The sequence below is a fragment of the Gadus macrocephalus genome, chromosome 11, assembly GCF_031168955.1.
Source record: "Gadus macrocephalus chromosome 11, ASM3116895v1".
NCBI classification, from domain to species: Eukaryota; Metazoa; Chordata; class Actinopteri; order Gadiformes; family Gadidae; genus Gadus; species Gadus macrocephalus.
The window spans coordinates 4,375,752-4,514,944 of NC_082392.1; the positions used below are offsets into that span (position 1 = coordinate 4,375,752).

General features: G+C 44.6%; 4 protein-coding genes and 1 long non-coding RNA gene across 8 annotated transcripts; 1 reads left to right on the forward strand and 4 right to left on the reverse strand.

Annotated features, from left to right (window-relative positions):
* Positions 1-28,895: 28,895 nt before the first annotated feature.
* Positions 28,896-74,533, reverse strand: arl15a (ADP-ribosylation factor-like 15a). Of its 2 annotated transcripts, none has more exons than XM_060064022.1 (4): positions 64,823-67,237; positions 39,157-39,301; positions 37,843-37,902; positions 28,896-29,577 (listed from the first exon to the last, which is right to left on the reverse strand). In XM_060064022.1, the coding sequence occupies exons 1-4, from the start codon at positions 64,874-64,876 to the stop codon at positions 29,300-29,302; spliced, it is 537 nt and encodes a 178-aa protein (XP_059920005.1). In that variant the 5' UTR covers positions 64,877-67,237; the 3' UTR covers positions 28,896-29,299. The 2 variants fall into 2 exon arrangements, with proteins under 2 accessions (XP_059920005.1, XP_059920006.1); XM_060064023.1 differs by lacking the exon at positions 64,823-67,237 and adding an exon at positions 74,153-74,533 and having other exon boundaries at positions 28,899-29,577.
* A 1,753-nt stretch (positions 74,534-76,286) lies between these two features.
* Positions 76,287-84,622, forward strand: snx18a (sorting nexin 18a). 2 transcript variants are annotated; one of them, XM_060064021.1, is made up of 3 exons: positions 76,287-78,058; positions 80,731-80,830; positions 83,303-83,426. In XM_060064021.1, the coding sequence occupies exons 1-2, from the start codon at positions 76,564-76,566 to the stop codon at positions 80,802-80,804; spliced, it is 1,569 nt and encodes a 522-aa protein (XP_059920004.1). In that variant the 5' UTR covers positions 76,287-76,563; the 3' UTR covers positions 80,805-80,830; positions 83,303-83,426. The 2 variants fall into 2 exon arrangements, with proteins under 2 accessions (XP_059920004.1, XP_059920003.1); XM_060064020.1 differs by lacking the exon at positions 80,731-80,830 and having other exon boundaries at positions 76,289-78,058; positions 83,303-84,622.
* A 195-nt stretch (positions 84,623-84,817) lies between these two features.
* Positions 84,818-90,074, reverse strand: LOC132467006 (uncharacterized). The gene is made up of 4 exons (XR_009527935.1): positions 89,930-90,074; positions 88,906-89,090; positions 88,242-88,437; positions 84,818-85,364 (listed from the first exon to the last, which is right to left on the reverse strand). It is a non-coding gene; the product is annotated as an uncharacterized LOC132467006 (long non-coding RNA).
* Positions 90,075-95,039: 4,965 nt separating this feature from the next.
* Positions 95,040-121,441, reverse strand: cspg4ba (chondroitin sulfate proteoglycan 4ba). The gene is made up of 10 exons (XM_060064235.1): positions 120,978-121,441; positions 115,926-116,089; positions 108,918-112,484; positions 108,166-108,639; positions 107,548-107,724; positions 103,802-104,000; positions 103,117-103,248; positions 99,829-100,001; positions 99,291-99,474; positions 95,040-99,188 (listed from the first exon to the last, which is right to left on the reverse strand). Exons 1-10 carry the CDS (start codon positions 121,060-121,062, stop codon positions 97,117-97,119), a joined length of 7,227 nt encoding a protein of 2,408 aa, XP_059920218.1. The 5' UTR covers positions 121,063-121,441; the 3' UTR covers positions 95,040-97,116.
* Positions 121,442-127,006: 5,565 nt separating this feature from the next.
* si:dkey-193c22.1 (uncharacterized protein LOC567837 homolog) lies at positions 127,007-131,975 on the reverse strand. 2 transcript variants are annotated; one of them, XR_009528032.1, is made up of 10 exons: positions 131,521-131,951; positions 131,296-131,330; positions 131,056-131,205; positions 130,703-130,823; positions 130,284-130,499; positions 129,669-129,752; positions 128,930-129,071; positions 128,127-128,289; positions 127,916-128,025; positions 127,642-127,776 (listed from the first exon to the last, which is right to left on the reverse strand). XR_009528032.1 is itself a non-coding variant. In XM_060064942.1 (9 exons), coding segments are annotated over exons 2-9 (1,113 nt in total). In that variant the 5' UTR covers positions 131,298-131,330; positions 131,521-131,975; the 3' UTR covers positions 127,007-127,541. The 2 variants fall into 2 exon arrangements, 1 of the variants encoding a protein (XP_059920925.1); XM_060064942.1 differs by lacking the exon at positions 127,916-128,025 and having other exon boundaries at positions 127,007-127,776; positions 131,521-131,975.
* Positions 131,976-139,193: the final 7,218 nt, after the last annotated feature.

Below are 139,193 nucleotides of genomic sequence, written 5' to 3' on the forward strand. Positions count from 1 at the left end.
CCCCCGACAACATTTCATCCTCATTCACCCCGGAGAAATGCAACAATCTCATTTCATTTTTCAACTCCAAAATAGAAAACATCCACAACCAGCATGCAACCTCCTCTGCCTCCACCCCGGTCCCCGAACCCACACCTCCTTCATCCTCAGACCACCGGCTCTCTACCTTCTCACCGATAACCACTGCTGACCTCTCCAAAATACTCTCCACCATGAAATCATCCACCTCCCCCCTGGACCCCATGCCCTCTCAACTCGTCAAAGCCTGTTTTACCTCTCTCGCCCCACTGATCACTGACATCATCAACTCCTCCCTTACCTCTGGCACTGTCCCCCCACCTCTTAAACTTGCTGCCATCACCCCTCTCCTTAAAAAACCTGGTCTTGACTCTGACGACCCCAACAATTTCAGACCCATCTCCAACCTCACATTCATCTCAAAATTACTGGAAAGAGCCATCGCAACTCAACTCAAGACTTACCTCCTCTCCAATAACCTATATGAAACATTCCAATCCGGCTTTAGAACCCACCACAGCACTGAAACAGCACTAATCAAAGTCACAAACGATCTCCTACTCTCCTCTGATTCCGGCTCCCTCACCATTCTCCTCCTCCTGGACCTCAGTGCTGCCTTCGACACCGTCAACCACTCCATCCTCCTCAGCCGCCTGAAATCCTTAGGCATCACCGACTCCGCCCTCTCCTGGTTCAACTCATACCTGTCAGAAAGATTTCACTATATCGCCATAAACAACCACAAATCCCACACCACCCCTGTCTCACACGGAGTCCCCCAAGGCTCAGTGCTTGGCCCCATCCTCTTCATCCTCTATATGCTCCCACTTGGCCACATCATCCGCCGCCATGGACTTCAGTTTCACTGCTATGCCGATGACACTCAACTCTACATCACCACCAAAACCATCACTCCAGCTATTCTCTCCACCCTCACCAACTGCCTCACCGACATAAAAACCTGGATGAACCACAACTTCCTCAAACTCAACAGCAATAAAACTGAAATTATAATCTTTGGCCCAAAATCCACACTCCCCACCTCCCAGAACTACTCACTCTGCATTGATGGTCACTCTGTCACTCCCTCCGCCCTGGTCAGAAACCTTGGCCTCTACATGGACCCTGCACTCTCCTTCAAGTCACACATAAACCACGTCACTAAAATATCCTTCTTCCACCTCCGGAACATAGCACGCCTTCGACCCACTCTCTCCTTCTCAGCTGCTGAAACACTAATTCATGCCTTCATCACCTCCAGACTCGACTACTGCAATAGCATCCTGTATGGTCTCCCCTCCACTGTTCTTCAAAAACTGCAATATGTTCAAAACTCCGCTGCTAGACTGCTCACCCACACTCCCTCCAGAGAACACATCACGCCCGTCCTACGTCAACTTCATTGGCTTCCAGTAAAACAACGCATACATTTCAAGATCCTCCTCACCACCTACAAAGCCCTAAACAACCTTGCCCCCTCATACCTGACAGATCTCCTCCAACGCCCCATTGACCCACACCGAACACGCTCCACTGTTGCCAACACCCTCATCCCCATCACCAGGACCAAATACCGCACCATAGGGGACAGAGCCTTTGCCATCGCCGCCCCTACCCTCTGGAACTCCATCCCCCTGGCCATCCGTAACTCTGATTCACTGCAGTCTTTCAAAAGTCAACTCAAAACACATCTCTTCAACATCACTTACAACACCTGACAAAATTTTTTCACTCTCTCTCTTTCTCATTGTCCTATCTTTCTCTGTATTGTTGTTTTGGGAGTATTTGTATGTATGCATGTATGTACTGTACTGTTCATTTGTATCCTTTTTGTTTTGTGTTTTTTGTAAAGCGTCTTTGGGTACCGAGAAAAGCGCTATATAAAACCAATGTATTATTATTATTATTATCTCTGTTGTTTGCATTATAGAAATAATGTGCATGCCCACACACATAGACATACACACACACATATGCCCACACGCACACACCCACACGCACGCACACACACAGAGTCTCAAATCCATTGAGATATCCTAGAAGTAGCATCTTGGCTTCAGTGAGACTGTGACAGGTCCTCATGAGTCAACTTTGACCAAGTCAATGGCAGCCGAGCCCTGCTGCCCTTAGTCATCACAGAGAGAAATGGATTTTGTTAATGGTGTTTATGTTCCTCTGCATTAATGAATGGCCGAGTCAAACAAACGTCAAGCCGAAAGAGATAATTACACTATCACATCATTGAGACTTCCACCAGAAACACAAACAGTCACTGAATGGCAAAGCAATGTCGGGAAGAGAAAATCATTATCGCCGGTCCCCTGGGCCTCGTGAACCTGCTTAAACAAACATCCTTAATGCCTAACACAAATGAAAAGAAACAAATGACCTGCCCGTGATATGATTTAGGCAATCCCCATAAACATGTCTGACAACCTCCATGCTGGAGTGTGAGGGCCAACCTTACCCAACTTAGTCTCTCGCCTAAAACATTTAACTACAGCTGTACACTGCACCCTGTGCTTTATCAAGTAAAGTACAATCAGCTGACGGCTACAATGTAACGCCTGTGTTTGGGTCATCTAGCTAAAGCCCAACGCAGCAGAGAGGTGAGTTCTCTGAGAAAAGCCCGGGCCCATTGTTATCCGCCAATTACCTCAGAGTGCAGCCTTCACTGCAGAGAGTAAATTAGTACGTTTGGCTCAAAGTCAAATCAAAATAAATGACTAAACCGAGTCTAAATCAAAGGGCTGTATGGAGAATTTGCTGAGTGTGCATTGTTGCTGAACTGGACAAGCTTCAGACTTGGCAGCAGCGTGCATAATTGCTCAAAGGTTCATTCTCTTGCCAGACTCCTCCCACCTCTTCATGTCGCTCTCCTGAACCCCCTGTGTTAATTTTTTATCCGTCTACAAGTTCAGGCCATTACGAGTGCATGGACTTTTGAATTATTGCATGCCTTGGGTCTATTGTCCACATATACGACTCACTGCAGTGAAAGAGGCTCAATATGGCGTTTTTTGAGCCAAGGTGTGAGAACAACCTGGAGGTGTGCATGTCAAGAAAACCATGGCGGCCCTCAACACCCACGCAGCACTTCAAAAGGGCCTCAATTACAACAGGTTGTTACAGATTAACCGTTCCGTTAAACCTGCCATTATACGGATGTATACCATTTCCATGTGTAATTGCACGAGGTGAAAGACCATCCCATCCATTGTAAATGACTGGCAGTTCATTTCCACAGGTGAAAATTGGAGACTCCTTTTTCCACAGGCTAGGATTAGTGCAGAATAAAGGACAAACAATATCATTATTTTTTTGTTGAGCCATAGACCGGAAAGCCCCATTTCTTTGATATACTACAACCGCGAAAGAAAAAAAAATAATAATAATTGGATATGGAAAAAAACTGACACAATATAAATGTCTTTAAGCTCACTATAAAACAACAACAGAACGTGGCCTGCGCCGCTACGCTCGCGTCCGCATCCTTAGAAAGCAGAGTTAATGCAGACGTTCTCCCGGGGGCGGCTGTGACACATCTGCTTTTCAAGTCACCGAAACCATTAGATTAATTTCCAGACAGTAAAATGCTTGAAATGAATCTCGGCTAACACGCCGTTCTGAGAGGACGTCAGCAACGCAACTAAGTCCCGGTGCCTGACGAGTCCTGAGGGCGCGGACATTAGGCAGATTCCTGGTTTCCCCTGGAAAACAATCCCAGCTCACCCATGCAGGGTTGATCTTGTCACATCACATCACATCAGAGACCTTAAAACCCGCAGACGAGCCGCCATTAGGCCTTTTTGGCGGGGTTCTTACTCATATCCCTAGACATGGAGGAGAGCTTCTGGTCATTTCCTCAGCAAATTCTGTCTCTTACCGGTTTAGAAGCGGTGAATCATTTCTTAAACCTCAGGGGCCGGTGATCAGGGGACGAGAGTCCCAAAATGTACCGTGTGCATGGGGTAACACGTGCAGAGACACAGATTAGTGGGCCCTTCCTTCATCGATTGAAATTTCACATTATTAGGGATTATGGTAACATTAATTTTGTACGCATAATACAGAGGTTAATGTGTTCATTTAGCATTTGCACTCACAACATGCTCGAGCCCTTCTGCTTGAAGACATCAAGCAGAAGTTGTTAATCATACTGTCAGCCCATATGTCCTTCATAGCATCAGATAATACAGGCAGAGTCATTTGATGGGACAAGAGACATTGCATGGGCGCTGATATTTAGTAGTTCGTCAATTTGCAATTTATCAGTGACTTCGTTCCAAGTGCCCATGAATTTGATTACAGAGCACAAGTCCATTCACAAGCCATGTGCATGTTACATCACTGTGACAGTCATCTGAGAGATATTGCTGGAATAGAGGCCTGCATAACTCATCTGGACTGGTGTTTCAGAATGCCCTTTAACTACATTTCAGAAAGCATTTTCACCAGCTTTAAAATTCATTGTTTTAGTTGTATTCAGGACCAGACAAAAAAGTGACTTTTAGCCTGTTCCAGATCAATGACTGACAACAACAATTGCTTCTCGGAGCTCATTGCCAATATTCTTTAAGTTTTAGTCATGGCGTCAACCCAAACCACTCTCCAACCAACTGCCAAAGGTTACGCTCTTAGATTTGGTGGCTCTTGCCCAGCGGTGCACTAATGGAGTGCACCGGATCGACGGCATCTGGCTCAAATCACCTGAAATCACAGCCAAAGCAGTTAAGGTGCACTCAATTTGGTTTCCTTTACAAATGGCATTTCCATGTAGGCTTTGTAAAGTAGCTTAGTAATAACTTCGATAATGGTGTAATTAAATCTACAATGTAATTTATTGACATGATTTACGACCAACTTGTTGGGACCGAGTGATCTCTTTTCATCACGTACCGTTATCTCCAACCATAGAACGGAAGGAATGTGGATTTGATTCCCACACCAAACACTTTGCATGTCTGCGGTTGTTTGGACGATTAAGCTAGCGCTGAATACAAGAGAAAACACTCAAATCTATCAGGAGAGGTAATTGTGGGATTATTGTTCAGGTGAAGACCCCCGGGGCCCAACCGATTCAGCTCGAAGAAGAAGAAGCCATCCCCGTTGGCCCGCGTGATGAAGTATGCGGAGCGAGGCAGGTGTGTTAATGGTCATTAGGGCCAGGCTTGTTTACCGCCCTCTGTTGTGGATACTCCGTGATAAGTGATGTCATGACGGCTTCGGAGAGAGAGGACGGAGAAAGATGGCTGAGGTTATTGAGTAGTATTTTCACAGGCTGGCGAGTCCAGGCAGCGAGACAGAGTAAAAATAGCTCGAGGGGCAAACAAGGTAGGCTCTTTCAAAAGACGCCTCAGGGGGTGTCTGCCAAGTCCCACACAATGGTGTCTGCACCGAGTGTCTGACTTTCAATTGTATTGAGTTGTTGAACTAAGTATCCTAAAATGCCTGCATGCACAACTTCAAAGCACATTTCATCTACCCAAATGCCAAATTTGAATGTCAAATGTGTTGTATTTCCACATTGCGGGTAACTCGATGATTCCTCCATAAAGTACTAATATCCACCCATAAATAGACAGGTGATTACGTGCCCTGCGTTAGACAGTTGGCCAGTTTGACGCTGGAGTAGGGTGCAATCTACTGGTACGCAGGGCTACTCAGGGGAGGAACAATGAGGGACCTTGATGAATGAGAATGACATAAGGACCGCTTCCGCAGTTAACAAACAAGAGAGGCATCCTATGTAATGTGTATCATTAAGGTGCCCGTTTCACACACAAAACATACAAAAGGTTTGAGGACACACATTAAGGATGAAGCGTAGTTTCATTAAGAAACGTGACATCACCAGTACGGATGGAGCCATGGACACTAAAGTACGTGTCTATATTCAGATCTCTTACATGGTAACTGTCGTCAACAATACGGGCCATGGAAATAAAATGAACACAGCACAGAGTACATGAAAGATGAGCATCCGTCTTCCTAAGATGTCGCCATGATTCATTGAAATGGTCCCCGTCATTGAGGGGAGGGGTGGGGGGGTGAACGGGGGGAGACTGTGTAACAAGTCTAGACACATCAGTGCAATCCCCCTTGGCCCCCCTCTCCACACACACACACACACACACACACACACACACACACACACACACACACACACACACACACACACACACACACACACACACACACACACACACACACACACACACAGTTCTAAAAGTGGCGAGAGATGGGGCACGGAGAGATCAAATGGCCAGTTGTGTGGAGCGTATTTACCCACTGACATGGACAACGCTGCCAGGGGAAAGGAAGCGGGCCGATGCTCCGTCTTTGCTCTGACACCGAGAACAAGAGAGGAAGCAGACGGTGGGAAGAGGAGCTCAGCGAGAATGGAGCCAAGCCGACATTCAAAAGCCACACCGGCAGCAGCTTTATGAGCGACTTCACTTTATGAGCGGCTTCACTTTATGAACGCGTGTTGCTTCCTTCAAATGGGGGACCGTGCGCTTTAATCTCTGTGCGTGGGTTAGCAATGCCTAATGCGATATATAAAAGGACCTACGAGATGGGACTCATTTGGAAAGCGGTACAAAATGTTCATTAAAACATTTAGGGAGATCGGGGTCAGGCGTGGGTTAGGCGGAGGACTGCAGGAAGAGAATCCATTAAAGAGCACCTGTGTTGCGACCGTAGAGACCCAGGTAAAACACGCCAGCGTTAAATATTACAGCCAGGGACATTCAGGAAGCACTTAATGCTCAACACCACAACGCAATAGGAATCAGGACATTTAAAGCGCCCCACCTCACAGCAGAACACTGTTGAGCTGGGTCCCGACACGCAAAGCAACGTGTGCTTACCCATAATGGAAGTAAATGAACCCAAAAAAAAAAAAAAGGAAGCAATGTTTTGGTGACGGGGCGGGGGGGGGGGGCGGGGGGGGGGGAACAAGGGGCAGGACCTGTGGCTTTAAGTGCAACAGAGTGACTTGCCTTGCCCTCCCTTTGTGTACCAGGCCAGAGTACATCCTCCGCGAGTCCCCCAAGTCTCGCTGGGCTCATTCAGGGGTAATGTACCAGACAGAGAAGATTACTCCCCTTTTCTTCGTGCTCACGACTCCGCTGGGAAACCCCCTTCTGCCCCCACCGCCCCTTCTGCCCCCTTCTGCCCCCTTCCCCAGACTCCTGTTTGCCAAGCTGATGGGACTGAGGGAAGACTCATAATAATTGACCAACAGAAAACGTGCGTTCTTTGTTTTTCTCCCTCTCACGGGGTAGCTGTATTTGGCGTAGCGTTCCCTTGAGGGGATTGGACAGGAGAATGACGTTGGTTGGATGAATAACAACACTGATTGATTGGGAAAAAACATGTTGTCCCTGAGCGAGATACACACGCAGGTGTTTACTCCACAACTAAAGGCCTTCTCATTCACTTAACTCCGTTATGTCCCCATGTGTTCAAAAACACAGACATATTACCGTCATAATCACTTATATCATTTTTCGGCACAAATCTGTTGGTTCATCAGTTTGCGCTTCTGCGCGCGTCCCCCTGCTCCCAGAGAGCCGACACTGGGACGGCAGTGATGGCAGTGTTAGTGGGAGGTCTCCCACTAGGCGACCGGTAGAGTCGGCGTACGCGTTCTCAGGTCCATTGAGTGGGATCTGAAGGGCCCCACATCGGTTCTGCACTGTGAACTGTGCTAGTGCCCTCTGCGGTGTTTACATACACTCACCTCTTCCGTCCCGCACAACAACATTGACAGAGGAGTGTTGAGCAATGAGGCGTTCAGGTTGAGACCATGGCCTATTTGTCACCAATGAGTGGTGGAGCCCTCAATGCAGAAGAGCCCAAACAGCGTATTCATTACCCGTCTGGGCGCTTCCCAGCCTAATCTGGAGGAGCACTCTTAACCACCGAGCGTGCCCCGTCGCAGCCAAGTGCATTCTGAGGATCAAGGAAAACACTTGGAAACCATTGCTATGGCTTTAAGGTGAACACAAAATGTAATTTTATAAAAATATCTGAATGTGATTACTTATTTTTACTGAATATATAGATGAATGAATGAGTACATGAATGGAGCCCACTTATACGGTCAAAATGTTCCAATTCATAAAAGACAAAAAGACCAAATTTACGACTTTAAAATGGCACATTTTATTACTGCAATTATCTAACCATGAAACCAACCGCAAGCGTATCTAAAGGCAAATATGATCTGTATTTGGAAAATGTATTGCTTACGCATGCATTCATTTATATGGAAAACGATTGGTTACCAGTCTGGGCCGGTATTATCTCGGCCCAGACTGGGTCATACCAGTGACCTTGACACCGGCTTTTTTTTCCAGAACCAGACAGGCAAACAAAGCCTGCGCGAGAGAGAGACAGAGAGAGACAGAGAGGGACATAGAGAGAGAGAGAGAGAGAGAGAGAGAGAGAGAGAGAGAGAGAGAGAGAGAGAGAGAGAGAGAGAGAGAGAGAGAGAGAGAGAGAGAGAGAGAGAGAGAGAGAGACAAAGACAAAGACAGAGAAAGAGAGAGAGAGAGAGAGCGAGCGAGAGAGTGAGCGAGAGACAAAGACAAAGACAGAGATTGAGAGAGAGAGAGAGAGGGAGAGAGAACGAGAGCTGGCATAAGAGTCGGGTGCGCAGGTTTGGCATCCAGTGTGGCTGGTGAAACCACAGCCAGCGACGGCTGAGTGCATTCCCGGCCTTGGCAGAACAAATGGATCTGTTGTCTGGGTTCAGGGGAGCTGGCCCTCAGGAAAGGACATGGTGGAAGAGGAGACCCGCCAGACAGGGAGAGACGGGGACACCGGAGTAGAACACAACCGACACCGCGCAGTGGAAACACCAGCAGCAAACAGTTCACAGATGATTCAATGCGTAAAATACACACACGTTTATTTTAACGGCAAATACTATGATTTTATTGATTCTTTCCGTCAGTGAGGGCATAGCCCCCCGTTCCGACAACCACCCATTACCTCCGCCTGGCGCACTGTGGAAACCGGTAGACTTTCTTCTTTGACCGCTACCTTTAACACGTCGGCGATGAGAGCCAACGTAGATCTAAAAGAAGGAACCAGAAGAAGGGGGCAGCCCGGGGTGTCTCATGTGGCCCAGACTGCCCAGGGAAACGCGTCTGTCATCGGGGACGTTAAGAGTGCAAGCGGAGCCGGGCGTAGGTGAACCCAGCACCGCGGTCAGGCACTACAGACGCCCAGGATCGCGTGCTGCGGGTGGATGGGACCCCCTCGAGAAAGATGATGGATGATGGGTGACGTGGCGATGACGGACGAGGCCGTGTCGCCGGGGAAAGGAAGACTCGCTTCCTGGGACGCAGGGAGACTGTGGGCGGGGTAACAAATGAAGGAAGGAGACACGCAGCCCTCGCAGAGGAAAGTTACTGAAAGGCCCAGTGGTGACAAGAGTCCCAAGGGGGTTTTAAGGTGAAGGGGAGCTGTGAAATGGAAAAAAAGTGTTGGTGGGGGGGGGGGGGGGGGGGAAATGTCTTTTGAAAGAAGATGGACCTTTTGTATATTAGTCTCATGGTTTCTGTCAAAAAAGTAGTAGCTTGTGCTCAAATACCCCCCCCACACACACACAAACACCTGAGCTTAGCTATAAGTGATTGACAAGATCGACCACAATGAATATGCCATATTTTCAAATTACACTCAATGATGAGTATACAGATCTAGACTACAGACCCTTTTAATAAGCCTGGAGACCATCCAGATCACATGAGCTCAGACTCAGCTTCACCCTGATCAGTCTGGACCTCGAGCCGGTAATGTATGATACCAGTGGTGTCCATGGGGGTGGCAATCTGGAGGAAACAACCGGACTGCCTGAACCTCAACAAACATCATATGGCTGAGCATCTATTGGAGAGGACAAAACAATTATTATAGGTCATATAGATTATATGTCGGCCAATTATGTTTTCATGGCTTCAACCTTTCAAAAAATAAAATAAACAAATTAAAACTAGGCAAAAACTCTTATATGACACCAGACCCTTGCTTTAGCGGAATTAAGGGGACATGTTGGCGTAAGCTTCCCTGAGGTTCATTACCCATTGTAAAGCTCTGACTCACCACTGAATTATACTTCAGGGAAAAGGGAATTTGATTCATAAATACAAGGAAAAACAGAAAAAAGATTTTTTTACAAATTAAAGAAATGCTTTAAGCGTATTAAAGATCTTCACACAGAATGCTATAATTAATCACTATAATGAGCCTAATTATATAATAGCTAAGGATGAATTGACTGTCGGCTATCTTTTTTTCTATAGAAGGTGGAAAGGTACAATTCAGAGTGTGCAAGATCAAACCTGAATCTGTGCACAAAAGTCTACAGAACCATTTAAGAACAACAAATTGCATGTCTCAGATGTTATTTGAGAGAAAATCACATGTGAGAAAATCTGGTTGTCGACGTTCCCTGGTAAAACATGCCTCAAGTAACCGAGCTACCTTTCATCCTTAAGTTTTTTTATGACAACCTGTGCGTCACGTGACGTTACCAAACATGGTTTGCTTTAGCAAACTGCCTCTTTTATCTTTCATTTTGCAAAAGATTGAACTGATGCTGGACTAGAAGCAACTTGTCACAATCTTTGCAGCTATGGATTTGTCTAATGTCCAAGTAGCAAAATAAATTGATTCAAAATAGTACAATGACATACAATGAACTCTACTCGGCTTCTTCCCACATTCAACAGAATGACGAATCCCTGCGCTTAAGATAAGACCACATCTGAGTGATGAATCATTTAGAAATCTGAAATGTTTATTTGATCACAAAAAAATCTTGACACCTCTGCCAAATAACTTGAATGGACAAAGAACAATAAATTATTAAAATCCTGTCAGGCACTCTTGATTTAATAATAACATACCTTTCAGCACAAATTAAGTAATCTGAACCATGTCTGTCAGTTAAGGGTTATCTAAACTTAATAGGATCTCTTTGAGATACTGCAAGTGTTATGATCGGAGACCATAGAGCTCGGCAAAAACAAAAAAGACAACCACTCAACTAAATGTATGTTTATCCGATGATGGTTTCTTTTAATTTATCATGACTACTAAATTGAAAAACCGACTGTGAAAATGTTGCTGAAATTTTGACACTACGGTCACAGTAACAGCGAGTGGAACTGAATATTCCCAAGCCAATTCAACCTACTTAAAAAAAGGAGGCAGGTGACGAGAGGAACTCAACCTTTATAGGCAATCGCACTAAATCAAATCAATCAATCACACGTATGCCGTGTGCAATCAAACTTCAAAGAGAGCGAAAGTTTGAGGGACCCGTGAATACAGAAACGTACAGGCATGAACAAATATCTCACACAAACACAAAATCTCACTCACACACACTCTCACATTCTCACCCTTACACATTCCAACACCCTCAATGACATTTGCACACACACACACACACACACACACACACACACACACACACACACACACACGAACATCTGCTTGTTCCTACCATGCCCACTTGCATACCGTCTCCTCTGCCTTTGACAGATAGATCGAGAACAGGTTAATCCCTATATTGTTTACATAAAAGATTACGCTTTTTGATGCAGGTGAGAATACCCCCACCCCCACCACCACCACACACACACACACACACACACACACACACACACACACACACACACACACACACACACACACACACACACACACACACACACACACACACACACACACACACACACACACACACACACACAGCGACCTCACTACCTCACTACCTCACTCCAACCCCCCCCCACCACCTCTCTCTTGGCATAGCAGAGCGATTTCCACCTGGATGCTCTTCAACTATGTGCCAAAAGGATATCACGGCGGCCCCGTATCCTCTGTGTGACAGTGTAATTCCCTCTGCCCTGCAGCCGTGTCTGCAAAACTCAGACAGTTTACATGTTCGTGTAGCTACATCGTACTGGGGGAATTGCAACTTGCCAACTATTCTGTGCATTCATGTGATCTCTGGCACAAAGTATTTGCGCTGTGCTCCACAAGCTGCCACTAGGCAGGTGAAATTCAGGTTTGGTGGTGCCTTCTTCGTTAGCAGCTCTGTGGATCTTTGGCAACTGAGAACGAGTTCTTGTGTTTTTTTGAGCATTATGATCCGTTAATACTGGCTTCTGAATTTCTGCGGGACGTGCCTTGTTACTGATCTGATTGACAGGTTAATATAGAGCGGTTTGAGTGATCTTTTCTTTAAATTTATGTATGCAGTATGATTCTGCCATCGTGAAGTCATGCTGAATTTCCCATTTGATTGTACTACAGAGGTATGAGTCAGCTACGCTTCAGTCGATTCATCTGAACTATGCGCAAAACACTATGGGCCTTTCAAAAAGTCTCTGTGAACTTGCCAACAGTTTGAGTATTTTATTAAAATATTTGTTCAAGCATAATCCCGTTTCAATCAAAAGTCATATGATCACTGGCCTTTCATTGTCAAATTAAACAGAACTCACAGAGCATTGACTTCTTTCAGGCAACATGCAACTAAAATGTTTGCTTGCCTTGTTAGCTCATTTCCACAGTCATATTATTGACCCCAACAAAGCATGCTGTATTTATTAGATTAGAAGAACGATTCAACCTTCCCCACATGTATGCTCTGGCATGAACAACACATTTCCGTACCACTCATATTAAACCCGATACGGGTTAACACACAGCTGCCTAGCAATGGTAGCAAGGGTTGTTTCTTCCCATTTTGCGTGATCGAAACAGATCCTGAAGGAATCGATTAAATTAATTTCCCCCCGAAACATTGTGTTGCTTTAATACTATCCTGTATTCTTTGAAAAAGCATCACATAATGCTTCAAGCCAGTGTTGCCGTTTTGACACACTTTATTCATTAAAGAAAGAAACACTGGGATTCAGGTTTTTTTCATACATAGAAAAAAAAAAATCAACAAATGAAGAAGGAACCTAGAGAATATAAAACTACTGCCAGTTCAAGTGCTGGTCATTGTGAATTGCACATTTCCACATATAATTGTACTTACTAAAGTGGACTCACAAAGTCATCTAGTAGGTGTAAAAGGCTATGAGATCAAGTGCTTAAAGGGTGTCTAAAAGAACAGTTGGCAGTATTCCATCGGGCAATCATTACCAGTACAGTAACATACACACCAGCTGGGTGGTTCTGTGCCAGCCATGGCTAGAGAGCCTGTGTGTGTGTGTGTGTGTGTGTGTGTGTGTGTGTGTGTGTGTGTGTGTGTGTGTGTGTGTGTGTGTGTGTGTGTGTGTGTGTGTGTGTGTGTGTGTGTGTGTGTGTGTGTGTGTGTCCGTCACAGCATTTGTTAGGTTAGAAAAACATCTTAAGAGAGGATTATCCTCGAACTTTTGGGGATAATACAAAGCAGGTTTTCCGGGCCAGTCACACACCATTCATAATTCCAGACCTTCATTGGCAATAATGGCCGAGTTAAACAGGTTTGATAGGTAACTGACACGAAAATACACAATGCGCAAAAGGCATTAATTAACAGGTTAAGCCCAGGGGATTTATTTAGGTTGTTTAGGAAAAATAAAATGTATTACAAAACCAGACCTATAAGGCACAATGTAAATATATATACAATCATAATGACCAAAACTACTTATTGATTATTCTGATCACTTAGCAAGTTCCTGGTCAATGTTCTATCTCAGAATGTATAAATAGAATGTACTTTTTTTTTTTTTTTAATCAAATCAAAAGCACACTGATGCAGGGACAGACCAAGTGAAACAATACAAGGCATATGTCCTTGGCTCTGGTGCACCCATTCTCCATCGCGGACAGCCAATACCCAACCAGACTCTTCCCACTCTAAGCTAAGGCTGTCAGACGGCTAAATCTGCCCCAGTAAAACGCCCTGGTAGAGAGGCAAAGCCCCTGGGAGAGTTTGTCTCGTACTCTAGTCTCCTCCGTCAATCCAGGGACTGGATTATGTCTACAGCACTGTTTACCACCACTGAGAAGAAGAACAAGCTGCTGATGCACACCAATAGGCCCAGATAGAATCCAAAGTCAAGGGGGGTACTCAATGGGTCAGATTGATTGATTGCAGTGTGTGTGTCTGTACATTTCACTCTGCCTACTGGGGTTACAAGAAAATGCTCTTTGGGAAAAGAAATAATTGTTGCAAAGAATAATTTGCAACAATCCCCACGGACATTACAAAGAGGATCTGAGAGACAGAGAGAGAGACAGACCCAGATAGAGAGGGAGAGGGAGAGGGAGAGGAAGAGAAGAAAATTGTACTTTTTTGCTTTATCCACAGGCTCTAATAAGGTGATCTTTAATTCCCAGAGGCACAGTCGTCTGGGAAGCCCCCTATGGGTGGTTCCCTCCCCTCCCCTCTTCTCCCCCGTGGCCAGACGGGACACCACTCTGTGGCCCTGCCCTCCGGGCCCACAGGTCAGCGGACGCGCCGATTACCCGCAAGAGCTTGACGCACGGCAAAGCCGTGCGCTTTCATCTGTGTCGGTGGGTTGCCACTCAAAGCCTTGTTACAAGATTGGCGCTCGGCAATTAGCACAGCTCAGGGTCAATTAGCTTTTGGCAAGCCGCCAGGGGTGTCACATGCCCGCGGCTTTGCGCTGATGGCACCTGACAGACCTGCAGATCAGTCATGTCTGCCATGGCAGGGGGTCGGCTACGGGACGGAGACCAAGGAGGTAGCCTCGTGAGACCATCCTAAAATTCCCGGTTGGGTTTTTGGCATAAGTATCAGCCTGGCCTTGGCTAGGCGGCAATATGTTTTCCAAATATGGCAACAAAGTGTTACCGCACCGTGTTGGTCGGTACACATTCCTTATATACCGACTGTGTTACGTTCCCTGCCCTGAGCGCTGATTTGCTTGAGCATTTGGACCTTTTGAAAAATGCCATACTTAAAAAGGTTTGACGCACGTTTTATGCGATAGCTCAGCTTGGAACGAGATGCAATAGGCACTTAAAGGTAATTCAATAATGGTGAATATAAGTTCAAGCAGTTTCTAAAAGTTTTTGTGATGGTGTAATCCCGATTCAAATGCACGTTGGACTTATTCAACTCAAAAACACAATCATTAGTGAAGTCATGGCCAAATGCAATCATTGATAATATTTGGTTTTGGCTTTCATAAGAACTGGTACTTGACGTGTTTGTCTTTTAGTCTTACTATGAGTACCCCGCTTGTCGTGGGGGCTATGGAAGGTGGCTTTTGTTTTATCCAGAGCATTTGGCTGGTGGGCGTAAATATGGCAAGGCAAAGCGCTTGTCTGTCTAGAAGGTGTCCAACATGGGTGCCACATAAGAGCGCCATAACTCGCCATAACGTGCCATGAGGGAGTAGACAGACTGAAGACAGCCTGAAGACTGACAGACTGCTGACAGTAAGTGGCATCACCTCGGCTGTGTGTGTGTGTGTGTGTGTGTGTGTGTGTGTGTGTGTGTGTGTGTGTGTGTGTGTGTGTGTGTGTGTGTGTGTGTGTGTGTGTGTGTGTGTGTGTGTGTGTGTGTGTGTGTGTGTCAACATGCTTTGAGCAGATGCGCGCGATTTGGTTTTGAAGGCAGCGTTCCAACAAGCAGAGATTAATAGAACCATGTACAAAAAAAACGGAGGAAAAGCCCACCCTGCGACTGGGATACAACCGGCGGTCTGATAAGATGGCTCCAGACGATATGCGGCCAGATAAGCGAGTGAGAAAAGAGGTCCCGAAAGGGGGGCTTTGGTGTTAAAAGAGGTCTCTCTGCTCTTCTGCATTCCCCCCCTTTCCCTCTCGCTTTCCTCAGCGGCTCACTGCGATGTGTCTTGGGTAAACGTTGGCCGAGATGCTATCGGCCCCCCAGAACAAGAGAACTGGAAGTGTTCCGTTGTGGCGTTCCTGCTCGCCTCAAATCCACTCTATGCCTCTCCTTCCTAGAGAGTCCTTCTTTTGCATGTCGGGACAGGGTCTTTGCTTTGGCTTTTTTCAAGTCTTTCCAGCGGAGGACAGGAAGGAGAGGAGAGAGAGTCCATGGCGTGTGTGTGTGCGTCATATTGTAGATGGTGTACTGTAGAGCCTCTTTCCTGTGGATGAGCTGTGAATTGCCTGTATAACACCATGGAGTGCGTGTGTGTGTGTCTGGTGGTGTGCATGTGGGCGTGCGTTCCCGTGTGCATGTGTGTGTTCCAGTGTGTGTGCGCATGTGTGTGTTCCCGTGACAAAGGGATTGAAAAGGCTTGAGAGAAAGAGAATAAAGCAACAAAGACAACGCTAAACAGGTTTGTTGACGCGAGATGCGACTGTTTGATTGGTGCGGAGGTGAGGCGCACGACTGTAGACATCTGCACAGCTGCTGCCAGACAGGCGTGTTGGCCCGCCTCACTTCTGTCTGACAACACCGCCGCGCATCTGGAAGGTCTGTGCGAGGACGCAGGTTAAAGAGGAGCGTCTTAATTGTCTCAGATGAAAACGCCTCCTCCCCATGACACGTCTCCAGCTCCAGACTCAAGACTCATCTTGTATTTTTTGCTCCTCAGTCCGCACGGAACCAGGCCGCCCCGATTGCACATGAAGGCAGCGACATCAAAGCCCCCCAGAGATTAAGCTCATGAGTTTGATCGTTGCTTTCAGGGCGATACCATGGTATCGTTTGTCCAAACAAATACACAAATTGTTGTTGTTTTTTGCTGTTTTTGCACCAGGTGCTATTTATTGTTAGCGAAGGCCAGTTTGTTGTTCGTCACCAACAGGTTTTTCCAAGATTTCTTGTTGGACATTCTTCAACCCCTGGCGTTCCTTTGTGACCATGTGCTGATGTACTCTTTATGTCCACCTCCCAAACATGAGTTTCGGCACAGGGCCACTGCGCTAAAGAGCATGCGATTGAGTCTACTTAATATCACACAGAGAACACATTAACGGCACGTTATGGTTACCGTTGGAGTTTAATGTGCCATTAATCACGTCAAGAGCACATCCAAAATTGACAGTGTTAATTCACAAGGCTCATTCATTTTCCCAAGCTAATGTCAACAGAAAAGCGTCAAGTCAATGTCCTTTCCAGCTGCTGTTGCTCTTGCTGCCTGGATGGAATGCATATACTATTGGTGATGGAGGTTGAATCATTTGAATACATTTATTTGAATTAATAAATATGTAAAAGCCTTCATAAATATGCTCAAATTGAAATCGACCAAAAACTGCCTTAAAAATTAGATCATTAAAAATAGAGAAATAGGCTTTCAGCAACATTCAACAGTTAAAATATACAATTCAATCTCCTCATTTGTTTATCTTGAAGTGAATGAAAATATTGTGTTGCTCCATCCTTTCCATTGAGTTCATTTCCCGGCCTCGAAGACATGGGGGGTGTTTTGAACAACACTAAATGAAGGTTGATTATAACCTTCCATGACATTTAAAAATGAATCATCAAATCGAGGGAGAACCGTAAACATGATAACAGGCCTTATTTTGACTGGGAGTCGGCCATGGTTAATTAACTTATTCAATTAAATCATACTTAATTAATTGCATTAAGCGTAACCAAACCAGGAAATAAATAAATCCTCCTGAATCAATGTTCTCTGGAGTTTTTTTTGGTTGTTTTCCTTGTTTTCGTAAAACTGACTCTGGCAGTTACGAAGAGCTAATAAATGGTCAGAACGTCCCGGGAAAACATGTTGTTGACAAAGCACTAGATCAAACCTGATCCCAGGTTCTGGGTAGACCTCGATTGCACTACTTCAGAATATGAGTGACTCACCCCGTTGGGAAAATACTAACAAGTAGCGACTTACACTTGAGTTGATTAATTTATAGACCTGGGCAATACGAGATGAGATATATACAATTCTAGGAGTTGCTCATTTTACATCCCAAAATGTATTCTATCCTTCAACCTGATAATCATTTTTATACTGAATAAAAATGACATTACCTGTATAATTCTCTTTTTCTTGTTAACTAAATGTCGGCTAATTCTTAACCTCTGTGTGTGCAACTTCCTTCCAGATGCAAATTAAGGGAAGTAAATTGTCAGTAGGAGTTCATAGTTAAATATATGTGGACCGATGCCCACGTTCTGCTCGGTGTACGGAACAGCTTGGTCTAGGCACAGATTTATGTGTTGCAGTCTTTCCGCTATCTATAGAACAGTTTTATTGAGTTAGGCTTAAGTAATCCTAGGAGTACTTTGAAGGATACAAGAAGCTTAACATGGTATTTTAACAGAGGGCAGATGTTTGACTAAATAAATGCTGCGTGTGTAATTGTGTGCAATATATATATTTGGTAGATCAGACATCTTAAAAAAGGCATTCTATGTAACATTTACAAATTAAAATATCATAAATGACTAGAACTATGTTTATTTTCTAACATTATCTCAAAGAGCTGGGCTACCCCACTATTTAATTTGCCATATATCTTTATCTACAGCTTCATGTGTGATCAAACTAATCCCATTAAAAGTTTAAAATGTAATGTTTCTTTAACTAACGTTACTAGCGGCTATTTTGTCAAATGAATAACAGGTGATATGTCATAAATGAAATAAGGCATGGCTTCTCCTAGGCTGGAGACAGCCATAACCTTGTCTGTTAATGCTTAACCTTGTCTGTTAGCATGATTCAAGTCAGATCGATTTCCCCCAGCAACAGTGGTGAAGACAACAACTCAACAGACAGCAGAGCCCACACTCCTTCACAATGTCATCAAACTATGTATTTTGTTATTGTTTGGTTTGAGAGACCCCTGGCGACAGAAATTACCCATTATACCTTTTAATGGTCTAAAACCCACTGTTAAACCGTGATAAGTCAGCCTATGAATATTGACATCGGAGCTGGAGATCTCTGCCCCTACCAGAACGAGAATCGACAGGAGCGGACCGGTTCTCGTCGCTCCTCGTATCTCACATATTTGACAGGCTGACGTCAGGTTTTGGGCTGTATTCATAAACTCGCAATTCATTTGTATTTCTTTTGTAGCGTGTTCACGTCAGCAACTGTGTGTCTTATCTCGGTCGGACGGTTTTCCCCGCCCTAGGACCTCGACTGACCAATCAGACCTGGGATGACCTGTCAGATGTGTTGCTTTGGGATTAGAGATAAACGCTAAAACGGATGCTGCGGAGGAGGCGACGAGGCGGACGGCCTTGGGCGATCACCACTTGGTTGCGCAAGAGAAAAAGGGGGGGAAAGTCTGAGGTGTGCGGAGAGTTTTGTTCCATGCAAATGTGTTAACGGTATGTGGAAACTTGTTGAGAAAATGCCGGGCTGTAATCAGGTTCGGGGCGCAAAGAAAGGTTTTTGGTTGGGTTCGGACCGGGGCCTTTTTCGGCTCAACTTTTCAGGCCTGATTCAAGCTCTACTTTGCATCTGGAGTATCAATTGGTATGTCTGCATTGCGTGTGCAAAGACTTGACACCCCTGGAAATTCCCGAGCTTCATTATATCTGTTTACATTCACCCGAGTGGAAGAAAGCCTGCTACATCATGGCTTCCCCCCCCCTCCCTGCAGCATCCCCAGGCCTGGATGGTTCCCAGTCCAGCAGGACCACTCCCCCGCCCCCCTTTACAAATAAGACAGAGGAGGTAATTGAGAGATTAAGATCCTTCAAAATGGGGTCACAGAGATCAATGATCAAACAGAGCCGTGACCCCCCGCTCCCCCTGCCCTCCTCTCAACTCAACACACTTTATTTTAGCAAGCCTGATAATGGAGAACAAAAAACCAAAGGGAAAAGGGCCAAGCGACAAACACTTCCCTGGGAAGAGACCCGAGCAGCCCTTCATCTCTGGGGGAGGCCTCAGCCATAGCAGCGGCCCGTGAGGGCGATCAATCACCGACGAGGGCATTTATCAGAATGAAATGTGGTGAAAGTTAGCGAAGATTTACAGACTCGGACAGACACCAATAACTCAAATCTATAGTGAGCCAATGTTTATTTTTTTTATGATGCAATACAAGTGCATCATAGACATTTACACATGTACATATTTTTTGCAGTATGTCCTTTACTATATGTACTGATTGATGATTAGTGTTTTATCATTGCTAGTCAAAAAGGTATATAAGTATACCTTAAGGATAGCACTTGAAGCAAAATGGCTTCAAAACGCAGAATCCCACAGCTATAAATGTAATGGTTATTTGACGTGGAACATGTGAGGACATGTTTTGGTCTCCATGATTTCAAGACCAAATAAATCACGAAAACTCTACGGCTGAGCTTCAAAACCCTCAAACTCCCTCCACGTGCTATTTTTACCTGCTTTTCTTAACCTCCCCCTTTCCCACCAACTGTGGTGCACACATCATAACATGCAACTCAGACATGAATTAATGACCCTAAACTGGAATCACACCTCTCCCCAAGTGATTTATAATCTCTCTCTCCCCGCTGCTCTCAGATTCCCCCCCTTCGACGGGCTCTGACCCCCGGCGGACCTGCAGAGTCAGACAAGCGCTGGCCAGATGAGACCCCCGCCCCCCCCCCTGACATGGAAGAACAACTTGTTGGGTTTTCAGTTTTCGGTCGTGGTGTGAGTCACATTCCTGTTGACCACAGGAGGACTGGGAACTGGCGTTGTACAGAGCCACTCAACACTCACAAACGGGGGGGGGGGGGGTCAGGGAGGTCGCATCCCTCCTGACGACAAGCACCGTAATGAGTTATTGGCTTCTCGTGGGCTGGAGACAGCTCGACAATTTTACACAGACAGCGAGGGAGAATGGAGAGGAATGGAATGCCGGGTATTTTCGTTGGGAATTCAAAAGTCAAGAAATCGTGAAAAAGGGAGGGAAAATGGATAGGGAAAAGAATTAAGCAAAAGTCAGCAGAAAGCTAAAATATGGATGCTTGGGGAAAGTGTTGCTCTGCTGTAAAAGCATTGACTCTCACAACATGCTTTGTGCATTACAAGTGTGATTACAATTGCCCAAATATTTATTTGGGCGATTGTTATATATATATATATATATATATATATATATATATATATATATATATATATATATATATATATATTATTTTTTCATATCTTAGCAGGACTCAGCAGATTTCCCTAACATAACACTTGGTGAAAGATTATACAAGATAATAATAATAATACATTTAATTTAGAGGCGCCTTTCAAGACACCCAAGGTCACCTTACAGAGCAAAGTTAAGAAAGATGATGCTAAATAAGATAAGACAGATTTAAGTTATTATTGAAGGCGGTTTATTTATACATGATCCCGAGATGATGGAATAAGTCGTACCAATCATCAGCACTTTGTTTCAATACTTTTATTGACCAAATTCTATACAATTACAGACACACTGTATGTGTGCGAAGACATTTCCAAAAATGGGAATAATTGTATTAAAATGAATTAAAAACACATTATCCAAATTGTTTCCAACAATATTCAAACCCAGTTTAATTCCCAGATACGGCCCATTCTTTGGTAGCAAGACCACAACGTCATATGCCCTTTACCCCCTAACTTCCAATAAACATGCAAAAACAATTCCGTAGAGCCCTTGATATATTTCAATAGTGATCGAGCGTACTATGATGTGCTACTTCATGGGTACTTTGTGATTATTATTATATTATTATTATTATTTTGTCCACTATGGACCGAACGATGGTGCTGTAGAGAGGACTGCTCCTGCCCCACCCAACCCCCCGCAGGTATACACCGCTAAATACAAGGGACTCACGTTAACTCGTCTGCGACAACGATTTCAGTCACGTCAGAACGATTTTCACCGGCAATGGTGGTGAAGATAACGACTCCCGTGATCCCGCGTTACTTCAGAATGTCATCAAATGACATATTAGGTTGACGTTTTTATTGAGAGACTGTTAGAGGCCGAAATTACATTCTCTACCTTCAAGTCCAGGGTGAGATGCCAATGACTTCATCTGTGCATTGCAACCGCACAGTCTTACTTCAGCTACCATTCATTCATACTGAAGCTCAGAATGGAACACATCCTAATTGTTGGCGCGATGCAAAGAGTCACAACTCTTTGGACTGACTATGGTTTAAGCTTGTTTGATTTACAAATGAGCATGAAGGCCGAAAGCATACTCGATTACATTTTAAGAGTTCAGTAGTGGTAAGCAAGATAGACAACGCTGTGTTTCTCGTCAAAAAACAACAACAATAACCACATCACCCAAACAACTAAATGGTGATGCATGGTGAGTGGTGCATAGGAAACACTGAATGAATAAAAGGACTGCCTCTGGTCTTCAAAAACAAACAAGGAGATGTTATTCACAATTAATGCGATCTTAGTCACCATGGAACAATGACTAAGAAGAAACTATTTACTGTTTGTTCCCAGATTTTGTCGGGGATCAGCTGGAGAAAACATGGCCCAATGGAAACAAGCATGACTGCGTCACTGTGTTTGTGTGTGCACGTGTATATGTGTGTAAGCAAAAGAAAGACAGAGCATTAGACATGTGTGTGGGTGTTCATGTGTGCGTGAATGTGTGTGGTCTTCAGGCAACAGTCACAGCGTGTGTCTTCAGGCAACTGTTTGAGTTTGCTAAGTTATGATTATTGTATGATGTGTTTCTGGAATATGGTGAAGAAACATTCACAATTAATCTTTCAAGCCTTTGTATTTCCATGTCGGTTTGTGTCAACAAGAGAGCAAATGTATGACATGTGTGTGTGTGTGTGTGTGTGTGTGTGTGTGTGTGTGTGTGTGTGTGTGTACGTGTATGTGTATGTGTGAGAGACTTTGATTCATTATAATAACTCACTACTCTCTAGTCCGTGACACACGATGATCGCCAACCAAACACTAGGACGTGTTTGAGTGCTCAGTGGCCTGTGGGGTGTAACTTTTGTCATCGATTCATAAGCACAGCCAGTTGTTAACTTTGGTACACTGAAAACAGATGTGCTTCAATTCACAGCAGGCATTGTTTTCCTCACAACTGAGTGAAGCGTAAAGGGAAAAGTGAGTGCCAGACTGATTTGTGGTGTATGACTGAGACAGAGTGGGTGAGAGAGAGGAAAAGATGGAGAGATTAAAATAAGGGGAGCATGGGAGAGCGGGGGAAGAAAGGAAGGGGGAAAGGTAGGAAGAGGATGTAAGTGAGTGAGAGAAAGCACGAGTTGGAGAGTTCTCAAAAGAGGTGTGTGTGTGTGTGTGTTTTTCCTGCTCAGTCATCATCGTCTCTGTGTTAAACGTTGGAGTGGAGCTGTCGTCACTGTTTTCAAGGTTGGATATCACAGCGATTGCCATTTCCCAAATTGAGTCTCTCTCTCTCTCTCTCTCTCTCTCTCTCTCTCTCTCTCTCTCTCTCTCAGAAAGACACACCGTTAGCAGCGCCTGTGTCCTGAAACAAGGAAACCCTACGTGAATGCAGAGTGCATGAGGTCCAGCCATCCAAACAGACCTGCTTTGTTGAGGTGTTATATCAACAGGCCAACCTCCCCTCTGCTCCTCCCTGGCTTCCTCGGGCCCCCCAACGGCAGGAGATTGATGTCAACAAGGAATTATTTTCCCGTGTTTCCCTCTGCCTCCTCCAGACCCTCCCCTGCCACAGAAAAACACTTGCACAGTGGGCCCCCAGTGAGGGTCTTAACAAGCCCGTCGCGCCGTATTAGCCCGCCGCCAGCGCCACCGACACACTGCGGTGTGTGGCCAGAAACACCCTCAGTCCCCAGCGTGGCACTGTAAACAAGGACACCCTGCATCTGGTGGCTCTCCCTGGGGTCCCACACCTACGAGCTGTTACTCAGGCCCCGTCCACACGGAGACGATTTTTTGGTAAAACCGCATGAGTCTGGGCCGGTCAAGGATCCGGCTGATCCGGTGACCGAAACCGCACTTTTCGGAAGACATGTCCCAGGGTGGTTTCAAATAAAACCGGACCTATGCGGTTTCGTGTTAGGATTCGTGGGGACGCCTGAAACGCGAACGATCACGTCATCGCCCCACCCCACCTGCTGGGCGACATTAGAGTTGCGTGGAAAGATTAGGTTAAAGAAAATTATTTGTATTATTTTTTGTAGTTTACAAAACTACAAAACTTGGTAAATGTAATTACTAACTGTACATTAAAAAGTATTTCTACTCAATCTACAAGGTTTAACAACTGCTATCTCCTCCTTGACTGAATGTTTGTATACAGCGCGCAGGCTGGTTGGCCGCAGGCTTGACGCAATCCACTTTTTTTGGTGGAGAACCAGCACCTTGAATATGTACTACAGAGTTCCTACAGCTCAATGCGTTTTCGCAATGAGTCCGTCTTAACGGAGATATTCCTGAATCGCATCAAAGGAAATAGGAGGGGAAAAGATAGTTTTCACCTTGTTACTTGTTCCTCTCGGACTGTATGTATGTAAACGCAGCGCAGGCTTTATGCGCATGCTGGCCTCTTCTTTCTTTTCTTTTTTTGCTGGAGTTCTGTAGCAGAAGCAGCGCCCCTTATGGGCCTGGAATGTGTACTACAGCGTTACTACAGCTCGATGCGGTTTTGCAATGTATCCGTCTTTACGGAGATATTCCTGAACCGCATTAAAGGACAACGGATAGTTTTCGACCATCTGGAAGGGGCCTAAAGGCACACGTTATGGGGAAAAATCGGTGCTTTAATTCATAGCGCCTTTCACGTTTTTTGTATGAACGTTTTGAAAATGGACCCGGAAATATCGGGGTCCATATTTGACAAGAAGTGGGATCAAAGTTTGAGACTTGTGTTAAGACTGACGTTCCCACGTTGTTTTGTGAAGGAACTGATTATGAGCAAACCATGAAGGGTTACGCGTCTTGAATTAAATCAGTGTAAACCAGAGAAAGAGGGGTACAGAGCAGCCTGCCTTTTTTAATGATGAAGCTAGTTAAGATTATCGTTTTCTATTGAATCTTTTGTAAATCACAGCAGAGATTTGAATGAACCCAATCATGTTTCTGTTCAGTCAAAACACGGCATAGCCACAGTAACCCAAGGGTTAAATATAAAACCTGTTGGATATTTACTCCAATGTATGAATACATTTTTATTTTTAGACTCTGTAACTCTTAATTTATGAAAACATCTGCGCTGCCAACCGACACTTGAGCACCTAGACACGTCAGTACATGTTAAAACACGCACACCGCCGGGGTCAAATTTGGGGTGCGAGGTAAGTTCAATCGTAGGACACAGATAGAAGCCCAGCCGGTCCAAGTGCATCTCCAGACAACATAGGGAATGAGCAAATTCTCAGCTCCATTAACCTGTCATGTAATCCTAGTCCTGTTCAAACAGTGCTCCAGGCAGAGTGCCTGTGCAGCTCCACTCTCCACACCATACCGTATCGTACATTAAATATAAAACTTACCACTATTAACTCAATTATTTAGCATAGCAGTTAAAAAGGTAGGTTATTTAGGCCATGGACAAAGTAGGCTATTCCTTATCGGGATCTTGTGGCTGTGGTTCTCTGGATGTATAGGATGAACGTTAAGAACCTATATGGCAAAGCAACGTCAATGCGGAAAACATCCAAAGAAAAATCCCCCATCCACCTCTTCCACCATTCAGATCTTCACTGGTGAAAGCATAATGAATGACGTTCAGGCAGAAATACTCACTGACTTAATCAAATCATATATTAATCAGGGGTGATCATAAATCAGTCATTCGGCAAACCTCAAATCCTCACACATATTTGTCATCTGCCAAAGCGTCTAGCTTATGCTGACAACCTAGTGAACAGTTTAAGGAGGAGAGGAGAGATAAGGTTTACATGAGAACTCACACCTTTTCAACAGTTTGCAGCTGCCTTGACATCGTTGCACAAGGGTTTTCTAATAATCAATTAGCCTTTTAACACGATTAGCTAAACAATGTACCATTAGAACCCAGGAGGGATGGTTGCTAGAAATGGGCCTCCAAACACCTATGTAGATATTCCATTAATTATCAGCTGCTTCCTGGTAGAATAGTCATTAATCACATTAAAAATATCGAGGCTATATTTCTGATTGATTGAATGTTATCTTGATTCAAAAAAACAAACGCTTTTCTGACCCCAACGGTAGTGTACATATATTAACTTGGGTCGCCTTAGTGGCGCTCCTGAGCTTTACAACATTGAAAATACTTCCTTTCCTGACACTGAATTTGCAGCCCTAATTTGCAGGCTCTGATGGTCAAAACTCCAAAAGCTACTCTATACTTTTCCCATAATTTTTATAAGTAAGTATACTTTTAAATATATTCAAAATTATCACAATTAATCCTTAACAAATTCAACAAATTAGGTTATTTCACAAAGTAAATCCTCTCACTGGGTAAATATATGAACATATAATACATTGTACTCATTTTGATACTGTACAGATTTAGCATAACCTGATGCTCACAAACGGACCAATAGCCAGAGAGACACACCCTTAATAGAGCTTTAAGACTCAGTTGAAGGAATCACATAGCACTTACCTGAGACCCGGTCGCGACATTTTGCAAAGGTTGCCACCTGTTTGTGACGTGACTTTCATTTACTATTTAGCATCCCTGCTTTGGGAAGCATTTTGGCCTCATCAATGAAGCATGAGAACACCCATCTGCTTCCCAGAGTAGAAGGACGCTGAGGAGGCAACATGCACGGATCCAGCCTCTGTGATAGTAGCAGCTTGGCTACGTCTGTTAGTTAGAGTGAAGCTAAAGATTACCGCACATAAATAGTTGCGATGTGTGAATTTTTTTTTATTCGTCTACATGTTTCTCATCCTGGCTGTGGCCATGGTCAACAACATGAAATCCAATGCTTAAAGTCTTCATGGCTACATAGAGAAACGACTATTGCTACATTGAGAACAAGTGGAAAAGAACGTAGAAATCTGAGAAGTACCGGCTCCAGTTCTGCACTAGTTCTGCTCTGGAAGCCTGTTCTTTTGACATAATAGGCTCACAATATGAACTGAGATTAACCTCACAGGGGCATTGGAATAAGTGCCTTAAGGCTAGACTCTTCTCACTCCTCCCTATAAAGCGCTCTCACGTGTCAAAGTGTTTATAAACGGCAAGGGATTGTCAATGCCTCCCCGTTACTGACACGAGCCTCATGCAGCAGGGCGCACGTCGCGCTCCAGCCAGCAGTTGATCATGTTTAATTAGAGCTTACAGGGAGTCTAAACAAAGGGAACTTGTTATGGGGCCAAGGTATCATAAGATTACCAGGTCCAGTTTTTAAATGTAGAAATCCATGGCAACTGAAATTGTTCCGTTTTTTTTTTTTTTTGGATGGAGTGGGGGGGAGGGGTTCTTAAGTCGTCAGGTTCATATCAGTTTACCGTCGCGATCAGATTTGGGAAATCACTCACCGCCGTTTTTGTTTTTAGAACAGTAGACGCCTCAAAGGATGACAGGATGTCATAATTTTTTTCAGCCCTGTCTAGCAATCTATCGATTTCAAAAGCGATGAGTGTATGTTAGTATGTATGCGTATGTATGTATGTATGTATGTATGTATGTATGTATGTATGTATGTATGTATGTATGTATGTATGTATGTATGTATGTATGCGTATGTATGTATGTATGTATGTATGTATGTATGTATGTATGTATGTATGTATGTATGTATGCGTATGTATGTATGTATGCATGTATGTATGCATGTATGTATGTCTGTGAAATTTTTTATGTGCAGCTGGGAAATGGAAGCTCGCGTTCTTTTTCTTTTTACAGATTAAAAGTGAAAGCAGCAACAAATATCCTAACCAACTGATTCCTAATGATGGTGAGGTAGGGCAGAGTGTGGCTCGAGAGGAAGAGAACAGCCAAGCAAGACTATATCAGTTTCACTGCGATTTATCCCTGAACGCCCCGACAGTGATTCATCTAGCCCTGCGGGAGGGGGGTGGAGAGATGTCCGGTGACATTTGGGCTGTGTCCTTACGTTTACCGACTTGTCTGTAAGGGAGGCTGAACAGCTGTTAAAAAAGAAGAACTGAATATGCCACCTTCAATGGAAAAATGTCAGCCTTGACTACACGTCTGTTGCAATTACAGGACATGGTGTGCACCGGAAATAGAGATTTGGTTGGATCTGCCAGGAACAGAAATGTGTAATTGTGGGCCTAATATGGAAGGCCGTCTATGGGGGCACGCTTTTCTATATATGGTGGTCGGACGTGGACGGCTGATCTACGATGTCTGCCAATGAGACAACGGTGCCCTTTATCAGTGTTGCTGTCCGATGACTGGAGCTACTTCTTGATTTTGGTTCCCACTTAGCAACAAGTTTGTTCTATTATTAGCAAAAGTTGTTGCTTATCAGAGAGAAATTGCTCCTATGTCTGTACTGGAAGGGGGTTGGTTATAGGCTGTTCCGGACGCACAGTAGGTCAGGAGATCATAGTTTCCATAGAGTTGAACAAGCGAGTGAATTACTGGGGCAAAAAACCCAGTCAGGACAGCGGTATGTAGAAGAGAAATGTTTCCCAAATTTTTCCCTGGGAGGTCAAATCAAGCTGAATTATGTCAATGATCAGGCATGATGCATATTAAACTTGTCTTAATGTCTCATAAAAAAAAAAATTATTTGAGAGTGACAATGATTTGAAAGCAGCCTCCTGCAAGTGTATTAGGTCAAAATGTGCCAGCATCAGGATCATTGTCCATTACTTACTGACTAATTATAATAATAAGATGTGAAAATAATTCAACCGTGAACACAAATGGTCCCCTAAGTGGGAAAGTAGTGTAAAGCACGATGAATCACCGGATGTTATCTACTTTATTTTAATGTCCTAGCATGCTGGTGAATAATCCTATGCCTCAAATTCTTGAAATCATCCCAAAAAAAATAAAAATGAACCAGTAAGTGGAAGACCGAACAGAATGTCAATACGCTTGGACACGTGCCTTTGGAGGTTTAGAAGTCTACAATTTTACCTTCTGGACAAATGCCCAAACATTAAAGATCTATGGGTCACTCAGCTCCCCTCCCAAAGATAAGGGAAAAAATGGCAGTGTGTGTTCTGCACCTTTTCATTTTTATAAAAATAAAAAAAGGTTCAAAAAACGTCCAATACATTTTCATATCAAAAAGGCAGTTTGACCTGGACTTGTAAGGAGTGTGGAAGTGTTAACGTGGTACTGATGTGTAGTGTATCCGACATAACTTCCAAAGGAAATAGCCAGGTTAACGCGTGACACCTTGGTTCTTGTCAAGTCAGGGTAACATTTGTTTGCGGTGAGGAGACGGCAGTATCCATAACGTACATTAAAACGTTCTCAGTGTGTGTCCAAATCCATTCTAAACAAAACGGCCGCACGGGCGGGACTGGAGGGGTCTTGGCTTACCTGGTTTGGGGTCCGCGCGGCAGGCTTGTCCTGGTGGTTGGCGAGGATGAGGAAGGGGAGCGTGCAGAGCTGGGGGTGCTGCAGGGCCGAGTGGAGCTCGTTGCGGGCGGCCTCCAGGTCTTCGTCCGACGAGGCGCTGTCCAGGACGAACACCACGCCTTGAGAGCCCTGGTAGTACCGGCTCCAATACTTCTTGATGTTGTCGGCACCTGTAGCCCGGGAGACTCTGGTCAGGTAGGGCTTTTGCAATTAATTGAATTTTAATTGTTATATCGAATTTTTTGTCAAACTGGGCAGCTAACAGCTAACAGCTGGACACATATTTGTACATTATTTTTGATTTGAACATCTTGAGTATATTTTTTAAGGGGAAATTTCAAAGTTCTCTGTTACAAAGTGTTTTTTTGGTGCGAAATGCTGAATAAATGCATAATGATTTCAAAGTCAGAAATAATCGGTCTAAAAATCGTGATTTCAACATTGACCAAAACAATCGTGATTACGATTTTCTCCATAATCTACCAGCCCCACAGTCAGGGCACACGAGTTACGGAGTTACCAAAACATAATGATCAGAACCATGCCTACGGGAGACCGCAGCAGGAACAGCGACGCCGTGGGGGTGACGTGTTTCTGTGGGCTTGTTCTGCACATGTTCTCCGGGGTGGATATTATGATCGTCATTTCACTCAACTAGAAAGAACCCCCTCAACGCATGAATCACTTGTTTACCCTGTATCTACCCCCGCAAAGACTATTTTTTGGTACGTCACAAAAATTTAGAAGTCCCTTTCGCACTTTTAAAAAATCACAAGAGTTTTTTCAACACGTCGCTTGAGAACTTTCCATTTTTTTCTTGTTATCTCCGCGGCAGCAAAGGTGCTAGACTCCTGAGCACAGGCGCCGGTGTTCAATCAAGGAGAGCACAACTGTCTCACATATCCAGGCTAAAGCCGTCAGGCATTCCTCCTCGTGTGCTAGTTCTCATGGGAGAAATTTGAATTTGACACATTGCAGTCGCCCAATGTGCAGACTAAGTCCAACCATATCTGCCACATTGTCGCAATGAGCCTAAGCTTGACGGCATTGTTTGGTATTTCTGGCTGAAAGTCCTGCTCACAAGCAACTGTTCACAGAGAACAGCCAACACCAACACCTCACTTGTAACCAAAACTATGTTATTTTATGGGGATAATTAGGTGATATTGAAATGCAACGTATTGTCTCTTTTTATACTTTTGTGACATACTGGCTTCATACGCGTTATATTTTTATATTATTTATGGTGCATTAATAAGTAATTGAATAGCCACTACATGATTATTTCAATTAATACAGTTCAAATTATTATTATTATTATTTATTTTTTCCCTGATGCTTTTATCCAGAGCAACTTACATTAATTAAGTGCATTCAAACATGAAGAGACCACCCAGAAATGGCAAGAATCATGAGAGTGCATACAATTACGACTAAGAACAATGAGAAGCGCTTCTCTAATATTATTGTCAACATTATTTTCTGAAGATTGATTGAGCTCAAACATACCAAGATGAATCATCCAGACCCCAGACATTTGCATAAAACAAAGTATTTCAAAGTCAGTTTTCTGTCATCGCCCTTCTTCCTCTCCAATCTCGTCATCAGGTTTTGTTTTCAACCAAAGTTGCTCATAGCAAGGTAATTGCCAAGTGGTGACAAACTGTGAGTCCGGCGAGTCTTAAAACGTCACGCAATGCTTCCAGTGACATTCAGACATCCCCCCCACTGCATCCCCTTCCCCCCCTTCCTCCCCTTCCTCTCTCTTCCTTCCTTGCCCCATCCTTTCTTCCACCGCCCCCTCCCTCTCTCTTTCCTCACACCTCTCACTGGAGTGGAAAGTTATCAGACAAAGTGGCACTTGAGAGATTGCCTGGGAAGTTTCTCTCATCTCTGCTTGGGAGTTGGCTGGAATGTCACTCATGTCTTACTGGCAACTCCTGCCACCTATTGGCCTGAATGGAGGAGACATTCTGTCCGGCCGGATTGGAGTGGAAATCACTCGTGGACGAGAACAATACTGCCTGAACAATACTGCCTGTACCGACTGTGATGAACACTGACATACCTGGATTTGGAAAACAACAGTTATACACAACGTTGTAAAAAAAAAAACAGCGGATTGCACCCATTGGATACTATGAGCAAAATTAAGCAAGAATAGTAATGCACATTAGTAATACACAATTGGATGAGTAAATGTCCTGGATCACTGGATGATGATGGATTGTATTTACATCAGAAATACACCAAAGCTAGATTACAGTAAAGGTTGGTAGTCTACAAGTTTATAGTACAAAGTGAGCGATAACATGAAGAACCCATTAAAAGTCTGGCAAGACGTAGACAAACAATTACAGAGTAGAACAAAACTTAATTTTATCTCTAACTTGTCAATCTCTTCAAGTGATGATTGACAAATGGTGCTTTATGGTTCAATAAAATACATTTAAAAATGGCCTTAGATGGTCTATGGTTTGGAAAGGGCCTCCACCAGCCTCCACTTCCATTTGGTCTGAATTATGCTACTGTTGGGCCCAATTGTGTCTGCTGGTGGATATGAAGGGGCTCAGATTCACTCACACACACACACACACACACACACACACACACACACACACACACACACACACACACACACACACACACACACACACACACACACACACACACACACACACACACACACACACACACACACACACTTCCCTCGCCTGATTCTTTTACCTTGAAACAAAATGCAAACATCTTGCTAATCTGCACTTTTTTATTTTTTTTCTTCCTCCTCACTCTTGAAAGTTGAACTACAGTCAAAGCAAAAAAAAAAAAAAAAAAAACTGTCTGTGAAGTCTCCCTTAACCAAAAACAGCCCCCCCCCCCCCCCCCCCCCCCCAAAATGGAGAAGCTCCAACGCAGCGATAGGGAAGTGGACTGGGGCTGAGGCGGGGAAGTGAAGGAGGGTCCCAGTAATACAGCTTGCTTACTTCATTGTGGAACGCGCAGCGGAGCCTGGGAGCCCGGTGGAAAGCACTTGAGCCGTGGATACACCCGCCACCCTGCAGGCTCTGTTGTTAAGTAAACAGTTCCTGCGAGAGGCCCTGGCCCCCGATCCAGCAACCGGCCCTTCGTACTCGTTTACTACACATTTGTTGGCAAAGGAGCTGCTCTTTGAGCTTCCAGACATGCAGCATCGCTAAGTCCTCCCTGTGATCTGCGTTGTACGTTTCATTTGTGCGTTGGATGTTGTTACTTAACGCGGGATTAAGCGGACTGGAAATACCCGTCTCCCTCTTTCTCTCTCTTATATAGAGAGAAAGTATAGCAAGACGTTTAGACTCATGACCTTTGATAGACAGCTCAGTAAAGGAAGATTAGGGCATCATCCTAGATTTCTAGCCATTATAAATGAGGTGCTGTGACTAGACACACCGATGCACACACACAAACATGAACCTGATACTATTATAGAGCAATATCAGTTGAAATCAAATATTTGGTTTGTGGGTATTTAGAAAATGAATAGTTTGGCTTTTCTTGGCTGCTTTGCCAGATAAAGCAAGCACATGTACTTTTGGTAACTGGTGATTACATTTCCGATTTATGACAATCTACAGAATCAATTATTAAACGATGCAATGAAAAAAAACTATCTTCAAGATTTAACAATTCTCAAAATAATAGTCAGCTGCAGACCTAGTACGGTTCGGTTCGGAGTGGGCCTCATGGTCATTATTAAGATGGGCTGTCCTGTGTGGGGCTGGCGCCACGCACCTTTCGACCGATACAATAAAACTAAGAGTACACAGTACACAGTAATATCATTTGGTGGTACGGCCCGGGCCATGGGTCGGTTACACAGCTGTCTCTTCAAAAAGCTCTCAGAACTTTAAATCAGAACAGGCTGGATAGCATCTGCTTTGAGCCCAAATGACAATTTACAAATGATTTCAATTTTGGTTTCGGGCCTCTTCCTTTACTCAGAGGAACAGCTTCCCTGCTGGGCAACGCAAACCACATTGTGGTCCCACTTGAAAGTAATACAAACCACATTGGGCTTGCAATGAGGACAATGTAGCGGTAAGCTCCAGGGATGCGCTCACAGAGTTCCTTCTGCCTGTAGGTGGTCAAATGCTCTGTGATGTTTTCCCTTGTTGCTGTGTGTGTGTGTGTGTGTGTGTGTGTGTGTGTGTGTGTGTGTGTGTGTGTGTGTGTGTGTGTGTGTGTGTGTGTGTGTGTGTGTGTGTGTGTGTGTGTGTGTGTGTGTGTGTGTGTGTGTGTGTGTGTGTGTTTTAAGGCCAGTGAGGGATTACAAGTATCCTTATACACGGGCGAGCAGACTCACTTAAGAAAGGCAAAAAAAACTACAACAAAAAGGGGAATTCACACGAGTCCTAACCTTGCATGAAGGCCGTTGTATTTATAATACGTGACAGGTACCTCCTTCCCACAGTGTCACACACACACACGAAAACAATCACCCTCACACGTGTCAACCATTACCACTCGAACCCGCTCGATTTATCTGTGTGCAAAAGTATTATTACATTTTAAATGACATATCTAAAGTTTTTGCAAAAATAAACAAACGTGTAAGTAGAAAATGTCTGCGCAGATGCAGCGCGACAGGATCACATGTGCAGCCGCCTCCTTCAAAACAGGAAGCTCGGGCTATTCTGTGCGGCGGCTGTGGCACTATGGATCAGTGGAGATGAGTATAGCGTTCGTTATGACCAGCACTCCATCAGCTGTCACCCAGCGGCTCGGGCACACACAGCCTGTCTAGACCTGACGTCAGTGTCACCATTCTCTCTCTCTCTCACACACACACACACACACACACACACACACACACACACACACACACACACACACACACACACACACACACACACACACACACACACACACACACACACACACACACACACACACACACACACACACTTTCCCTCTCTCACACATACTTGCACATTAACAGTGTGTATATTAAGGCTGGATGCTAATTCAGTAAGTGTTTATAACTTGCATTGTATTTTGCTTTATTTGGTACCCTTTTATTGTATTATGACCGACCTGCACCAAAGCAGATATTAACATAAATATTTAAAATCCTTTAAAAACACAACTGTCATCATTGTGTGCTATTTCATGCCTGTCATACATATAACTCGCATTACAAAGTTAAATGGACTGGACTTGAAACGCAGACCATGCTACTGCATGTAGCACTTAGAAATCTGGAGACCTATCAAAACAGTTGTCTTTAAACAGAATGTCTTTATGGTTTTCACATGTGGATCTTGCATGCTATGTAGACAATTTGTATTCGACCATAGGGCTTTGAAAAGAGAAAGAGGGATATATTTAGGCGTCATTGGATAGCTCATGTCAGTAACAATAGCGCATTCTCCTGCCGGGCATGCCTTGCTGTTCGGCAGCGGTCGACCGATTAAACAAGATCAGATCAACTAAACGATTAAGACCCCACTTCATTTGGCAAACGAGAGGAGGGAAGGATAAGTGACTGATATTTACTCGTTTTATCACCCTGGACAGTGCATTCTGTGCACATTCTATGGACATTAACCAACCAATCTATGGATTTAAATGTGAGCAAATGTAGGCGATATGTGTTTGGGGCACAAAATTGCATTTGGTTCCCAGCACAAAAGCGGCTAAAGCAGCTTCAGGTGATCTTCCCCCCCAAATTTTTGTTTCCTAAATACTTCATTTTTTAATCAACTTTCCTGATTGATCCGACGACTCAAATTGCTGAACAATTGTGCAAGGTCATAGCCTCCACCCGAGGCAACACATTAATTGCCATCCTGAGATTTTTCGGCGCACCTGCAAACAAAAGGTGAAAGTGACTTCATGCAACGATTCCCTCCGTCAGAGTTTGTATAGGACGGATAACAAAACAAATACAAAATTTCTGTTTTGCACCCCAACAAAAGCTGAGGAATGTGGTTTGCTTGGTCCTACGACCACTAAGCCACTGAACATGAGTCAAATAAGAGGTAGCAGGTACCCCAAAATAAATGGCATCTACTGCTCTGGGATGATTCCTCCACGGTCAACAAGGCCAGTTGGCTCCCAGGACAACCTGGTGCCCCGCACCCCAGGGAGGAAGGAGAATGCACGGCCAGAATTAGCCCACGACAACAAGGGGTTCGTGGCTGGCCGGAGTGCAACGAGCCGACCACGGCATTTCACGAGCTCACACCCTGCTGCATTTCAGGGCACCCGGAGGTGACGTGACCTCCCTCCCACCCTCAGCAGCCACGCTTTGCAACCCACCCACCCCCCCCCACACCAAGAGGCACGAGTGGCTGTGTCTCCTATGTTTCTCCTCTGATATAGCAAGCTCCTTCTGTCGGCTCGTGTTGACATGTCTGCCATGTACTGTTTTGGCTTTAAAAAAAAGACAACAAAAGTCTAAATTAATTCTTTAATCTGCCGACAAGAGGCACTGTGGCCTTACACGAAGCGAGGGCTGTTTCAATAAAAGGACTTTAAACGTTCCCCAGTTTCTAGAGATTATAGTTTTTGCTTGGCTGCTTTTAATAACGAGCCAACAGAATTTCCCGATAATTCTCCCCGATAGGAAACAACAACAGTGTACCTCATCTGGGCTGTGTCTGTTGTCAGTTGTTCCGAGTTACGTTACCGCCTTGGAACACACGATCCGGAGGGTCGGTACCGTGTGACCTTTGTAGTTGGAAAAACCGGGGCGGATGGAAGGAAGGACGGGGTTAGCGTTTCGGGGCCCCCAGGCTGCTCATCGTGCGTCTCCTCCCTTCGACTTAGTCAGGGTTGAAGGCAGACGACAGGCCACGGAGGCATCGTGGGTTTTAAGCAGTGATGTCACGTGCGTCCCCCGACCGCATCGTTTTCTGCGCCGTGGCGCGTGAAACAAGGCCGCGTGCGTCGGCGTTCCTCTCCCAAGCCGCCGGGGAGACCGCGTAGGACCGCGTAGGACTCGCTCGGCCAAGCTGAGCGAGTCGTCCCTTCTTACGAGTTCAAAAGGAGAGGGGTTCTGCGTTGGGATAAAACTAAAACCGAAACGGAAGGTGAACCAGAAAGAGAAACGCTGCTGGTCAACAAAACGTATCTCGCGTTGATCCCCAGGAAAGTGAATCGCAAGAAGGTGTAACAGGGGTGTTGCTCGACCTGCTGAACCTTAAGTCCGTGCTTCGAATAGCAGGTTTCCCCTTAGATCGTACCTGATCTGTAATAGGTACGATTTTAAACAAAGAGATGGTCGTTGTTGGTCAATCACACACACTTGACAAAATTGGATCAAATTGTGACCTATTCGCATTCCCTTTGGCTCCTCTGCGTATTAAGGAGAAGATAAGGTGTGTGGGGGGGCTGGAAAGTGGGGCAAACACAATAGCTTTACACACTTCCGTGCAGGAATTGACGGTGTGCTCCAGGGGACCCCTGCAGGGTTCTCTCCGATCACAGTGTTACCAGAGGGGCTTTGACCTAGTCCAGAAAGGTCTAGTGTGAAGTTGAACCCCATCCTCAAAGTGCTCTGTCCAAATTTGGTAGCGTGCCACTCTGGTGGTCTCCCTAGTGTGTTTTCCTTCTTTCTTTGCATGTGTGTGTGTGTGTGTGTGTGCATGTGTGTTTTGAATCTCGTAGGCTGGTTAGGTTGGAGCTGGCTTCAAAACATGCCGCACACCTGTCATGTGCCTTGTGTGTGCAAAACAACATAAATTATTTTTTACTCCTAACAAAATCATAAATTGTGGCCTGGGGATGAGTGCCCCCCCCCCCCCCCCCCCCCCCCCGCATTGCCTCTTAAAACAGCTGCGGGAGACCACCCCCTCACGCTATCCCCAACATCCCCCCCCCCACCCTCTTCCCCTCTGCATCTCTTCCTCAACATCCCCAATCAGTGTGTGTACTGAACATCAAACGGCTTCCCACGCGGGTAGCTGGACTTCCAAGAACGCTTCCTGTTTCTCAAGCAGCACCGCTGGGGTCGCTGGGCTGCCAGAAGATCTGTCTTCCGTCCAACGTCATTCTGTGACGACAGCGCGCGTAAACAAACCTGCGTGTGTACCTTTTGGCCAGGAGTGAGGCAACGGCTGCGGGCGGGGGGGCTGACGCGGAGACATGCGTGTAACATGTCCGTGTTTACAGAGCGATTTGGATCTCGCTTAAATATTTGAACAAAAATGTGGGTTTTTCTCAGCGATGTTTTGACATTACGCACACGTTTGTTTTCCACTTTACATGGGGCGATACGTAGTCAACGCTGACCCTGATGGATTCAAGCGTTGCAGAAATATCACACATAGACACGGTGGTCGCTCTTACAATACCCAGTTGAACCAATCGACCTCTCAGGGAAAATAGTTAGCTGTGTATATAGGAGGGACGGATGACATTCAGATATGCAGCTTCATGGGTTCGATTCTCACCTCCGAGTTCCTTCACATTCAAGATGGCGTTTGGGAATGGCACTGCTTTGATGCTGAAACCTGGGAAGAGATAAGAACACCTTCTTAAAGATCACACAAAATACACTCCATAGTTAAGGGGAACATTGTACCGTTTTAAGTGGCCAGATAACAAATGATCAACCCAAGAAATGAGCTGGATCGGTTTTCTGAACATACTTTCCCAAGGACAATATAGAGGCGCCAGCTTCACTTTCTGCTCTTTGGATCTCTGGATATTAAGGCCAAATGTTTAAAACCAGCTGCTTTGAAAATCAAATATCTTAGCACATATCTGTGGAGGGGAAAAGTGTAAAAAAAATTGCCTGGTCCAACTTTGTCAGGCTTGGTTTCAATAAGCATGTTATTCCACGGGGTTAGATATCTCTTGTGTCTTAAGTGCTACTATGCGTTGTGTGGTTTGTTCTCGTGATTGAACGGGACGGGACGGGAGGAAATAGCAGAAAGAACAACTATTTAATTACGTTGACATGTCCTAGGCTGGGACTGCGTCGCCTGCCAACATTCACACACAGGAGGAGGCAGAGGGAGGACTTATCGATGAAGACAGCCCGAATCGCCTCGCGAGCCACTGAACCTCCTGCTCTGGTTTCTCGGGGCTTCGCTTCAAAGTGTAAATTCATAAAAGGCCCCAGCAGGAGCGGACTGACGGAACCCCCCCCCCCCCCGGAGAGGGTAGTGATGGGGATCTCCTGGCCTACTTAATCCATTCAAATATTAGACTCAAGTGGGGGCCCTAAACAGGTGCCCGGCCCCCCTACCCCTTCACATCCCACACCGCAGCCCCAGGTCTTCTGCCCCTACCCGGCCCCACGTTGACATAACCACTGAGAGCTTCAGCATGTTATAGGGCCCCAGTTAATAAACAAGGGAGTGGGGGTCCTAGGGGGGGGTAATGTAGGCAAGTGTAGTCTGGCTGCCGGGTGGCATATTGTATGTAGAAATCAGGAACGTAAGGGTTCACCTTCATGGGGAATAAAGGCTGAACGGTGAACCTTTAGCCGCCAGGAGCTGTCTAGCTCCTGGCGGCTATGTCCCGGACCTCTAGGGAGGTCCGGGACATGCATCATTCTCTGACATTTAAAAAAAGAGGCAAAGAAGGGGGTAAATGCTGAGAACAGTAGCTTAACAGTGAGGCCTGAACACAGTTACTGATCACCAGTTCAATGATAAATACTGAATCATCACACGGCTGTTGTAGCCCAATGCTGCAGAGACAAACAGGTTGGCAGTTAGTTGCACGGTGTCAGGGCGCTCTAGCCATGGTGTCCTCACCTGTCGTGGGTACGATGCCCTCGCTGCCCTCGCTACAGAGGCGCGAGAGCAGGCTCGTCTTCCCCGCTCCCGTCAGCCCAATGCAGACCACATCGTACTCTGGTCGCGGTGGCGGGGGTCCTTTACAGCACAGTGCCCGGAAACACTGAAACCAAAGCAGGGGTTTGCGTTATGCACTGCAGGTCAATGGTAAATGTAGTGCATCTATAAAAGGCGCTTTTTTTTCAAACCTGCAGCAACTTGAAATTAAAAGGTTTTTTTCCCAATCATTGCCCCGACATTCACACATTCATACGCACGTTCACACAAACACTGGCAGGGTGGTCACCCATGCAATACCGCATCCAGCTCGTCGGGAGCAGGGTTAGGTGTTTTGCTCAGGGAGTCGGGATCAGCGACGACCTGTTCTACCTACTGAGTCACCGCCGCCCTAAAAACATGCACCCATGTGGCACATGTTTGGTTCGATACGCATTCGATGCACATTTGACCACCAAGAGTTAAATACATCCATGCATTCCCAAACCTTTCAGAAGCAAGTCCAAGATTTCGTGGCAGGACTTTGAAAGTGAAGGGGCTAGAATGCCCGTTCCTCAGACTGTGTGTGATTGGGTTGCGCGCGTGTTCGCCCTTGCGTGTTCTTGTTTGTGCGTCGGTGCATCAGAGGAGTTGGTGGGGGACATGCATGTGTCTCACTGTGTGTGGCGTGCTTGTGTCTGTGACATTTGAATGTGTGTGGACGCCGTCTGATTGGGCCCCGATGGCGGCCACAGGCAGGCCTGTCACTTCATGAATCACGGCCTGGGACTGGGCGCCCCTGCTGGGAGACATTAAGGGGCAAATGCGGTGTGAACCGTGAATGAGATCTTTAAAGCTTGTGTGGAGAGATCAGTATCCGAGAACTAAAAAGAGATCTCTTTTATTAGCTGGATGGGAAGCGGCCTGGACAAGACAGAGGAGGGCTCTCCTCCATATAGATATAGATATATAGATGTATATTTATTTTTTTATCTGATATGTAAACAGTATTTGGGCATGCTAATGGAATAATCTACAAGGCAAATTAATTTCCTTTCATTTTATATTATTATCATCTGTCTACCGTAGATAACAAAAACCCAGGACTTTGATGCATAGCTAAAGCTCAAACTTGTGAATCATTTGCAGATGGGTAAAATAAGTGCGTGCTCCCACATCCTTATTCAGGGTGCATCTCAAGATCCTTCCTGTTGAATCTTCTGCCTCGACTTGAATGAACGCGGTCTTGTCAACCAAAGGGGCTTTCTTCCCATCCACCAACGAGGTCGCGGAGCTGGCCAGGGTTAGGAAGGGGTCGTGGGTAGCGCACATTATTCTCCCCTCGATTATCCTTCGTTGCCCCCCCCCCCCCCCACTACCAGGGTCACTTTTCAGAGTCATGCCAAAAGCAGGGCTTCCGTTTGATGGAGATGCGGGGGCAATCTGCTTCAGCAAAACCAGACGACAGCCGAGGCAATCCGACCCCCCAACTGCTGGGTGAACCCGTCGGTCTGTGCAAACAGGAAACATTTTCGTTCCGCGGGAGAAAAAAATAAACGAAAAGACAACATAAAAAGTGGCATGATCAAAAACACACGCATGTCATGGAGGGAAACACATGTAAAGGCTGGGTTTTATGTTCTTGATGAGGTCACTTGCTGTCCTGTGGAGTCTGAACCACCCCCCCCCCCCAGCACCCTTAACTAACACAAATTTGTCTACCTGGGTGAAATATGGCTTCCCCGCCCCCCCCCCCAGCTCTCAATAAGGGCGAGGGTCAAGACTCACTGACCAATTAATCCCCCGGAGAGAAGGAGAGGTCGGGGTGGAGGAGGATGAAAGGATGGCTTGCATTTTTCCTCCCCGATTTTCATCTTGAATCCTAATCAACTCTGGCAGCGCAGGGGGGGATCCTCCAACATGGGAACCTGCCGGCCCACCTGAGCCTCCGCGCGCTCCCCTCCAGAGCTGCCAGGGAAACGGCACGTTTGGCTCTGTGAAGGTTTAGAGCCGGGTCAAAACCCTCCGCAAACTTCATGGACACACACACAAATTTACAGTCGCTGGAGCCATGGCCAGGGCTGACCCGGGGCCCCAGAGGCACTGTGAGGGCCCCTGGGAGAAACCGAGAGACCGAGAGAAAACGAAGATCCCACCTCTGGCCCTCTCTGACAGGACAAGATTGACGAGGAGAGCTTGGTCAAAGACTCGGGGGAGAAAAATACATGTGTCCAATGGCTTCTCCTTACATCAGGCTCCGCCCATCTCATGTCAGCCACATTCCCAGGAACACCAGTGTCACTGTGCTGTCTCAATGCGATAGAGTGCTCAAATGAGACTTTCCAGCGTACACACACGCACACGCACACACACACGCACACACGCACACACCTCACCCCCCCCCCTCCCCGGAACAGCTCCCAGTTCGTAAATCAAGAACAGATCGTCTTGTATCTATACAGAGTAGACCCTGGAATGGATGATGAACTCAGTACAAAAAGTGCTCTGCTCCAACCCTATTCCAGTTACTTGGAAGTTGAGAGCGGGGAAAAGAAGAAAGGCCACATTGCAGGTGTTGTGCAGATCAGAGTCGAACTTTAAAGCAAAAACAAACCCCACATTGGGACCCCAGTGCCAAATCACATTTCATAAGGATCTACTGATTCAGCTGCCTAATTGATTGGCTGCCTTTTAAGGAATTGGACACATTTTTAAATTGTGCTACCCTGCAAGATCTGCTGAGACATTACCTCATTGTGGTTGCTAAAAGCTGATTAGCTGTGTTTTATGGAAATGAAGAACTAAATATTGGACTCCCGGGAATTCAATTCTGGATTAATCGAATTTATCAGGACATAAAAAAGACTACATTTGATCTTAAGGCTGCTCAAACTGTTCAATATCTTTTGAGTTAGGGCCATTTCTACTGACTCCTTACACACGTTTAATTGGAAACAAACGCAGACAGGGAGAAACGTCAGAAAATATCATAATTCGCGTTAATCTTGAACCCGCTTCTCCACCTCCCATCTTGTGCCTTGCCAAGAGGTCTCCTGGCAGAGAGTTCTGCGTCTGGCAACGACACAGAAGGATTAATAGAGCCGCTACCTCATCGTCATTCAGCCCTAGGAATATCTATTAGCTCTGCCACGGCCGTTTGCACGAATGCATCATACTCCGTAAACAGCGGCAGGCCTCGCTGACGTCACTCTGAAGCACCACATGAAGTTGGGGACGAGAAGACCATTAACAAGAGTCACAGCCGTCTACTTTAACTTTTTTATTGTTATCCCTCAAGAGAAAAATAGTTACTGTTTAAGGCATGGCTTATGGAAATTGAAATGTGTTATTGTTTCTTTATAGCTATGAATGTAATACAATGTAGTGCATCAATCAAATGAGGATATCAACATCTAAACTGTAATTCGTGCATTTTTTACATTCCTCAAACATTGTTAATTTCGTGTCCAGTGAAAGCACACACAGAGCTCAAGTCAACAATATGTTTATGTGTTTGACATTGACAAGTCAATGAAGACACACTAAAACCAACAGCCGTTGAGACTGCATCGACCAATGGGATGCCATCGATCCGTCCGGCCAATGAGAGCCTCAACCAATGGGGTCGGGCCCGTTCCCTTGATGTGACTGTAAATAAAAGAGTGCTCTCGTTTTAGAATGCCATTCATGTATTTTTAGAGGTAAGAAATGTGTTTTTCGAAAGGAGGGAGCCACCGGCGGCAGTGGCAGACAAGTTCAGGTTTCACTCCTCTCGTACGTCCGCTGTCCACCGCACAGCCAGGAAGAAAATAACCCTGAGGGGGAGGGGGGGAGGGGGGGGAGGGGGGGGGGGGGGGGGGAAGGTCTCCCAGCACGGCAGGTCTCCCAGTTGCTATGGAGCGAAGGCCGGGTTTCCCCACTGCTTTGGCTGGCCTTCAGTGGAACTATTGCGAGACAGTGAGTCACGGTAGGGCAGTCGCACGACAGTCGTCAACAAGGGGGTTTATATTAAGAGATCTGGATCCGGTGAACGAAATCCATCACAAAACCAACAACGACCCCTAACGTTCGTGAGCTCGGCTTTGGTATTATCCGAAAAATATATGTAAAAAAGGGTAATAAGGTGATGAGCGATGCAATCCTCTGCAGTGCGCAGTTGGAACCAATCAGTATAGTGGTTCACTCAGTCAACAACACTGGACTCTGTTCATATACATTGTAGAAGTCATAAACCCTGCTTCGACTTCATCCTTCACAATTACTCCCTGTATTCGCTGTCATAACACCCAGAGAAAGACACAAAACACACAGGCCAACACAAACAGACAGTGAGACACACACACACACACACACAGACAGTGAAACACACACACACACACACACACACACACACCAGGTCATGTCCTTGCCCAGTGCGCCTGGAGCGGGGCTCACTTCCCCTCTTGCAAGCTAGGTTACACCTCAACCGATACGCTTTAACCCCACCGCTGGCTCGGCAGGGCCGCTAACGAGAGGACTAATGGACATCTAAATGCTGTATCATAGTACCGCCGGCAGGGCAGCACGCCGACAGACCAGACCGCCACTTCCTGCCGAGCTGCCAAATTACATCAGTCTGGAATTCCAAGCAGCGCTGGGAGAAAAAAAAATGACGATCAACAAATAAAAAGAATTGCGTGTGGCGGTGGACGCACAAAAGGGGACGAAATAGACAGAGAGGGTAAGACGTGGAATTCAGACAGACGGGAAAGAACAGACGGGAAAGAACAGACGGGAAAGAACAGACGGGAAAGAACAGACGGGAAAGAACAGACGGGAAAGGACAGACAGACAGACAGACAGACAGACAGACAGACAGACAGACAGACAGACAGACAGACAGACAGACAGACAGACAGACAGACAGACAGACAGACAGACAGACAGACAGACAGACAGACAGACAGACAGACAGACAGACAGACAGACAGACAGACAGACAGACAGACAGACAGACAGACAGACAGACAGACAGACAGACAGACAGACAGACAGACAGACAGACAGACAGACAGACAGACAGACAGACAGACAGACAGACAGACAGACAGACAGACAGACAGACAGACAGACAGACAGACAGACAGACAGACAGACAGACAGACAGACAGACAGACAGACAGACAGACAGACAGACAGACAGACAGACAGACAGACAGACAGACAGACAGACAGACAGACAGACAGACAGACAGACAGACAGACAGACAGACAGACAGACAGACAGACAGACAGACAGACAGACAGACAGACAGACAGACAGACAGACAGACAGACAGACAGACAGACAGACAGACAGACAGACAGACAGACAGACAGACAGACAGACAGACAGACAGACAGACAGACAGACAGACAGACAGACAGACAGACAGACAGACAGACAGACAGACAGACAGACAGACAGACAGACAGACAGACAGACAGACAGACAGACAGACAGACAGACAGACAGACAGACAGACAGACAGACAGACAGACAGACAGACAGACAGACAGACAGACAGACAGACAGACAGACAGACAGACAGACAGACAGACAGACAGACAGACAGACAGACAGACAGACAGACAGACAGACAGACAGACAGACAGACAGACAGACAGACAGACAGACAGACAGACAGACAGACAGACAGACAGACAGACAGACAGACAGACAGACAGACAGACAGACAGACAGACAGACAGACAGACAGACAGACAGACAGACAGACAGACAGACAGACAGACAGACAGACAGACAGACAGACAGACAGACAGACAGACAGACAGACAGACAGACAGACAGACAGACAGACAGACAGACAGACAGACAGACAGACAGACAGACAGACAGACAGACAGACAGACAGACAGACAGACAGACAGACAGACAGACAGACAGACAGACAGACAGACAGACAGACAGACAGACAGACAGACAGACAGACAGACAGACAGACAGACTTTTTTTTTTTCGACGTGGCGTCGGTACAACACTTGTGTGCAGGGCTCACTCGCGACCTTTGGAGATGACAGTCCTTTATATGGGCGTCCCGACAGAGGAACGGCGCTAACAGATATCTGTGTAATACACACCGGTCACAGTCATAACACAGGCCTGCAAAGGGGAGGAGGGGGCTCGCAGGGTGTGTGTAAGTGTAAGTGTCTGCATGTGTGTGTGTTGGGATGGTGGGTGGCAGTGTTTGGGGGGGGGGGGGGTTGATACAGGAGGGCAGGCAGTCCGGCTGGGGACAGGAGGAAGGTTTTGAGGCGGGGTCAGTGAAGGGGTGGGGGGTGAAGGAGGGCACATTCATTCATCCTCATTCATCTCCCCCCGCCCCCACACCCCTTCAGTTGTTGTTTGTATTTAGCTATTTGAAGCTTGTGTGTGTGTGTGTGTGTGTGTGTGTGTGTGTGTGTGTGTGTGTGTGTGTGTGTGTGTGTGTGTGTGTGTGTGTGTGTGTGTGTGTGTGTGTGTGTGTGTGTGTGTGCACGCATCATTTGGCACACAGTGCGCTCCATTACAGTGAGAACAGGAGGGGAGTGTGTGTGTACGTTTGCGTGTGCGTGCATGTGAGATTCTCGTTAAGGATTGACAGAAACATGCAGGGCTGAACCGGGAGCTCTCCTCATGCCTCATGGCCACTGCTGCATCCCGAGAACAGAATGGAGAACAGTCCCCAAACCAAACCACCACAAACACACATTCTTCCTTGAATTTAGAAACCACTTTTCCCCGGGGATAATCCATCAGCAGTTTTACCCCACTAAAATGTGACGATGTAGAGTCATGATGATGACAGAGTTATTTTAACATAACTATTTGACATGCAATAATTAGAGACATTCGCACTGCCTCAATGTGTCCAACGGAAGAACATGGATTTGCTTTTCTTAAATTTATGGCAAACTCCTTTTTGTAAGAAGCAGATCTTTGGATTGGCAACATTTCTGATAATAATATGCAATTATTATACCTCAACATCTTTCATTGATGGAAGAAGAATCAATACGTTTGGAGTAACAAAGACAATGCAAACCAGAATTACTGTGACTTCACGCCAGAGTTACTGAAATTAAAGGAAAAAAAAGAAACAGTGGATGTGCAAACAACAAATATTATTTGAAATCCAATAGAACGGATGGATAGTGGACGTCACCTCCATACACTACATAAAAAAAGGTTTCCCAACACTGAATGTGGTATAAAGACAATGTGGAGCGCAGCTTGCTGTATAACAGGAGCTTATTGGATAGCGAAGTTATGTGGCAGACATAAAGCCATAACAAGATGACCCTGTCTGCGCCAGTTATGGCACGCCGTCTGGTGAAATAGACCGTGTCTTACTTAAGTCAACAAAACAACCCACACTCCATTGTGTCTGTCTGCGTTCATGATGGGGGTTGTAGTGTTTAAGGCACGTTTTACTTTTTGAAATTCGTAGACATTTTTTGGGACGGTGTATCACCAATTAAATGAAGACATTGGGAGGATTTTAATAACACGTGACGAGCAGATGAGGGTTTCTTGTGAGATGAGGAGGAATTATTGTGCTTAATTTGAAACCGCAATTTCATTGAGTCGCGTATTATACTTAAGCTGGGTTCTGCCAAAATTAAGAAGGAAAATATGAATGAATGTGAGTGAATACTATGAACTTGTTTCAAAAACAGGCTCTCTCTGTTTGATATGGTCTCACACACGTGCACACACACACACAGACACACACACACACACACACACACACACACACACACACACACACACACACACACACACACACGCACGCCTTTTGAAAACAACATTAGAAACACTCCCACATACAACCGTGAAAAAAAAAGAAAAACAGAATTAACAATGAATGATTTAGTGATTATAAGGGTATAACCTCGGTTTGCTAAAAGAAGAAAAAAAACACTGTAAAGAAATGTGTAGGCAAAAGGTGCTTGGGCGTCCACATGTGTGAGCGTCTGTGAGTCACTGATGACTGTACAGAGATAATCTGCTAGTAGACTGGAACTACGGTCGGGACCAATTCTCCCATCCTGCGGGGGGCGCTTGTCCGGAGGCTGTGGAAGCCCAGATCCACCATGGATCAAACCCTTCAGAAGATCACCACCACTATCCTCACCACCACCACTATCACCACCTCCCCCACCACCACCTCCACCACCACCTCCACCACCACCTCCAACACCACCTCCAACACCACCTCCAACACTAGCCCCACCATCTCCAACACCACCACCACTATCCCCACCACAGTGAGAGATTGGGACTCTCACTAACCCCCTCCTCTTCCTCCCTCTCGTAGAGTTGGGGGGAGGGGAGGGGGGGGGGGGAGTAGGCACCTCCATCGCGGGCCATCCTCCTCCTTGGCCTAACATGGAGGCTGGTGACCCAGCGAGGCACAAGCAGAGCACATCAAAGGCGGCGGGACAGCCTTGGGAAAACATTTGGGCTGAGAATTGACGGGATACCTTTCAGGAAGCGTTTCCCACCGGGCTCGTTGCGCCGGGACCTGGGGATCAGGTTGCAGACCACGAAACGCCGACATGAAAGAGGAGGCGACGCTAATCCACATACATGGGGCTCCACCGCTGCCAACAACATACCCTCAACTCCCCCCCCCTTCCCCCCTTGCACCGCCCCCCCCCCCAGCCGAGGGGAGAAATAGATTCAGACTCATTGTTGGCACGTTTGTCACTCAGCTACATCCCAGAGGATTAGCAGGAAACCTTGACATAGTCCATTGTTGGGGGGGGGGGGGGGCCTGGGGGGGTAAAGGGGAGTCTTTACAGGTTCTGCCACCCTGGGTGTTAAGGGGTTCCCCCTCTCTTCTTTCGCTTGGGATACATTTAGAGTGAAGAGAGTCCCAGCGATCAGAAACGCATGCCACGAGCACCCTTCCCGCGCCATGATAAAAACACCTCCGATAAGTCTTTGCAAGGGCAGAGAAAAGAGGCAGCGATAGACAACAGGTCAGACACACACACACACACACACACACACACACACACACACACACACACACACACACACACACACACACACACACACACACACACACACACACACACACACACACACACACACACACAGTGCTTAAGGTTAGCATGGTGGGGTGGTGGGGGCAGCCTCTGCTGTAAATCTTCATGTCAGTGACAGGAAGACTGTTGTGGACCATTACCATAAATCTGACAAACGCTAATTTGATGGGAGGCTGTATCTGTCTGGTCAGAGGCCAGTCTAGACGCTTCTATTGAGGGGTCCTACGGCGTATCCCCGCTTGTTTTCACCACCATCTGGATGTGGCAATAAGTGCCCGCTGCCACGGTTCACATAAAGACACACAAACACACACACACACACACACACACACACACACACACACACTTTCTATATAGGTCATTGGCAAAGCCGACGTTGAAGATTTTAACTATATTCATTGCTTGAACAATAACAATTGATTTATTCCTCTCTGCCTTATCGTGTACTGATGGCATGTGCAATGATAGCAATGAAAGCAAGGTTATTAAGGGCTGTTACAGTATATTAACAAGGAAAACCATCTATTGCATCGTCATCCTCAATGATACATTTCAATTAATTTGTAGCTATCCATGTTTCTAATAACTCGTCGGAATAGGTAGTACAGAACAGGCCCACCTTGGTCGCAAGCATTTATTAGCTTTAAAGGGACACTGTGTAAAAATGACTTGAATCTAGTGGTATAATTGCATATTGCATTCAAACTAATAGTGTTCGCTTGTTCAAAAACGACGATGGGCAGTATGTGCCAAGAAGCTGTGTCATGACATCCAAAACTACCTCATCGAGTCATTCGACTGATGATGAGGTTGGTTATTTCAAACAAATTTCAAACTGCATTTAATCATTAGTGTAAGCTAATGATGTATGAGTAATTACTCCTCGAGGAAGATAGTGAATTATTTCAGTTATCATTCACGCTGGCTCAGAGTGAAAATGCGTTTGCATTTCCTGTACTACATAGTGCTTTTTGTCCTTCTCGGCAGTTCATAGACCGGAAGAACATGGAAGCCTCCATGAAGCTTACCCGTCCTATTTAACTACAGATTAATTATTCTTCGCTCCGAGGATAAGTGACATTTTTGGCAGAGATAATTTTACACCAATGAAGACATATTTATGAATGAATACGTTGATTTGAGGTAATAAATGACTTAAAATATTACAGTGTCCCTTTAAATAGATATCTTTTAGCTTTTAATTATTTTACGATTATTTTGGTCAATAGTGAAATCACGATTATTCAAACGATTATTTTTGAGTTTGAGAACATGATGTATTTATTCAGCATGTCTCTCCCAAAAACACTTTGTAACTGAGAACTTTCGAAATTTTGCCTTAAAAAATACACAAAATGGTTAAAAATAAAATTTTCAAATCTAAAATAATGTACAGATATTTATCCATCTGTACTGCACTTTCTATAAAACACAATAAAAACAAATAAAAAAAATCGAAAAATCGATTGTTAGTTTTTTAATCGTTTGACGCTAAAATTGAAATCGAGATCGAAATTCGATTAATCGCCGAGCCCAACTGTGTAGCATATACATTATAGAGTTCGACATTATAATATGTTGTTATTCCAAATCCGCCAAAATCAATTCTTCCAGTCAAAGCAGCATTGAAGGTGGTCGAAGGTGGATTGTCAGGACGCAGGTTCACTTTTCAAATAAACCGTTCTTGTGGAGAATACACAATCTGCGCAACTTCCTTGTGTATTTGTCTACAAGTAAATACTGCCATTGAGGTATTAAACATAATTAGGCTAACAGAGTGCAGACTTTTTACATGCAGTGAACCGTCCAAAGTTATAAGGAAACACCCGTGAAACAACTTAGGCTCGTGCATGAAACACAGGTGTCTTATCAATTTGGTTAACAGGTCAGTCATCATCGATCTGTATTGTGGGTTCCTGGACGTTTCCCTACGAAGGCCTACGTGTATTTTCTTAGTGAAAATACAAACAGAGCACATTGAGATCATAAGCGTTCACAGGAGAAGCTAAACGGGCTATGCTGCGTACAAAGGCTTCTTATGAAATCCTGTTTACTAGCACAGTTTCCCCCCCCCCCCCCCCCCCCCTAGCCCGGTCCAAAAACCTCCTACCCCAGTAAATTCCATGTTTACCCGAAGCGATACACATTTTTCTAATCAATAGAAAACAAAAGAATGTGACCCAAAAAGTGAGGGAAAGATGATTGTGAAGGGATGTGCTCCGACAGTTGTGTGGGTGGCAGGTTTCATACCGAGGTTTTTTTTTTTTTTTTAAACGCGCTTGTACTAAGTGAGACCACCGATACAGTCTGCGCCGGCTGCAGCGGGTGGGTGGTGGGAAGCATATTGACAGGAGAAATATGATCTAAACAGCAGGCTCCTCAGACAGCCCGCGGCGGCCAGAGAGCCACGACTGACCCCCCGGACAATAGTTGAACATTTATCTGTCTGCAGTCTACCTCGGAGCCAATGTGCGATTCTGGACATCTACTGGAAAAAGTACATTAGAAGGAGAATGAGGGGGGGGGACCGCATTAAGGGGCCCACCCACGGGAATGTTTTCATGTTACCCTCTCTTTATGGGAGGAGGTGAGGGGCTGACGTGGCGGCGGGTCGGCTGCATTCACAGACAGAGAGTACCTTTACTCCGCAGGGAAGATAAGGGGGCCACCAGGCCCAGGGGCCGAAGGGACTGCTACTGGGCGCCATCACCGAATATACATTTTGTAATTGGGAAGGGTGATTAGCTTGGCGGCATTAGCATACTGCGGCGGCGAAAAACATTGGGTTTCCTCGGCACAGCGTGGAGAAAAAAAGATGTTTTTCCGCACCCATATAGAGGATCAAAGCCGAAGGGGCCCCCTTTTGAAGGCCCTGAAACCAGTGTGCAAAAACCAAGGGGGGCAGGGGGGCGCCCCATCTCATAGACATAAAGAGGGTCGCTGGATGGAGGGAAGGGGGGCTTTTGCCCCACTTACATCAGTTATCACACATTTTCATACAGCATCCATCGACGATGGGCCACATTTCTAATAAAAACAAATTTAGGGCCCCCAATCTCCCTGAAACAAGTGTGGGAAAGTTTCTGGCTTAAAAAACATTTCCATTAAACGTGAAAAGCCCCCCATCGACCATCTCTAGGCCCCTTGGGAGACAAAAAAACTGATGGGGACCAACCGAACAATAAATGTGTTATTATACATTGTGTAGTGGCTGAGAATCAGCTTGACCAGGGGGAAGCGGTCTGGACGGGCCGTTTCAAAGCACATTATATCTCACAGGATATGGAAAAGCTTTGGTTCCCTAAAGGTGTCTAGACTATTTCTCACAACACATGCTACAAAAATTGTACACACTTATTCCGATCGACAACAACCTTGTTGAACATCTCTGAGAGTAAAGAACCAGACCTAGGCTTGAGAGAAAATAAAAGCAATGGATTTTTGTGTGGAGAGACTTGGTAGGATAATCCCTGCCTAAATCTATTAATGGAAAAGGTGTGTCTGTGGAGGCTTGTAAGACCAACATGATGATAGCCTATCAAAAGGAGCAAATTACGGCAAGCTTAAAACATAGGAATATTTACAAGAAACTGGATATCGTCATAATCCAGGAGCATTGTCTAATCCTGTGGTAACACCCACTCACCTAAGCGGGTTAATCACATTCAGTCAACAAAAATCTTCAGAGCCGAATGAACATGTCCGGCAAATAATTCCCTCCCTCCATTTTTCAGACCAAGAAAAGAGGGTTCAGTGTATCAAAACGTTCTTAATGCATTATACCATTGTTTATCATGAGAAGACGGTTGACAATTTTGACAATTGTGTCACCTGCCTCAAATACCGAGGCTAATTGAGACAGTTGGACCCATAGACTGTATATCATGGACCATGAGTTTGTCACTTGTTTACTGCTACACACCAAAGAGTTTTGAAATAACCCTATTATCTAGGGGACCAAAATGGTCTGTATGTACCTGCCGGAACCAGCCAGAACAAAGTCCCAACGTTTGCAATGCTGAACTAATTCATGAAACTTAAAAAAAAATAAACAACGACCGGTTCACGGTGGCACACGTGTTGGCTGTGTTTTGTTTTTGAGGATTCACTTTTGTATGCTATTTGCTGTCTGTGAGCGTCCTCTGCATTGTACTTTAGTCATGTTGCAATGTCCATCTTCTTTAAGGATCTTCTGTAACGTCAGTTCAGTTAAAACCATTTTTCTTTTTTTTTTAAAGGTTGAATGAGTTGAGTTGCTATGACCTAATGGCCTAATGAACAAACATAACTACATTTCCAACAAAACGTTTTGAAAAACTCCTTAGTTATTATAATTATAAGGCGAGTGATTTCTGAGTCAAGTTTCAGATTAAAATCAAATTACTTTTTCTCTCCTTTTTTTTTATCCTCATTTGACCCTTGTTCAAAATAACCGACCGCATTTGTATTTTTCTGGCTTTACAATCATGCTTGAACGAAAAACAGCTCCAACAGATTTCCTGTTAAAGTGATTTAGTAATTGTGTTCTAGAAAACAAAAAAAATCACAGCAAGTGATGAGACACCAAAGGCCCACATCTGGTGGTCTTTTGGTTCCGAGAAGCCCGGGTCGTCCTGTGCCATAACCCCGACCATTGAGCGCGATTCTCTAAGACTTTGGGACGTTTCGGCGCGTTTGTCGGAAGTTAACCAGACACATTGTTTTAACCTTTGCTGAAGGAGGCTCTGCCCCATTCCCAGGGGCTGCCTATGTAAAAGGGTCAATGACTTCAATAGCCCTTCATTAAGCACAGTTAGTGTCAATAGTTAATTATGCAAATAACTAGAGCCCCATTCGTGGGGATTGTGGGTCCCAGACCTCCCCCTTTCATCCTTTATCAACCAACCGCCTCCCCCCCCACCCTCGCCCCCCCGAAAGAAAAAAAAAATTGCCTTTGCATGCACGCACACACACACATACACATCTTTGAAATACAACCTTTCCTCCTCACTGTGTCATGTCAGGGACTATCAAAATCGGGGTGTTATGGTGCAGATCCATAAATGGATGGCATAGAGGCCCCTCGGTCCCGTGTGGCTTTTCTCGCCATCAAAGAAACCTCCGGAAGGTTCTTGCTGGGTGAGGCTGAAAGCCCACCAAGTTTTTCCCCATCATGGCCGGGGGCAGGGGCACATTGGTGGCTCTGCAAAAACAAAAAAGTGTGGGGGGGAGGGGGGACCTGCATCAAAACAGTCAATTAGGCAGAAATGCATGACAGCCAAATTCAGTCATTGTTTCAGTGACGGTAATGACAGGCCTTTCGCTCCTCTGCCCTGCCGCACATCTGATGTCTGCGGCCCCCCCGATTCTCAAAGGCCGGGAAGCCATCCGTAATTAATAATCACACGCTTTGAGCCCCGCCGGTTTGACTGGCGGCGTCTTTGAAGGCCGGCCTCCATCTCAACCTCAAATCCCGTTCTCAACTCTCCCTTGGTTTCAGGTGCAGCTTGTAGGCCTGCATCTTCAGCTTCCTCCGTGTGTTGACGGTGTACCCTTCTGGGGGTCAAACCCCCCCCCCCCGCACCACCGGATCTAAACCCGTTAATCTCACGCTAATTGTGGTGAGTTTGGGTAGGGAGGGGGGGGGTTCGCATATTAAAATGGCCTCCACTCCAATCAGATACTGTCACCCCAAATTGTTTAGCCACTCCGTTGGCTTTTGGAGCCATACTTTTGCACGTTACTTTCTTTTTCTTTTCTTGCCTCCCCACACCGCCCCATCAAAGCAAACTTCCCCAAAAACAACACTGTCTTGAAACGCTTATGTAACAGTAAATCAGAACCAGATTTCTGCCTTTGCTAGCTCAAAGCCCACCCAACTGAGGCTGTGGGAACATAATTCTTTTTCCTGAACATGTGATACAGGTGTCATGTGTTCTCAAGTACTTTTTATGTGGTCGGAACATCCTGGTGAACCACTGCCCTGTAACCCGGAGGTGTCTATTCTTAAATTGTGAGACGGCAGATATTCCCATGGCTATCATGAGTGACAGAACATGCATACATGTATGCAGATTCCTACATTTGCACAAGTGACTTGCACCTTCCCTTTCAAATGACCACACACATCATACATTCATTTGTCAAACAAGACTAGATAGACGCACCATGGTCAACTGTTATCTGATATTAAAAAAAAACTATCCCTGCAAAAAATCCTTTGGGACTTAAGACACTGAGTGCAAGGCAATACGGTCAATTAATGACCTTAATGGCTCCATTATTAACCCCATTAAATGCAATAATAAATGCAACACTTTGTGTTAGTCTGACACCTGCTGGTTGATAGAATAGTTTCTCAGTGTGCCATTAAATAGTTTAAAACCGTAGACTAAGGAAACAATGCATTGCTTGCAACAACAAAATAAATGAAACAGGGAAAAAAATATCATTTGTATGAAACAATAGTTAAGGATTAAGAGGAAGCATGAATTTCAGGGGCTTATCTGTGCTAGTCACATACGACCAATAAGTGACGGTGATAAAATGTAAAACAGATGACCGTAGGAGACATTTAAGAAAACACACACAACCCCCCTAACACACACACACACACACACACACACACACACACACACACACACACACACACACACACACACACACACACACACACACACACACACACACACACACACACACACACACACACAGTCAAGGCTGATGAACAGATGTGCTTATGGTAGAATTACGCAAGGAAAACTTTCCTTGGCAATTGTGCACAGAAGGAAACATTTACTTTATTAAAAACACAGGGGAAGGTGCACGAGGCCAACGGCCGCCAGCGTCCACCACAGCTCTACCTGTGACTCTGAACTCCGCAAACCCAAAGCCTCGAGACTTCAGCCCAAGGATTTTACACTCTTGGGTCACCTGGGACAGAGGCTCTACCAAGAAAAGTCAAGCCCGGGATGGAATGCTAAACCAATCAACAAACAAACTCAAACAGCGTTCTCGTCACACGTACATCTGTGCAAGTGTTACGGGAAACTAATCGGAGCACAATCTAGGCCGGTGCGGTTTTGTTTTTGGTGATCGTTTTTAGTTTGTCAAATCCCACGAGCCGTGACATGGTATAATCTGAAAAATGCCATCAGACCCAACTTTATTCCCAGTTTAAAGGGTTTTATTATTCCATCTTATTTTTTATCTGATTTGAATACTTTTGAGCGAGGACTCAAGCTGCCTGGCACAAATGGGTACAAATGAAAAAGAATACAAAAAAAAACAGCAACAAATGAAAGACATGTTTGATCAATCAGATGGATTTCACTATCACCTCTTTGATGTCTGCCTAGCACTTGGCAGTACCTCGGATACCCCAAAAACACAACCCCATCCTTCAGTCTGCCTTTCAGAATCATGCGCCTAGACACCATTGTTTTTCTGACATCATTATTCAAAAACAGTTAAAATCAACAACCATGAAGTTATGGAAGGAGAATATACCACTTTATTCAATGTGGCGGCTTAAAGCTAATCCAAAACCTCAAGCTCGAAGAGCTGACCATAAATGATGGTGTGATTGTTGAAGCAACCCATGCTTTGCTAATAACAATGAACAGTGGGGTGGCTATGAGTGGACTTCTTCAGACCTAATGATGAAGATGTGGGGGCATGGCAGTGGCCCTGAAGAGCTCATCACTGATGGAATGGCACCACCTAGTGGTTTTACCATAGAAGTGAATCTCTAGAAGAGAAAAGGTACGCTGAATTTGTACCCTCACAGTCTGTTTTAAGAACAGCAAGACCTATACTCAAAGTAGCCACTCCTGTTTGGCAAAAGAAATAATAAAATGGCACAATATGCGTTTGATTTCATAACAGCGGTGATCAAATGCAAATATCCAATACAAAATTATGATTTGTTTGATTTACATCAAACATCAATACATTTTCTGTGGATCTACTTAATAATTCCAGGACTATAATTTCTAATATAAAAAGGCATTTTTCAATCCCTATTATTTCTAATTGAAGGCAACCCTTTCCCATTTGATACCAGTAAGCCCATGGATACAGACCAGTGTTTCTCCCAGGAAAGGGGGTTGTACCTGATGGAAGTATGTTTTCTTTCCCTACAGGAGTTTTGTATTTTGTTGATGCATAATAATAAAAAAATACTTATAAAAAATAAAAAAACATAATAATAATTATATATATATTTTTTTTTTTATACATCGGTAGTCAAGGCGGGGGCCCTATTGTAAAGGCGGCCGCCTAAACCATACAGTGCTGGTGGGAACACTGCAGACATTGAGATAAGACTGGATATTAGTCTACCCCCGCAAAAGGAAGATTAGGCCTCGATTAACAATCCCCTGTAGCGATGGCAGACAGAGTAGCATCCCATCATCCTAGAACTAGCGTTAGTGTTAGTAAGTGTTAGTATCAAAACCGTGGGCCAACAATAGATGGCGCCATTACACTTTCTTAAGTAATCTCCAACAACTGAATTTCAATTATGCTTGGTATGCATTATAACCATGCAAAACAACAACCATGAAATCGGAATCAAACTAAAACCTTGAATCTAAATCCCTCGGTTTCTTGTGTGGGATATAGATCTCTATTTTACCCAACCTCAGCGGTTCTAGTAACTAGGAAACCATTTGGGAATGGCAGGTACGATTCGACATGAATTTATGTCAAGTCATGTTGTTAACAAGTCTATAAAAAAATATTTTAGGTGTTATAAATCTGTAGGTCTACATAGGATGAACTTCCCAGACAATCACTTTCAGCCTAAATAACGATCTTGATTGGCTCCATGTGCCAATCAAGATAAGCCGATCTAGCCTCCTCTTCCAGAAGAATGCATGCATTTAAACCTATAATCCGTCAAATTGTGGTCATTGTACCACTTTAGCACTTTACAGATGCATCATACTTGAGTCATGTCTGCATCAGACATGACTCAATCGTTGCAAGAATAGCCTCCACATCCTCTACTACGATCTATTTTTTTCATTATTGTGTGAGAAGCATCAAGCAACAAAAGTATTCTCTTATCCTTCTAAAAATATGGGCGAGAGGAAATTCCTGTTTAGGATGGGCCGGGGTCCTCCTCGTCTCTCATATCACAGAGGCTTTCATGGGCGGGCAGAAGAGAACTTGTTTGTAGCCCAGGAAGAGTATGGGGACCAAAAAAGGGGACTCCATGTGATAGAACAGTTGCATTCAAGAGATCATTTAACAAGTGGATAGTTTGAAGACATTTCTGAGAGTAACACCTCCATATCATTACGACAGTCACACTCTCAATTTGATGGACAACTTTATTTCTGGCGTTTGATAAAAATAATTATATTGGGTAGAATAACACTGTCCAGAATAGTAGTTGGAACTCAATCTGCACTCAGTTACCATATTAATTAGTCAACCATCAGGGACTTCAAACTCTATACAGTTGGCATAACTGTGTGGACTAATTCTATACACAACTAAGGCTGTTGTAGCTTATTTATAACTTGCAAAACGGTCACATTGTCATCGTGCCATTGAGCCACCACTGCTCCCCTTTACCTGTGTGCGTGTCTGTGTCCGTGCGGTGTGTCAACCATGCAAAACACATTAAAAGATACAAACAGAACAGAACAAGGCTGCCTGGTGCGGGCCTGGTAGCCATGCGTTGTCCTGAGCAAACTCGGCCTACGGTTGCCGGCCTGCGTGGCGGACAAAGGCCTCGACGTGGGGCGCGGGTCGATCTCATGGCCGACACAACACCCACAGGAAGGGATTCATTGTTGTTTCCCGAAACACACAGTCAACGTCAGGTTTATTTATATAGAGCTAGCCATACAGGCACAGTTTGTGTCCAGAGAGCTTTGCAGGCCCAAGTTCAACCGCACACGGACGCCCAAGAAATCCCCCCCGGAAAGTGGGGGAAAGGTACGGCCGAGTGCGCCACGGCTGCGGAGGGGGTGCCACGCTGGGCGCCGGGGGGGGGTTGCCCCGGGTGATCCGCCGTGTCACCAGGTCCGCTGGCTCGTCTGTAAAATGTGGGAATTATTCATGTCCCAGGATAAGGGCAACGACTGCTCCCATCCTGCCTTTCACGAACGAGGAAGCAGGCCGTGGGGAACGGGTACCACTCCTACGCGGGAAGAAAGGGAGCGCAACACACCACTCAATCTTCTGGCTTGCATAACAGGGTGCCATGCCAGAACCAGAGGCCTAATCATCCGTCTTAATTATGACCTTGGGGTGGTTTCGTTTTTCTGTTTTTTTTTACAGATAAAATACCTGGGTTGATAGGATGATAATGAGGATTGGGGGCAGGCATATCATCTCCTCTCAGCTATGGAAAATGAAAGTCACTTTCTAATAGCATGATTAATTGCTTGAGGACGCTTTTCCTTTTTTTTTTTTTTTTTCATTTCCTTCTCGAGATAAGGACCTATAAATACAACTTCACCTGAGCAGAAAGGAAACAAACACAGGAAGACCACATATTGTGAAGAGTTCCATGGACCGAACGTGGAGATTCCCACACGCCTGAATAACTTGATTTGCATCGCGCCTGAAATGTTGTGACAATATGCAACTTAAAACCTCGGTCAAACATGACACGATTATTTTATGCATTCTGCGGTTCTCATTCATGTATTGGCTACAACATAGTTACATTCAGACACTAACAGAAATAACATTTGAGTAGAGAATTCTAGACAAATCCTTAGAAAACCTTGGAAAAATACCATTTCAAAATCAGATTGAACTATGATATTGTCTTATTGCTGTTGATAGATTTATATTAATTGTTACTTTTAACTAAAACTCATATCTGGAATAATAGGATCAAGCACAGAATAATGGAATGGGATGAATCCTACTTAGATTTAGAAGCAGCATCAAAGGAAGACAGACCATTCAAATGTTTCCCCCTGAGGCATAGCTACTCCAGACAACAGGAAAGACAAGAGAAACTCGTGTACATGAAGTGCTGGTGCGTGTGACAATCACAGCTTCAGACCGAATGTCACGGGGGTGGAAAGGCTAGAGGGGGGAGGTGGCAAGGTGGAGGGAGAAAAGACAACCATCTGTCAGTGTCAGGCCAACTAGGAAAGACCCAGTTGTCCTGGTGACCCAAGACTAAACGTAATGCTTCCCATGCAGCCTCAAAGCATCAATGACTGAAAAATGACTAGAAGAAAATGTACTTGAAAATGTCAACAACCAATGATCCATATTTGTGTTTAGTTTGTTATGCTGGTTTTGGTTGTCGTTATAAGCTTGGTGAATATGATAGTTGATCAGTATTATCAAGGCCGCCAATCAGTGGGCGTGATGAACAGTAAATGTGCTTAAATGTGCAGTAAATGTGCTTTTTATACTGGCTCATGATAGGCCCAGGTAGGCCCAAGACAATGTGATTTTCTGTTTGGGGCTTACAAAGATCATAGGCCTATCATGAGCCAAGAAAAAAGGGGGCCAAGTGGCTACTTGACACCACAATTCCCCCCCCCCCCCCGTCGACAACAGCAAAATGTCGGAAAATAATTTACACATCTTCAAAGATCCCCTCTCAGTGGGCCTACGAAACCTCTCAGCCCCAGGGCCCAATGGCAGGTTAATGCAGGCCTGAGTATTATCAATATCATACAACAGTATGAATTATATTTGTTGAAAGTATAAGTTAATATTTTCTTTCTCGTCTTCAGTCTTGTTGATAGAATAATAATCTTGTTTAGTGTAAATCCTGCTACTTCGTAAAAGCGAAGAAGCAGTTTGGCTTGTGCAAGGTTGTTTATACTCGTTGAAGTTAAATGCAAATAGTAATACGCAAACTAAGGTACTGCTTTGAGCAAAGCCCCATTGACATCAAGCGTTGGTAACTTGTGTTATGACTTTAACATAGTTTAACTAATGGCATAATTCTCAACGTTTTTGTATAAATTCTACTAATTCTATCAACTATTCATATGGTTTACAGGGAACACAATACAAATATGAAAAGCAAACATAACCTTTTGTAATAAAAAACCTGAGGACAGGAAGGTTCCTCAGCCAAAGATGGCGAAATAATACAGGTAGTTATAAAGTTGTGAAAGTGAATGATCTGCTACTGATGGCTGATTGTGACTGGTAGAGAAATACTCCTTTATTTAAAGTCCTTGCCAATGAAAAACGGATTTAAGGCATACCGGATACCTAGTCAATCACAAACTGGAAGCAAGAATTTCTCGACTATCCAAGTATACCCGACTCCAATGTGGTCAGAACCTAGTTCAAAATTAAGAAAAACAAGGGTTTTCAGGCAGGTTCAATTTAAAGAAAACTGATTACAGTTTTAGTAGCGAGTTTGTAAAAACAAAAATCTGTTGGAAAAGTACTTGCGTGGGGGTCACAGGCAGACCTGGGTAGGACAGCCATTTTCCACTCCATTGAGGGCATGAGGAGGTGACCATTGAGGGCCTAATGTTTTCTTGTATGTCCTTTAATTCATTCGACACCATGCCGGGTCAAGGTCCACCAAGCAGTAGACATGGAGAAAACAGACACCCCACAGTGACCCACAGTCAGTTCTTACATAAACGTCTTGCTTCGAGAGAAAATTATGATGTGTGGAGCCTCCCACACATCATGGAGCACAGGCGAAAGAAATATGCATGCAATAATCACATAGTTAGTTACATTATATAACCTGGTTTCCACCAAGTAAAGAAGAACTACACATAGGTTAACTTCATTTAATATACTATATATATATAATACTTTGATTTGAAATAATATATTGACTTTCAAAGATTGAAACATAATCTATGTGGTTGACTTGAAACCGGAAGGTTGCTTGTTCAATCCCCGTCTCCTCCAAGTGTGTGGAGGTGTCCCTGAGCAAGACACATAACCCTATCCCGAAGGATCTGGCTGTTGCCTTGCATGGTTGACTCAGCCATTGGTGGGTTGATGTGTGGCGCTTTTAATAAAAGCGTCTGCTAAAGGCCCAAAATGTAATAGTAATGATAGGGTTGGTTGAGTACTTGATAAAGCTCTTTCCTAGGATTATACCATAGAAGGACTTGACTTCAACCACCTCTGTAAACAATACTGATTAGTGAGTACAGTATATGGCATTATGAATCATTCCTTCGAGTCCATCCACTAGTTTAATCAAAATGTAAGTTTAGACATGCTAGCCAGAGGGCTCTAACGTGTGTAAACACCATGATTGCTGCAGGTCCAGACGGCGTATCTTAAGACGGCAAATACTTAACACCTGCGTTCATCAACTAGCTCCAGTGTTCACCAGATTATTCAGCTTCTCCCTTGCCAAGTCTGTGGTCTCAGACTGTTTCAAACATCCACGATTGTCCCTGTGCCTAACAATAGTCCTCCAAACCTGCTTGAATGATCGCCTACAGATGGGCCTCACCTCAGTGGTCATCAACTGCTTCGAGAGGCTAATCAAGGATTGCGTCACTGCCTTCCTCCCTCGTACCGCGGCCCCCGCTGCAGCTCACATATCGGCCCAACAGATCCACGGATGATGATAGTGTTTCATGTTCAGCAGCACACACCACACTTTCTCATCTTGACAGCCAGAAGGGGGGCGATGTGAGACAGCTGTTCATTGATTACAGGTCAGCCTTCAGCACCATAGTGCGAACGGACCTGCTGGTAAGTAAGCTGATTGAGCTGGGACTGAACAGCCTCCTGTGTGACTGGAACGTGGGCTTCCAGCTCTTCAGCCCCCCGACACTGCAGACAGGCGACCCTGAGGGATGTGTCCTCAGCCCCCTACTGTTCTCATTTTTCTTATGATCCAGCTCAACAGCTTTGCCCAGCAGAAACTGTCAAACTCTATCTTCTTGAACAAAAAATGTTCCACCAGCCCACAGCACCAGATGAACAAGAAAATAAATACCCTTAACTCCCTGTGCGAGTTCCCAAAAAGATCGCACACAGAGAAACCCAGTGCTGACATCAATAAAAGGTGAACCGACCCAACGTGCGTCACCCCCGGGCACGGAAAGCGAGAACAAAGCCCCCCACGCATTAACCCAGAAAGACTTTGCCGAATAACGTAAACATAATGAATCGACAGCCAGCTTCTCTCATCGGACACGCGTCCACGATGTTATGATCCAGCTCTGAGACAACAGCAAGTAATGGAAGGCTGCACTTGTGGGGAATCCAACAAAAAAAAGGAATTTCAGTTTAACAAACATAACTCAATAACAAGATTTATCAACAAGATCATAATTCAATGTACACTACGCTTAACAGCAGATCAAAAGTGGGCTCCCAACACAACGAGGGTGCCAGGACAAGGGGAACATCGACTGCCAAGAAGGGACAGGATTTATGCAATCCTGGGCAGTGCCTAGCTAGCTGCCCAATGCCATAATGACCACGCAGGAACCAGGGCACTGAATGACCGCGCATGCGCACACGCACACGCACACACACACACAGGCAGAGGCCCTTGGCCGTCCCACTTTAGACCCCTGATTTAGTGGCATGGTTAAGGTCCATCTCAACCATCAGGACAACAGCCTCCTCATGAATGTCCCGAAAAAACAAGGAGCCGATTCTGGACTTTAACAGAGCACAACAACACAGGAGGTCCAGCGCCACTGTGGATTAATGGGACTCCTGCGAAGAAGGTGAGCTGAGCAGTTATATACCTTTGGAGTCCCCATCACAGAGGTGGGAGAGGAGAGGCAGCGCTTTCACCACCTCAAGCAGCTGAAGAAATACAGACTCCTCTTTGGAGCCTCCAGTCCCCTCCCTGTAGGACCGTCCTACACCAGGAGGCCCAGAACCAGATCCATTGGGATCATGAAGGATCCTCCCCAACCCAGAGAGACTGAGACAGAGCTTCCTTCCCCAGGCCATCAGGACTGTGAACATTGATCTCAACAGGGTCCCAACCAAGCTCACACTGCATCTCGCACTGCCACAGACACCCTGCCACGCACACTGCCACACCCACGCACACGTTGCCACGCACACGTTGCCACGCACACACTGCCATGCACACGCTTCCATGCACACGCTGCCACACACACGCACACACGCTGCCACACACACGCTGCCCCACACACACACTTTCCTGTTTGCCTTTGTGTTTTGTGGGTTGTTTATTTCTTCCCATTTCTCATTGTGATTGTGATTTGCACGTCGGCCCCAGTGCTGTCACATGTATGCTCTGCCTGAATTGCGTAGATATTTTTTTGAATTAAAATACGTTTACTAGTTTACATTTAAATATAAATCTAAAATGCTGCGCTTTCTTGGTTACTCAATAGTGTTGCAAAAGTAAAAAGCTGTTCCAATGACCTTTGTCAAGCGGAAATTCAGTTGAATGTGTGACCTATCACTGGTTAAAGTTATAGATTTACTAGCAGAAATAATTTAAAAACCACATTCCTATTCAGTTTACACACACTGTATCGCAAAATGTATCGCGGCAAGGGGCAAACCTTTAGTAATCTTTCGCTTTATGAGTCTACTTTTTTATTTCTGTATTCAAAATCATTAGCATTTATACATCTGGAGTCTTCACAGATGCCTGATTTAGTCCTCAAAATGAACGACTTCAGTCTAGCGTAATGTTGTCTTCCTCACAGACAATTGTCATAAACACCTGCAGGCTGTATGCTTCACGGAAATAATTTGGCTTGAATAAGACATTGGATGAAGCTTTCACATGTACTTGATTTGACTTTCCAACTAATCTTTGATCAAATATTCTTTGAGAAAAGGGTAATCTAATTAGGTCAGGAATCAGCAATCAAATCTGGAACCCTTGAGGCGGTTTGTATAGTTACACCGTTGGGACAATTCAGTTATGTAATCTGGCATGACATGATCGGGATATCATGACTTTTTATATATTTTTTAGATATTTTTGCATGTCAAAATAAATGCATAAAATGTACATTTATTTTTCATTTGGGCACAAAATGCATATAAAAAAACAGTTTCCTGAAACAGCAGCATAGATTAAAGCCCAAAAAAACACAAACAATGATTGCAACACCACCAGTGGCAAAAATAATCACAGGTTTAGCTGACCCTGTTCTCCCTGCATAGCCTCATTTAAAAAATAATAATAAACGTGCTTGTTGCTAGGTACCATAGTCTCCTTTCTGGACAAATATATGAACAACCGCCCGCCTCTTTTTTTTCAATCATTGTCTATTTGTAATTTGCAGCCCTGACCCCCTTGCTCCACCTTAAAATTGTGTAAGACTCCCCCTCACCCAGCAGCAAGCACTCTCCCCATTCACCGACAACAGAGCAGCGGCTCCTCCAAACACACACACACACACACACACACACACACACACACACACACACACACACACACACACACACACACACACACACACACACACACACACACACACACACACACACACACACACACACACACACACGCACACACACGCACGCAAGCACGTTCGGATGCTTCACAACAGAGCGGCCGGTGGACTGCGACGTCACCACCAGCCACCATTCGCCTCAACATCACAACACCTGACACACTCCCTCGGACGAACGGTAGGAAAGACGGTCCGCTTACCGTGTAGAACCCAATCCTGCATAACGCCAGGGCGAGCTGCGTGTGCTCCGACATTGTGCTCGGCAACAAGCGTTACCCCCGGCAACACGCACGCCAAGAGCGAGCCCCTTGAGTAATTGAATGTGAGGAGGAGGAGGATCAGGAGCGGTGAAGCGCTACGATTGCCGGTCAACAACATGAGAATAGGCTACGGCCAGCTCCACGGTTTGGTAGCCGCTGGCCAAAGACTGGTCCCTTTACCCTCACCGGAAGAGGTCAGGAGGAGTAGGCTCCTCTTTGGGCGGGATTTCTTCTCACATTCATTCATAAAAATAAAGAAAAGCCCTCCTCTTACTCGGGAGGGATCTCACAGGCTCAGCCCAGGCTAGAGATTAGGTTGTCGGAATCTCTCCCCGTGCAGATTCAAGAAGTCTGTGATAAGGCACCGGAATTAGACTGCAAATTGGATTAGCCACCACTACCCACCCAGCAGGCTATATGTTTGTTGACAGACCCATTTATGGAAGGACACACACACACACACACACACACACACACACACACACACACACACACACACACACACACACACACACACACACACACACACACACACACACACACACACACACACACACACACACACACACGATGACTCATCCCGTCCAGCCTGCAGAAATGGAAAAGTGATGTGGATATTATGCATTCCGTTTCCACAGCGAAGAGTATCGTCCATTTGCAACAGGTGCATTATCCATGGACATGGAGGGAGCAGTACAAAGCACCATTAGGCTGTCTTTAATGTACCGTGCTCATTAAAGGATACCATCTCCTGCTATGTGGACCCGCTCCTAATGACCTCAAACTGTCTAGGTAGGGAACCATTTGATATACTGTTCAGAGTATGTCACACAGCCATTGGCCAATACGCCTCTCAAAGAGGGGGTTAGCCTGGAAAAAAAAAAGACTGCCCTAAAAGAGCAGTCTTATAATGGGTCAGGTTCACACTCTGAAAGTAAATCTTCCCTTCAGATCTACCACCGGAGCCCGCTGGATACTTTTGATGAATCACCAATACACATTGATAGAACCGGAATGAGAGTTACAATGGCAAACCAAACGGCCCGGGACTGCATCTTATTTGCAGTTATGAATATAATCATTTTACTAACTACTTCAACTATCACCTCGCTGGCTAATCACAGAATGTTTTGTGTAATCGGTGTGTACTAATGGGCTTGAAATGTTCATTAAGGATGTCTCCTTTTTAGGATAGAAGGACTACATTAAGTCTTTTTTTTTTTGATCTAAGGAGTTGGATTAAAAAAACGCATGCAAGTCAACGTCCTTGTAAATCAAGGAAAACATTGATTTACCCTCATCGTTTCAAGTTTAACTGTGTTAGGTCAGGATTACCTACGTAGGGAGCGACAGATATCTTCTGATCCTCATATGACCAGAGGGTTATATCAGGCACGGGTGGCCCAAATCTTGTTTCCCATGGCAACTATGTAACCGTCACTGTCCAAAGCACATCCTTGCAGAGAACTGAGGATATAAGGAACCCTTTTAGGGATTGATGCACTGCTTAGATTATCGTTATGTGGCTGGAATACTCGGATTAAATAGTTTAAATATTAAATATCTCTGAAGGCAAAATTATTGCTTGTAAAAAAGATGAATATGAATGCTTTGCTGCTGGATTTCAATCGCAGTTGATTATATTCGGGAATGCATTCACAACGCCAGTGTTTTGGACTCAATAAATGCAGAAATGCACACTAATGTTCAATAGAAGTGAAATAGATAAAGACAACAGATAATAAAGGTGTATGTTCCACTTGTTTCATGACCCTGTGTATTTTGGATGATAACTAAGGAATGTTGGGTAAGGAAATGAGGAAAGCCAACAACAAATTGCATCTGATGAACAGGAGGAGTTAATCAAATAAATAAAGAGCTACTATTAATTTGTGGTTTAAATTACAAATGATTTATCCATAAAATATGCAGGCCATTCTTTATTTATTTCTGACCATACCTAAATATTGGAAGGACATAGTGGCCACCTCTAGTTTCTTCGGCTTTCCTTCTGCTCCATTATTTTTGCAGAGGAAATACAAAAGAATATAACATCAGAAAAAGCGTGAGAACAACGCTGTAACCTTGTTGTGCTTTCTGTTGAACTGAGCTTTGTACCACACCCTGAGGGGGTCAGATTGGGTCTCAGTCCAACAACACACAATAAGGTTCATGTAACCCATTTTATCCAAACACAGCGATTACTGCCAGGGAAAAAACACTCCCTGTTATTCCAGACCACATCTCACTTTGTTCAGCCTCTGCGACACAAAATAGTGCTCATCAATTCTTCCAAACTATGAAGCTCCTGACCTGTACCGAAATGCATTCGTTGTTCAGCTTTACCAATTTTGTCCAACAGAGAAATTATTGAAAGTGTATATAAAATTGGTCCTGAACACAACAAGTGCTTGTCACAAGGTTAAATCATATTATCCATGTAGGCTTATGACCCCTGTCATATTTATACATGTGCCGAAAATCACAGCTTATCTTCAAATCAAGGGGTACCGTAGATGTTTACTGTTTCGCCAGAACACTACTTCCCCGGGATCCTGTGGGGACTGGGGGTACATGATTTTGGGAATCTAGTGGGCAAACATAAAGCCACAGGCGATGTCTGGTGGTATGACAACTGAAGAACATGCATGTCAGTGGCTGCTGGTGGTTTTTAAAGTGAGGGAGGAAGGACTGCGCGCTTGGTTGCCATTGGCCTGCTTGCACTGTTAGTGGCGTATGGTGACATAAGTATGTGAGACTCAAGTTGTTTAAGGGTGTTTTGATGAACTACAAAATAGCAGGGAGGGATAATAATTGATACAAATCCACCAGTGGCAGCATTGTACTTTGAAAGCTGGTGGGCAGCATGTCTTGGACTACAAAGGCAGAAGGAAAGGATGCAAAGTCAAATATAGTTGCAAGCAACCATGAAAGGGGGCCTACTGTATGACCGTTTGAACGTATGACCAACAGTATGACCGTATGACCGACAGAATGACTGCATGACCGTATGACAGTCTGACCTATGACCTACAGAATGACCATATGACCGACAGTAAGACCGTATGACCGACAGAATGACTGCATGACCAACAGCATGACCGTATGACAGTCTGACCGACAGTATGAACTATGACCTACAGAATGACTGTATGACCGACAGAATGACTGTATGACCAACAGAATGACTGTAAGACAGTCTGACCGACAGTATGACCTATGACCTACAGTATGACCTATGACCTACAGTATGCCTATGACCTACAGCACGACAATATGACCGACAGTATGACGGTCTGACCATATGACCTACAGTATGACCGTATGACCGACATAATAACCATATAACCTACAGTATGACTGTATGACCTACAGCATGACAAAATGACGACAGTATGACCGTGGACTGGCAAAGTCAGATTAGCGTATATTTTAAGAAATAGAAGTCTTCCGTGCGTGGAGTTATGGTGAGCTTGGTCGGTATGGTGGTAACATGGCATTAGTATGCTACGTAAACAGAGTTTGCCCACCCCCTACTGACTTTCACTCTCGGTGCCCGAATGGAAGTGAATGAGGCTACGTTTACTTTATGAATTGTTTCGAGCGGTGATTTTTATTTTTTATCTAGGCCTAGATGAAATTCTGCATCCATTGTACGATTTAAAAATGTATTTTGAATTCTTTCCTCGGAAGGGCAACGTGAGTCGAGGAGGGCATATGGGCAGTTGCCCGGGCAACCTGAGCACAGGTGCACGTCCCTGTATTTAAGGGCATTAATTCATTACAGTAGTATGGGCAATCTACATTTTTTATTCTCAATAATGTCAATGCCTCCCTCTCCTCACTGGAGAAGCCTCCACTGATGTATGTGTCACTCTCTCACACACACACACACACACACACACACACACACACACACACACACACACACACACACACACACACACACACACACACACACACACACACACACACACACACACACACACACACACGTATGTGTTACACATATACACACACATAAATATATGTATGTGTTACACATACATATATGTATGTGTTACACATACACACACACACACACACACATATAGCCATGTTTGAATTAGTGTATAACCCCAGGGAAACGGTTGTGTTTTCGTTACCTTTGAATAGGCCCAAAGGGAGCAGTTCCTCTTCCACAGTGCTACTACAGTAGCCAAGACTAGAGTATGCAATTTTAATTAACAAGGATAATCACCATCTCACTTGTAAGCTATAGTTGTATTGATAGTTTTAGTTGACACATAGTTGTACAGGGTATATAACTGGATAGAATTTAGAGATCTGTTAAGGAATCTCTTCCCTTGACTCTCGGATGCTGCCGTCAACGCTATCATAATTTAGGAGGGGGGAGGGGGTGTTCAGTCGGTTGCAGTCTGCAACCTCAACACTAGATGCCACTTAGGCCCAATCCCATTTCTACCCCTTACCCCTTCCCCTTACCCCTCCCCCTTGCTTTGAAGGGGTAAGGGGTAGAAATGGGATTGGGCCTAAATTAATCGTACACACTCCCCTGGCCATCACCGCCGGAGTCGCTGGTTGCAGCCCTGATTACAACGCAAATCCTTCAGAGGGCTTTTAATGGGCCTATCCCACAAATGTTATGTAACCTAGAGAGTATCAGATGAGGGGGAAAGCACACACTCGCTGTTTAACCATCTCACTCAAAGTAACCACATATTCACCGCCGGTGACATCAACCGAACCATTCCACACCCCGTGTATATGGAACTCAAAATAGTTCAATCTGTATGAATAACAACCTGCCAGTTCTTGGTTTTGAGCTTTAAGCTTAACAAAATCAGGTATACCACTGTTTGATAGGATGGCCACGCACAGACACCCCTTAGGCAATCAACCGAAGATGCTAACTGAAGAGCCATCAACACTCTCCACAGACTCACAAGAATTACACAAATCAATCGGTTAGGAAACCAGGAAAACACCTGAGGCTCAGAAATGCTGTGCAGCTTGAACCTGTAAACCCTGGGGTTGGGGGCCAGATTCCTGCCAGGAATGGAATGGGTATATTTTGGCTTGCATTAGCCCAGGTCAAATCCCTTCCCATGGCCTCAGCTTATTGAAAGCTTATTGGTTGGATTTAACACAATTGGAATTACAAACATATCTTGACTGTTGAAAACTAAAATTGCAATTGTACACTATTATATTATAATTGTAGCATTGGGTCTATCAATTTAATTTGAAATACATGGATTTTAGGCAGATGAAATAAAGAAAGAAAAGCTTTGTGTCCAAGGGTTGGATATTGAAAGTCCAACCCCTTGCCAGACACAACTGCCCCAAATTGCATTACCATCCTCGAAGATAACAGATTGTAAACCACTACCAGCCACCGTAGGCCTATGCACATCTCCTTCTTGGCTTTCGACAGACCTTTTCCCTACAGCATCAAAAATCACAGTTACATTTTATACCACATTACAAGTTTACTGTGTCAGTGAACGTCCACCTTAAGTTTCACTACATTAGCAGCACTTTGTCTACATTGTCATTTGGGTCAAAAAGGGTCACTCCATTTTATGTCATGTTGACAAGAGCTGCGTGATCCTGCACCGACATTGGAAGGAAAGACAAGAGACAAAGGATAACTTGGGGACGTTTCAACCTTGATCCAAATTTCCAATCATTTTGGGTTATCTTGCAGCTGCGAACAGGGTAAAATTGCTGAAGACCTTGTGCTCCATACTGGACCAATAACTATAATTGTTCACCGCATTACGACTTAATTTTTGTAACCAAAATGATAAGAAAATTGGGTCTTATTATTAGTTATTAAAGTTATCCTTAATGACATGATGTTGGGCAATTATTGAACTGGGAAAGCAAACCAATTTGATTATGCATGTTTAATAAGCATAAGGAATAATAACCAATCAATGTTTAAAAAAAGAAAGAGCAGACATAACCTTCTATTCAATATTGAATGTTTTTACGATAAAATAGATTAGAAGTAATAAATAAATTCATAAATAATTTCCAGCAGAGCTGGAAACCCGACACAGGATTTGTTTCGATCCTTCAATTAATTGGATCTAACTCATAACAAAACAAGGCCGGTTACCAGATATACAGCCAATTACGGTAACGTAACAGAAGCAGGTTGAATTGACAGATGTGATAAACCCATAGGCCAAATCCAACCATAAAATTTGACAAGGACCGAAGAATTTAAAGATAATGGATATTAAACAGATTCACCTCCAGTAATAAAGAGTTCTAAAGCTGGGCACTATAAGTACCTTTAGGTATCTAGACCCTTTTCGCCATTGCAGAACTTTCCTTTCGAGATTGTTTCTATTCGTTTACATTGATAATTTCTGTTTCCCATTAAATATGGAATGGAATTCCTCCGTCTTAAGCCTCTGTTTCATATATTTGATGCAGATTATGCACATAATAGTAACAATTATACTAGTCGACTTACAGGGGGACATCCAGTCCACATAACTGACTGTGGCTAAGACAGGAGCAGAAGCTAGGACCTGATCTGAAATTCAAACAACTGATGCAAACATACCATGACACCTCAACCAGCTATGATGGTACACAGTCATCAAAAAGTTGTACATATTATGCTTGTCTGCATTTTTTACATTTCAAGCCGCTATTGACTTGAACGAGCATGTATTCCCATTCGCTTTCGTTCACGTAATAACACACATTTTAAGCTTCCATCCACACTAATGTTTGCACACACACACACACACACACACACACACACACACACACACACACACACACACACACACACACACACACACACACACACACACACACACACACACACACAAGACTGCATTGGAAAGAAAAGCAGAATGGAGAATCTAAAGCAGGATGGTGTCAGACTAAATGTAATTTGCATTGATTTCCTACTTAGGATTCGGTTCAGTGGAACAGAATGGAGGACTCATCTGTGGCGTATATTATTGTCTGCCCTCATCGAGGAATGGTTATTATCACTGAATCGAAGCCATCCTGATTTGCAGTCCACATAGCAAGGGTTTTTCTTCATGTATTTGACGAATTAATGTTTTATCAAAGCACACTGAAAAGATTAGGCAGATGTTATGCGATTAAGGCTTCTCCTCATTTGGTCAGTTAGCAGACTCTTTCAGTGTTTGTGCATTGTATTAGAAACAAAATGTTATGCACAGCACGTGTGGCTACAAGTGCTTATATGATACAGGTTGGTGTAGGCCTACATACAAGAGCTACAATGCTAAAGACATGGGCTATACCACACTTTACATAAAATGAACCATGCCACAGTCAGCAACCTAGCACAAAGGCCCGCTACAGGTAATCAGCACACAAGTGAATGTTTGGCAGAGTGTGAACTACTTTCCCTATGGCCTTTTCCTCTCCCACTGCTTACTGAACACAACATTTATACTTGGGCGTTGTCAATCCATACGCCTCTATTTATGGGGGACTCATCTGTGAAGTATATTACTGTCTGTCCTCATCGTTGGATGGTTATCACGGAATCAAGCTGAGGCCATCACGATTTGGATTCAACTTTGCACGCGTTTATCTTCCTTCATTAGAAAAGTTGTATCATGGCACACTAAAAAGACTAGGCAGATGCTGTGGGAGAAACACAGCATTAAGACTTCTACTCATTGAGTCATTTAGGCTCCAAAGGAATTTATGAAGGAATGATGATGTTCTTGATTTTGAATGATGATCTTAAAAGAGCAGACAGGCTTATGCTCATGGATCTCTTCAGGTAGGCTGCGGCACCAGGGATCGAAACATACCCTGAACCATTGGGTAGGGAGTTACGTCACCCTTACCACTACTCGATCCTGCCCTGACCAAGTGGTGAGGGCTCCAGCCACCGGCTTAAACATCTTATGGAGATCTCTGGTACATGCTGTACATGTTGTCTGTTTGTGTAATTAAGTAAGGCGGCTGCATCATAGCAAAAGCTGGCACCAGAGCTGAAGGCCTATCTCAGTACAGCAAATGGGTTTTTCTTTATCACCCTTTATCGCATAGCAGTAAAACAGCATCAATACACAACGGCAAATGGCACTGACCCAGCAATTTCCTTGCTGCTTTCAGTCAAATGTGATGGTATAAGGTTCCTATAAAACAGGCAGCATAAGGAGGCTTGGCTGAGTAAATACGGTTAAAGTAATGTTTCTTGAAATATTACTGATTTGGCTTTGGATAGAGAATGTTTGGAGCCTGTAATGTGGGCCATGTCTCTCCAGGAGGCAAGTCTAGAGCCTGTTGAGCTGCTGACCCCTGGGACGGGCGCTAAACTCTCTGACAGGACAGCTGTGCTCCGCTGACACAGTGGGCCGGATCTTCAGAAAAGCTTTTATCCGTCAACCGTGTGAGCATTTGCTTGTTATGGGAGATTGAATGTTGCTAATGTCTGAGAAGATGGTCCATTCCATTAGGTGTACATGTGTTAGGACTTCTAAAAAGGTTTTCAGTTTTTATTAGATGAACATCAATCAAATTTGTATTGATGTGTTACTACGGCTCAGTAATTACTTACTAGGTACTACAATTTACATTGAAGACTAGCTGATAAAACTGGATTGACAAATTCCTGCAAATACATTGTATTATCTACCAACTCCCTGGGAAAGCATATTGCTCTAACTTCCTTTCTATTATTGTACTGTATAGCTGAATCCATCCCTTAGGTATGGACAATGGCCCAAACCCGTAATCAGCCATAGCCTACCCAGAACCCACGATACTGGGAGTTGTAAATCTGCTGGCAGTGCCACTGACAAACAAAGCCAAGACTGATGTTGTAATGCCACATGCATTGCCCTTCATTGATGGCTAATTCATCCCTCGAACTCAACTGAATGGGGTCATCGATTCTCAAGGTAGCCCAACTATTGGACATAGTGTAACTAGCTTCAGGAGCAACTAGCCTCACCTCAGCAAATATCAGCAACTCTCTTTATTTAGAATAGTAATTTGCTAAACTCAAGAGTCATCACGAAGATACTCGATCGGCCAACACCTACATTGAAGATAGCAAGACGACATTGCCACATGTTGTCATAATAGGACAGAGGAGGTTTTGTAACACGAATGTTGCCTTGTATACCTGGCTGGTATCCACACCTGAATGACATTCTGCTGGAAGATCCCTACAGGCAACAGAGGTGACGACAAAGCAGATCTCCCATCGGAATCGCAACGGCAATGCAAGGCGAAAATATTACTTACCAGATAATCCATGTATTTAGGTCCAGTTGCAGCTCCACTGATTAGTTTCCAATAATTCCGATAGTTTGCTTTGGCAAGTGCAATTGTAATAGATGTAAGCACACGACGCTTTGTATTCCCCGCCTTTCGAGGAGCAGAACAACAATAAAATCAGCTTTAGGTTAAGATTAGAAATAGAAGCCGTCGCTTTCTGCTAAACTATACATCCGGCTAATGGTACAGCACCCAAACTACGTGCTGAATAACGGCAATAACGACTGGTTAGTTGTTTTTTTGTGAATAAAGACCCTCTCGCCCACCGGCTGAGTTCTAGTTTTATCACACAACATCAGTGAGTATTTGGTTGAGGAAACTATAAAGACTACAACGCTACGTCATTCAGAACGTACTAGCGCGTAGCGTGGTCACATGACCAAACACATGGTCCCTATTTTCATTCTGTAAAGGGGACGCTGCATGTATCGTTTACCTGTCTATATCTAAAGTCATAGGTTGTGCTTTTTGACTCAATGTATGAAAGATGGAATTTAAAATAATTGCATCATATTTTTTTGAGGCACAGTATCAATGTAACCATTTTTTTAACCCACACATAAAATAAGGCCTATTATATATCACAATTTATGGCATCAAATGTAAAGATTGAATAACCATACTGTAAATGCTCAAGATGTGTCCCTCCATTTTTTTATTGTAGCTACTGTAGGGATAATACTGAAGGCCACATATACACGTAGTAGGCTACAAATAAATGGGCTCTCGGCCTACTATAACTAACATCTCACTGTACACATTAAATGGCTTGGTTCTGTCGATGATTTACATAGGCTACGCAATATTAGATACATTAGCCTCGTGTGAGTTTATAGTTGTAGGATTTATGATACTATTTTAGGATTAAATATTATAACAACACTGTACGTAACCCATCCTCCTCCTAATCATTGAGCCACTGCTTTTTGTGATTGCTGACCTCTGGTGGTTTGATGATTATAATTTCCTTTTTGATCTTTAAATTGTGTATCGTCTGACCATTCACTATGGTTTTATATCTCCGAAGTGTATAGCTAAATGAATAAATATTTATTTTTACGTTTATCAGAATCCAATTGTTGTTCATCAGAAACAAGATTTATCAAGACAATTAAATTTAAATTAACTGTTATGAACACACACCAATAGCCACAAGACGGCAGCATACTACTTTATCTGAAGAATGGAGAATTCACACAAAAGAGGAGCGAGAGAGAGAGAGAGAGAGAGAGAGAGAGAGAGAGAGAGAGAGAGAGAGAGAGAGAGAGAGAGAGAGAGAGAGAGAGAGAGAGAGAGAGAGAGAGAGAGAGAGAGAGAGAGAGAGAGAGAGAGAGAGAGAGAGAGAGAGAGAGAGAGAGGGGGGGGGAGAGGGGGAGAGAGAGAGAGAGAGAGAGAGAGAGAGAGAGAGAGAGAGAGAGAGAGAGAGAGAGAGGGGGGAGAGAGGGGAGAGGGAGAGAGAGAGAGAGAGAGAGAGAGAGAGGAGAGAGAGAGAGAGAGAGAGAGAGAGAGAGAGAGAGAGAGAGAGAGAGAGAGAGAGAGAGAGAGAGAGACTATTTCTTTTTAACTCACTAAATTCCCAGACTATTTCTCTATTATAAACGTTTGTTTCACACACATATTAAAAGAATGATGGTTTTAAGAAAGGTTTTTGTAGACTTTTGTGAAATTGTTTTGCAAAATGCAGTACCTTGCACATAAATGTCGCCTCATAGGCATATTCGTGTCGTCTGATTCATCGTGGTTCGTAACTGACAACATTCAAGCTCCTCCCTCTGGTTATTCGGTTCCTTGCTGTTGCACAGCGCTTCACTCGGCTGAGAGAGGATCCTGAAATGGAGCGTTATCCCGGTCAATCACCACACAATTTCCGGCCTCTTCCTTCCCTTGAGTTATGTACGGTAGTCCCAGAGCTTGAATAAGCAAAACACGAAAAGAAGAACAACGACAAGGGGAAAATAAAAGCAATATCTGAAACATGTTACGGATATAGATATTCCTTTATCCCTCGTCTTTTGCATCTAAACACATGTAACATAAAGTCCCGCCTTCTATGTCTCCAATAAACGCCCATTTGGAGCATAGCTGTGGCGAGTTGAGAACGCCTGGGAACCAGGTTAGCGCTTCACAGAAAGTGTGGCAGTCGACAGCGCAGAGGCTCAGCGTTGCAGCTCATGCGCGGTGTGACCTCTGCAGTATAGAGCCAACCATCTCTAACGATTCCTCTACGATATTTAATGATGTTGATTTCCATGACTGGAAAAATAACTTGGTTATAAGGAAACACTTGTACGTTTGTAGACGCAGTTCAGTAGTTCAGAGGGCTGACAGGAGTACTGTTCACTTCGACTCGGTGCGACCATCCAGGTTGATGGTAAACGATGGCGCTAAAAGCAAGAGCACTATACGACTTTAATTCGGAAAACCCCGGAGAGATATCCGTGAAGGAGAACGAGATTGTGACTCTGTATAGCGAACAGGACATCGAAGGCTGGTTTGAGGGTGCCAACAGCAAAGGGGATAAGGGATTATTCCCTGCGTCCTACGTGGAGATAGTAAAGAACGACACCGCGTCCGCCGCTGTCGTCAACAACAACAACAGCAGCACATCTGGGCATGCTCCCCAGGGCTCTCGGTACGCCAATGTATCCACCGGAGGCTTCGATGCCTCATATCAACCTCCGAATAAAGTTGAGAGCTCTTCATCTCCGGGATACCCCGGGTTCTCACCCCCGGGTCAAGCATCACAGCATAACGTCTATCCCGACACCAGCCAAGGCAGTGAGGATGATTGGTACGATGACTGGGATGACAGCTCCACGGTGGCCGATGAACCACCGGTCGGAGTCCCTCGGGATTTTGACGTACCTTCGAAATACAGGGTGTCCTCGGTGCCGAGAGGCGGTGCACAGCAGGCGAAAAGTTCCGCCACCGTCGGTAAGAATTTGAACAGGTTCTCCACCTTTGTGAAGTCAGGAGGCGAAGCGTTTGTGCTGGGGGAAGCGGCGGGCGATGTGAAAGACTGGGACAGACTCTGCGTGGTGATGGGTCAGTATGGCCCGCAGTGGCAGGATAACCCCTACCCGTTTGCCTGTACCATCGATGACCCCACTAAGCAGACCAAGTTTAAAGGTATGAAAAGCTACATATCTTACAAGCTGACACCAACGCACACTCAAACCCAGGTGAACAGAAGGTATAAGCACTTTGACTGGCTTTACGCCCGCCTGGTCGAGAAGTTCCCTGTCATCTCCGTGCCGCACATCCCCGAGAAGCAGGCCACCGGGCGCTTCGAGGAGGACTTCATCTCCAAGAGGAGGAAGGGCCTCATATGGTGGATGGACCATATGACCAGTCACCCTGTGTTGTCCAAATGCGACGTGTTCCAGCACTTTCTCACCTGCAACAGTACGGACGAGAAGGCCTGGAAGCTGGGCAAGAGGAAAGCTGAGAAAGATGAGATGGTGGGCGCCAACTTCTTCCTCACCATCAGCACCCCCGTTGCGCCTATGGACCTCCAAGAGGTGGAGAGTAAGATCGACGGCTTCAAGACCTTCACTAAGCGGATGGACGAAGGATCCATGCAGCTGAACGTCACCGTCAGCGAGTTCGCCCGCAAACAGATCAGTGGTTTTAAGAAGGAGTACCAGAGAGTGGGCCAGTCCTTTAAGATCCTCAGCCAAGCCTTTGAGTTGGACCAGCAGCCGTACTCTGTTGGACTTAACCGAGCCATCTCCATCACTGGGGATGCCTATGAGGCGATTGGGGACTATTTTGCTGAGCAGCCCAGCAAAGATCTTGATCCAATCATGGATTTGTTAGCACTTTACCAGGGCCACCTGGCAAACTACCCAGACATCATCCACGTCCAGAAAGGTAAAAAAACATCATTAATTAAATGTGTCACAACTCGCCAGCCTTGATTACTATTATGATTGGTCAGTGTAATAGCCTCATGAAATAGTATAAGCCTAGGCAGAGCCAAGGTAACTAGTTGAAGACAAAACGGAAACAGAAGCTGCCATTGGGTCACATGAAAAACCTTTTCATATTTTTGTTAATGACTAACCCCGTAGGAATCTGTGTAAAAAAACTGCTGACAAATGTGTAGGGAGTGACCAGCGTGGAAATCAAATGAAATCTTAAACTGTCTCTTAAACAGATTCTTAATGATAGAATGCATCTGTTAATTTCAGACAGTAGAAACAAAATAGATTATATTAGTATCCACTATACTAGGTTGCCTCCCACATAGGCCCATCACTGCATACTACTGTAAGATCAAAGATACAAATGTGAAGGGTCAAACAACAAAAAAGGTCATAATTGACAGTGTGGTATTATTTGTTTGCCCTCTGGTGTGTTGTTGTTCTCAGACCATACAGCTGCCCATGCAAGCGTGGCACGTTTGACTTTGCAATACAAATAGCCTAGCAGGAAATGTTTGCATTGGGATAATTTAACCACGTGCTCCATGTCTAGTGTCACTCCAGAGACTGCATCGCATGATGGAAGCCCTGTCAAGATGGGTTTGGTTAGATTTTTTCATGGCTGCAGAATCTTCAGATTTGTGTACAGATTGATATTGAGTTCAGTAAGTCATCATCGACCGTACACAAGAATCGGCCGCCCACAGAAAGAAACATACATCTGTCCCGTTGAGTGTCTGTCAGAGATGAATACGGTTGTGGAAGGGTCAGACACTATTGAAACGCTGCATGAAGATAGGCCTCATAACCCCCTGTTTACATACCTAATAATGAAACACACTCCTTTGCTTTGCAAGGGGAGGCCAGAATGGTTAGGCGTGTCTGCCTAATCAGCATTCAGGCTGTCCACTTGCAGACTGATAAATGACTGCATTCCCGGCCTTACTAAATGGCTGAACAAATGGTTTTATGTTTTTTTCAGCAGGGCCTGCTGAACACAAAAAACTGGTTTTGTATGACACACATTCATAAGCGGAAATGTGACTAAGCCGACCAGACCTGGGAGAGGTCAAATAAGAATGCAAACGAATCCTCTTCATAGAAGCTGATAGATTGTGTCCAGCAATACTCGATTGTCAATCGTCGGAATCAAAGCTTACCCAGCATGCGAATGAACTTCAAACACGTTTATAGGCAATAGAGTTTTTCATCACTAGTTAAAACAGCGTATGGTTTCCAAAAGCTGTGAGGAAAAGGGCCTGGAGGTTCATATTTCAACGTTAAAAAGGACTAAACCCACAATTGAAATGAGATAACATTAGCCTTGCTTCTGTCGAAATCCTGTTTGTCCTGAAGGAGACCAGGGAATTTGGGTCTGGAGTGCTTTTGGAATGATTTTGGAAAACAGGCTAATTTGTTTTACTGTTCTGGAGTCACACGAGGAAACCTGCTTTGGTAAAAAAAAATCTGATAGTAGACATCACATGTTGATTTTGTGGCCTACACAGCCGATTAGAAGAATATCAGATTATGCTATGAAGCAAGCATTTAATGTAATGATGGAACTCCCCTTCTTTTTTGAGTCTATTGAATGTGGAACACCTTATTTGTGGACATGGAGAGAACATATGTACCAGTATTAGTCACTGCCATAAAATCCCAGTGCCAATCTGGGCCTATGGAGCACTCAAATGTCCCAAAGGTATTCAACCAATATTGTCCCTTTCTTCTATAGTAGAAAACTACTCACAGTTTTAATTCAAGTCAAAGTAGTAATTGGCAGAGACAAGATCGGAGGCTAGTTTAAGATCAGTTGGATGTAAACAAGAGACTTGACAAACCTGTTTATTTTTTCCATTGTCACTTAACTTTTTTTTACAATGCCATGTCATCATCACAGATGTACAATGGCTTATATATTGCCTATTATTACAATGATGCTGCAATGCTTTTAGCTAAATATAGTAGCTTAGTTCCAGGTTGGCTAAATTCCGATCGGTGATTCCGATAGGGTGGTGCGCCAGTGGTTGCACAGCGTTCAAAGTAATGACCTTACACACAGTTAACATCCATCCGTTCATTCTTCAGCTAGCACTACAAAGCCCCCTGGCATGTAAAGAACTGCAAATGCTGCAACATGGAGATGCCTCTAATTACAGAGGTGGGGGGGGGGTTTAATGAAACTGTAAAGGCTGGCAGCCTATAGTTCACTGACATGTCATTGTGGTGAGGATAATACCATGCAGCTGGGAGCTCGCATCGTCCTGAAAAGAAATCTGGTAGAACCATGCTGTGACACAAACCTCCCGTCCTGTGCCCTCTGTACACAGGATCAAAGCCAGGCCTTGCCTCTGGCTTTTTACCAGACCTACACCTACTCAACATCACCTTTTTTCCCTCCTCAATAGATTTATATGGGCTCTCTTTCCCTTTAATGGACAGGAGGGGAGGGGAGGGGAGAGACAGGAAAATGTGGTGGAAGAAGAGAGTGAATGACAAATCTGAATTAAACCTGTGTGGCTATGAAGGTTTGTCGCCTAAATGGTTATCCTGTTGCGTGTGCATTTCTTATCACTATACTACCACGGTTAACAATGTTTTTTTAATTAATTTGTTAAGAGAAAATCTTGCTGAATGCTCCTCCTCGAGAGAGCCGCTGTTTCGTTCTACGGCATAGAAAGGACACAAGCTGACCACATCCTTGTCATGATAAACTAAGGTAGACTTTTGTTGCTTTCACACACCTCCCCCCTCCCCCCTCCCCCCTCCCCCCTCCCCCCTCCCTTTCTAAATATGAAGAATGGGAAGTGAATGTTTGCTATTAGTAGAATCCTCCTGGTCGGCGCCATTTTTAGCATCAGGTCCGCAGTCAGCTCACCGAACTGCCAGCAGACAGTCTGTTTTTATTTGACCAAAATGGTAACAACTAGAAACCCGAGACTTCCTTCTTTGGGCATCGAACCTCACTCTATCGATCTCTTGTCTCCATGGAGACGCCATTAACCGAGATCACTGAGGCCAAGCTGCCAATGTAAAGTCATAATGGGACATTGATGTATTTTGCTTTGCTGGATACACTATATTTGTATATATATATGTTGTTATACAGGATTAGCGACATTGTCTTTTGCGGTTTTGGGAATTCATTTTTTTGACATAGCACGTGACCTAGTAGTATAAGACAAAGTCCACAACTGATGCTACAGGGGAAGTTGAAACTAAGCAGTAAAATGTAGGACCAGACAAGCTAGCTTAATAATAGTGGATTGATCATAATATTGGATTGATCATCCCATACTCATCGAAGACTTCATTCACTCAGTCATCGTAGACTTAATACAGATCCAACTGCTAGATATGGAAAGTAGAAAAACATATTATAAAAACAATGGCTTTTGCCATGTTTTGACATTGATTTGTCACTCAGAAATGTCAATCATCCCCTACAACCTAACCTTTGCATTAGAATACATGTAAATTCAGTGTCTGATTGGTTTAGCCACTACGCCTTCATCATGTCTAAAATATTCTCAGTAAGTAATTGTTAGTAAAACCAACATTGCATTCCATGATCAGCAGAAAATAATTGAGCATTGGCATTCCGGTCGCATGAGTGTGAGTCTAGTTTAATTTCACAGGCTAGCAGTCGCATGATGTTATGTAACCAGGCCTTGCGTAATGGCTGTATGGGCGGCCTTCCATCCAGGCATGATGGTTTGCATAGACCATTATGGACTGAGACACTAATTATTAATCACGGGACCGCTTTTAAAGCAGTGTTTCACTAGCAAACATGCACGTCGCCCACACACACTAGATAACTTTCAAAACATGGTAGCACCATTTGGACTCACCCTGAAGTTATTTTTCAGAGAATTTAGTTCCTCGTTCCTTCTATTTCCAAAGTATGGTGTGAGCCTGCGTGTCATTTCTCCTTTCCTACTTATCATGGTGTTTTTGGAATAGGTGAATCCCCAGTAGAGACTGCAAGAAGGAGAACATTTTTTGATTTTCCTGATCGTTTTTTTATTAATTTGGTTTTGACTGGCAATTAAACAATGTGTATATATTTATATATATATAAGCTACATATATTGTGCAGGCATGTACATAATACTATTGGGGAGAGGTGTTAGACCGGCAGGTTGCAAGCATGGGGTGTTTCATTTCTCTGTCTCACTAGAAACCACAAGTGTGCAATGAGGGGCATGTCTTTCCTTTGAAAGCCACAGACCTCGGAAATAATGTTCAGACTATATGAGTAAAGGGGGGTTTTGTTGCTTTTATTTCCCTTATCTTTTCAATCTAAGTAGCCTACTCCTATTTATTAAGTGGCCATAAAAGATAAAATTTGTTGGGATCGTTTCATTGGCGAATTATAATGATGAGCAAAATACGAGATAAATGGCCGGTTGCACAGTTGTTCTAAGGCCTAAAAAAATTTTTTGTTTGGTTCCGGTTTCCGACCGACCCTGTCAATTTATGTGCGACCCAAATTATTTTATGAGCTTTAAAAAAAATGAGCTTTTTTATTTTTTTTTATGCAAACTATAATCACGTTTTGGTACAGCACCTCTTCATTCTGTACAAGGATGAGCGAATTTTCTCGTTTTTAAATGAAAACAACCTACCTATCATTCGCTGCCACTAGAAAAAATAAAATTAAATAAATTCCCTACCTACCCATGACCTCAACTGACGCCTCAACTAGGCCTAAGCCAAGTTTGACACACTCTCAGGCTTAAAGAACTACCGCATTTGACCTGCATTCAATATACCACTAATACACCAAACCAAAATAAAGCAAATGGTGAATGCCCTAACATGGATGTTTCGGAAAATGCCTTTGCGATGACCTCTGTTCTGATATTTATAGTTCTCACTCACTTCCCCCTCATATTTGCCCACAGTTAAGGTTTTAGTTGCAACAGAAGTATGATGACTGTAAATTGAACAGCGATTTGAAAGGATTTAAGTCGAGTACTGGTTAAATGCATACGATGATATCTGACCATTTCCCATCAGGACTACAGTATAACCAAACCTATAGTGTCTGTGTCTTAATACATACATCTCCTTTTAGTAAACCTGCGCCCCTGACGGGGTTTTTCCTTATCAATATTCATAAGAAACTACAATAAGCCCGACCTAATCCCCACGACTCTGCCCTCCGCTTCCTCCTTCCTTGCAGGTGCCCTTACGAAGGTGAAGGAGAGCCAGAAGCACGTGGAGGAGGCAAAGATGGAGGCCCCACAGGCGGAAGGCATCAAGGAGCGCTGCAACATCATCTCCTTTGCCACCATGGCGGAGATCCAGCACTTCCACCAGATCCGCGTGCGCGACTTCAAGACCCAGATGCAGCAGTACCTTCAGCAGCAGATCGGCTTCTTCCAGAAAGTCACGGGCAAGCTGGAGGAAGCCCTGCAGAAGTATGATGACGCCTAGTAGGCTGCTGTCGCTGAAGATGACCCCCCCCCCCCCCCCCCCCCCGCCTCTCCACTTGTGATGGGGTCGGCACCTCTCTGTCCTCACGAGCGGTGACTGCTTAGCCTCCTGCTAGCCTAGCGCCGCAATGCTAGGGCGGCTGCTTTTCCGTTCTTTCTTTCTTTCCAGGGAAACGTACGAGGAGTGGACACACTTCCGTTGTTTTGAAATTAATAACCACGGATCCCCGCTGAGTTCATGGTTGATTCAGGTTCAACCTCAAGTGAAGAAGAAGAAGAAGAAGAAGAAGAAGACCGAAACAATCAGAATGACAGTTCAGAAAAGACATGGAGCTAACTGCCTCTTCTTCAGATGTGCTATTTGGTAATGTACATGGTGCTTTTCCAGCTCTTTTTAATCACTCCAGTGTCCGACTGATGCTTTTAAATGACTCATTTTCCTGAGCAGAAACACCTGGACTGCATCCAGAAGCGGTGTAATCCACCAGGGGGTCTTGTGTGCTGCCACGTACACCTGTTCCACACGCGCTGGCCACAATGAATGTTTACAGTCCGCCCGATAGTCCCAGCACCCACTGTCACTACTGTCTCACTGTGCCTTCTCTTTTTTGTTAGCAGGCTGAAGGATTTTTTTTATAAATATAGATATATAGATATATATCTATATGTAGACTAATTTTAGCCAGATTTGTTCTTGTTAAGGTTTTTTCCAGTCTTTCCAGAGGAGGGTATGTAGATGGGTGACTCAGCTTCGGGGGTCTTTGGGAGGAGTTACCATGGGAACCGATGAAGGAGGACCCCCCCCCCCCACCCCAGGGGAAGCACTAGGCGGCACCACTAAAGCTTTCTCGGTTGTTAGACTGTTCTCTAGCCAGGAAGAGGATTTCTCGCCTGTTTTCACATCCACCGAACACACACACATACAATTGCACACACTCTTTCTTAATAAAGCAAATGTATGGACAGTTCGGTTCACCTGGATGGCTGTATTGTAATTTATATGCTGGTTGCATAGTAAAGACTTAAGGTAGAAGTGAAGAAATAAAACATATTCTTCAAATACAGAGCATATTTGTTTTATGCTTTTTTTTTTTTTTTAAAGCCAATACAAACTATTAAAAGATATCTTGAGTACCATTTTCAATATTAACATTCATTTACGTTTAATATTCCATGGTTCTAATGTTCGGGAGCTGGACCCAAATGCAGAGCTTGAACTTGGGACTAAAGAAAGAAACTTTAATCAGAGGTAAATCTAAAAATAAAACTTAAAACGTGAGCTCGCAGGCAGCGGTTAGAACGAACTACAGCGACTTACGACATCCATAACAAGAAAATCACATGTGGAAAGGACTTAAACAGACATGATAAATACACACAGGTGAACACAATTATCTAATTAACACCGGTGGGCCAGAGACCATCTGCAGGGCAGCAACAACACAGAAACACTTTGAACAAACTGTTGAACAAAACAATGAGCCAAACCAGGAAAGATAAACATAAGCACAACTCCCTTTAATCTTAAGTGTCATGCTCAATAGCCATTGTATTCTGGGCCCCTTTGAAATCGGAGTTTATTTTCTGTACTTGTTTTAACCCCGTCTATTTATTCTTGCCATGAGAACAGCAGAGAGGGAAGGACGGCGAAGGCTAGGTCTAGTGCTTACACAGGATATCTCGGGAGGACCAGAGTGTGTCTGTGTTGTGTCAGCGATGCGGTCTTCTTCAGACAGCAGATCTGCAAAGGGCTCAGAGCCTGGATGGCCTTCTGGGACATCTGCTCGAGGTCAGCAAGCCAGTTGCAGGCTGGAATAATGTAGCAAAAATAGTTTTGGATACAATGGAAGACACTCCCTTAATATTTCTCCATTTATAATTGTAATGCATTTGCTTTTTGAGCCAGGCATTCCAGTTGCTTTAAATGATCAACGTCACCTTCGATTTACTTTCACAGTACTGTAAACAGTAATGTCTGTAAACATTCATTGAACATGCATCAGTTTTCAATTTATTTCTGATTGCCATTACCAGCCCCCCTCCCTGCCTGTATGTTATGGTGGTTGTGGGACCCATCTGTGATAAATGCTAGGGTTGCATAGCGTGGTCTAAACGGAGAGCTGGATAGGGGCTGATCTGAGTCCCACCCCACCAGGGTGTCTCTGCTGGTGGCTGGCAAGCCCATTAGATCTTCCCCTCCCTGTTTAATATATTATCACTTCTTCCATCGTCCCCCGGCCGCATTCGCTTCTGCACGCTTCTGAGTTGTTCAAGGGATTCACAAGCCGACTGCTGTATTCACAAACCACCACTGCTGTATTCACAAACCACCACTGCCATTCAGGAGCCAAATGCTGTCTATTGTATTTAATTGGTTCCCGAAGTATACTGATGTACCGAAGACATCGGTAGCCATGATTTACATTGATTTTGCATCGCTAAATTCTCACCCGTCATCCAGGAGGCAAATTTCAATATTGAAGGGTGCATATTCAGTTCTTCATCAGGCCTTCATTACTTTTAAAGGGAAATACTTAAAGTCCTATTTGTGGAGAACTTTGTAAGGGTATAGACAGTCACAGAGCATAGTTGCACTTCCATTCGATTCTAGGCAGGACATGGTAGCAGATGGAAGTGATGGCCACCTCAGGCCTTCAGTGTGGTGCCAGTGCGGCCTCAGGAACTAGATGTCCCAATTCTTCAAATCAGGGCCTTTGGGCGTGTTCTCCTACAACCGCTTACAGTAGATTGGTAGATACACGCCATGGGGGAGGCTACTGTGGGAGAACATATGCTGGTTCAAATAGAAATGCTATGTAATAATACAAATTGTCACATTGTCATGTACACAATTTTTCTGGTTCCACCAAATGTGTTATCTTTAGAAAGTGTGAACCCAAATGTCTTGAGAAAAGAAAGATAAGAAAGTCAACAGCCAAGTACATTCCACTGAGAGAAACTTTGGGCTTGTGTTGTAAGTGGATTGCCTCAGATGCCCTCCAGATGTGGCGGTGGAGCGGAACATTGGAAAACATGATGCAATTGGTCATCAGGTCAGTGAAATGGCTCTGAGCAAGAGGGTTGAATAGGCTGCTTCCTATTGGACTTGTTGCTGGAGGCTTGGAGGGCTACTGGTTCTCCTTCCTATAAATCCACCTGTCAAAAGTGGGCCTGAGCAATGAACCCAATTTCCTAACAGCCAAAGGAACCACCATCAGCAGATGAATGTGTGTGCATGAACGAGGAAATGTAAGGCATTGATTGTCAAAAGCCCTTGGGTTCAGCACGATGGATAGAAAAAACCAACGTTGATTCACCATGGATAAATACGGCACTTGAATCCGCTGAAAATCGACCAGAACCTTGCGTTCCTCTGGCGTCTGGGTGGACCTGACCCAGCGATGGCAGCTAGTCCCAGCCCTTGGCTCAAATGATCTCCACAGCTGCGGCATTTCTTTGTATGCAGCAGTTCATATTGAACCAGGTCGGAACAGTGACTAGGATTAACCACTTTTGTCCTCCATCTGTTTTCATCCATATTTCCAAGGCTTTTCCTACCGTTTGTTGGGACACCTCAGCCGTGCCTCGCCACATAGAGCACATTCATTCATAATGACTTAACCATGGCCTCAAGATCCCTCATTTAATTATACACACTCCTGCTACCCTTAACCCTGTGTCATCCAATGGTTATGCTACTAGGTGGAGAGAGAGAGAGAGAGAGAGAGGAGAGAGAGAGAGAGAGAGAGAGAGAGAGAGAGAGAGAGAGAGAGAGAGAGAGAGAGATTTATTATTTTCACCTGTCGACTTCAGCCACAAAATCTCATTATTTCCTATTTCCTTAGACTACTTTCACAATGTGATTTTGGCAAAAAAAAGTATGGTACAAATCTATTGCCATGATCTACCCCCAACTTCCTTCAATTGTGGTTATTTTCAATTGAGGAAGCTCACTATATAATGGCAGGAAATGAGGGACCACATAAAATATTGATTCATTTCACACAGTATTGATTTTGTGTGAACGGAAGTCAAATCTTAATAAATTATTCACGGCGAAAGGAAGTGGTTTGCTTAACATGGCAAGGGGATTTCAAGATATTACTGTGGAGAACACAAGTGTTTCCTACTCCTCAGGACATCAGCGTAAAACAGTGTCCACAGAACCGGGAATTCTCATACCATCAGCACTGACACAGCAGATTCGGTCTATCCCAACCAATTTTCTTCACGAAAGGGGCTAAAACAAAGCCATTCCAATTCCACTAATCTCTGGATCACTCTCTATTGTGTTAATCTTTCACATGTGCTCTGACATGTATATTAATGTGCTGGCACACATTAAGCCGGCCAACCATAGCCCCCCTTAAATATGCCCTCACTCACAGTCATTAGGCCTACTCAGCACAAAATATCTCCCGTACAGATTTTAGTGGTCGAGATAAACGCGAGAAGAAAAACCTTTGTGAGTGCCAATTCATTTCGGTCTGTCCTTTTTGGGGAGTTCATGGGTTTGGAATGTAAAGGATTTGCTTGTGCTCAGCATATTTCGTCCGGGGAACGGGGAGCAGGGTGGGGGGGTGGGGGATTCAGTTCAGATCTGTTTCCAATTACAGCCGAGCCTACGCAGCCCGGCCCTTGATCAGAATCAGGACTCTGTAACAGAACGAGAGAGAGAGGGCTGACCTGCAACCAGAAGGCATGAATCTGTGCTTCTGAGTTCTGCTGCATCAGCGTGGGTTGATCCTCCATGTTTTTGGGGAACCAGGCTTTATCATCCCTTCTACGGGATGGATGATGAGGACCAAACGCTGCCTCTGAATGAGAGGGAAGCAGGAGAGCTGCTCCGGAGATGATCCGAGGTGTGGACTTCTCCTGGCTCCTGATCGATGATTCATATATCGGTTGTTATTTGTCTGATGTTCAGACCACGGTTTAATGTTTATCTATGTTTCAAGGAACTGAAGAACTGGGAAATCGGTTCAATTTACATTAACTGGTTCAATTTACATTCAGGAGAAGGTGCTGTTCAGAGAAAGCACCGGATTCTACTTATAATTCTTAAAATATGACACATATGGTACACGCTGGAGCAATTAATAGATAACACGTTACAATTAGGGTACATTAATTAAATAACATAAGTTGATGCAGTGATATGCATTATTATATAGTGTTAGGGTTAGGGTTTTTGTTATATGGTTAACCCTTAGCCTATTAAGGGTTAGGGTTAGGAAACACCGTGAGTAAATGACAACTAGACCATAAATTAACCTACAGTGTGGGGCATCAGGGAATAACACCCCAAATCACACGACACCCCTCCCCCACACTTTTTGAACTTACGCACCATTAACAACCACATTCATGTGTTTATTTGTTCTCGCGTCATGCTAAGCAGTTCCTCCGTCTAGCAAGGAAACGTTATCAGCCCACGGTCAGCAAAACATGCAGCCCTGGGTCGGCCGATCCGATGAGGTCATCCACTGGCCTGCCCACGCTGGGTGGGACCTGACTGGCCCTCTCCCTGTAGGCCTACTGATAACATGAATTTGTCAGACTAGCCAAACCACACGCATAAAACCACCGTAAAACCGCCGTAAAACCACCATGTACTCCGAACGGGAGTACATGAGAGAAAACAGTGTGCTCTATTCTACCGCAGTTTTTCGTTATTTAGAAATGGCTATTGAGAGCTTAGCTTTTAAACAACACAGAAACATGACTTTAATAGAACTAACATTGTTTTGTTTGGCATTACTGGACGGAAACCCTGAAGTCAACATCCTGTTACAACCAATGTCAATGTTTTTAGACAAAGTATGAGTCATTTTATTAACGTATTTGGATGCATGTTAAATAATGATGGTACATCTCAGTAGATAAACACCAGTTATAATTATAAAATAACATGACAATCTTCCACCATGTATAATGGTTATGCCTTAAGCTCTGGTATTATGCCGAGATGTCTGTGAAATGGCATTTGACTGTCTTACACATTCAGATGAGTTGTTTAATGCCAAATTCATCATTGTGCATCCTGAAGGGAAGTGCTATTCATGTGAGGGGAATACAGATATAAAAAAAATGCACAAAGATGTATACACATACACATACAGAGATGTACATGTATACACATACAAAGATGTCCGAAAAGTTGCATGTTCAAGTGCTACAAGTGCCAGCAACAACACAACAAGGTTCTAGTTCATCTGGACAATTTGGAACGAATTTAATTACTTTCCATGGATTTCCAAAGTGAATTCCCTTCACAAGGACAGGTGCTACGCTACTGTAGCTCTGCAAGTCAATAGGAGGGGCTACCACTTGGATGTAAACTATGGTTATTACACAGTGTTGACCCAGCATACCTGAGGGCCTGGATTGAATCATTTCACGTCACTGTGTGTGAAGAATGAGGAGGAGCCCTGTGTTGGCCCTGGCACATTCTGTACCTGGAGGAAGGCTGGGGAATGCCGGAGCACCGGGGCCTTCTCCAGCCCAACGCTTTGTTTTTACAGGTCTCACACAGGAAGCTCCCCCCAGCTCCGCCTCATTGATGTGATCTGAGAACACGCTGACCCCCCCCCCCCCCCCACAACACGGCCAGACTCTCTGGCTGCTCCCCAAGATACACACACACACACACAGATACAAAGACACACACACACACACACACACACACACACACACACACACACACACACACACACACACACACACACACACACACACACACACACACACAGACACACACACACACACACACACACACAGATACAAAGACACACACACACACACACACACACACACACACACACACACAGACACAGACACACACACACACACACAGATACAAACATACACATACACACACACACATACACACACACACACACACACACACACACACACACACACAGACACAGACACAGACACACACACACACACACACACAGATACAAACATACACATACACACACACACATACACACACACACACACACACACACACACACAGATACAAACATACACACACACACACACACACACACACACACACAGATACAAACACACACACACACACACACACACACGTATACAAATGCACACACATACATAAAACAATAATCAACCCTCTCTCACCCTCTTCATTAGTCTCTTGCCTATACTTTCACTCGCATACACACAATCTCTCTTTATCTCTCTCTAGCATATACTTTGACACACACAGCCCCACACACAGACACACACACACACACACATTACGCATCACACACTACATTGTGTCTTTGTTTTGAAGGATGCTGGCTGGGGAACGCTCCCCGCCCCCCACTGGTGCTGGGAATGAGTTTAATCTCAAACTAACGGTTATTCAATCGTCCCAGGAAGCATGCCGCCAGCATCCACTTCCTCATGGCCCTACAAACACCCGCATTTGGCTGCTTCCTCATCTAAGGCGAAGGAATTATGCAATTGCCCATGTCTAACAGACTTGTGTTGTGCTCATTTTCAACTTCTACACTGAACCAGTTTTTGTTTTTTTAATACACTGTGGCAAAGCAAGCGTATCACTGCGCTAGGCTAATATCTTATTCTATTTTTTTTTTATTTGCATAGAACACCTGCTCCACATAATAATAATAATAATAATAATAATAATAATACAATTTATTTATAATGCACTTTATATTCAAGAATCTCAAAGTGCTTCAGAGAAAAAAAAAAAAAAAAAAAAAAAACTATTAAAAGGGGAACCTCAAAGAAAGTTTAGCTAAATATACTGTGGCATCCCGCCACGTGGTCCTCGGCCTGGACGGGCCCGGGGTACCGTGGAGGACGGGGTGTACCACCCCCACCCACCAGCCGGCGATGGAGAGCAGCCCTTTCGGCACCCCAATCAGGGTGATTGGGGGACACCTGGCCGAAAGCACCGGAGCCATCTTAAAAGGAGGACCAGCACAGCACAGCACGGCTCGGGAGACCAGGAACAAGGACGTAGGAAGCGCTCTGGTCCACGAGCGGCTAGAGGCTCACGGAGACCCTAGAGACCGCGTCTGCATTGTCTGATTTAAGTTGTCTGCAATAAATGCCTGCCATGGCTAAAAACCCTACGCCAAGCGAGTTTTGTAAGTGGATTCCGGCTCGACCGAGCACCGGGAGACCACAATACATATACCCATCCAGTCACATCATTTGGCAACCGTAATCGCCAATACCTGCATCCTCATTTTAGTTCCCACACACACACACACACACACACACACACACACACACACACACACACACACACACACACACACACACACACACACACACACACACACACACAGAGAGAGAGATCAAGCAGCAGCCCTTTTGTGTGGGGTGCTGCCCCCAGGATGAGCAGTAGAACGGTCGAGTGTGACAGCTGACATGGCTCTCTGATGACTCCGCTGTGTTTAAACCCAAAGCCAACGGAGTTGGCTTTGGGTTTAAACAGGATGTGGAGTTAAAGACAGGATGTGGAGCAGGCGTGCTGAAGGGGAACATCCCACGGTGCTGACAGCACATTTAATAAGGCTTTTCTTTTGCATGTCTTTTATGTTTCATGCCTTGATATCTTTCGTTATCGCTCTCTCCCACGCATTCCTTCTCTCAGTCGCCCTTCCTTCTAACACTTCATGGACGACGTAACGCTGACTAGCAATGGTGCAAAGGAGGTGAGCTTCTGCTGCTCTACCACATATGTTTTTGATGCCAGAGAAGGAGGGTGTATTGAATTATTCTGCTTTTGAATTTACCAAAAGAAAGAAGAAATGAGATTCTATAAGGTTCATCTCAATTCCTCCAACTCATTCTGTTCCTAATCATTCGGTTCCCCAGAGAACATTTACAGTTCAACTTGACGTTATCCAAGAATCTCTGGGCTTCGTTCCATTTCAGGTCTCATTGACTGCATATCTGGAAAGAAGGCTTATCGTTAGTGGTTGATTAAACCCCACTGTTATGAAAGCTCCAGTCCCAAATAACAAACAACGCCAACAGATGATAAAGTTATTCTGGAGGAAAGTAGGAGAATGTCTTGATTGGTCTTTTTCCCTTTCAGGGAATTTCACCATTGATGCCTGTGTTTTTAACTCACAGTAGACCACTGCGGCCTTTGACACTATTTGGTGACATTCCGAAAGCCTGTGCTAATTAAACGCGTCATGATTAGCGGTGAAGCAATACAGTACCCACATTTTCTTGTAGTGTGTATGTAAACACAGCACACAACTAATTATTGTCAGCACAAAGCTGAAGTCAAGACATAGCTTAAAACATCTTTCTAAAAATGTAGCTCTACACAGGGAATACAATGTTTTTAGTGAATTAAGGTTATTTTACTTCCTACCAACGATTTAGTCCCACAGCAGCGAAAGGCACTCAGGCTAAGCGATGTTTTACCCCACAGAAGGAGCTAATGGTGTGTAACTCAATGATAATGTGACCAAAAGTGATCCAATTAGACGGGCCTGTCCAACCGCACTCTCTCACTCTATCCGTCTAATCGAATACCGGCTCACGTTTTCTGTCTCCACCTCTCTCTTACTTGTGTGTGTGTGTATGCATATGTGTGGGTGTGTTTCAATGGAATGCAATATTCCAGGAAGAAGGTTTAATGGAGATCAGTTTACAGATGTAGCCCGTGTGATTTTAATACACATTACTGTTTCTAAGGTAGCGATGGAAGGAATCTTGCCAAAATGTCCTCAAAGCTTGAGCATTCCCATTTGTTGGAATATCAGTTTTGCAATGTGACCAACAAAAAATTGCTCATAATCAATGGTGACATCAGCATAAACCGCCAAACTTCGATCTGAAATTACAATGGAGGGTTTATTGAGAAGGTGTATGGTAAGGGCTTCAGACATGTGTGACAGACACTGTAGGTGTTTATTTACCGCTCCCACCCTGCCTTTAATGAGGAAGATGAATGCTGAAAGGCTACATCATCATATTAATATACAGGGTGACTGATTCAGTGGACCACAGAGAGCTGCTTAACATTTGCTCCTTTAAATTCTCCAACGAATGATGAAAACCTGACACCTACATAATAGTATGGAGACTATAGCAATGTGACAGATGTTCTAGCTGTGATATTGTGTGTGGGTGAGAGACACACAGAAGGATAGAGAGACATATAGTGAGCATGATTGAAACAGAGACCTGCATCAAGAGACCTTCACTCTTCGCTCAACAGTTCAGCCGCCAGCAGGCTTGTCATAAGATTCCAATGCACAGAACCCAAACCATACGTCTATACAGTCAGCAAGACTGAAGAATGTCCATAACATCTACTATTGATGTGGCTTAACATTGAATCTTTATTTCTGCTAAGCTTGTACTCTTCCATCCATCAGAAGAATGGCATGTATGATTATTGCTGAATGTAATCGTGTACAAATGTACACTTTAATGTTTGAAGAATATATAGAATCAAGAAGCAAAAGGTTTCAGATTCAGACGATGACGATGGACGACGGAAACCTTCTTGTCCTTTTTCGATTTCACATCCTACTATAAGAAGCAAATCCTTTTGAAAAACGCTTTCAGAAAGTTCATTCTGCAACCATTGAGAACATTGCATCTACACAAAAAAATGTCAGCAAATGTAAAACAAGGAGATTGTTGAGGCTCGTCACCAGCCTGCAAATTCTAGCAATGGTTCATTGCATCTACCAGTGCTTCTTATCACCAAGGTATTATGAGTTCTATCTGCTAAATGACAAGTTGCTCGGAGAAAAAGCATAAGCCTATAATTAAATGAGGAAGTGAATTCAACCATTTGGACTGGTGCAGTCATACACAGAGCAGATTGTGAAGAGCCACTTGGTGCAATCGTGTCCTGGCCCAACCAGGCTCATTCAATCTGGCCCCCTAATCATCCTCCTGTATAATTGGCTGACTCATTAATTCCCTCACTCTCCACCTCAAGCTGGTGTGTGGTGAGCGTTCTGGCGCAGATTGGCTGCCGTGCATCACCCGTGTTGGTGCTACACACTGGTGGTGGTCAGTGAGGTTCCCCCTTCCCTGTAAACAGCGTCTTTGAGTGTCTAGAAAAGCGCTATATAAATTCAATCCATTATTATTATTATTATTAGCTCCATCACATGAGGGTGGTGGGCCCAAGGAGCTTGGTATCAGTGAGACTTGCAATGTAGCGCTAGCATGCTGATTAGCCACTACACGGCTCGGCGGAAAAAAAATGGTTGGAAAGCTGTAAAATCTGGGTAGGAATTTCTTGGAACACAAATGATCCATCATACTGCATTTGGGGGAACACAGAAGCATTCGTGATCTCCATCGAGATTTGAGAAAGGTATTGCTCTAAAGACTCCCTGTGCTTACTTTTAAAAAAGTGACCTAGCAGGATGTAAACACATATCTCTATGGGGGAATTAGGGGTACATACAAAACATTAAATGAAAGGAGAGTAACAAAGTGGAACAAAGATTTAAAATATGTCACACTGAGTGGTTTATTAAAAATAAATGATTTAAATAAATATGGCTGATATAACACAAGGCATCACAAAAACAAGATAGTGAAACACTTGTTGGACCTTCTCTCATTATAAAGAATGGTTTGAAACTCTTTGACCGACATCGTAAGCACACAGTGTCCTCCATGTTTAAAGATCTAAATATTTGAAGTAGATTCATTTTTACAGTGTAGCAACCATTATTACAGTGTAGGAACATCTAGTGCAGGCTAAGTAATTACAACAGCACAGACTCATTCACAAGAGGTTAACAGAAGCATTGGTCTTACGGTTGCGGGCAAAACAGTATCCTGTGCAATGGGGAAGTCTCAAGACAGGTAATATATGGCAATATATGACTTTAAGTAATACAACGGGACATTTGACTTAATGTATCAGTAGTTATATACCTCAAACTGGAATGCAATATAATATTGCATAAAAACTTGTCCTAATTTCTGTCAATTAAATGTGAGGCTGTATCTTTGATTGTGTCAACTATGTCTAGGGATTGCATTCAATTCTGTCATCCAATAATATTGGTAACCCGGCCCAAATCTATGCTCATGATCTAAATAAGCACCAATCACAGTGCAAAACAAAAAGCATAAACTAGACTTTTAAACCTAATTCTCCAAGGATGTGTTTACATGCACCTCAATAACCATCCATGATTGAGGAAGAGACTGTGGCTGTGTCTCAAAGAATAAACACCATACATGGTTTATATCCTTAATGTTAGTATTGTTTAGCATCTACTTTTGTTTTTTTGGTCTGTCTATGTTTTATAATGGTGTCTTCGTAAGCCCTTGTGGGCTGGGCATGATAATGCATGACACAATAATGAAATTCATTCATTCATTGTAGTCCACAATGCTTGGACAAGCTTTTACATCATTTCAAAAATTCTGTATATGCTACACAAGGATATACAGTTGCAATATTGGTAACATTTTGTGTGGCTCATACCAAAGCTTATCCTGTTTACTGAACACAATGAAAGAAGAGATATACCGGTACAATGTGAAGTGATCTCTAAATCAGTTGGAAACGCTAATAAAAAATGTAGCCGTATCGCCATTATGCACCAACATAAAATGGCGTATCAGTTAAAAGTGAGCATCGATCAAACATAGCCAACGGTTAAGGACCCGTTCCTTTGTGTTTGTGTAGCCTAATGCAGTTTAAATAAAATACAATGAGCATTTTATCATCTACATAAATGCTGCTTTGAACAAGTCAATTGCCATCATCATTTGCAATGATACATGCACAAACAAAAACATGATTAACAAAATACCTGAGTTTTCACAATGCTGCTAATGGTAACAAAAGTATACATATAAAAAAATGTGCACAATCAAAAATATGTTTAGAAAATAATTATTTTCACCAGTGTCAGTCTAGGTATTCACAGTTTCAAGCTGTTTGTACACCTGTAATGTCAGTCAAAAACCTTAGCAGACATGCTCTTCAATATTTCAGATACGTTTAGTAAAATGTCGAGTTTTGTGGTCTGCCAACCACCAAAAAAATTGTAGTTGATGCTAATTCTCAAAAATTAAATAAAACCTGTGCTATTTACAATACTTGTTATGTTTAACAAATAACCTCACATCAAATGGCATGAAGGTTCTGTAATAGTGGTCAAATTCTGTGACACTGAGGACAAACTCAGCATATAAGGATAAAGGCTTAGTTATGGTTGTACATCGACGCAACACAAGGGGGTTTAAGGACCCAATACGTCTTTGCGGACCCTCCTTAAGTCCGTAGCAAAGGGCCTGAGCTGCCTAACCTTGCGTCTAGGCGACACAGCAGGAAGGGCTGTGATTGGCCCGCCAATGAAAACCCGATGTAAACCCGACGCAGAACCAAAACAGGTTCACGACTCCGTCGAAGCGACTGTGTGGTCATTGCGTTGCGTAAACGTGGAACCATAACTAAGCCTTAAGCTGGCTATTCTGTCTTAAGTCATCCTCAAACAATCATTTACATCAATAAGTCTCTGGCCTGTTATCCTTTAACATTGTGGTGGTTGGTGGCAGATCATACCCAATACTGATTCCTCTGAAGACTTGGTGTTGTGGTTCTAATGATGTGGGCAGTTGCTACTGGCACGACATTAGTCCAAGCATGTGAAGGCGCAGATGAATCAAGAGTGCCGTAGATGGACCCTTGGTTGAGTGCCAGCAACCTATCAATAACAGGACTACTGGGGCAACTCGGGCTCAGCGGAGTGACCGTCACTGTGGGAATTGTCAAGCTTTTCTGAGGCTGTCCCTGATAGGTCGGCCTGGAGCCTAGAGGGATGGACGAGGGAGGGGGCTTTGAGGTCACAGGCGTCTGCTTCCTCCGCCGGTGACGTCGAAGCAACAAGACCATCACCACAAAAAGGATGACCAGTAGCAGCAGGGCCAGCAGAGGTAGGATAACCAACAGTGGGTTGGACGTTTTCTGTGGATAGGACTCTACGCGGACCGGTGTGTTCCTGTAGGGAATCTCGACTGTTCCCTGGGCAGGCTTCCCTAGAGTCGTACCCACAAGGGTAGTCCGGTTGGACGCAATCCCCCAGCGATTGCGTCCTTTGAACTTCTGCTGGTTCTTGCTGCTCGGTAGCATGGTGGAAAAGAGGGTGTTCGCAGAGGCTGGCACAGCTGTTCCATTTTGAGAGGTCTGGTTTAAGGTGCGATGGACAAATGTGGTCGTGGCTAGGATTGGTGTTTTTGTGGTGGAGAAATTTGTCGGATCATATGGCACCACAGTGAAGTAGAACTCTCCTTTTGCGGGTTGGATACTCGCAGCTTTTAAGACAAACACGAGGGAGTCATTAAGTTCTTGAATGCCAGTCATGTTTGCACTGAGCTCTAAAGACACCAGTCCCTTCCTCACATCCTCAAATGTAAATGTTTCCGCTAGTAAACCTCTCCCAGAGTTTTTCAGTCTTGTTCGAACAACCTTACCGTATTTTGGCTGGGAGACCACCTGAAAGAGTGGTTCACTGTCACTTATATTAGCAAGCTCAGAGGCATCCAGAAAGCTAGTTGTCATGGTGACAGGGATGCCGTTAGGAATCCTTACCCCACTGCCAAATTGGATTAAAGGTTTGACAGTGATGTTGAGCACTTGATCGGTGAGATTGGCTTCAGAGGTGAAGGCTAAGAAATCAAAGCTGTCTTCTCCAGATAATAGAGATGTTGATTGGTAGAGCAGCGTTCCGGCCCGTAAATCCTCCTGGTCAAACTGAGTAACTTCTTGACCGTCCTTTAGAAGTTTCCCAAAATCCGGAGGTCTGGTAATTCTGTAGTGAACGGTGGTGTTTTTACCGTTGGTCGCAGCGGCCAGATTGTCTTGGCTCAGTGAAACTGTAGTCTTACTTTGCTCCAGTTTCAAACCAGTGTTGTTGACCAAAGTAATTGTGATGGCTCTTACGTCAATGTTGAAGAGTTTGTAGACTGGCTTGTGGTGGCCATCGGTCACGCTGAAATAGAACACCCCTGAAGCAGAACTTCCATCATGGATGAAGTAAATGCTTCCATTGTCGATTTGGGCTTGAGTGAAGGCCATGATCGTATCATTTAGACTTCCTTCAAGAGCAAGGTAGCCATTGTTAGGTTGACTTACAACAGAGAATTGGACCTCAGCAGCAGGATTGTCCAAGTCTTCCACTCGAAGGTTCTTGGGCCCAAGTGCCACTTTATCACCTTGTATCACCGTCAAGCTAGGGGCCTTGGTCTTCAGAACTGGTGATTGGTCATTCACAGGTATTATCGTTATGTTGAACTGCTCCTCAACCACATCCTTGTCCTCTATAGGGCGCTGTGCAGTCTTGCCCTTGGGATTTACCCATATGTCAAAGACGAAGAGGTCCTGCGTGCTCTCAGAGTTGTCGTGCTTGTAGGTGATACCGTATTTGTTGACGATGAACTGGGAGAAATTGGGTTTCTCCTTGGTTAGGTTTCTCTCGCCTACCAAAATGACACCGTGTTGGGGTAGAGCTTTGACCTGGAACCAGACCTCGTTGGAGCTTCGCTCTGGGATCGGCAGCTTCGTCATGAGGTTAGAGGCGTCCAGGTTGGACTTGTCAATGGCAACGCTTTCCCCCTCTGTTACGACAGCACCTTGGGTAATAAAAAAACACAACACATGTTTTACATAAAGAAAATCTTGACTCATGAATCAATATTAAAACAATCAATACATTAACAAGAATTCATGAATACCTGTGTTGGCAATGAGGACTGTCTTTTGCTGAGGCCCGCGGTTTTCATAGGAAATGTCTATTTTGAAGGTCTGGGTGTCTAGAATAGCGGGCTGCGATGCCACTGAGAAGGTCATTGAGTCCATGGCTGCCCAGCCTACTGACTCCCCTGGCGTTTGGATGAAGACAACCTCCTTCCTGTCCACCTGAGGTACAAAAACAGGATGATTTCAAGAGATATACTGAAAGATATACAAGTCTTATAATAGATTCCCATTAGTCAATGCAGCAATACAGGCATCTGGGTAGACTTATTTATTATTTACAAGATGGAAGTTTAGGGTTGATGGGCAGGCTTTTACACTTTCAAAAACCCAATCAAATACGGTCTGGCAATGCCAAAAAGTCATACTTCTTATGTAACTGTCAACAAGACTTCAACAAAAGGTTATAGTATAACATAGGAAATGTTTTTTTTTTTTAATTTGTCAAATATTATCACATTTTCCATTAGTTAGTAAAAAATAAGATTATGGTTTATAATTTGGTTATTCCTTTACCATGTCCTGTGTGAATGTGGAGAGATCTAATGTAGAATTATCAGGCTGCACGGTCACCAGCCTCCCGAGTTTAGGACGACGAATCACATTGAAAGTAATACTGCGGTTTGAGTGTTTGCTGTTGTCATTGGTCACTGCTTGCAAATTCTCCGTTGTGATTGGTGTTGAAGAGCCTGAATGTGAAGAAGACAAAGGGTCGGTTAAACCAATCAATGAAATGGAATTTGCTGCTCCTTGACATTTATTTTGGAAAACCACCAACAAATGTAACATCAAACTAATTTAAAACTTTCTCTGACCTACTTTTATGATAAAGACAACTATAAACCATCAAATGTATTTTGTAGTTTAGTTAAGGCCAATCCACTTTTTCCTTTTGTTTTAATGTCAAATGGCTTCCCTGAACACTGCCAAGTATTGTCGATGCTTTGAGGAAAACATAAACCAACTTTTCCCTGTTGAAATGCATAAATGGTTCTTAGTCAAAGGACCAATCAGTACTGTATAGACAGAGGAGAGCCCTTTGAAGTGTTCAACAAAATTTTGTTTTAAAAAGAAAGACATCAAAGACATTATATAAATTATATATATAATTAAATCATCCCCACACATAGAAAAAAATAATCAAGCAATGTTAAATAGAAATCACAATGACTATAAAACCAAAAAAGGGAGTTTCAGTGCAGAAGCTCCCTTATGCTTCAGTAGAGAAGTGAGTCAGAATATCTCCTCGTTAGGATGGAGGGAAACCCCACGCAATGAGCTACTTTGTGTTGTGTGGGAAAACTGTGTAGACAAGATCAGGATAATGAAGATGCTGATGAACAGATCAAGGGGAAGATTGAGAACCACATTTGTTTCCTTACTCCTTTTTTTTTTGCCCTCTTCCACGATTTATTTTCTCTCTCTCTTTTAATAGAAGAGGCAATGTTCCCGTTAGACAAGCAGACAGACGGATGGACACAAAAGGACATGAAAAAAAAGAAATGAAGTACAGAAACTCCATTAGACAGTGACTCAGACTGATAGAGAGACAGAGAGTATTAATGTTCAATCTTTCATGGAGGCCACTGGACTACATGGTGCTTATACAGCTTTCAGAGGGATTTTATAGAGCCATATACATCAGCCTGTGGCACACATGTTTACAGTCAAAATCTGTAGTTCCTGGACTCACAGCTCTGCAGCCTGTTTTATTGTAAAATATATATTTGTATATGAATAAATGTTGGCAGGCTTAATGCTTCAGCGAACAAAAGATCAAGTAAGAAAGACATGTTCCACTGAACATGATGGCAACCAACTGGTTGAATGAGTGAAAATAAATGTAAAATAGGATTATTGTCAATTTCCTTGTATTCACATTCATTCTCCAATATAACATTATTTTAACTTCATTCAACACGTTGTTATCAAGCATTGAATTTTATACTGTAATTTAACTTCTCCCTCAAACTATACATGTCTAAGAGGAAAGGGCCATTTCATGAATTACGTATCTGTAAGTACGGTCGTTGTGCACGTCAAGCTATTAAGCGCTAGCCATTTGTGAGAGACTAACCAGATATCCCGACGTTCTCCGCGACAAAGATCACAGACATTTACCCCCGAGTCAGTCAGTCACCTCACGCCCAACATAAAAACCCTTCATTTTCGGATAACCCTTCCCACCATCGCACACAAACACAGACAGACAGACAGCCCTGCCTGGCAGAGTGGCACGGAGCGCTCATGAAGCCTCTACAGACGGCGTTGGAGGAGCTTCCATCCAGAGTCCGCTCGGAACTCAGCAGTGTGTCTGTTGGCACTCAGGCCACACCACCAGCCTGACCCCCATCAAGGTTAACTCTACTTATAACTCTCCTGCCGACCCCGCCAGCCCATAATACCACTTCACTGTATCTAATCAATCGCAAAACCGCGTACCATCGACCTATTTTTAACATTTTGTTAAATGATTAAGTGGTAACCAATGCATTAGTCTGTTGAATGAATATTTAAATGAGAGGGAATTCATTATTTAACCAATTGACATGAGTGGCAAGGGACAGCAGAGTGACACACACACACACACACACACACACACACACACACACACACACACACACACACACACACACACACACACACACACACACACACACACACACACACACACACACACACACACACACACACACACACACACACACACACACACACACAAAATACCGCGAATGACAGGGCAATGTGTTACTGATGCTATCAGTGTGTTTTGACAGAACATAGTTAACACATACAGGACTGGGTCCTATACAAATACTCATGGTCAACTGACATGGCAGATTTGTAATCTTCAAGCCGACAGTGGCCGTTGGATTTCATCTGAAAGGATGTTCAACCTTCAGGAAGTGTGAATGTATTTCTAAGCTATGTGCAGAGGCAACACCACGCCTGGCAAGACCAGGCGTGGGAAAGAGGAAGAAAAATGTCCTTCTGTATGTTCAGAACATTCAGTTCAATCATCGCAACGTGTCCTATTTTGGATTTGTATAAAAGTATAAGATGTTGTGGCGGACGCCAGGGAGGAGTGAGGGGAGGAGGTCTGGCAACCTGCTGGCTCCACCCCCAAGCCTTACATGGACTTCCTCCCTTTAACGAGGCGAGCCTGGGGATGATTAAGCAGGGGTGCTTGGGCTTAAAAGAGCTAGCAACAGACAGACAGGGGGAACTGGAGCTAGGGCTGGAGCTAGGGCTAGCACAGGACAGGACAGGACAGGACAGGACAGGACAGGACAGGACAGGACAGGACAGGACAGGACAGGACAGGACAGGACAGGACAGGACAGGACAGGACAGGACAGGACAGGATCTGTGTGATCGCCTGGAAGCACGGAACGGCCTAAGGCAAAGAGATAGGTGGAAAGTGTTGGACTGTATCATAGAGGAGGTGGACGACCCTTTTCCCACCCGGGTTTTGGTTTACTAGGTGAATAAACCATTCTGCACTGGAACTGCTCTCTGTGTTGTGTCATTTTGTCTATTCGACTTGGTAGCGTGGAAACCACACACCCACTGGCCCGCTACAATATATATATACATACATATTACATAAAGTTACATTTTCTGGAAGATGAGATGAATCATCTTGTTTTAAAGGGGTCCTAGATACTCATGGGCTCACAACATATACCCCAAATCATTGTATTTGATTCTTTGATTAGATTCACATGTTTGAATCTTTTTCCCCTGCATCATTTCCCCTTGGTGTCTAAAGTGTCCTGTGAAGGCCGGGGGCCTGGGGCTCACCTGGAAACACCTTGAGGGCCTGGTTGGTCTCCAGGCTGAGCAGCAGAGCGCTGGCTGTGATGCTGAAGATCTGCCGCGGGCTGAAGTTCACGCCGTCGTTGACTTGAAAGTTGAAGCCGCCAGACATGGCGCCTGGTTGGACCACAAAAATATGTCACAAAAGATTAGTTATCATATCTTCATCCACATACCTCCTCTGGTGTGTGTGTGTGTGTGTGTGTGTGTGTGTGTGTGTGTGTGTGTGTGTGTGTGTGTGGGCGTGTTCAACTAAACCATAGCACAAGGCTTTACTTCAATCCTGTGTCTAATTTCATAACCGGTGCATGGCGTAAATGTTCCTGCAAGTCATGTCTTTCCAAACCAAATAAAACGCTGTTCACTAGCAGTCGCTTTTTGGTGGCCCTTTTACATCTAAACAGCGTCTTCTAGTGGACATAAGTGGAATGACAAACCAATTTTGATGGAAGAATAATACAAAAAAACGTTCTTAATATTTCCTCAGAGCAATTGCCCTCATACAAATGTAGGCCACATTCAAACAACTAACTATTCGGCTATAATAAAAAAAAAATATGTGTTCGAATTGGGATTTTAATAGTTCATTATAATTCATTATCTCTCTGTTTGTGTAGTCAGGTCTTGTGGGTGTCCTCTAATGAAGGACTCTCTGCCCAGCGGTGTGTACCTTTGTGAACGAACAGCAGCTGACCCTGCTCTATCGTGGCCTGGGTGAAGTTCAGCACTGGCCTCATGGGGGCGCTCTTCAGCGCCAGGTGACCGTTGCTGGGCGGAGTCACCATGAACGCCAGCTCCTCTGGGGGCGTGTCCTCGTCCTCCGCCCGCATATCTCCCGGTCTGATCTCCGTCACAGAGGCCACCCACACCTGCACACGCGGAAAACAGCATGGGTCATCGCACCTCATTTTCTGTATGTGTTTACGTGCGATTATCGCAGTGTGCGATCGCTGGCCCACCTTCAAGGAAGGTTGGGCAGCCCCCCCCCCCCTTACTTGGTTGGAACCCCCCTGCTGAGAGAGTGGGAATAACAACCGCTGTACCATGTTTTGTTATTAAAGTGAAAAAGGTTTGTATGGTGATACTAGGTTTGAAGACACCATCAGTCAAGGGTGTAGGAAAGACTTCCTCATTGATGTTTTGGATAAGCAAATGTATTTTCCTCTCACCCATGGGTAGATCACATGTTCCAAGCGCTATTCAAATAGTCAATAAAGACAAAAGTCATAAAATGCATTTCTAACTGATTCAAAACACAGCCATATAGCTGCAATTGTCATAAGTTATACGTCATGTTGTAGACCACAGTAATCATTTTGTTTTACAAATCACTCCTCCATACCACTAAAGAAATGTTGACCCCAGCTAAATACCTTGCTGTGTATCAAGGCTCAAAACACAGTGGTTTGGGAGTTAACAGAGGTCAAGGGCAGATAAGACACTCTTCAGCTTGCTTCACAACTTCAAGCTGGTGTTGCTGTGTTCACAAGCGTGATTCACAGGAGTCATCCAGACGAGAAATACGAAACCAACCTAGCAAAACGTTTCTTTTTCACCACGTTGTGAAACCGCCTTGTCTTTTGTAACATTTCCTATTCAAAATACAAGACCATAGTACTAATCAAAAACTGTGCACTGTTTGTGGAGAATATTTCTTGTTTATTTTTTCTGCTACTTTCAAACGGCAAGGCAATAATCATCCAAGAAGGATTTTGATTACGTTACACATGATATGCACATAATCCCTCTTCTAGCAGTATAGTAACAAAAGGTATCTGGTCATCAATTTCTTCAGGTTGGACTCGGCTCTGTTGCCCTTGAATAGACGTCGATTGGAGCTTTCTATTTTCTATTAGCCCCTACTTTCCTCAATAACCATATGGGAAACCAGACACTTGGTATTTGTGTCCATATGTGTGTGCGTGTGTAAGCATCATGCAATTGCATAAAACAGTATGCCTCAAAGATTTGTGTCTATGTGTGTGTGTTTGTTTATGTGTGGTGTGCTTATTTGTGTGTGTGTGTGCTTATTTGTGTGTGTGTGTGTGTGTGTGTGCTTATTTGTGTGTGTGTGTGTGTGCTTATTTGTGTGTGTGTGTGTGTGTGTGTGTGTGTGTGTGTGTGTGTGTGTGTGTGTGTGTGTGTGTGTGTGTGTGTGTGTGTGTGTGTGTGTGTGTGTGTGTGTGTGTGTGTGTGTGTGTGTGTGTGTGCAAGGGTGTACACATGTGCATGCGTATCTTTATCGGTCTAGCGGGAACTGCCCCACACGTTCCGTAATGAGCCACTTCACAGGATGTCGCCGTGGGATGTTAACACTGAGTCACCACTTTTTTCAAAGCGAGACCACATGACATGACACACATTTCGACCAATGCTGCTTCCAACAGGCCCTGCCGAATGCTTAGTGATGCTAGTGATATAACGCCCCTGGCTTTGGCTTATAGGTGTTAAAGACGATGAAAAAAAATAATGTGCGAGTTAGTTATGTGGTTTTTAAAAACAAACCACATACAGATACTGTAGTGTAGAACGGTGTCAAGTTTATATCGCAGAGCAAGACCGCCACCCTGTGGACAGAAGAGGTATGTAAACTTGCTGATGGGTTAAAGGGGACATATTATGAAAACAACACTTTTCCTGGGATTTGGGGTGTTGTTTTGCGACTCTGGTGCTCCAACACGCATACAAACTTTGAAAAAAGTCTGTACATGATTTTTGGAGTGAGATATGCATTTCTGAAAGTATCCAGCCTACAGTTACCAAACAAGGGAGTCCGTTTTAGCGCCCCCTCCTATGTAGGAAGGAGGCACAGTTGAATATTACCTCCCACTTCCCCAATCCCCATCCGCTGTCCGCTGTTCCGTTTGGTGGACCAGCGGACGAGCAGCTCCGACGGGGGGAACTCGGCGGCAGCTCAGCTCCGGGAGAACAATGCCTTTCTCTGCCGGACTTCCGTCGAAGCTTCGGCGGCAGTCCGGAGGAGAAGACATGGAGGAGAAAGGGATTGTACTCTCGGAGGTGAGCTGCCGGACTGCCGCCGAGCTACCCCCGCCAAACTTTTCAGCTCCCGGACGACACCGCCGGTACTGCCGGACTACGCCACTACGACTCTTTACTTGTTGTGGAAGTGCCAGAGACGTCAGACACTGTCTTTATGATTCATAATATCATCCGAGGCGCACATAGCTTTCGGCCGTGATATTAGATATAATATCATATAAATACCCATACATAATATTATTATTATATTATATAGATATAGAGCTCCAGGAGTCCGCAATGCTGTGGTGCAGTCTGACAGCTCATTGGTCAATGGGCAGCAGCTCATTTGCATTAAAGCTTCAAAAACATGTTTTCTGGAACTCAAATACCATGTTTACTTGTTCTGAAAAAGCCATAATATGTCTCCTTTAAAATAATTTGTTCATTTTACGTGATTGTCACAAAAAATAGAAATCACTCTGACGATTTGTGCTGGTAAATTGGAGATTTTAATCTGCTCCTTTTCTTTATTTAAGGATGTTTTTGGAACAAGAACACAGCCCTTAGGTCATGTAAAAATATTCACAGAACAACTGCTTATGTCACATTCTGTCAATCAATGCATACACGCCGACTCTTATCCATCAAGACAGACAGACAGACAGACGGACAGACGGACAGACGGACGGACAGACGGACAGACGGACAGACGGAGAGACGGAGAGACGGACAGACGGTCAACATAGTCCAATTTTCAAGTGAATGTTGTCTGTTAATATTAGAATAAAGTTACTATATCCTAATATTATCATATAACATTCAGAGAAAGGCGCTCAGAATCCAAAGCTAGTATGGCATGACCTCCTCAATGTCGTAATGTGCCTATTTATGTTCATATCAGAATACAGCCGTTGGCTGAATGAATGCCAAAGATGAGATAAAATAATAAATACAAACTTTAATGTAGGCCATCCTTGCCTTACAATGGTATTTTTGGTTACATAAGCACATGTAAATGCCAGGGCAAAATGTAGTCGTCAATCTGCTTGCTGCACTGCGAAGCCCCATCCGAGCCCCTTGCGTCTGCATAGCTGACATTCTTTCCACCAGCCAGCCAGTCAATCAGCCAGTCGGTCAGTCAGTCAACTGGGCTGCCTCTCAGCCAGCCAATCAGCTTGTCAGTAAACGTGCTTGCCTCTCAGCTGGCCAGAAAGTCATTTCATTCAGTCAACCATCAAGCTAGTTCGTCAGTCCGCAGGCCACCAGAAAACCAGACAGTCAGCCAGCCAACCAACCAACGAGCAAGCCTCACAAAGTTTCCTTAATTTAACTTGTGCGTTGTTAGGATCTGGTGGGTTCGAGATTGGGCATGAGAGAAAGGAAGTGAGCAGTGAAAGAAATGGTTTAAATAGAGACGCGGCCTCGCCCACTCACCCTCAGGACCCTGTTAGCTGTGATGACGGGCGCCTCATCATTGACAGCTGCAACCTGGATGTGCGCTGTGCCCGGCAGGCTCTGCTTCCTCAGGACAGTGTCGTTGGCCGTGACCGTGAAGCTGTCGTCCAAGGACTCGCCGCCGTCGTGGACATAGTAGATGAACTCGTGCTCAACCTATGGATAGGAAATACGAAAGGGCATCGAGTAATGATTACCTTAAAAGGTGACATATTATACCCCCAGTGATGTCAGAGGTGGCAGATTTTCCAAACGGCTTGTAACGGCTAAACGCACTCAGACCTGGTGGTATGATATGTCACCTTTAATAATAACTAAATTAGAGTTCTGATTGACCCAATTTGATCTCATACTTTTGCATTCATGTAAAAAATATGGAATGATAAAATGTCAACACAAATTAATTTTTTGCAATCATATCTTTTCCATTTTTTTTGTTCTTTTGATAGCTTTTAAATAATACCAAAGTTCAGTTCTGATTAATTTAATCTAATCGCAACCTTTTGCATTCATATACAACATGTGAAAATATAAAAAAAATATATATTTATTTTCCATGTCATGTTGACACCCTTGGAGGGCAGAGCGAGGTCCTACCTGCCGCCGGGTGAAGGAGCTGATGTCCACCCCTGGGGAGCGAGAGTGCTCGATGCGACCGTGGAGCGGCGGCTCCGTCACACTGAACAGGAAGTTGATTCCCGAGAAGTGCCTGTTGGTGACCCTGAGCACCTCCTGAGTCAGGGCCTTGGAGCCGCCCTCGTTCAGAGTGAAGTTGGACACCTTCAGAGGGATGAGGCGAGGGACGATGTCCAAGGACACCCTGATGCCCGTGACCTCCGTGACCCCGTTGGTGGCGTCGAGGACGAACATGTCGTTGACCTGGTCGGGTTCCGCCTGCACGTACTGAACGTTCCCCGCGTTGACGTCCTCCTGGGAGAACGTCACCGCCGGGGACTGCCTGGTTCCCACGTAGCGCTCTCTGGATTCCTCAAAGCGCCGCAGGAAGCCGTGCGCGGGCGTCTCCCTCACTGTGAACACGATCTCCGCTGGGAGGTTGTCCTCGTGAGTGACCTGCAGTGTTTAGGCAAGGCAAGGCAACTCTTTCATACATGAGTCAGACTCAAAGTGCTACACATACAAACATCATCATAAAAGAAAAGAAAATATTAAAATAAAATAGATACGCAAGAGAAAATAAAGTTGAAAAATGAAAGTGCATTGTATTTATGGTTTTGCAGTAAGCTAAAATGTATGCGATAATTACAGGTTCTAAATTCATATTTTGGGGAATATCCAGTAAATAAATATAGCTAATGGATCTAGAACGACGTTCCGTTGACACTACTCACCTCAAGTTTAGTCTCGTCAATTTTAACCGGCTTGCCCTCTTCCACCAGCAGCATGTTGTTGTTCTGCACGATTGGGGGCCTCTGGTGGCTCTCCAGGTAAACCTTGACATGGACCCTTGCCGTTACGGTCAGACCTTTAGATTGCACCGTCAAGTTGAAAGAGTCTGCCACGTGACCGCTGTCATTGTGACGATAGGTGATGAAGCCGTTCTTGAGATTGTGCAGTGTGAACGACACCGCCTTCGTCTCTTTCTGATAGAGACTTCCGTATTTCGGGGCCTGCTTGAGACCGAAGAGCACCTCAGAATCATCCCTGATGTCCAGGTTTGAAACTACGCTAAAGTTAGCGGTTGAAAACGTCACTGAGTGGCCCTTTTGAACCAAGAGGCCGGTGTTGTTGGCCACTCTCAGGAAAGGGTCGTGGGCGTTGATGTCCAACAGGCTGGAGACAAAGTGTTTCCCGTCCGACACAAAGAGCACAAAGCGCCCGGTGCTCACGCCCCTGTGGACGAACAACACTCGCTTCTCCACCAGATCCCGCTGGTGGAACTGGAAGAGCCGATGGGAGGTGTCGTTGGCCAGGACCAGGTCTCCCATTGGGATCCCACGGCGGGTGTAGAGCAACTGGCCGTCGTCAAAGTCTGAGTCGGCGTCGTGATAACGGAGGTCCTCGGCGGTGAGCAGCCTCTGGCCCTCTCTCACCACGTTGAAAACGTTATCGATAACCCGTACGGGCTTCTGGTCGTTGACCAGCTGGATGGATATGTTGAACGTGCCCTCTTTTGAACCGATCTCATCCTCTGCGACGGAAGATTTGAACTCTGAACTGGTGGAAGCTATGAAGGTGAAGCCGTCCTGTGTCGCCTCACTGTCGTCTTGGATGTACATTATACGCTCCTCTAAAATGTCCTGGTTACTGAATGTGATGATCTTGTTGTAGCTAGAGTTGGAGTTCGACTGACTTATACGGGCTAGTTTTCCGTGTTTCGGACTATCGGTGACGGTGTAGTAAATATCCTTTGTACTCAAGGTCTCCGCAAACAACTCATCCTTTGTGATCAATTTACTTTCTCCTTCCAAAAGGGACAGTCCATTGTTCTTCATGAAAACATTATTAATGTCTGCTTTAATAGATATGTTATAATCAAAGCTCTTGGACTGGGCGTGTTTTGAAAAGAGGAGAAACTTAAAGCTGTCATTGGTATCTTCATATGGCCTGTCCACCAGCTCGTAACGTACCTGCAGGTCCGTCACATTCCTCTGGCTGAACGTGGCGTTCTTCCTCAAGACCGTGTCGTGAAACAACAGCTTCCCTTTCTTGGGCGTGCTGAGGACCCTATAGTACAGCTCTCCCTCTGCCAGGACCACACCTTCAGCCGTGGCATACAGACGCTCCGAATCCAAGGTGACCTTTCGCACTTTATCGATGGCCGCCATCACGTTCCTCGTCAGGTTGAACCGAACCCACTTCACCGTGATGGGGAACAGCAGCTCTGTGGTGGCCCTGCCGGCGATGGTGACCCTGCACTTGAAGTAGTCCGTTGCGGCCGACGTCTGGATCTCCCTGAAGGTGCCGAGATACCGGAGGCGCTCTTTCTCCAGGAGCCTCTGGGTGAACGAGTCGGTGGGCCGCCACTCCCCGCTGGAGTGCAGCCTCTGCAGCTCCCCGTACTGGGGGGGTTCCACGGCGTCGTATCGGATGTCCACAGCCTGCCTCACGGCGTTCGTCTGCACGGCCAACTGCTTCGATCCAATCGAGGCGTGTTCTCCCTGGGTGATTTCCAGGCCCGTGTTGTTGGCGATCTTGTACTCCAAGGCGATGGCCATGACTCTCAGGACCACCGTGTTGCTGACTCTCTCTCCGTCGCTGACTCTAAACACTATCCTCGAGTTCCTCGCCCCTCGGTGGACGAGGTACAGCTTCAGTTCCGCCAGGTCTGTGTGAGAGAACGACGTCACCGCCGAGCCCGGGTTGGTCTCGATTTCCAAATAGCCAGCGTCTGCGTTCAGGTTTCCCAGCACGGAGAAGACGAGATCAGTGGAGTTGCTGTCCACATCGGAAGCTTTCAAAACGTCTGTGGTCAAGTGTTTCCTTGAGTTTTCCAAGAGAACAAAGAGATTTCCTTCAGGCAGACTCAGTTCAGGAGCGTCATTGGTTGGGGTTACGGTTACGTTGTACCGATACAATTTAATTCCCTTCAGGTAATTGGGAACTGGCTTCCTACTGCTTGAAAAAATGGAAAACATGAAGAAGTCCTCTTGGTCTTCTGATCCTCCATGGATATACATGACCCGTTCGTGCCAAAGGTCCAGCATGCTAAAGGAGTTCTCCCCCTGGTCTTCTTGGTCAACATCCAGCCTTATCTGACCATGGGTTGGCTGTTCTTGTATTTTGAACATAATTTGAGACTGACGAATCCCAAGGCTTTTGAAGTCCAGGTTAATTTTGATGTGTTTCGACTCAAGAGAGGCCCTGCCTCCTTCTGGAACCACAAGGTTTTTCAGGAGCACAAAGTTGGACCCGTAGCGTTTGTCCAACCCTCTTGCAAGTGTAGACATGGGAAGCGCTGGCCTTGGCGTAACTGAAGGAACTCTGACGGTGGTTGGTCTCACTGTGGTCGATTGTTCCGGTTCTTTCTCTGGCTCACAGCCAACTGATATATCTTTGGTAACGATAGCCATGGACAAACCAGTCTTGACGCCATTGACTTTGATGTCCTTTAAACATCCCTTGAAGGATCCTCCTCGCACACGTTTCCCCGACACAGAGAGCAGGCCTACCTTCCTGACCTCTGCCCTGGTGCTGTCATCAATGCCCCCGACAAACAGCGACCCCTTCAGCTGAAGCACCTTTAAGCGAGATCCAATATTGGTTTTCACGACCTCTTCATCCACAGTAAGCTGGAGGCTTTTAGCGTTGAAGTACAATTTAACGGAATGCCACTTTCTATCGTTAACCAAAGTCAGCGAGCGAACTTCGGTCTTGGTTCCACCTTTACCAACCATGGCCACCGGCAGGCCTTCCTGAATCTCCACGGCGACAAAATCTCCGCCTCGGGCCGCGCTGTACAGCACGATGCCCTCCGCGGCGGCCGTGTGCACGACACACTCAAACTGCCCTTCCTGCCGGGCACTCCAAAGGGGCAGAGAGACGTAGGCCTTGGAGCTGAAGAGGCTGACCGGGTCCTCTTCCGCGGCAAAGAACTGGGGGCTGCACCCAAGGGACACCTCATGGACGCTCTTGATCCCGGTGAGAGGCCTCAGCGACGACAGCAGGTCGTGGTCGTTGAAGACCACCTCTTCCACGCAGCCACGGAAGCCCGGCAGATCGGCAGGAAGGTAGGGTTTGTCGAGACCCCCCGAGCCGCCGGCGAAGAGGCCGTCGTCCGCGTCGAGGTCGTGTCGCGGCCCCGGCATGGTGAGGAAGGTGTGGGAGTTCCTGTCCACGGTCAGAGTGACGTTGCTCTGCTCCTGGTGGACCTCTACCGAGTGCCAGGCCAGGTCGTTGAGCTGAGTGCCTCTCTCGGAGTTCAGCAGTCCCTCCCCGGACCCCAGGTCCAGTTTGACCTGAGGAGAAATATATTAAACCAAAGTTCAAGGCAGGGATGCAACAATTCTAAAACAATAAAAACTATTTGTTGTAATAGCATTACATTTTTGTTGAAAAGATTTTCAACAAAAATGATTGATTTTTGTTTTCTTTGTTTTTTTTTTATTATAAAAAATGAGATATTTTGTTATTGAAAAATAACAATAACAAACAATAAGTAGGTCCAAATGGAAAACAGAAATTGAATTTGAGAACTTCAAATATGTAGTTTGCACAATCCACCAGCCGTCTAGCAAAACAGTGATTATGTCAGCATTCATCTTGTGAATCCCAAGCGAGAAGAGGAAGTACTTTCATCGTAGACCCATTATAACCTATGCCGTCACCAGTTGTTGCAACAGCGAACGCTGTATCTCCAAAGCCGGAAGAACACTTGTATTACTATAATCACTTAGCCTTTGGCTCTGCCCTTTGAGCATCATGTCACCATCTCAGGCTACTGCTTCATTTAGGTAACACACTTGTCAGGGCTTGTACACGCCGAGGCCCAGCTATTCATGCACAGCTTTGGGGGCAGCCATGATTATCTCTGACTCACTGGGATTTGGACCACAAGCCCAGGGATAACTCGCGGTACTCCAAAAATACAACTTGAAACTCTGATCTGTGTCAGTTTCAGTCACAATGATGAGTGGTTCTCCCCTCGTGTGCACCCAAGTGCATTGATACAGCCAGTGCGATTCACTCCCACCCGGTCTAAATGGAGCTGAAGTGGGGTCAAAAGGAAGGCATCTATGTGATGCACCGGGCAGTAAATAGAATAACAAATAAATAACTATCATGTATTCATGCAAATGGAAAATCTATCTTTCTATTGCGCATGCTGGATCTGTAGGGCTAAATCACTTGTCTAATAGCTACCAAATCTGTAATGTTTGCAATTTTCTCCAGGAACACTGACTTACTAAAAAACCTGGGAAGAATTTTGAACGATATGGAAGATGAAAGATTCAGAAAAAGCAGTCGCCATTCAATTCATAAGAGCTGACAACCATCTACTACAATTCCTGGAAGGGGAGTCCTGGACCAAATGCATCACTGTGATCATCTCATTCATGCGCAAGTTGCCTCATCTAATTATGAGCTGATGTCCCGGCTGTGACGAGGAACAGGCGGTGAGAGGTGAGCGCGATGATTGAGCAGGGTTATCTGTCAACTCGTATCACCGTGATTGCTGAAATCTGCTTTCAGATTTAGTGTCTATGCCCGTGAGTACAGCACAGTGTAACATGTTGGAGCACAGCAACTCATGGTGTGTGACGATGCTGGAATACAGACGGAGAGACGTGTGTGTAACTACGTGTATAGAATGGAGAGTATGTGTATGTATGCATTTATGTATGGATGCATGTTTGTGTGTATGAGGGGCCGCCTGGGACAGAATTCTTACTTGGTCTTACACACACTATTATAATCTCGCATATACACCACTATAGGCATACACACACACTATTATACTCCTTTTACATGTATGTATCAGAGAGTATAGTAGTGTGTGTGAGAGAGTGTAGTAGTGTATGTGAGATAGTTTGAATGAAGTCGTTTAGGATTCGTAATATCATCCGTTCTATAAAATATTCTAATCTAGAACACTCCGGGAGCTCAGACGGGGGGTCCTTGAGCTCTATATCTATCAGTATAATATAATATAACGGCCAAAAGCTGTGTGCGCCTCCGGATGAAATCATGAATCTTAACGACTGCGTCGGGTTCTCGGACGTCTCTGGTCCTTCCACATCAATCTGAAGTCCAGATTGAACCACGACATGGAGGAGAAAGGGATTGTTGCGAATTGTATATGCAAACGTGGAGATACGCTTAGTAGGACATCTGATGGATGCGTTTCCTGGAGCGTTCTGGCCCCCTGGGCTGTGTGTTGTGACTTTAATAATGGGCAGGCGTGGTCTCAGTTATGTGCTCTGATTGGCTAAGCATTGGTGCTGAACTCCCGCCTCCTGGATACCCGTATGTATACTCCGTGCTGATCCCTTGTGGCTATGTGCGGGAATTACACTTGTTTTTGTGGCCTTGAGCGTCCCTGGGCCCTGTCCCTGTACCGCTTTTATCTCTAGAATTGATAGATGGGAAAAAAGCCACTCTAGTCGCCAAGGACATATGTGGCCGGTTGGTATGAATTTGTGAATTTATGCAACACATGTCGTGGTTCAATTGTAATGACCACGGAAGAGGCAGTGAATGAAGTGTTGTTTAGACAGCGATTTATTTGAGACCACCGCTAATAAACCGTTGGAACACAGACACAAGACCGGTAACCACGACAACGCCGGTAACCTCAACAAATCCTGCGAAGCCCCCCCATCTCCCAAACCCCCGTGACGCTACAATATTATATTATAAAGATATTTCAGCCAAACTCTCACACACACTACTACACTCGCTCACACACACTACTATACTCTCTCACATACACTACTATACTCTCTCACAAACACGACTATACACACTCATACATACATGTAAAAGTAGTATAATAGTGCGTGTGTATGAGTATAGTGGTGTTTATGCGAGATTATAATAGTGTGTGTAAGACCAAGTATGAATTCTTTCCCAGGCGGCCCGTCATATGTATGCATGCATGTGTCTCTCACTCTCAATCTCTCTCACACTGACACCACACATCTCCCCATCTATACTCCAGCCTCAACACACACTATTGTGTTGTTGTGCTCCAAGATGCGTACTGCACACACAGGCAGGACACTAAACAAGACGCAGCACCTCCAGGTGCCATCTGACAGCAGATTTCATTAATCACGATGACACAAGATGAGAGATGATCCGGCTCAATCTTAGTGCACACCTTACCGTCTGTTCCTTGTCACAGCCGGGACATCAGCTCATAATCAGAAAAGGCAACTTGCACTTGAATGGGCTGATTACATTGATGCATTTGGTACCGGTCTCCCCTTCCAGGAATTTTGATACATGCACTTCAGCTGATAGGAATTGAATGGCTACATTTTGGGCATTTAGCCAAAGCTTTTATCCAAAATGACTTACAATGGCTAGTGCCGTTTCAGAAAAAACTATATATATGTAAACTTTATATATGCACATCTGTGTGTGTGTGTGTGTGTGTGTGTGTGTGTGTGTGTGTGTGTGTGTGTGTGTGTGTGTGTGTGTGTGTGTGTGTGTGTGTGTGTGTGTGTGTGTGTGTGTGTGTGCGTGTGCATATGCGCCCACTTGTGCATGCATGCGTGTGTGCGGCTTAGCATCTATGTCAATGTGTTTGCGTTCATACATAGCGGTATGTGTGTGTGCATGTCTGCGCGCGAGCGTGCGTGTGTGTGTGTGTCCGCGCGTGTGCGTGCGTGCGCGCACGTGTGCGTGCGTTTGGCGAGACTCTGCAGATGCGCCCGGGCTACAGATGTACCGACCTGCAGGCGCCCGGCGTGGAGCTCCAGCAGGAAGTGGTCTGCGCGGCCGGCGGCGAGGAACAGCAGGCCCGCGGCGCTGGAGGTCCGGAAACGAAGGCGCAGCACGTTCCGCTCGGACGACTCTGCCGCCTTGAGGTGCACGAAGCCATCCCCGTAGAAGGAGGCTGGAGAAGGGAGGGGCGGAGGAGAGAAAGTTAGGATCTATTTGGTTTGTTTCTACGTTTTAGGAGTTTGGCCTTTGTGTCTGGACGGAGAGGGCTTCCGTCCCCTGGCCTTGGACAGAGGTGGGTGCCCTGTGGGGCCCGGCGGGAGTCGGTGGAGTGTGGAGCTATAGGTGGATGAGCAGGGGGGACGATAAAGCCAAGTGCCCGCGTCTTCATGTATGGTGGTCTTAATATAGCACACATGACATTTAGACTGGGGAAAGCTGGGTTAATTATCATGCTGGTTGCTCATGTAAAAGCACACACACACAGAGACACACAGAGACACACACACACACCTTTATATGGGACTTCATGAATATATTAATGTATTGTTGTTTGAGAATGTGCTCCAGTTATGTGTTTTTATCATTTTGGGTCTCTTGGATTCTACATGGTTCTGTTGCTTGATGGCTTCAACATCAGATGCCTTAAAAAAAAGAAAATACCAAAATCCATACATTCATCCCATGTAGATGAGAGCGAAATACTACAAATTGCTCCGGTTTCCGAGAAAAGAGTTGAGCGTGTTAACATGAACGAAACCAGTGTTCTGCGTGTTGTTTTCCCCCCATTAATGGTAAACCATCTGACTCCATACGCTGAGGATGTGGCTTACAGGGAGAGGGTACAGGTTTGGGCCTGCCCTTACCCGGGACAGGAGCCCTGAACCTGCACATGAAAGGCTCCGGCGTCCCCACATTGTCTCAGAGACATAGCACCCAGATAGCGCACGGCGACCGGCCCCAGCTGTTCCTGCTAGCCCACCTCCCCGCCAGGGCGCATCGCCCTGTAATCTGGACGGATACGCTCCAAAGCGTTCTCATCGCCTGCCACCTTCGCCCACACACCACGGGTTCAAAAGGCCGGCTTGTTTAATGGGCCAGGTTCTCCATTGTTTCTGTAACAGGTTCAATCTCTCTCTCTGAACAACTATGTGCATATTATGTACACACGCTCCAGTTTGAATGTATTGCTGGGCAACTGATTCCAGTTCTTATGGAGGCCTATTTCTGAGGACTGCAGTACAAGCACACTGTACTGGAAAAGGAAGATGTATACCAAATTCATACAATATCTTTAAATCCCAAGACGTTCTTGCTCGGTTCTCTCTGCATTGTTTCTGTAGAATCCACCGGATGTATCTTTGTTAGTCTCCTTTACAAAAGGACAAGGTAAACGCGACAATGCTGTTATCAATAGAGAATAGTCATAGATGGCACAGTTCTTGTTAACAATTTAGCAAAAAAAAAGCTGTCATAACTGAGCCTCATTGAGAAACTTGGTGAAAAGGAACTTGTGGAAGGTCTATTTTAAATTCTGTAGGAATGGTATTATGATCACATTTTATATGTTAATTTCAGTATGTAGCAGGCAGAGGGCAATTAGTTTCCACAGCAACAGTGAATTAGCAATGCCTGACTGCTACCAGGACAAATGGAAAGTGTGGTCACGATAAAGTGGGTTAATGCATTTGCCCACCGAACAGGGGTTAATGCGCTAATGGGACATGGCATTACTTTACTTGACCCACGATTGATGTGCTGAGTCCTCGCAACCACCAGAATTAAACCACCAACCAGTGAAACTCTGGCCTTTAACAAATTAGGAATTAAATGTCCTATGATCAATAGCAGATTACAGACGCTATACTACACTATAACAGGTTATGGGAATTTAAACTGATGGATACAACCACATTGGCACTAACTAGGATAACCACTAGGCTATAACAATAGATGAAAACTAACGCTAATACAATTAATCGATAAGATAGACAGAAAAATTAAATTATCATTTTGATCAATTAGTCATTCATCATTCATCCTGTAAAAAAAACAAATACCAAAAAGCTGCTTTTTGGAATTTGGTATTTAGTCATTTCTTTGCTATCTTGCTGTTTCGGATCATATGACAATACTTTAGTTTGTCTTGGCCGCTCTTCGCCAGACATAAGAGTGAGCAGAAATCCCATTGAGCTTTTGCAACTTGTTGGTTATTTATTCCTCATCATATATGCCATCGTTTGCATAAAGTGTTTAATGGACAAAAGATTGCAGCCATGAATGACCCTAATCTGGCCCTATGTAAGCCTCCAACAGCTGCAGACGTTATTCTGATGGAAGCCGTCAGAGAGCAATGAGTGGATAACAAACGCATCGGGATAGCTGCAGGCAGTATGAACCCTCGTGCATTATTCCAGGGAACGGGCGGTGACTCAGAGGGACTGAATGCATTATCACACTGTTTGTCCTTTCGTTGTACACTCCCATCAGAATTATAAGACATATTCCTAAGAGAAACTACCAAACAACACATTTTCTTGGGTTGGGGTCATCACATTGTGATTTATCATTTTAAGGTAATATTTATGATTATCTTTGTTTGATCCCTGTGTGCGATTGTGCTGTACAAGCATCTCTCTTTCATCGATAGATGAACAGAGAGGGTATTTTCAAGAGATACAGCCAGCGAGGTGGGTAGACTTTTTGAAGAGCAGTTAAAACAGCAATCACAAATATGTTGAGTAATTTGCCCCAAGGCTGATTTTATATGGAGAGAAAAAACGATCTTTTGCCCGTAAATCACCTCAGGAATTGTTATAAGCCTTTGTAGAAGAAGCTTAATAAGTAATTATTGACAGAATAACATGTCAGACCACCCTTCACACAGTATTTAATGTTTCCTGTGTATTCTTTATCATCGCATAGGCAGGAAAGTTGTACTTTAACATGTTCAAATAAAAAGACCCAAGAAGACCAATCAATCACTAGGATCCACAAGACCTGCCATGCATTATTTTGACTCCAAAGAACTCTGCAGACATCTGTATCCTGACACGTCCTAAGTGCAGAAAGATGTGAGACTTGCATTTTGAGTACGTCAATGAGAGAGCGTCGTGATGAACCCCTCTCCTCAAAGTCCTCATGTGCACTTAGCAGAAACAGAGGTTGTTGTGCCCACTGTCTTTCATTAACTCCTCTGTGTCGGCTGGGACTCCGTGACAAGGACATCGTTATCCACAAGGATTCCTTTCCAGAGAACAAAACCAGTGTCCCCCCCCCCCCCCCCTGTGAGCAAATGCCTGCATGTTGTGTTAAAAGAGGGGGTAATCCCTGTTATTTCCCTGGGCTTCTGAAGCGCTTCCCTGGCCAGAGAGTTTTCAAAGGGAAGGGTCGAGCATGGAACACATGGTGTTCCCTCTGCTAGACAAACTATCACACTAATCTCACACCAGCCATCTGAAGACAGGGTGTCAACATAACTTGTAAATGGTAAGGAGCAGTAAAACCTAAAAAAGGAAAATAAACACAGGTTTTAGACGCATGTGCTATTAGCAGAAAAAACTGACGCTGATTGTTTTAGACTTAAGTTAAAAACAGTGTCCAACTTAGGACTGACTTATAATGTTAAATCCACATAAAGCATCAGAGGTTGTTCAATGATTTATTTGAGGTTCATCAAAGACATTCCAGTGAGGGAAAAAAAACTCCCCTCACTAAAAAAACGTTGGGTTCCTGTGCAACGCAATGTTTTGGTTCTCTGTGCAATTCCCCCCAGAACGTCAAAACATTGCACCGGGGCCTACCTGTTGCGCCATGGATCCTAAGGCTTAAGAACAGTTCGGACATCACATGGGAAAAGAAACAACGGGCAATTTTAATTTCATCAGACAGGACTAGTGGCTGTCTCCTCTTGTGTGGTTCACTTTTACAACAAATGCAACCAGACTAATGCGCCTTCTCTGCCTTCCCTGTGTTTTTTTTTCTTTGCTGTTGACTGCCTTACAACTCTATCTTTCATCCAATGTAAAGACTCAGCACCTCGGTTCCAACCAGCCCTTCTTTCATAATTTAATGCATAGACAGTGAAATAAAGACAATTGAGGAACGCAGTCAAGGGAAACAAATGTCTCCCTACTCTGTATTCTTGTTGACGGCTACGAATAATAAAGACGGAATGAGTCATAGTATAATAATGCTATGCTTAGCCTTATGGATATATTCCTCCCTCCCCCTCAGAGTGCAGGCGGGATAAATGAACCCCAACACGTTTGGAGGCATGTCAATCAAACATTTCAGCCCAACAAACTGTAATGAATGGGTTGGTGCTTTTTGAGGAGCTACATGGTGCTGCTGTAAGCCATTGGTGAAAACATATTATTTCTCGTTTCTCGAATTTTTCCCTTGGAATGGTTCTATTTTCTGGTTTGTTGTTTAACAGCTCTTCCAACATAGGTTTGGCCTCTATTTTCAGCCTTGGGTGCAGAAAGTGAGTGAGTATTGGTCAGTAATATTGGCCTAAAATATCAACTTGATTGCACATTTCCATGTATACAATGATTAATGAAACAACATGACAAGGATGCCAGGAGTTGATTAAACTATGATAACCTACAGGCTAAATATTAGCAAGTAGATTTGATCGATTCCTATAGAAAACGACACCTCGCCTATTGCCTTTTCTATATTGGCCACAGAATGATGAAGTCCCCTGATAGACGAGGATAAGCAGAACATGACATGTCGCTACACCGATCTTATCTGACCTTTACAGAACAGATCTTCCATCTTACCCATCTCTACCGACACCGTAATAATAAGTCCCACACGACGGTTTCACTGACGGACAACGAGGCAATAAGGTATATAAATAGTGGCAGTGGACGCACATTACGCAGACGAGGCTAGTGAAAGTATGTGAAAGTGAATATTTGCTGGAAACAGAAATTTAAAATCCCCCTTCACAACGCTAAAGATTACAAATCACACATTAAGCATTGCAAAGCCGACGATCGAGTTTCAGTTTTAATTCGGCTTTTAGCGGTTTAAGAAAGTTGCACTCTTACCCCCCAATGCCAGCTCCAAGATCAGCGACCACCACAGCAGACCCCACAAACACAACTTCTTGGTGCTTCTCACGACAGACTCCATGTTGTACGGATGTATGGATACCGCTTGACGATGCTTGATAAGTTACATATTTACAGCTAGGGGAACCTTGGAATTTCGGCAATCTATTTGCACACTTCAGGTAAAAGTTGGACCCCCCAGCTCCAACAATGAGATTTCAGCAACGCAGCTCCTGCATTTCACCACTGCAGAAATCTTTAACTCCGCCCCGCTGCTGTGTGTGTGTGTGTGTGTGTGTGTGTGTGTGTGTGTGTGTGTGTGTGTGTGTGTGTGTGTGTGTGTGTGTGTGTGTGTGTGTGTGTGTGTGTGTGTGTGTGTGTGTTTGTGTGCGTGTGTGTGTGCGTGCGTGCGTGCGTGCGTGTGTGTGTGTGTGTGTGTGTGTGTGTGTGTGTGTGTGTGTGCGTGTGCCGTGCGTCATAGTGTAGCACAACCCTTCTCATGTAGTGATCTGTTTTATGCTACAAAAGTATATAGGCCTAGTGATAATGTGGAATATGGCATTTTCTGTAATTAAGATACAGATCTGCATCCATTTAATTATTTAGACTGAAACTAATTTGCTTTAAAAGCATCGTCTACAGACAAAAGGAAAGCAACTTTTTATATTCATATTATGTTAAATTAGATGATAATTTCACTTTATGAGGTTTTCTAACATAAATATGAGTTCCCCTAGCCTGCCTATGGTCCCCAAGTAGCTAGAAATGGCGTTTATAGTCTCTGCCTTAAAAAAACAAAGCTCAGACACGCCGTTTTGGAATTTTCCCAGTATGTCTTCATACGGGACATGCTACCTCCCCTTTCTCTGCTTTGCTCCTTACTAGCTCCATTCTTTGCCCGCCCAGAGAATTTGGCCCGCCAATGAGACAAGGAGCTACGACCATGCGAGCGCCGTGTGTGTGTGTGTGTGTGTGTGTGTGTGTGTGTGTGTGTGTGTGTGTGTGTGTGTGTGTGTGTGTGTGTGTGTGTGTGTGTGTGTGTGTGTGTGTGTGTGTGTGTGTGTGTGTGTGTGTGTGTGTGTGTGTGTGTGTGTGTGTGTGTGTGTGTGCCCGCTGCCGAGCGGGAGACAATCCCTTTCTCCTCCATGTTGCGGATCAGTCTACTTCAGATTGATGTGGAAGCCGGGGGGTTATCTCAGCCGTGGTTGAGAAGGAATTGGGGGAAAGGAACTTTGGTTTTGAATCCCTGAAGTACATGAACCGCGACATGGAGGAGAAAGGGATTGTTGCCTACGACTGTCTCCCGCCGGAGCCCCACTGCCCGCTGCCGAGGCACCAACGCCTCGGCAGCGGGCAGCGCCAAGGCACCACGGCGGGAGACAATCCCTTTCCCCTCCATGTCGCTGTTCAGTCTACTTCAGATTGATGTGGAAGAAGAAGAACCAGAGACGTCGGAGAAGCCGACGCAGTCGTTTGAGATTCATAATATCGTCTGGAGGCGCACACAGCTTTTGGCCCTTATAATATATATTATATGATATAGATATCTATGCATAATAAGATATTATTTAGATATAGAGCTCCAGGACTCCTGCTGGATCGGCCGGAATGTTCTAGAAAATGTACAGAACCCGGCCAAGAGCTGTGTGCACCTCGCCATTGCAATACATCTAGTGTTAACACGAGCGCATGGTACCGTGGCCGCAAGCCGCTCAGGGCCACACCCCCACCCTCCACCTTGACCCGCCTCTAAAAACGCCACATTTGTTTAAAGCTCATTGTGGCACTGGCTCGTAGTGGCTGTAATTCTGCACCAAGGCTGAATTTCTCGAACGTCTTCAAGTACTGTATTAGGGGCCTACTAAAACCTATATAAAAGCATCCACAAAGTAGCATACCATGGGACCTTTAAAGAGTTGAAAGAGTAAAAAGTCACAAAAATATATGAACAATTATATGGATAAATGGATCAGTATTTTATCATATCTGTTTTGTTTGCAATACACAGATGGATTAATGTGTATAAGCCTACCATCTCACACACTTGAAAATAAATTCAACAAGAAGAAGAATTGAGTTATGTTTATCAATTAATTTATTATTTGTTTAACATGACAGGACTGTCGTTGTTGGTTAAATCAGCCCTTCCTCTCTTACTCTGTCTCTCCCCCTTCTCTCTCTCTCGCTCGCTCTCTCTCTCTCTCCCTTTCTCTCTCTCTCTGTCCATCTCTCTCTCTCTCTCTGTCCATCTCTCTCTCTCTGTCCATCTCTCTTTCTCTCCCTTTCTCTCCCTTTCTCTCCCTCTATCTGTCCATCTCTCTCTCTCTCTCTCTCTCTCTCTCTCTCTCTCTCTCTCTCTCTCTCTCTCTCTCTCTCTCTCTCTCTCTCTCTCTCTCTCTCTCTCTCTCCTTCTTGTATATGTGTGTACTATGAAAGAGTTAATTCAATATCAGAACTACTAACAGGTTGTTGTGCTTCACTGCTGCCAAGCACGTAATGGGTAGCATTTTTCACATCTGAACCAATAATGATGATCATATATTGAGTTCATTACTCTTCATATCCTGACAGGAAGAGAGGGAAGTTGAACACTTTATGTCTTCTTTCTTCTGCAAGAACTTCTAAAAGATCCAGACATGGTTACTCCTGACATTTCCTCTCAGCACTTGCAGAAATGGCTGGTAGTGGGGAGCCTTCAGAGAGTCGTTCTGAAGGCCTTTTGATCGGTTCGACTGGTCGCTTAGAACACCAGTCAAAACAATTCAAGGAATCATCTGGGGGAGAACACAAAACATTAACACAAGTTTTGATATAAATTTCACCTTAAATGTAATACAGTGTACTCACTAACAGCTCCTATGGAGAGAAAAAGTAGAACAGGTTTTTTTTGTTATAAAAAGGCTCCCAAAGGAGGTAAAGATGAAGACAAACAGAAATATGGCTGTACGGATGAACACAGAAAGCTTAGAACTGTTGAGAAGCAGCCTGAAACCAACTCAGTTGGCTGGTTTTTATTATATACTGCAAGCTGTCTGACTCTTTAGCTTCATGGAGCCTGACATGTATCTTTCATTCTTTATTTCTTTCTATCTTTCTCAGTCTTGGGAGCTGAGACACCGTTTGATGCTGACAGAGCTGGAGCGAGAGATTGAGAGGGAGTGGCGGCTGGAAGCATTACCCCAAGCTTTGTGGGTGTTCTAAGGTTTATTGAGTTTGAGTTGTACGTTATTTTATAGATGTCTAACAGTCTAACAGTACCATGTCCACACTTATCCAGATACATTATAGACATTACGTAATTTATGTAATTCTACCTTTTTGAAAGACTGTAGACTGTAAAATGTTGAAAGAATGTGTAATTAATCTCGGTTTCACCCGTTCAATGTCAAAAGTTGTGAATTGAGATGTGAATGTGGTTCATGTGGCTTCATTAAAAACAGAACCCTATATATATATATATAGATATACATTACATTATTTATCAGGCGAAAGATAAGGTAATCAGGTTAATACTCTCTTTTGTCTTGTTGACAGGCATTGAAAATAACAAAGGCATCTCTCTCTCTTTCCAATTGGCAGAGTATGTGGACAAGTGTTCCTCAGACTGCTCCTCAGAGCTCAGAGAAGGACCTCCACCACATCGTCTGAACATTCACCTCAGTTGGAGCAAGAGCAGCCAAATAGGCAGTGATCGCGCGGAGAAGGCCACAGACAGGGTGAACCTGTGTTCTTCACCTGTGTGAATGTCCCTGCTTCTACTGTCCCTATGGGCAGCTAGGTAGAAGTTCAGACTGCGTCCCGGCTGCTCTGAGGCCCTGGGGCCTCGAAGGAGCTAATAGGACACCCCTTTTAAGCTCCTGGAGAAGAAACCAACGAATTGACAGCAGGACTCACAACTGGACCAGAAATGGCCATACTATGACAGGAGAGGAGCTCTGGACCCATAACCAGCCAGTGTTGACGATCCAGGGGAAGAAATGGAAAAATCCCCAAAAATATAAAAATCTGTGTGACATGCATGGTTAAAACCATAACTCCCTTGAGCCCCCCTCCAGCATCTCAGACCATGACGTCTGTGATGGAACCGAAGCCCACATGAGTGGGATGGAGGGAAGGGTAGCAGAAGGTAACACAGGGTCGGACTGTACCAACCAACAAAGCTCCCTCTCCATGGGGGTGGACAGTATCACTGAGCTGTACCAGGGCATCCCCGTCGAGGGGCCAGAGTTCTCAGATGCGGCGGCATATGTGGTTCTGTGGGTGGGCGACGTGCAGCCGGCGATCTCTTGGGAATCTCGGCAGGTGGAAGCAGCCTCAGGGAACACTGAAGACCACAGAATGTGTGGGGTCGTGCAGCACTCGGGTATAATACAAAAAGAGATTCTTAATGTTATTTCCGCAAAAAACACAGATTCAATGGATTCTATGGATTCAACACTTTGTTTGTTTCATTGTCAATTAAATGTCACGGCTGCTAAAATGGTGCCTCCTCTCACAACTAACCCCAAGTACAAACTTACATCCGTAGAACACTAATGCCATTCAAGCTCATCCCTGCCCATAATGCTGAGGAAGGATGTAGAAAGGGGAGCATAAATTTGGTACCGCATAAATCGAAGCATCCATAGCCTATAAGACCTACTGCGTGCATACCAGCCTGAAGCTACATTTAATGCTGCAAATATTCAAGCAAAGCAGCAGATGAACAACGCACAGCTAGCAAAAAAAGTATTTAGCATATTCAGCCAAGATTCCCTGTTGGCAAACATAAGAAAGGAGTGTAATCCAGACTGAAGGGGAATGTGATGCGAAAGTTGGAGGATGTGCGCTTTAAACGTTTGAAGAGCATGAGAGAATGTTTTGAAGCGCATGGGAGCTTGGGAGCTCACCAGGCCTCCCTCAGGGCTTCCTTCCAACATCATTGTAAAAAGTAAATCAGTTTTATAGGCCACGACAAGGAACCTAGCATTTAATACTTAGTATGATAATGACAGTCGGTGGGTGGCCCCGTATAGTTCAAGCACAGAGCAAAACGATTCCAAGGAGTGCTGGCAGTTAATCCTTTGTTTTAAATGCATGGCACTGTGTGTTTGACCTATTCCTAGACAAAGCACAAAGACAAAGCACTGTGGGAGATGATGAATATATCTTTCCTTTCAAAGTTTCAAGGTGTGAGAACAGCTGGGAAATGTGCAGGGAATCATAATTGCAGGTTTAGTTAGCATGAGGTTTTGAATACAGACTGTGTTTAATTTGTAAGCAGTGGACCACCAGAAAATGTCAAACACACCAGACACATACTTGGTAATGTATTGAAGTCCAAGCTTTAGTCGCATTTTAGGGGGTTACACTGATGACCAAAACTGTTTGGTGGGTGTAAAGGTACAATATGTAAAGTTGACACCAAGCGTTTAAAATCGGTACTTCAGTCCCAATTCAAAATATTGGAGAGCTGTCCCCACCCACCCCCTCCTCCCCTGACTTGAAACTATGGTATTTCTGCAATGACATGCAACGACCAGTCCTACACTATAAATTGATCAGCTAATGTATATGTTTGCAATTTATTTGTTTGCAAATCATAAACCAGCTCCCTTGGCATCAATCTTGAAATCCCTCTGGGCTCTAAGCTGTCTGCATCTTTCAAGTCAAACTCAAAAGATTTAACCATGTTTTAGCACAGCTCTGATCATGGAGCTTATTTGAAAGGTCAGGTAGAATCTGCTAGAATCTAATTTGATCCGGTTTGTTGGCTTGCTTCCATGGCTGGAGGCAGGTATTTTTGTCCCCATGCATTTTTATCTTGTCGCGCAATCCGGGTTACTCAGAGAAGTAAGTCATAACAGACAGGCCAAAACAACAAACTACATTCCAGCCCAGAACGGACACTTCAAAGGAGAACACACTCGCTGTAGCGTTGTAGACAGAGAAGCCACTATCTTAACTAGTTTTCTAACTAACTTTCCTTAATCTCTAATGACAAATCATGCTCAGTATATGGTTTAGGACAGTAAATTTGACACATATTGTACCTTCAAACATTTAATTTCCAAAATAACTTAATAGGTGACATGGACGGAGACATTCCGATAACACAAAATCCATTTCATTCAATATATGGACCAGCATAAGGCAAGAGGTATGTGCTTAAAGTGATCACATGACAAATCCAGTGAGGTTAATAATATTAAATATCAATGTCAATACAACCTGCATTAATACCAGTGGCTTTTGATATATTAAAACGACTATCTTTACACAATTCATTATTCCATTAACTCAGTAAGGCTCGTATTAAAAACATCCGTCATGAAATTCTTACAAGATAATCACCTCATAAATGTCATAATATGACACAAAATGTCATAAGAATACATAGCATTAAATACAATTCAGACACAATATGACCCAACAAAGTATGGTGTGTTGCAGTGGAAAAGCCACTCTGGAATCGTTATGACGTCGTTAACATAAATGAGGTATGTAGTAGGCGAGGATACAAATGAGGCAAAGAGCACAAAGATGACCGGGTGACGGCCGTCAGAACCTAGTTGGAGGCCCTCAGCAGACACCAATGAGTTTGTTGTACTCCTGTTTGATGCAGCTGTAGACAGCGTGGTAGAAGTGCCGGTCAGGCACCATGAGGTCGGTGACGATCTCGGTGTGGTCGATATTTGGCAGTATGTAGAGGGCTGTCTTCACACAGAGAGACGTCAGGAGCTGGGAGAACTTGATGGACGATTCGGCAGGAACGATGATGTCATTGGTTCCGTGGATCAGGCTGATTGGCGGAATTCTGTCAGAGTTAAGAGACAATTTTTATTTAAGGAGCGAGGTAAAGGCAGGTTATCACAGTTTTGGACCATTGTAATGGTTGACATTAGGAAATGCATGTCTTAAATGTGATGTGTGATGTGTGAATGTCTGATGCTTACACATCAGTAAGTCAACGAGTCATGAAGGAAATGCAGTTTTTTAGTATTCTCCTGTCGTCAACCATTTCATTCCATTTCACTTCACACCGGGTGAGTGACGAGAAACAAATCTAGTAAATAAGGAATGGATTGTGCACTTGGACTGTCAAAAACTAAAACAATTACACAACACCAAATTCAGGAACAGGATCAAAGTCTGTGCGAGTCCCACCTCTCCAGCTTGTCTTGGCTGAATGTGTTGAGGATGTGCTCTGGCGAGTAGTAAGGGAAGTTGTGGACTCCATTCATAGCTTTATGCATGGTGGACACGTATTCCACCGCTCGCATTTGCTCATGCTCATAGTGATCCACGATGTTGTATACGCCACTCAGACCTGCACAACAAATAAGAAGGCAGTGATACATTTTTTGTAGAATTAAAGTTAAAATATGCAAGAATTTGAAAATGTTAAAGCTTAGCTCTGCGGCACTATGCAGTAGCATACACTGAAGGTTAAACACAGGTGTCAAAATTTACATTTCCTCTTTCTGCAGTAAAATCTTCTTTGTGGATTTGGAATATAAACATTTTGGATTAAGTGTTTCACCAACAATGTGGGAAATACTGCACATACTCATAATCCTCTTGAACATTTAAATATGACAATATAACATTCATAACTAAAACTAAATATGTATTACAGTTATTATTTTCAATAAGTAAATAAAGATTTGACATATAGAATACAAGTGACCTTGTTTGTATATTCATTTGAGGCGGTTTCAAGATAAGGACAAAAAAAGCCTGGTGACAAATGTCAGGCTGTCACCGGGAACTGAAAAGGAAAATTTTGCTATTCGATCACAGAGAAGGCCATGCAAACACACATACACAGTGTGTACACGACAACAAGCGCGCAAAATGAATCATACAGTGAAAGACTGTATCCGCTGTAACGCCCATAGCCGGCGGGTTATTCCATTTAAGAACCACCCGATCCTCACTGACATTTGAGCGAGTGCCACAAGACTCACCGATGAGTCCTTTGATCGCCTTGGCGATGTTCCGCTGCATGCCTGCTTCGACGAAGAGCTCGTCTCTGCAGTCGATGAGGAACAGGATGGCCAGGGCCGACAGATGGGCGCCCGCAGAGTGCCCCACCAACACTATGTTGTCCTGGAGAGGACCGACCAGAGGACGCAGCCAATCAGAGACCATGAATCAGAAGTGGCACAACTGTCATGGGGCTAGCACCAGCGAGCGTTGGCTCCTGGGCCCATACAGTGACGAAGTGATGAAGAACGATGAGACCACCATCAAGCAGGTCGCAAGAACTGTGTATTCAAGCCAGCTGATGGGGATGTCTGATTTGTAATGTTAGTAATAATACCAAAAGGTCGTCGGTTTTCCACTTTACTAAAGAATAATTCGGACGTCACGTCCTGTCATTGTAATTCCCTCTGATGATTTGATAAACCCTAACCAAATTGAAGAAGAGAGCATTATTCCCTGGGCCGATCGATTTTTGTTATTCTGCAGGCTACAGATTGAGAAGCTTTTATACATTTGTACAAAAGCAAAAACATATGGTGACAAGTTAAATTAGTATGATGGTAGATTGTACAATATGAAAGTAAGGATGGATTTAAACATGGGTTTTCCAACAATAATAACACATACAGGATGTTTTTGCAAACATGCAATAATGAAAAATGACTTGGAGATGATATAATTCATGTTTGCAAGTCATGATTTATGTTCAAGGTCATTTACCTTGTCAAAGTTGTACTTTTTGTCGTTCTCTCGTGCCCAAACTAGACAGTCCGTGATATCTTGGACCATGCACAAAACATTCCCCTGAAATTCAGCCAAAAACATAACAAATCACTTGAATATAGAGTAATGACTGTATCTCCAATAACATGACATGCTAGAACCATATTGTAGTGTTTCCAATAGAATAAGCATTGTGTACAGGAGAAATGTAAATTTGCTCTTCTTCACGTACAATATTAACATATCGTGACCTCTGCCTATATGCAAGAGAAACCAGGTATCCACTTTTGCGTTAACCTCTCTTTAACCAGTTTAGCCTCCATCTTTGAGATCAAACAACTATTCCACAAGCCTCCCCTGGTGAGGTTAGCAGCAGGGTACAATATTAAACACACTCAAATATAAAGTAAGCCTCATACAACGCCGCAGAGTAAATAAATAATCAACACATTGAATCTGGCAGAGGTGAGGAAAGACCTTTGCATCCATCGGTTTCAATCCCTGCGCCAGCATCTGACCTATATTCGGTCTTTGACAGGCTCCTTCGCACTCCTCTCGCTTTGAAGCTCATTCAATGTAATGGAAGGGTTCGGTGGCCCAGACTGGCCTTACCTTTGGGTAGGTGACGTAGTCGGGGCACGCCACGGTGGCACCCAGCTCCTCAGCCATCCGCCGGGCCAGCAGGCAGTAGATGGAGCGGTCCCCAGATCCCCAAGCGCCGCCGTAGATGAACACCACCAGGGGAACCGGCTTGTCCCCGGCCGCCCTGGCCCCTTGGGGGCTGTAGTACAGGTCCATCTTGTTGCTTCGGCGCCCGAAGGTGATGCCCTTTGGGTTGGATAAAAAATAAAAATAAACGTACATGTAAACATCACGGAATCTCTAAAAGCACTGAACATTTTCTCAGTATTATCTCTGGTAGAAAACCCAAAGGCGTAATAGTAGCCTATAGTTATGTCCTAAAATTATTATGATTAACCTAGTGGCTTCTCTTTTTTTTCTTGTTTTCGACCTCTGATTGCGATACATACCTTCTCATAATGTTTCCGGTTCTCATCGTTCTTGTACCATAACTTCCACTGGAAGTACAGTTTTCCGTACTGTAGGTATTTTAGTGTTTCGAGCACAGCTCTGGTCAGGCAGTAGATTCGCCTATGAATGAAACACAGATATTGAATGTCCTCAACTGAGCATGAATGCATCATATATATAAATATATATATAGATACATATCGTCCTTCAGGTATTCATTATGCGTAAGTACAGTCATACATTCACAATGAACAAAAATAGGTTTACATGAGGCATGCATATAAATCAAGATAGGCTCATTCTAGTGTTGATTTTGTATGTTTCGGCTAATATATATTTGATGCTTGATTACCTGGGTCTCAGAGCCTCTAAGTATTTTCTACAGCCGGGCTTATTTGGCCAACCGTACAGCCACTGGGCCGCTAAGGAGATTGAATAGGGTACACCGACCAGCAGGACGCCCGCTGCCACGGGCATTGAAATGCGATGTTTGAGAGATGCCCTTTACAAATGAAAAGTTCACAACGTCAACTCGTGCTCAATTAAAATATTAGGTAGGTGGTAAAAACAAATCTGTATTAAAGCATCTTACATGTTTCGCAGTATTTGAAGAGTTCACTCGTGATTCTGTAGTGTACAAAACAAATGGACATCTTAAAAAACAAGGTAATATGACATAGGGCCTATACTGTACATCCAAATACGCAAACAATTCGAAAAGGCGTGGACATGTAGAAACAATAATACGACAGATAATCAGATGTGTCTTCCAAGTCCTTTATGATGTAATTATGAAAATCCTAATATGCGCACTTACTTATTCCTCTGCGTAATGAATACTCAATAGAGTACAGCCATGGATGTATTATAAGAGTACACACAACGTTATCAGCAATGTGGACCACCACTCGTAACATACGATCACCTCTACTCTGAATAGCAGTCGACTTGACACACAGATATTGTGTATCAGATAGTGTGTAACAGGCCCGCCTCCTCCCGACCGTCTATGCGGTTCTCCGGCGGTTAATTGCAGCGCATCCTTATATTATAAACGGCTTAAATGGCTTAGTGTTGGCGGTTTATCCTAAAGGCATCAGGGTCGTCGCTATACTGCTGGAAACGTATACTCTTATCTATAGGTATTTCATGGCGACTGAATGAGTACGCTATTACATAATCCTCAGCACTGTACATGCCGACAATCGGACTAATGTTTTCATCTCCCAAACGGAAATGGAGTAGATGCTACCCCGGAAATACACCAAGTGACACGTTTTGTGGAACAATTGGGGTTTTATTCGTTTTTTTATCCATACTTTAGTGACATGCTAGTCGTTGCCATGAAAAATGTTAGTACAATTTCGGAAAAAAGCCTGCACAATTATACAGATGCGCTTGCGTCCTTTAACCTATCTCAGGCTACGTCAATCGGGCAAGGCATGTTTATGATTATAACAGGTCAAAATAGGGCTTTCAATTGGCTTATTTTGGCCTTAATTAAATTATTTAAATCAGTATTGTAGGGACATGGGTTTATACATTATACACTAAATGGATAATACCGATATGTAAAACTGTATGGCCAACGGAATTTCGTTCATTTACATGTTTATGCAATGAGAGTTGCTTGTTACTTTAATCGAATAGATAGGGGGAAATTGGTGAGGCACAATATTATATTACATTAACGTGTTTTCCGTAAGCGTCGAGTTTGTCCAGCAGAGGGCGATAGAATTCCTTTATAGAGACTTCCAATGATGCCGCACCAAACGTCACTAATCCACTTAGTGTGTAAGTAGGGATTCTGTTTGTGTGTGTGTGTGTGTGTGTGTGTGTGTGTGTGTGTGTGTGTGTGTGTGTGTGTGTGTGTGTGTGTGTGTGTGTGTGTGTGTGTGTGTGTGTGTGTGTGTGTGTGTGTGTGTGTGTGTGTGTGTGTGTGTGTGTGTTTGTGTCCGGTGCGTATCTATAAATAAATATTTTTTATAAATAAATATATATTATATTTGCATATTGCCTTGTGTCTTAATATGCATATGTATTTATTACCAATTATTGCCATCTATATTTAATACATTGAAGCTCCTGTAAAATATGCAGAATGTGACAAAGTTTTGACAGAATTTCTACAGGCAATAGAACAATAGACAATAGAACAGTATGGGTTGTATATGATACCTGACCAGTGCCTTAGCTATTGTTATGATTGGCTCACCATAGCCCGGACTGGGTCTACCAGGTCCTGGCTGTGTGTGTGTGTGTGTGTGTGTGTGTGTGTGTGTGTGTGTGTGTGTGTGTGTGTGTGTGTGTGTGTGTGTGTGTGTGTGTGTGTGTGTGTGTGTGTGTGTGTGTGTGTGTGTGTGTGTGTGAGAGAGAGAATGTTTATGTGTGTGCTTGCCTGTGTGTGAAAATGTGCATATGTGTGTGTGTGAGTGTGTGAATGTGTGTATGTGTGTGTGTGTGTGTGTGCTTGTGTGCATTAGTGGGTGCATATGTGTGCATATGTATGTGTGTTAGTATGTGTGTGTGGTTGTGCTCACATGCAGATGTGTGTGCATGGGTGTTTGTGTGTGTGTGTGTGTGTGTGTGTGTGTGTGTGTGTGTGTGTGTGTGTGTGTGTGTGTGTGTGTGTGTGTGTGTGTGTGTGTGTGTGTGTGTGGGCGTGCGTGCAGGTGTGTGTGTGTGTGTGTGTTTACTTCCTGTACGTGCATGTGCATGTGTGTGTGTGTGTGCTTGCGTACCTATGTTTGGGCGTGCGTGCAGGTGTGTGTGTGTGTGTGCTTGCGTACCTATGTTTGGGCGTGCGTGCAGGTGTGTGTGCGCGTGTGTGTGTGTGCTTGCGTACCTATGTTTGGGCGTGCGTGCAGGTGTGTGTACATGTGTGTGTGTGTGCTTGCGTACCTATGTGTGGGCGTGCGTGCAGGTGTGTGTGTGTGTGTGTGTGTGGTTGCTGCCTCAGCTCCAGCGATGTGGGGAGTCCCTGGTGTTTCATGGAAGAAGTTTGAGTTTGAGTGGAAACGGTTCTCCTTCCACGTCGTGCAGAGCTGGGCGCGTAGCTGGCGATTCGTGCACAGTCAGCAGTCGTATTTTCCAATAGTGTGGTAAAAATTCACAGCTTTTCACTGTTTCATTTTCAAGAATGATACCACACACCAGGGAATGACTGTATGCACAGTGGTATTAACATAATAAAGGCTGACGTGCACTTCCATACAGAAGGATCTTTGTGAATGTAGGATTCTGGAAAGTTGTGGTCCCCTTACCGGGAAAAATGCCTGCACAGTCTGTGTTTCTTTAGAATCAGAATGTGGATTCAGTCCCAGGAGAACAGATGTATTGAGGTTCGGATGGGTCTCTATTTGACTCACAGTCACTGCCAGGACTTTTTTATAGAACACTGTAACACCGGCTGAAACACCTGCTTAACAATGATCACAGCTTACCTTTAACAAGTACATACTGTCTGTGCATTTAATGAGCCTTTTAAGGTTCAGTAAAAGCCAGTGTGTACCATTGTATCAAATAAGGTGATTTCTAATAAGATAGTCAGGAATAATTTTGCCTTCAAAGTGGCATTCCAAAACACAATCAGGGTTTGGCAGCTTTGGGGAACCGCCAACCTTTTCCCTGTCCAAACCAAATGGTATTGGCGCTATTTCCCCTACAGGGATTATCTGTTTATCTGTTCAACACCAGAACAATGTCTAACATGCTCTTAAAATGATTTCTTTCATGTTATACCATGTACGAATGCAATATCTTATTTAATAGCAGTGACATGACCTATTGGATAGATTATCTAATCGGTGGGCGTAAAATATGATAACAGACAGACACCAAGATTTCTTCTTCTTTCGTATCCTACATCAGACTTTGCTTGGCCACTTCTTATCACAAAGCTTGGCTAGAGTGTACATGGCCAGGTCTTCTCTGGTGCAGGTCACTATCAACAGTGGGCCTCTTATGAGATGGTCCAATGTCGGCCGTTCAGCTTTTCAGTCACACATGGCGGGATATCCCCAATTCTGAAGGTTGGTCAGTTTAGTGGTTTCCAGTCCACCCAGTTGTTTTTGTGCCATGAGAGGGATGTTCGGCCGGTGTAATCTTTTACCTCAACTGGACATCAAGATGACATTGGAATATATTGATGGAGATCGGATGGGATATTGGCCACATGATCAACTGATATGAACATACAATAACAGCCCGTTGTTATTTTGCATTGCACACCTAACCTACCTGTTCTGAAGGCTTATCTTTTCTCCTTTACCATACTAGGTTAAATGCCACTCCCACAATCCTTTCCACTGTGTCATATTCAAAGTGTGTCAAAGCAGTGTTTCTGTTTCTGTGTGTGGGTGGGTGGGATGGGGGGGGGGGGGGGGGGGGGTTTCTGCGTGTGGATGAATGGATGAAAGTGCTTGTTGGCACAAGCACTTTCATCCATTTTTTCCGGGTGAACAGCATTCACAAGAAATGTATCATACATGGACGGTTCAAGTTCACACCTGTGTTTGTTTGTGTGTGTATCTACTAGGAATGGGAAAGAATGATCGGGTACCATATGGTGTCATATGCGCTGAAATGTGTGTGTGTGTGTGTGTGTGTGTGTGTGTGTGTGTGTGTGTGTGTGTGTGTGTGTGTGTGTGTGTGTGTGTGTGTGTGTGTGTGTGTGTGTGTGTGTGTGTGTGTGTGTGCCCCAACACAGCCCTAACACAGCCCCAACACAGCCCCAACACAGCCCCAACACAGCCCCAACACAGCCCCAACACAGCGCCAACACAGCGCTAACACAGCGCTAACACAGCGCTAACACAGCCCCAACACAGCGCTAACACAGCCCCAACACAACGCTAACACAGCGCTAACACAGCCCAAACACAGCCCCAACACAGCGCTAACACAGCGCTAACACAGCCTCAACACAGCGCTAACACAGCCCCAACACAGCGCTAACACAGCGCTAACACAGCCCCAACACAGCCCCAACACAGCGCTAACACAGCCCCAACACAGCGCTAACACAGCGCTAACACAGCGCTAACACAGCCCCAACACAGCGCTAACACAGCGCTAACACAGCCCCAACACAGCCCCAACACAGCGCTAACACAGCCCCAACACAGCGCTAACACAGCGCTAACACAGCCCCAACACAGCGCTAACACAGCGCTAACACAGCCCCAACACAGCGCTAACACAGCGCTAACACAGCCCCAACACAGACGCCAATGGTTGAATTCCGCATTTCCCTTGGCTCTGGCTGTCAGGACACAGAGGCATCTTTTCACAGGCACTTCTCAAACACGCCGGGCCAGAAAGGACCTCCTTTTGACTGGGGGCGGCCATGGAAACGGGTTGGGTGGGGGGGTGGGTGGGTTGGGGGGGGGATCAGGAGGTTTGGTTTCTAGGTACCCGGGAGCTCCAGAATGGCAGGCCCGAGAGCCTCACGGACGCCCGAGGAGCTGTGGAGACGGAGGAGACAGCGATGGCGTTCCGAGTGCCATGTGGGTGCTTAAAGGGGGGGGGGGGGGGGGGGGGTCTGGAGGACGGGGAGGTGGTGGTGGTGGTGGTGGTGGTGGTGTGGGGTGGGAGGGCACGGAAACGGGACGGATCTTCTGCTTGATCGCTGCAAAATAGAGCGGCCATTCTGGTCACCGGGTTGAATCTTGGGAGGAATACTAAGAGGTCGGGGGGGGGGCGGCGCACCGAGGGGGGGGGGGGGGGGGGGGGGGACGCACCGGGCGAGGAATGCTTGGCACGGACAACAAGGAGCTCGAGGGATGGTCGGGTATTTACCAAGATCAATACCCCCAATGAGACAAGGGTGTGTGAGAGGGAGAGGGAGAGAGAGACGTGCGTGTGTGCGTGGGTTTGAGAGAAGGGTGTGCATGTGTGTGTGTAGTTTAGAGAGAAGTGTGCGGGTTAGTGTGTGTGTGGGCCAGGAGAGGTTAGTGTCTGTGTGTGTGTGTGTGTGTGTGTGTGTGTGTGTGTGTGTGTGTGTGTGTGTGTGTGTGTGTGTGTTTGTTTGTGTGTGTGCATGTGCCAGATGAGTTGAGTGGGAATGTGTGTGTTTGTCTGTGCGTGCGTGCGTGCGTGCCTGCGTGCTTGCCTGCGTGCGTGCGCGTGCGTGCGTGCGTGCGCGTGCGTGCGTGTGAATGCATATGCCAGGTGAAAGGAGAGGGTAGAGGGGAGAAGGGGTCTGGGGGGGGGGGGGAGAGTGGAGATGGGGTCTCTCAGAGGTATCTGCCATCTCAGTAGGGCTTTTTCTTTTTTTAGTCTACTCTCTGACAGAGTTCAGACTGACAGCGTCAGGAGAGTCCAATTTCAGTGCGTCACCCTTCTTTCCAGCACTGTGGAGCGCTTAACAAATGCAAACACATCTCCTCCTCTCGCGTGATAAGAAAACATTGTTCTATAGCGGCAGGGACATCTTCATGAGGAGAAGACAGGTGGAATATCCAAGGAGATGTGAAATACCACACAAGATTCAGTGTGTACAGTTTGTACGTTGATATGTACAGGCACAGCTCGAAGGGTGAAATACAACATTCAGTTGAGTCATAACATGACAATAATAAGTAAGCCGAGCGCTGGCTGGGTTAGTCAAACATCTAGTGTGCTCACTGCGTAGGCAAGAGGCTACGCCTTGCAACGCCCCAGGTTCGAAAGTTCCTCAAGGATAAAACACACAACCCTGGATGAGTCAATCCATACAGGGAATAATTTCTCGATGAGCATTTGGACGTTTTGCAACTGTTGACCGGTTACTGACCTCTATTTATGATTTATCTATAACTGTAGTGACAACTCAAGCCACTAGAGGTTACTTATGGGACAACTTACATAGTGCAGGTTTAAAATCTAACTTTCTCTTTTTAATTGGGCCACAAAAAAGATGCTACCACGTAACGGATTTCGATCCTGCCATGAGTTGAGATGCTCAGCGGGTGATGAGGTGAATGCCTGGTAAGAATGCAACTGTAAAGAGAAGACTCTGCACAATCCTGTTACAATAAAGACACTGAAATGGTCCAGACAGGGTGACTCTGGAAGCAGATGGATTATTTTACACCGCACCAAGGAGACAGGAATTAATGAATCCAGGGCTTTCTGTCTTTGATCTATCTCCTTCTCAGTGGAATGCCCACTGGCACCTAACAGCAGGAGACAGGCCAGACGCCTTTACGATGCTCCAGGGACCGAGGCTGGGAATGTGAAGCGATGTACCTCTGCATGGATGGACAAGGAACACTTACATATCTCTAATGGTCAGCGTGCAGCGGGGATGTGTCACTTTGGTGTACTTTGGTGAGAAAATACGAGAGAATGAGGAAACATTCCCCGTTGAGGTGTTCAAGTACGCAAGATATAATATAAATGGTAACATTGCTTTTACCATTACCTCACTATTTCATATTTCTATGTGAAGAATCTTTCCAACCTTAGTCTATGAACATTTTCACTTTACAGGAATAACCAGTATTAACAATTAAAGTATTAAGTCCCCTTTTAAAAAAAAATTGAAATGGTAAATTGGTTGAAAGATTAATTATAAGCTTTATTTATTAAGCATCTTTTCAAACAGGCTGTAACAAAATGCTGAATGAAAAAAAAAAACGTCAGATATTAGGGGCCAGACACTACAAGGGAGGTAGTGTCTAAACTGAATCAGGCAGTCAACTCGGAGAAATGTTCAACCACTGGTTTTGCCTTGCGTCTTCCACCCCTCTTCACCGCTTTGCTGCTGATTCACTCATTCAGAAGCCTCTTCGTGGTTGTGTGTGCGGTGGACCATGTAAATAGCCTACTCTTATTTAACAAGAATGCTTACACAGGTTATGTTTGAAAATCTGTTTGCTGTATTCATCATTATTTAGTTCCTCTGTTTGCATAAACCACATGCCTACATTCGTGTCGGAAGAAGAGTGATGATACAACTATTATCAGCGGACCCAAGCCAGCTGTCTTGTACTGACTGAAACAACCTGTTGTGCAGAGCCTGCTTTAATTAGAGGTTTCCCACAGCGGCAAAAATTGGTCTTCTCTCCGTCCACGAGACCAGAGGTGGTCTGGCCAGAGGACCAATCCTACTTCGTGGGAGATGGGTCTTACACCTTTAAGTATGCATCAGCAAATCCTCTGTGAATAAGGATTTTCACTGTTCAACAAATGTGACTTGTGATTGTGAAGTGATTCATTCTGATATTCCCTCCGCAGTGAATGCTGATTCACGTTCAACAGGGGCAGATCCACATGTCGATGTCTACGACGTGCACAAACACTTACTCACCTCCATTTAATGATGGGCCAAGACAATAAAAGCTATGTTACGGACTTATGATGCTTCGGGTTGTCCAGAGAGAATTACTGAGGACCAGACCTCGGTGACCTCATGGTCTCATGACCTCATGCTCACGCAAAGAGAAAGTATCACAAAATGGAAAGGTGCTCTGCGTGCTGTTGTCATTGTGGGAGGGAATGTACTTA

Excerpts from the sequence above, each read along its gene's own strand:
- arl15a (XM_060064022.1), bottom strand. The coding sequence starts at position 64,876 with ATGTCGGAGCACACGCAGCTCGCCCTGGCGTTATGCAGGATTGGGTTC. Across the intron at positions 39,302-64,822 it reads GCAGGATTGGGTTCTACACG|TGTTTCCGGGCACTGTGCTG; the intron begins GTAAGCGGACCG and ends CTTTGGTTTCAG. Across the intron at positions 29,578-37,842 it reads GAATGTGAAGGAACTCGGAG|GTGCCGACAACATCAAGAAG; the intron begins GTGAGAATCGAA and ends CCCGGGCTACAG.
- cspg4ba (XM_060064235.1), bottom strand. The coding sequence starts at position 121,062 with ATGGAGTCTGTCGTGAGAAGCACCAAGAAGTTGTGTTTGTGGGGTCTG. Across the intron at positions 112,485-115,925 it reads TCCACGCCGGGCGCCTGCAG|GTCAAACTGGACCTGGGGTC; the intron begins GTCGGTACATCT and ends ATTTCTCCTCAG. Across the intron at positions 99,475-99,828 it reads CCACATTCACACAGGACATG|GTGGACAGGAAGGAGGTTGT; the intron begins GTAAAGGAATAA and ends TTTGTACCTCAG.
- si:dkey-193c22.1 (XM_060064942.1), bottom strand. Across the intron at positions 128,290-128,929 it reads GGCGATCAAAGGACTCATCG|GTCTGAGTGGCGTATACAAC; the intron begins GTGAGTCTTGTG and ends TTTGTTGTGCAG. Across the intron at positions 127,777-128,126 it reads AGCCAAGACAAGCTGGAGAG|AATTCCGCCAATCAGCCTGA; the intron begins GTGGGACTCGCA and ends TAACTCTGACAG.
- snx18a (XM_060064020.1), top strand. The coding sequence starts at position 76,564 with ATGGCGCTAAAAGCAAGAGCACTATACGACTTTAATTCGGAAAACCCC. Across the intron at positions 78,059-83,302 it reads CATCATCCACGTCCAGAAAG|GTGCCCTTACGAAGGTGAAG; the intron begins GTAAAAAAACAT and ends CCTTCCTTGCAG.